The sequence below is a fragment of the Nycticebus coucang genome, chromosome 6 (genome assembly GCF_027406575.1).
Source record: "Nycticebus coucang isolate mNycCou1 chromosome 6, mNycCou1.pri, whole genome shotgun sequence".
NCBI lineage: Eukaryota > Metazoa > Chordata > Mammalia > Primates > Lorisidae > Nycticebus > Nycticebus coucang.
Window position 1 is genome coordinate 90,570,678 of NC_069785.1, and position 144,179 is coordinate 90,714,856.

Consider the following 144,179-nt stretch of genomic DNA (forward strand, 5'->3'; position numbering starts at 1 on the left):
TACTTCGATTTTAGCCCAATGAGATTCGATTCTGATTTCTGACCTCTAAAACTATAAGGTAAATATAGTTTATTTAATATTGTCTTAGCCACTGAATTTCTGGTAATTTGTTACAACAGTGATGAGAAATGAATACAGAGCCCAAGCAAGAATTACTCACAGCCCAGTCAACTCATAGAGATATGAGAAATAATAAAAATAAGTTTCATTACACAGCAACAGATAATTGGAATAGCAAGCGACTTGCCAAGTCTATTGGGTTCTTTGAGCTAGAACTCATGAGCCGAACTGAAAAGTCTTCCACTGGGCAAGGAGGGAATAATTTAAGCATCACTAAGGATAATTCTTCAACAGATTAAAAAGATCAAACACATTTAAAATCATGACTTCATAAAGATTCAATAAAAGTGATCACCTTTGAAAGATGTCAAAACAAACTCATTATTTTGAAAACTATTAAGGAAAAAAAAAACCCTCAAACACATAGCCTACTTTGCTTACACTATCAAATACCAGAAAAGGAAATCATTTCCTTTATATAAGTTTTCCAGGTAATAAAGGAAGAAGAAGTGATTGAATTAGATGATCTCTATCATGAAATCCATAATTAGTTAATGGTTCTAGGCATAGAGAATTAGTGGCAGCAAACATTTCAAAATCAGGCTCAACCAGACTATGTATGTTTCCTGATGGGAGAACACACCACCACAATGGTAGTCTCGGGGGGCAAAAACAACCCAACAAACCTGAATCTTACATCTGATGAAGTCTCCGATTCAGCTATAGCAAACACAAAGAACAGAGGATCATACTGAATTACATCAAGAGGAAAAGTCAGAAAAATCCAGCACAGGAAATTCTACATGTAAATTTATTTGTTTTAATAAAACACAAATTAGTCTAGTTGGGGGCAAGGTGGGGGAAGGAGGAGGGAGGACGATTGGCAGAAGGAGGGAGGGCATGTGGCAGAATCTCGCCTAATGTGCACATTGCCAGGGTGTATAACACGTCCCCAGAGTGAGGGGCTCTTTTACAACTGGAACTTTGCCCTGGAAGTGAGAACAATGTAATGTAAATTTTGTACCCTTGTATTAATTTGAAATAAAAAAAATGTATTTGTTTTCTCAATAAATACATTTCAAGGAGGAAAATCAGATGGAGGGGGTGGCCATCGATTAAAATACGCTTAAAGGCCGCTGTCTTGGGTGATTCAGCAATAAAGATAGAGCTGAAGGGTCCAGTCTTGGCGCGCTCCAACATCTGAAGATGGATAGAGGTGGGGGAGTCAGCAAAGGAGCTCGAGAGACAATCAGAGAAGCAGGAGACAAGGCCGGAGGCAGAGGAGCCAGGAGCAGCCCAGTGCATGCTCTCAGAGGGGCGCTGTCGGCAGAGTCAAATGTGCGGTGAAGGCAGTGAGACGAAGGCAGAGCAGAGGTCATCAGGTTTCCAATGAGGAGTTCACTGGTGACCTTGCTAAGAGCAGTGTCAGTGAGGGTGAGGACAAAGCTAAATCAGAATGAGTGATGGTGACTGTGAGATGAGAAGGGACATCCGGTATCTATAGGCACTCTCTAAAGAAGTTTGCTCGGGGGCGGCGCCTGTGGCTCAGTCGGTAAGGCACCGGCCCCATATACCGAGGGTGGCAGGTTCAAACCCGGCCCCAGCCAAACTGCAACCAAAAAATAGCCAGGCGTTGTGGTGGGCGCCTGTAGTCCCAGCTACTCGGGAGGTTGAGGCAAGAGAATCGCTTAAGCCCAGGAGTTGGAGGTTGCTGTGAGCTGTGTGAGGCCACGGCACTTTACAGAGGGCGATAAAGTGAGACTCTGTCTCTTCAAAAAAAAAAAAAAACAAAAAAGAAGTTTGCTTGGGAAGAGGACCAAGGAACAGCCGGGTAAGCTAGAGGACAATAGAGAGTTAAGGGCAATTTCTTTTTACAGTGGAATGTATCCCAGAGTATTTGTATGATGAGGGAGAGCTTTAAGATATAGAGAAGAGATAAAACAAAGAACAGAAATTCTCGTGGAGTTGAGGTGGAACGAAACCCAAAACACATAGGAAGCGCTGGTCGCTGATGGGGGAGAGCTGCTTTCTCTGCCAGAGGACACCAAAGCTAAACGCAGGCTGGGGTGTGTTTGCAGATTTGGTGGTGGGGAAGGAGTACAGTCTGTCCTTTCAGTTTGAGACAAGCCCATTATCATCAAGGATGTGGAGCTGAATCAGGATATGCCATTTATTAACCATGGGGGTGAAGGTAGTGGTTTTCAATCATTTTTTGGACCATTACCCACTAAGAAATAACATTTTTCTTATGACCCATGATACACACATGGATAATTGAAATCAAATCTCACAGCACAGTGCTTCTTTACTCCCATCAGATATGTATCCTTTCTTTCTTTCTCAGGCCTAGTAGGCAAAAACTAGATTGGCAAGAGTCACCACCTTGTGAAGCAGAGCACAAGGTCAGGAAGGAGAAAAAATAAAGGGATTCTACTCCATGTTAGGGTAAGTGTGACTCCTGGGAAGGAACTGAAGGTCTACATACAATAACTAAGAAAAAATACCATGAAGGCTACATTGAACAGTTTGATGAAAATATCTCAGATTGTATATGAAACCAGCACATTGTACCCCTTGATTGCACTAATGTACACAGCTATGATTTAACAATAAATAAATAAATTAATTAATTAAAAAAAGAAATTCAAGTAAGTTAGGGATTCTAAATAGAAACCGTCTTAAAAGATTATAAACATTCATATACTAAAACAATTTACACTTCTCATAATTTATTTTCCTTATTTTTTTCATTTATTGGGAATTTATAATATTGACATATAATAGTATATAAAACACTCTAAGTACACTTTAAAGAATAATCTGAAACATTATATAACTACTACCCTGGCTTAGCAGTAAAATATTTACCGCAGCATCTGCCTCCCAGTCTCCTGAAGGTAATCATTATCTCAGTTTTGCCTTTAGTCATTTCCTTGTTTTTCTCTGTTATTTTGCCACTTTTGCCTGTACCCCAACATAGGTTAGTTGGCCTGCTTTTGTACTTTAGATCAGGGACACAGTGTGGATGCTTCAGCATCTGGCCCCTTTCACTTGGGAGTCTGTCCATGATGATGTTGTATTCATGTTTATTGCTGCATTCAATTCTGTATATTCACATATTTGAAATTTTTACATTTATTTACTGTTGATGAAGGTTTAGTTTGTTTTTGTTTAGTTTATGTCCCCTCATGCACACATGCAGGAGCTTCTCATCTAGCAGTAAAACTGTTAGATCAAAGGGTCTGAGCGTGTTCAGTCTCACCAGGTAAGCCCAATTTTCCAGTTTACACGCCCACCACTAGTGCATGCTGCTCATTGGTCTATATCGTCACTACCTAATACTGTTAGATTTATTGATATTGTTGCCAATATCATGGGTATGTATTGGGATTTCATTGGGGGCTTTAATTGGTATTTCCATCTTTTCATGTTTTTAGCCATCTAGATTTTGATTTTTGGGTTTTTTTACGGCAGAGTCTTGCCCTGTCATTCAGTCTAGCTTCAAACTCCTAGGCTAAGGAATCTTCTTACCTCAGCCTCCCAAGTAGCTGAAACTACTGTCATACAGGACCATCCCTGGAAAATTTTTATCATTTTTTCTTTTAGAGATGGGGTCTTGCTATGTTGGCCAGGCTGGTCCCGATTTCTTCGTTCTCTTTTGTATCATTTGAAAACTGCTGGTCAGAACTTATTAAATTAATAACCCAAGTTTGAAAACAACCAATCTACATCATATTATTGTACCTTTCTGAGGTTATTTCTTCTGTAAAATGTAGATAATGATTTCTTTATCTGTAAAATGTAGATAATGATTTCAAAAAGTTATAGTGGTTAAATGAGATATATGTGAATCACACGTGTGTGTATACTGCTGAGTCCACAGTTTGTCCTCAGTGAATGATGACTCTTATTAATGCAATTTTTTAAAAGAGAAAATAAACATGGTCTGAGCCTGGGTACAGTCAGCAGCTAGGCTGCTGCCCAAAGCTCAACTAATGGTTTTCATCTATGTATCAATGCTATTGTTCTCAAAATAGTGGTGCTATCTCTGGCTATGCTATAACTAACTCCTAATGTTAATTGTTGGAAAGTGTAAAAGAGATGATAATCAGGTGGAATTGGAACATAGCCTCATGGAGTGATGTTGGGGAGGACCCAAGGACTCTGAGCAGCACCAGCATCTTGCTGCGTAGAGAGGATGGGCTCAGACATGGCAGGGGTTTCATGGGTCTATGGTCTGAGGCTTCACATCAAACAAACTGAGGGCCCATAAAGGAACATTGTGACCCCAGGAGACACCCCTAGGATGACACCAGTGCTCACTACTCTCAGCCTGTTGTTAAAGGCTCCTTTCCTTCTTTTTATAAGATGTTATGATGATGCAGCGGGGAGGTTATTAGAATGAATTTTGGCAAGTAGATAAGAGTTTTGCCCATAGAATCTTTGTAAAAGTTGACTTTGATGGGCTGCATTTCTTGTATTACTTATGCCCATGACACTGGGGACAATCATGAAACTGAAGAAGATTCCACCAGTTGGACTGGTCATTTTTTGTGTGTTATTCTGATAACTGCATAGACACCGTAACGTCTGGCTGGCGGTGAATGGGAAACGGCAGGGGGCAGCAATAGAGAGAAAAAGGGAGGTGGTTTCTTAACAGCAACAGTGGCAACTTATAACACCACTGACTTACTATTTTGGCTGAATAACTGCTTTTTGGAAGTAGCCAAAAATTTCTGTTGAGTTTTATTTGAAATACTCCTTTTCTATAAAATCATATATTACAAATATTTAATAGATAATTTGGAACTTTTACAGCATTCCAAATACCATAAATTTTTGAAGATACCTTCTAAACAATCACACAAATACATTTTTTCAAACCAAACAGATATTCCCCTGCTCGAAATGCTGTTTCTGATTTACAATTTGTTCTTAAGGGCTAATTTGAGAAATGGAATTGGATGATTGGTTTGCAGTAAACATGGTGTACCAAATTGGTTTCTAAATTTAGAGAAAGGTTGAGTATCCTCTTATAATAATCAAGAAATAATAGAAGTATTCATGATAATGAAGCTTCTGTAATTAAAAAAAGTCAAATTCTGAAATAACAAGCAGAAATGAACGCTAGCAGGGAGCAACCACATAGTTTATAATTCTCACAAACAGTTGTTTTGAGCTCTTCTCGTGTGGTTACACCACCTTCAACATGCAGTTAGCCACGTGATGGTACATGGACCCTATGGACCTTAATGAAGTTCATAAGTGTGGGGGATTTTAGATAAAGACACAGGACATAGTGCATAAAATTCTAAGAATCATAAAAGAAAGGCAAAGTTGTTTTAATAGCTGCTACAATTTCTAGGCCTGATATTTTTTAAAATTTTAGAAAGTAGTAATTATTATCCATATAAATGTTTTCAAAGAAAAAACTTGTTTACATATAGCAAGATTTGAGGATAAGCTCTATAGTTTAAATACAGAAGACTCCATATCCTTTCATGGAGGTTTTTGAGGACTGATTTTTGGTAACATCTCTCTGGCATAAACTGCTTTATGAAGTCCAGCTTCTCGAAGGGCTAACTCAAAGCGAATTCTAGGGTCAGAAATTATCTGTAGAAATAAAATACAATATAAATAATCAGCAATTCATTGAATTAAAGGAAACTTTAACATTTAGTTACACATTTTTCCAAGTTGCCTAATTTGTTTTTCCTGAATAGATAACTAGATGATGATAATAAACTTAGTGAATACAATGACTATGTTCTGATTCCTTTTACTGAAAATGCCCAAACCCTTTTTCATTTTTTTAATTTTTGAGATAGAGTCTTGGGATCTGTTTCCTAGGCTGGAGTGTCGTAGCATCATCACAGCTCACTGCAACTCCAAACTGGCTCAGGTGATCCCTCTGCCCTGCTTAGCCTCCCAGACAACTGGGACTACAGGCACGACCCACCATGCCCAGCTAATTTTTCTATTTTTTGTAAAGACAAGGTCTTGCTATATTACTCAGACTGATCTCAAACTCCTGGCCCCTCAAGTGATCCTCCCACCTTGGCTTCTCAAAGTACTAGGATATAGGTGGGAACCTCGGCAGCTGACCACTTAAACTTTTTTGACTTTATGCCTTTCTAGTAGATCAGTGGTTTCCAACAGGGGATGTCTATAATATTGTATACTGGATTATTAAAAATAGGATACATTAAAATACATTATTAAAAGATAAGGTAAAAGAAGCTTATGTTGTATACTTATACTTATTGAATTATAAAATGCAGATAATCATTGATTGAAATAAATCTAAGCCACAACCTTTACATCTGTCTTTAAACAGACGTTTAATTTCGCTGTCATTTGGCAATATGTAAATTAAGTTTAAACACATGGCCTCTACTTGAAAAACAAAATCAATACAACCTTTTCTTCCAAGGCTGCTGTTTCAAACAGAACCAGAAAATGCTTCCATCAATCTGATTCTAAATGGGAGTAGACATTTGAGTAGTTCAATTTCTGTTTCAATTTACAGCTGATTGGATCTTATTCCTCTTCCCCTCCTTCTATGAATATTAAATGTCAACAGACAGTATTTGCAATGATAAGAAGGTAGCCACATATGGATTTTACCTAATCAGGCATTTTACACGAACTTGAAGACCCCTTAGAGCAGTGGTTCTCAACCTTCCTAATGCTGCGACCCTTTAATACAGTTCCTCATGTGGTGGTGACCCCAACCATAAAATTATTTTCATTGCTACTTCATAACTGTAATTTTGCAACTGTTATGAATCGTATTGTAAATATTTGATATGCAGGAGACCCCCAGAGGGGTCACGACCCCCAGGTTGAGAACCGCTGCCTTAGAGGATGTGATAATAGGTTAAAGCACTCCCTCCTTCTAAACAAATGGGGGTAATAGAATGTACACAGATAACTAGTTCATGGCGACAGGTGGTCACCCTAAGAGTAATAAAACATGGAGGTACATCTCGTGATGCTGGTAGGATGAGGATAGCCTCGGATAAGGAGGAGCAGTTGAACTAACATTAAATTCCAACTTATTCTTCAAAGCAAAAGGAGGAGGAAGAGAGCTCTAATGAGAAAAGAGAGTCCATAGAAATTACAGGGGAAACAGGTCAATTTGGAATAAGGGTTGTTTGGATGGAGCCCTGGGTACCATTGAGGAACACTGGAAAAGTGTACTTTTCAGTCTGGAACCTGAATTTAAAAGGCTGGCGAGGCCATGCCAAGGAGTCTGAGGAGCTCTTGGGGTTCTGTTTCTGTTTTTAGCCTGGAAATATTAGCCTGTAATCATTGTGAGGCAGCACTTGTGGCTCAGTGAGTAGGGCACTGGTCCCATATACTGAGGGTGGTGGGTTCAAACCTGGCCCTGGCCAAACTATAACAAAAAATAGCCCGGTGCCTATAGTCCCAGCTACTCAGGAGGCTGAGGCAAGAGAATCACCTAAGCCCAAGAGCTGGAGGTTGCTGTGAGCTGAGACGCTACAGCACTCTACCGAGGGCGATGAAGTGAAACTCCATCTCTAAAAAAAATAATAATAGTAATATAATCATTGTGTTTGCATAGGAAGATGAACATGATTACAAGTTCAGGATAAATTAAGGTAGCAGGAAAAGAGAGATGGAGAGAAGGAAAGCAGTTAGCAGTTTATTACACTTGTCTAGACATGAAGTAATTAATGCCTGAAGTGACAAAGACGTAACTGTCAGAAACATTATGAAAGGAAGAATCAATAGAACTTGGCAGCTGATCAGATACAGGCCTAGGGGCAATGGTAAGAAAGAAGTCAAGAATGATACAGAGATTTGTGTCTGAGAGGCAATGAGTTTAAGCCTCAGACCTCAGTCTCCACTTGTGCCTCAGTGTATTCCCCCTGGTCACTCTCACCTATTCCCAAGGATTCATGTCCAACCTGCACAGTATTAACTCCCGAGTCATCTCCAGGATTCAACTCTCTCCTTGCTCCAGAGTTGTGAGGTTTAAGATTTTTTTCATTATTCTGTATGTGACTAGCTAGCAAGTGAAATGGAGACTTCCATCTCCCCAGCTCCCCTCCCTGGATACAGCAAATCAGTTTCTTACAAATGTGCACTAGAGATCTTCACCCTAAACATGACATGAGTAAAATAAATTCTCTCTCTCCCCAAGTCTGTTTTTCCTTCCCTATTCTTATATGGTTAGTGGCAACACCACTGAATGATTATAATTTACTCCTGGGTACCAGGCGATGTTCTAGGCAGTTGACATTTATTATCTCTAATCCTCACAAGGATCTTGCAAATAATTATTTTACAGATGAAGAAAACAGACATAAAGATTTTAATAGCTTACACAAGTGCACCCAGCCGATAAATAGTGGATGTGGATTTGAATCCAAAATGCAGCCTCTCCCCAATATAACCTGCTATCTGGCTTGAAAATCATCCTCACCTTCTTTGTTCCCTCTCCCTCTCAGCCAGAGCCATTCATGGCCCCAGCGCCACCACTTCTATGAGGAGGGCTCTGCCATCTTAAATGGACCTCACCCCAATCCATGTTTACCTCACCGATTTTCCCTTCTGGACACAAGGCTGAAACATAAATCCGATTACAATTATTTGCCACTTAGTGATGGGGATACATTCTGAGAAATGCATCATTAGATGATTCCCACTGCTATGTGAACATCATGGAGTGTACCTACCCAAACTTTGATAGTGTAGCTGCACAGGTAGGCTATGTGATATAGCATATGGTTCCCAGGTTGCCAACCATATGACGTTTCTGCACTAAATATCAGAGGCAATTGTAACACAGTGATAAGTGTTTGTATCTCTAAACATAGAAAAGGGAATGTCACTAGATGATAGGAATTTTTCAGCTCCATTATAGTCTCCATAAGATATGGGACCACCACTGTATACATGGTCTGTTGCTGATCAAACCTTTATTTGTGCAGGGCATAACCACATGTAATTTGCCTGCTTCAAAGTCTGGCATCCGCTTACAGGATAAAGGCCTTAGTAGCAAGACTCGCTATGCTTTCTACAGTCTGACCCTAACTCATGTTTCCAGTCCCATTTCCCAGAACCTTTCATATGCCCTTTGTCATGTACCTCACACTGAAGAAGACACACCAGGAAAGGACTCATCCCACACTCTCCTCGCTCAAACCCTTAATTCCTTTGCTTTGCTACACAAGACTCTTCCAGCTTCTGACTTCAAATGTCAAGGCCCGGCTTCCCTTCTCACTTTGGCAGCCGGCATCTGGAAGGACCCCCGCATCCTCCTGATTACTCCCTCTCCCTGTTCATGCCTCTAACTCATACCCTTTATCGTAAGTCATCTGGAGGAAATGTTACTACTACTACCAAAAATCCCTGCCTGAGCAAGGGCTCAGAAGTTTCCCCTCTGACACTTCCTGACTTCCCTGGTCAGGGTCAGCCTTTCATTCCCCTCCACCTGCTGGGGCAGCTCAGACTTGCCCTGTGGGGTTGATCCCACCCCCATGGCATTATTTCTGTGCATGGAGCTTTTCCCAACAGGCTCCTCTGGTCAGTTCCTCTACACGGGTCAGGCTGTCTTGTTCAGATAGAGCCCAGGAAGCTTGCAGAGAACCAGAATACAGCGTGTGTTCCATAGATACTTAATCAACGAAAAAACAAATAAATTCTTCATCTTTGTATCACCTGGCAAAGTATGCCACACAGAGCAGAGGCACAATGGATTGATTTGGCAGCAGATGAATGAATTCAATCTATTGATTTTTAAATAATTAGACAAGTATTTAGCTTCTCTCCTTAGATTTGTAAAATTAACAACTACTTTTTCCCTTAATTTCAGTGACACTACTTTCCATCTGTCCTCCCTCCCATCCTCCAGCCCTTCAATCCATCCTCTAAAACACCTTTTTAAAAATCCCTTCTCAGTTGCAGGCACAGACTGAAACAAACCCTAAGTTCCGACAAGTGGTTAAAGGGCCCCTTAACACTTTTTCTGCAGAAAATGTTTTGTTTTACCATCAGCTCTGATGTAAACTTTATAAAGCTATTTTTTAATTAAAAAGTAATTTTCAATGAGAGATTCATAGCATTTTCAGGCATACTCTTTTGTTCTACAATCACCTATTAACGACTTTATAATATTAAGAACTATGTAGTAATTATGTACTATCACTTAGAAGTAACAATTATGATAATATGGGTGATGTTCAAATGTAAATATTGAAAACAGTTTGTAACCCAACACACATTTCCGTACTTCTTCTTATCATCATCATGGTTTTGGCATCAATGGTGCTAATTCTCATAATTACCTGCTGTTCATTGTATGTATTCAAGGTGAAGAGTGGCTTTTGAAGAATAAATTCTTCTTCAGTTTCAATGCCCATCCTAGCTTTCGATGCCTTTGTGTCTGACATCATTCTGATACTATCAAACTGAGCGACGACAGCCACCTGAAAGGAAGACATGGCTACTGGGATGGAGACAAGCTAAAGACTCCTGGACAACATTGCTGGTCTCCCCTGCCCATTAGAGATGAAACCTAAGAGGAATGGACACAAAGAACCATAAAACCAGGCCAGGCCTAGAGATCCGTGAAGGAGCTTTGAAACAAAACAGTAAAAGGCCATGGCATATAATGATTTGCTAATGATTGAATAATTATAATTTTAAATTAATCTCAAATAATAATCTCTTTCTGATATGAAGTCATAGAAAATCTTATATAGGGAGGCGGAGCAAGATGGCAGCCGAGTAACAGCTTCCTTGCATCTGGGCACCGTGAGTCTGGGGATATAGGACTCCAGGCATCTCTGGCTGGTGGGATCTGCCTATCATCACCACTGAGAGGATACAGGGAGTCAGCGAGAGACTTCTGGACCCCAAGAGGAGGACTAAAATAGTGGAAAACCGGCAAGTGGTCGCGTGTGTTCAATCCGTCTAAACCCGCCCGCAACTGTAAGTTCGGTAGCAGCGAGACTGCAAACCAGAAAGGCCTTACCTGTGAACTGTTTTGGTGTCTTTGGACTTGGCACTCAGCTGAATTGCCTTGGGGAGAACCTGAGCGGGAGTGCGGAGAACTTTGGCCTTTGTCTAGGCCCCCAGTCTGAGCAGTTGAGCCAGACGGAGCTAATACTGTTTGGCTCTGGGTCACAGGCAGACATTGTGAGAAATCTGCCCCGGCAAGCTCCGCCCTCAGGGTCGCAGAGCTGGAATTGGGTGGGAGCTGGTAACCCAGCGACCAAGTAGCCTAAGGGCGGTGTCTGAGCCGCCTTGCAGCACTAACCCTCGGGGGAAGAGGGAGACCAGTTTTGACACACAGGGTAAGTGGATAGCCACTTCAGCAGTGATTCCAGCGACAAGCACTTCCCTGAGAAAGCTTCTGCTCAGTAAGTAAACAAGTTCAAAGTGCCTTTTAAGTGGGCTGAAGAGAGATTTAGGGTGTCTACCTGCTGGGGTTTGAGAAACTAGCAGCCTCCAGTTGTACCAGAACTGTGATTAACACCTCATACCCCAGAAGACCACGTGTTGCCCAGACAATATTCAATAACATATACATACTGCTTTGTTTTTGGTTGTGTTTTTCTTTTTTTTGGTTTGGTTGTTTTTTTTGTTTATTTTGATGTTGTGGATTGTTGTTTTGTTTTTTAAGTTCAACCTTTTCCATACAGATCCTTTTTCTTTCTCAATTTTTCTAGTTTATTATAATTTCCCATTGCTGCCTATTTCAATAATTAGAACTTCATTTTTGTTAGTGTTTCTACCACTATTATTTGGTTTTTCCAGCCAATTTTATCCCGTAAAGTTTTCTGTTTGCTTGTTTTGGTTTGATTTATAGCATTTTTGTCTTTCCTCTACTAGGTGGAGGAGGGGTACTGTGTCTGATCAGGTTAGCAAAGAGCTGCTGACCTCAAGGGAACCACCCCACTGGGCACCCCCAGAAGGTGGTTTTTTTTTTAAGGTTGTATCAAAGTACCCTACTGTACACCTATATTGCTCTGACTCCCTCTTTCTATGCCTCTCTTCTTTTGTCAATATTCCTTTTACCCACCCCCTCTCCTTTCTCTATTTTTCTTTTTTTTTTTTTCTTATCTCTCGGTACTCCTTTCTTTCATCCCTTTTTTGCTCTTCAACCTTCTCACCCTTCTGGTCCTGTAACCCTTAGTCCACAGGCACGAGAACTTAAAGAGCAAGAGGAAGTGAAAAGAAAATTAGGGCAAGGAAACAGATAAAAGAAATCACTCATGAGGAAGAATCAGCAGAAAACTCCAGGCAACATGAAGAACCAGTCCAAAACAACCCCACCGAGGGACCATGAGGTAGCTACTGCAGAGGATTCCACCTATACAGAAATGTTAGGAATGACAGAAAGGGAATTTAGAATACACATGTTGAAAACAATGAAAGAAATGATGGAAACAATGAAGGAAACTGCTAATAAAGTGGAAAATAACCAAAAGGAAATCCAAAAACAGAATCAAATAAGAGATGAACGATATGAAGAATATAAAAAGGACATAGCAGAGCTGGAGGAAATGAAACAGTCAATCAGGGAACTTAAAGATGCAATGGAAGTATCAGCAACAGGTTAGACCATGCAGAAGAAAGAATTTCAGAGGTAGAAGACAAAGTTTTTGAGATAACTCAGATAGTAAAAGAGGCAGAAAAGAAGAGAGAGAAAGCAGAACGTTCACTGTCAGAATTATGGGACTTTATGAAGCGTTCCAACATACGAGTTATAGGAATTCCAGAAGGGGAAGAAGAATGCCCCAGAGGAATGGAAGCCATACTAGAGAATATTATAAAAGAAAATTTCCCAAATATCACCAAAGATTCTGACACACTGCTTTCAGAGGGCTATCGGACCCCAGGTCGCCTCAACTCTAACCGAGCTTCTCCAAGACACATTGTGATGAACCTGTCCAAAGTCAAGAAAAAAGAAAAGATTCTGCAAGCTGCCAGGAGTAAGCGCCAGTTGACCTACAGGGGCAAATCCATCAGAGTGACCGCAGACTTCTCTAATGAAACTTTCCAAGCAAGAAGACAATGGTCATCTACCTTTAATCTACTTAAACAGAACAATTTCCAGCCCAGAATTCTGTACCAGGCTAAGCTAAGCTTCAAAATTGACGGAGAAATCAAATCATTTACGGATATACAAACATTGAGGAAATTCGCCACAACAAGACCAGCTCTACAGGAAATACTTCAACCTGTTCTGCACACTGACCACCACAATGGATCAGCAGCAAAGTAAGAACTCAGAAATTAAAGGACAGAACCTAACCTCCACACTGATGCAAAAGATAAAACTAAGCAATGGACTCTCACAAAATAAGACGAATAGAATACTACCACACTTATCAATTATCTCCATAAATGTTAATGGCTTGAATTCCCCACTGAAGAGACATAGATTGGTTGACTAGATTAAAAAACACAAGCCATCCATTTGCTGTCTGCAAGAAACACACCTGGCTTCAAAAGACAAATTAAAGCTCCGAGTCAAGGGTTGGAAGACAATTTTTCAGGCAAATGGAATTCAGAAGAAAAGAGGAGTTGCAATCTTATTTTCAGATACATGTGGATTTAAAGCAACTAAAGTCAAAAAAGACAAAGATGGTCACTTTATATTGGTCAAGGGAAAAATACAACAAGAAGACATTTCAATTCTAAATATCTATGCACCCAATTTAAATGCTCCCAGATTCTTGAAACAGACCTTACTCAGTCTGAGCAATATGATATCTGATAATAGCATAATACCAGGGGACCTTAACACTCCTCTTACAGAGCTGGACAGATCCCCTAAACAGAAATTAAACAAGGATATAAGAGACTTAAATGAGACCCTAGAACAACTGTGCTTGATAGATGCATATAGAACACTCCATCCCAAAGATAAAGAATATACATTCTTCTCATCACCCCATGGAACATTCTCCAAAATTGATCACATGCTGGGACACAAAACAAATATCAACAGAATCAAAAGAATTGAAATTTTACCTTGTATCTTCTCAGACCATAAGGCACTAAAGGTGGAACTCAACTCTAACAAAAATGTTCAACCCCATCCAAAGGCATGGAAACTAAACAATCTTCTGTTGAATAACAGATGGGTGAAGGAAGAAATAAAACAGGAAATCATTAACTTCCTTGAGCATAACAACAATGAAGACACAAACTACCAAAAGCTGTGGGATACTGCAAAAGCAGTTTTGAGAGGAAAATTCATCGCTTTAGATGCCCACATTCGAAAAACAGAAAGAGAGCACATCAACAATCTCACAAGAGATCTTATGGAATTGGAAAAAGAAGAATAATCTAAGCCTAAACTCAGTAGAAGAAAAGAAATATCCAAAATCAAATCAGAGATCAATGAAATTGAAAACAAAAGAATCATTCAGAAAATTAATGAAACAAGGACTTGGTTTTTTGAAAAAATAAATAAAATGGATAAACCATTGGCCTGACTAATGAGAAATAGAAAAGTAAAATCTCTAGTAACCTCAATCAGAAATGATAAAGGGGAAATAACAACTGATCCCACAGAGATACAAGAGATCATCTCTGAATACTACCAGAAACTCTATGCGCAGAAATTTGACAATGTGAAAGAAATGGATCACTATTTGGAATCACACCCTCTCCCTAGACTCAGCCAGGAAGAAATAGAGCTCCTGAACAGACCAATTTCAAACACCAAGATGAAAGAAACAATAAAAAATCTTCCAACCAAAAAATGCCCTGGTCCAGATGGCTTCACTCCAGAATTCTATCAAACCTTCAAGGAAGAGCTTATTCCTGTACTGCAGAAATTATTCCAAAACATTGAGGAAGAAGGAGTCTTCCCCAATGCATTCTATGAAGCAAACATCACCCTGATACCAAAACCAGGAAAAGACCCAAACAAAAAGGAGAATTTCAGACCAATCTCACTCATGAACATAGACGCAAAAATTCTCAACAAAATCCTAGCCAATAGATTACAGCTTATCATCAAAAAAGTCATTCATCATGATCAAGTAGGCTTCATCCCAGGGATGCAAGGCTGGTTTAACATACGCAAGTCTATAAACGTTATCCACCATATTAACAGAGGCAAAAATAAAGATCACATGATCCTCTCAATAGATGCAGAAAAAGCATTTGATAAAATCCAGCATCTTTTTCTAATTAGAACACTGAAGAGTATAGGCATAGGTGGCACATTTCTAAAACTGATTGAAGCTATCTATAACAAACCCACAGCCAATATTTTACTGAATGGAGTAAAACTCAAAGCTTTTCCTCTTAGAACTGGAACCAGACAAGGTTGTCCTCTGTCACCTTTACTATTCAACATAGTGCTGGAAGTTCTAGCCAATACAATTAGGCAAGACAAGGAAATAAAGGGAATCCAAATGGGAGCAGAGGAGGTCAAACTCTCCCTCTTTGCTGATGACATGATCTTATACTTAGAGAACCCCAAAGACTCAACCACAAGACTCCTAGAAGTCATCAAAAAATACAGTAATGTTTCAGGATATAAAATCAATGTCCACAAGTCAGTAGCCTTTGTGTACACCAATAACAGTCAAGATGAGAAGCTAATTAAGGACACAACTCCCTTCACCATAGTCTCAAAGAAAATGAAATACCTGGGAATATACCTAACGAAGGAGGTGAAGGACCTCTATAAAGAAAACTATGAAATCCTCAGAAAGGAAATAGCAGAGGATATTAACAAATGGAAGAACATACCATGCTCATGGATGGGAAGAATCAACATTGTTAAAATGTCTATACTTCCCAAAGCAATCTACCTATTCAATGCCATTCCTATCAAAATACCAACATCGTACTTTCAAGATTTGGAAAAAATGATTCTGCGTTTTGTATGGAACCAGAAAAAATCCCGTATAGCTAAGGCAGTTCTCTGTAACAAAAATAAAGCTGGGGGCATCAGCATACCAGATTTTAGTCTGTACTACAAAGCCATAGTGCTCAAGACAGCATGGTACTGGCACAAAAACAGAGACATAGACACTTGGAATCGAATTGAAAACCAAGAAATGAAACTAACATTTTACAACCACCTAATCTTTGATAAACCAAACAAGAACTTACCTTGTGGGAAAGACTCCCTATTCAATAAATGGTGTTGGGAGAACTGGATGTCTACATGTAAAAGACTGAAACTGGACCCACACCTTTCCCCACTCACAAAAATTGATTCAAGATGGATAAAGGACTTAAACTTAAGGCATGAAACAATAGAAATCCTCCAAGAAAGCATAGGAAAAACACTGTAAAATATTGGCCTGGGGAAAGACTTCATGAAGAAGACTGCCATGGCAATTGCAACAACAAAAATAAACAAATGGGACTTCATTAAACTGAAAAGCTTCTGTACAGCTAAGGAGACTATAACCAAAGCAAAGAGACAACCTACACAATGGGAAAGGATATTTGCATATTTTCAATCAGACAAAAGCTTGATAACTAGGATCTATGGAGAACTCAAATTAACGCACATGAAAAAAGCCAACAATCCCTTATATCAATGGGCAAGAGACATGAATAGAACTTTCTCTAAAGACGACAGACAAATGGCTAACAAACACATGAAAAAATGTTCATCATCTCTATATATTAGAGAAATGCAAATCAAAACAACCCTGAGATATCATCTAACCCCAGTGAGAATGGCCCACATCACAAAATCTCAAAACTGCAGATGCTGGCGTGGATGTGGAGAGAAGGGAACACTTTTACACTGCTGGTGGGACTACAAAGTAGTACAACCTTTCTGGAAGGAAGTATGGAGAAACCTCAAAGCACTCAAGCTAGACCTCCCATTTGATCCTGCAATCCCATTACTGGGCATCTACCCAGAAGGAAAAAAATCCTTTTATCATAAGGACACTTGTACTAGACTGTTTATTGCAGCTCAATTTACAATCGCCAAAATGTGGAAACAGCCTAAATGCCCACCAACCCGGAAATGGATTAACAAGCTGTGGTATATGTATACCATGGAATACTATTCAGCCATTAAAAAAAACGGAGATTTTACATCCTTCGTATTAACCTGGATGGACGTGGAAGACATTATTCTTAGTAAAGCATCACAAGAATGGAGAAGCATGAATCCTATGTACTCAATTTTGATATGAGGACAATTAATGACAATTATGGTTATGGGGGGGAAACAGAAAGAGGGAAGGAGGGAGGTGGGTGGGGCCTTGGTGTGTGTCACACTTTATGGGGGCAAGACATGATTGTAAGAGGGACTTTACCTAACAATTGCAATCAGTGTAACCTGGCTTATTGTACCCTTAATGAATCCCAAACAATAAAAAAAGAAAAAAAAAATCTTATATAGAAGACATACCTACTCAACCACCTTGAAAGTCAGCAGAAGTAAGAAATAAATTAAATAAATGAATAATTTTTAAAAATCATTTTTTAACCACTAGCAATTTATGGTTATGGTAACAATCCCATGAAGTTTTCTAGAAAGTTTAATGTGATTGAGCCAGATCTAAAACACAATGTCAAAAGGAAAACAGAGTCTTGGGGCCACCCCTCAAGTCCTATGCAAAAGAGAAGGGAACAGTGTCCTCAGGTACCTGGGAAGAACTGGCTCCAGAGCTCATTCATTAAGGAAGGTCTTTGCTGACCTCCCACAAGCGAGGACACGCAACTTGTACCTGTGTTCAGCACCTAAAACCGAAGCTTATCTGATTCCACCCTATAATGAATCACCAGTTGATCTTACAGGTAACAGAACTGGAGACAACACAGAATCAGACATTTTTCCACTTAACAAGGGACAGCTACATAAGTGATGCTTCCATCACTCCCTTATTTTGTATAAAATGTAGATTTCTTGGGCCTTTTGAGAATGTAGGCACTTTGTCTCATCAGCGCCCGCCCCCCTCTTCCCCCACCCCGCACACCTACACAAAAACCTTTTTCCTTCTCTTTGGTGTTTTTCTCAGGTACATCCTCAAAATCTTGGCTTTATAAACTTCCATTGATTGAGATCTTTGCCTGGGTCATTGACATGGGTCAACAACATCATTCGTAGGTAAACTTGAGTGCGTTGGCGTTACTGAGCAAGATGGGTGGATTTCCATTGCACCAGGCAACTAGATTCCCAGAGACTGCCATAAACTATTGCTCCCCTTCTACTAAAAAACTGCAGTCATTTTAACCCAAATGCCCTTGTCCTTTATAATTGAAACCTGCGTCTTAATGAAAAGAAGCCACTAATTTTGTAAATGATATGCACCATTAATAACACCTGCCTGTTAATTCCCAAAGTCAAGAATTAGCACAAAGAAAATGGCATTTTTAATGCCATTTAGAAACTGTAATAACTGAAGGTTGAACATACTTTAATTATTACAGTTTTCCTAGCTAAAGTATCTTACACTATAGTTCTAAACACTGATTACAGATAACAGGTTCAGCTATTTCCTCTTTCAAAGCATTCACAGGTGGAAAGAATTCTAATTATATAGACCGTAGTTATCAAAGTTATATTTTGAACAAGAATGTGTTTCATAATAGTGACAAATCTTGTTCCCAGAAGGACATGGCATATAATCATTTGCTAATGATTGAATCATTTAAATTTTGTAGGCTCTAGGATGACCAAGACTTACATTTCTATGCTTTGCGTCTATCCCTGTAGCCTACTTTATGAAGGGTGATGGTGCTATAAGAGTTGCATGCCTTTGCACTGCATCCATTCCACCTCATTGAAACTGGAATTCCTTGTTTTGAATCAGCATGACATTTACTAGCTGTGTGACTTTGGGTAAAACACCTACCCTCGGTGCCTCCTCTGTCTCCTCTTCTGTAAAACTGGGATGTTAATAATACCTACAGCATAGGATTGTAAAGATTAAACAAATGACACCTAGGAGCAGTCCAAAGAGGGCTTTACGCTTAGTAAATACTCAATAAATTTGAACACACGTCACTACAAACCTATAAGCAGGTACCATTATCATTATTCCCATTTCTTCAGACCAGGAAATTAAGGTTAGAGACAAGTAAATGACCTACATTTCCAATGTCAGTGAGTACAGAACTGGTTTGAAGAACAATAGAAGCCAAGTTCTTATCCATGATTCTCAGTGACATAGGAGAGAGACTAGACAGTTGTTTCTTACTAGCTGGGAAATGATGTCAATGAAGATTTTAGAACTTGTTAGCTAAACCAATCACTTCAAGTTCAAAACTCTCAACAATTACCAAGTAAAACAAATCCATCACACTTTCCAACTTCCTAAATTTCTGCTGTTGCCATGTACTGCCTACCTCAAACTACATTTGCCTACTTTCCCTGGGCAAGACAGTGGGTGAATTTTATTTCTCCACAAAACAGTATTTTTTAAAAAGTGATTTTTTAACATATGTGTTGGCTGTGGAATATTTCCAAACATAGGTTCCTATGCCAGAGAGGATTATCAGCTCCACCAGGATCTTTGAAGACAGTAAAACCCTTCAACTAGATGCAGGGTTTGACTGTTGTAACTGGATACGGTTCAACTAATAAGCGAGAGGTGATATGGATGCAGTGAAATCTTGGGAGAGCTTTTTAAAAGGTGGTGATAAAGTTCTTTGGATACACTGAGAAAATGGAAATAGTTCAATATAATTGCTCCCAGGAATGAAGATCAGTGTCCCCATTTGGAAAAGTTACATTTTATATAGCAGGTGTCATGAACTAAGCCCCAGCAATAATGTTATTAAGTGCACTTAGAATTTTTTTTTTTAAACCACCCATGAAAGTTCCCAAATTAAAAACACCTGTTTCCTAAGGGCTTCCAGCCGCCGCACTCTCTCTTCATCTTCATGCGCTTCTTGAAGGGCTGCTGCTTTTCTCTCCATCAAGCGCTTTTCCAATAATTCTTGTCTATATTTAACCCTTTAAAAATAACACATAGGGAAGTAGGAAACTATCATGGTAATCTTGAAGATGATATGGGTAACAGTATAGGAGTAGAGAGCATTGCAGAGATATCACTATCACAACTTGTTTTTACTTACTTTTGGTTGATTTCTCATGTCTGAACAATAAAAGACTCTATAAAATGCAATTCACAGTAATTCTAATAAAAATCAAACACATGCAGGAAATCATGGGGGTAAAATTCAGTTCCTCTCACTCCTCATTGAAATCACTTTATTAACCCTGAATGACTGTTGGCTGCCACGGTTGCAGCTAATCTTAAATTGCTTCCTTTAGAACTTCAACTAAACTTTAGATATAGCCACTTATATTGTCACTTTCTTAGTGGGTATGTGCGCATGTTAAGAAACTAAAAATTGCACTTTGACATCTGTAGGTGGCAGCAAAAAACATGACTTTCCCTTAGATTATGTTTCCATCCCCCTTAAAATCATCAGATCTTAAAACAGGGTATGGTTAAGTACCAAGTTCATTTGGCCCCTTCTGCGGCCCTTTTATGGGAAAGCTATTCTTCTATTATAGAAATGGAAGTCATGTTTTCAGAAGAGAAGGAGCCTGGGTTCTCAGGGGGAGTATTAGCTGGCTGCCTCCCTCTTCCACCGCTGATGGTTCAGATTGAGCTCTTTTCATGACATCAGTCACAATGTCCTTTACCCTGAGGGTGCACACCTGCATTTGCCATGAAGGTACATTCACTAGACCTTTCATATTCTGTATTCTGACATTTACCGAGTGTTCACTGTGTATCAGGTCTTGAGCTGAGTGCTTTATGTTTTAGCTCATTTAGACTTAATAAGAGTCAAACATTTGGGGTACTATTTTTTTTTTTTTTTGTAGAGACAGAGTCTCACTTTCTGGCCCTCGGTAGAGTGCCGTGGCCTCACACAGCTCACAGCAACCTCCAACTCCTGGGCTTTAGCGATTCTCTTGCCTCAGCCTCCCGAGTAGCTGGGACTACAGGCACCCGCCACAATGCCCGGCTATTTTTTGGTTGCAGTTTGGCCGGGGCTGGGTTTGAACCCGCCACCCTCGGTATATGGGGCCGGCGCCTTACTGACTGAGCCACAGGCGCCGCCCTGGGGTACTATTTTTATTCTGTTTTATAGATAAAGAGATAAAGGCATAGGCATGCGATGTAACTTGTTCAAAGTTTCGTGCCCAGTAAGTGGGAGAACCAGAATTCAAACCCAGGACAATTGGCAGCAGAGCCAATACCCACCCCTCCCCCTCGCCCTCCCCACACCACGCAATTAACCATGCCTTCTCCTCCCCTGGATCCCTCTCACTGACTTCAGAATACCTACTGTGTGCTGCACCCAGTGCTAGAGAGTGCGGCACACTGAGCAAAAAACTCTGCCCTCAAGTTTCTAGGTTAACATAGAGGTGACGACATACCTAGGAACTGGAAAAGACATCTTCAGATGCCGTAAGAGAGACACAAATAAGGTCCCTGATATTTGGAGAAAGGAGAGAAGACCACTTGCTGGGCTGTGGGAGGGATGGCTAAAACTCAGTAAAAGCTTTATGAACTAGGTCTCGGGGATAAGTTTTTTGGTGAGCAAGGAGGATGAGGGTGGAGGTGGAGGCTGGTTTTCCAGGCAGAGAGAGCAAGTACAGGGTTGGCTGAGCCTGGCAGTCACAGGGTTTCCTTGGGAAGATAAGGTCCTGGGGAGGAATACACTAATAACAGGTTGGTCATGAGCTGGTGTTAAAGCAGAAGCACAGAGAAAGGGAAGGAGAGAAGTATGCTGTCAACCCGTGTAAAATACAAAATACAGAATGCGATTTAGAAGGAAAATCCTAACTTCCTCCAATGGCCCTGGGTGTCCTGCCCCCCAGTCAGGAGTAAGCGCGGTCAGTATGCACAGTTCAGGAGCCCACCGACCAGGATGCTCCCTTTCTCTCACGGAAAGCTCTATTTCTCATTCTCTCCTTTCACAAAGGCATCACACAGCCTCCCTAATGAGGTTCTACTCAATTTAAGCACTGAGTACAAGCTAAGTGAACTACTGTGAAGGTTCAATTAAAAGATACCCTGGGATTTGACAATTACCATATGCTAATTCTCAGAACCTTCGGAAAATTTCCCTTCCTCTGGGATATGTAGGTTGCTTCGTCTGCAACAAAGCTTTGTCTACTTTGTGGAAAAGTAATAGTAGTTACAGTCAGGGGAGCTTGACTAGTGAGGAAGAAATTGCAAATGAGAGGGAGGTGTTTGTACCTATGTGGTGAGGCAGGCTGACTCACTGTTACTTTGAGGTTCATTCACTCATTTAACAGATAGTTATTGAACACCTGGATCCATCAAGCACTGTGCTGGGCCCCGGCAGTCCAATATCAACACAGGAGGCATGCTCCTATCCTTGTAGAACCGACAGTCTACTGGGGATACAAAGACCCACACGGCTGTGACACGTGCTCTCGTGGGCCAGTGGTGCTGGGGAGTACCTTTGCCAGACTTGGGGATTTGAGGAAACTACCTGGAAGGAAATGCTGTGAATATCAGATCTGAACAAGGAGAAGATGCACCAAAAGGAGAGAGAATAGAAAGAATATTCCGGACAGGAAAAAAAAAGCATATGAAGGCCCAGAGGTAAGAGAGACATTCAGCATGAGCAAAAATGAGTAGTGCAAGGTGGGGAGTGTCCAGAAGTGAGGCTGGAGAAACAGGAGGAGCAGGACTGTGGGGGCTCCGCAAGTCCGAGGGCTTCTGATCAGGACAAATCTCTCCCGTGACCCGGAGATTGTAAGGCGGCTAGCCCAGAGAGGGCACGCCAGATAGGCATGGATGAGCTCCTAACCAGGGGTATGGTAGAGGCACTGGCAGGAGCGCCCAAGAAGACACAGAGTTAACAATACGTTGAAAGAAAATACATAGAAAGTGAGAGTTTATTTTCTGGGAGAAAGGAAAGAGAGAGATGAAGATTATTTCTGTCTTCAACAGTGAACAAAATATTGTTCCTCCCTAAAACTGGAACTTAAAAGAAAAACAGGGAAGAGAAGGGACTAGGCTCAGTTTGGACACAGACCTGTTTTCACAGAATCTAGGTTGGAGAAATAGACAGGAATCTAATCAATAGAATGGATTTGAAGCCACCAGAGCAATGCTATCTTCCAGGACCACAGTGTAAAGCAAGGTGAGAAGTAGGCCTGGGACGGATTCCCACGGAAACAACAATTAAGAAAGAGACAGAAGAAGAGGGAACTATTTAGGGAATGAGGAGGACAGCTGGTCCTAAGGAGCTAAGGAAGAGGGGATCAACAATGTCAAATGCTACAGAAAGATTAATTATAGTGAAAAATAATTATTGGAATAAACAACAGGGAGTCGTTGGTGATCTTGGCAAGAGCAGTCAGTACATGGTGGCAGAAGAATTAGGGGGAGGTTGGGCAGTGAGCGAGGGACGGAGATGAGCCCGGGAGCAAAGCTGATGCCAGTGAAGCTGGAGGTTGCATGGAACTGACCACAGTTGCTTTGGCTCCAAAGTGATGATCAAGGTCTCTCTGACTGCCTTGAAGATTTGCCATGAGAAAATCCAAGGACATAGGAGACACACTCAAACTCTTCATTTTTCAAGATGCATGGTTTAAACTCAAATAAGTTTTCTCTTAAAGGGGGGAAACTCTTGGCGCTTCTTTCTACAACTCTGGATAGAAAATTTTCTTTGCCTAAAGAGAAGTGATGCAGAAAAAACTCTTGGGAGGAAGCCAAATACTCACATATTCATGGGGAAAGAAAGTAGCAACACAGTAAAGTCAATCATTTGGAAAATTTTCCACATAAATACTTTTAGCCATTTGAGGTAGCAGATTTTCCCCAAATTAAACTGTTGCTATGAAAGTCAATGTCAGGAAGTGGCTAAACTCAATAGTTTCTAAGCTGTGCACTGACTTCCCAAACAGGAACGTGGGCTTCATTTCTCAGTCTATTATATGTTCCCTGAGTCTACAAAGGTTGAAACTGCTTCAAAAGAGGCATGTTCAACTTCTCCTGGGGAGGAGAAGCATCGTATTGTTCAAAGGCAACAGCTGCTGCAGAATGAGGCACAGCATTAACAATAATCTGAAAGGATTTTATTTAAGCCTCCAGACCTGAGTGTAGTTGAAGGGACAGTAAGCTTTCATGTAGAAATGGAGAATTTATGTATCATTTATGAGACTTTTTATGTGTGCACTGCACTCTAAGAACTGAGTATACAAATGCAAATGTTTGGAAACACCTTGATCTGTAATAACCTCTCGTGACTTCGGTGAGACTTCAGAAGGAACTTGGCAACATAATAAGTACCAAATCTTGACCTCCATCCCATCTGGAGTCATAGGTAACTTCATTCTAAAAAAGCTACAGCAACTGAGGGAGGAAGAAAAGAATTCTGAAGAAGAATGGCCAGTAGTAGCAAGTTCTAGAATTAAACTAAGAACAATGCTGTTGGGAGTCAGGGGTCCCGGTTCCCCAAACCCAGTTGACCTGGTTTGATTACTCAGCTGAGTTAGAAAGTTCAACTAAGGCACAGTGAGAATCAAAAGCAAAAGTGAGTGGAAACTAAAAATAAAAGTGGAGCAGCACAGGCAGTGTGGACAGAAAGCAAAAGTACCCTGCACAAGTTTTAATGTAACCACGAGAAATTTTATTTAGGAAGAACAAAAAGAAAGTTTAGAGCACTTCCAAAGAGAGTTGGAAGTGGGTCCCTCTCATGAAGGAGAAAAAGGTGAGAGAGAGAGACAGCCAAGGGCCATGCAGGGATATAAATGTCCTCTCTGTTTGAAATTGGTTGCAAGTCTTTCATTGGCCACTCTGGGCCTCCAGGCTGTATTGCCCTTTCCTATTGGCCATTAATTGTCTCTTTCTATTGGTCATTGATTACCTAGATTACCTCATATACACATTTTTATGGGCCCTCCATTCCTTCTGGTTCAGCAGGCCAGGTTTTCCTCCCCCCTCCAACAAAGTCCCCTTCTTTGTTTCCCTTCTCAACCCCCCAAACCTCCCAAACTCAAACATAAAGATATATCTTAATTGTCTTATATACTCTAACCAGTATTGAACTTCCCCCCTCGATGTTTGAGGGAAGTAATTTGCCCTATTGAATTAAGGTAGCTCATACGCAGACTGGCTGCTTAGTGTCTGAGTCAGGTGGCTTCGTCAACACTGAGCAGGAAGTCTTTAAACAGGCACACGCTGAAGGTGCTATGACTTCCAGGACTGTTTCTGCACCACTGTCAAGGGAACCTGTTTCTGCCTGTTGGGCAAACCATTTTTGGCTCAAATCCCACTCAGAGGTTGCCCTTCCCTGTAAATGGAGGAGACTTCTCCATTAGCCTCAGGGTACCCCAGCAGGGAAGAATGTGCAGATCAAAACAGGTGGGTCAGATGCCAGGACCTCTCAGATAGAGGAGAGAAGCCTGCCCAGAAAAAAATAGAAATCACACCAGCAGACATTCCCTGTCCCCTCTGACTACATGGACAGAGAGACTACTCAGTAGGGATTCTGGCTAAGGGGATAAGCAGAGACCAATTTCTGCAAGTTGTAACATGAATCCTGGCACAAGACAGTGACCTCCTGGTACAGAGCAGCTTGGGGTAAGGACAAAGAGGGCTCTCAGGGAGTCTGCAGGCCAGGAGGGATGAACCCAGGCCAGCACCGACAGAGACTGATTGTTCCAGTTCAGAGAGCTTGCTGATTCCTTTGTGAGGCTATTGGAACCCTTTCCTTAGTGGATTCAATTAGCAGCATAAGTTATTTAAGTACCTACTATGTGCCAAGCACTGCTCTAGGTGCTCAGGATATAATAGTGGTGGTGGTGGTGGGGAACTTTACTAAACTGTTAAGTTTTACATAATTTGTGGTCTATAATGTTTACCTAATTAACACTCTAGTAAAATGAACGAAGTTCTCTTTTTTTGCATAAAGTTCTTAATAAATTATTTTTTAATTGATCATAAAATCCTAAATTAGAGTGCCCCTTCTTGGACTCCTATAGAATGATGTTCTCAACTATGGTTGTCATTAAACTCAGAAGAGCATATGAAAAACTTCTGATGCCAGGGCATTTCTCCAGACCAATTTACATGAGAATCTGGTGGTGGGGCCCAAGGACCGGTACTTTGCTGAAAGTTCCACTGACCAGTGTAATGAGCTCCCAGGGCTGAGCACCAGTGCTGCAGTGGTTCTCAAGCCAGTTTACATCAGCACATCTGGAGGGCTGGTTAACCCAATTGCTCAGCAACCTACAGAGCTTCTAATTCATTCACAGTGAGGTGGTGTTAGGTCCAGCTGGAAATTCCCTGGTGCCCCGACTCCCAGTGTCAGGAATGAGTACTGGGTCAAGCTGATGATGGAGAGTGATTACAGGGACAAAGCAATAACAAACATACACATTATTGCAGCGCAAAAGAAAAGTACAGCAAGAATGCGTCTCGAAGAGTAAGACGGGTCCCCCTCCAGGAGTGGAGAAAAGATCGCCAAGTCTGAGGATACCTGTCTTTGACAAGCTCACCAGTTTGTCCCGGCTACCTTCCCACCCCTTAGCACCCACCCCCACCCCCCACCTGGTAGGATTGGCTGTCGTTTCCTGCCCTTTGGAGTGACTGTAGGGTTATATAACAAACTCCTTATTACACAGACATCTTCTCTAAATCTTGGGGCATCGAGATTTGCAATGTTAATTGTATGGGGCTCCTCACTGTGTGTTCAGAGAAGGGAGCAGTCCCTAGCCACAGTTTTGCTTCCTAGCTACAGTTTGGTTCCTGCTCTCCACCCTTAGCTTTCCCTGCCACTTGTTTACCTTCTGCCAGACCTAACTGTGGGGCCCCCACAATTTGCAGTTCAAACAAGTTTCCAGGGGAAGTTGATTGTGCTGGTCTGGGGACTACCTTTGAAAACTAAGATATAGGTAAATACACGCATTAGACAGACTCTCCCTGACTATTGTTACCCAGACAAAAGCAGGTACAGATTACTACCTGGATGGGGCTTGTTTCTTGTACCTGCTGAATTTTTCTGGCTCCTCAGTGACAATTCCAGTGAAGTTTTACCCACTGACTTTGGGATGTTACCATTCTCACTCTGTGGGAGTTGGAAGTGGGCCATGCATGTTGAGGAAATGAATGCCTAGTGGCCTTCACCTAGTGGCTGCCCAGGTCAGTTCCCAACATGAACTTAGTACCCACACTGATCCTGGGTACTCAGCCAACTCTCACTCTACCCCTGCTCAACACCCTACACCTTATACCAAACTTGGAGGTTGATATCACGTAGGATTGTTTCCCTGCTAAAATCTTAAACTGAGCAGCCCTGTTTTTTGCCCCCGAGGTCCAGGGTCACAGTGTAAACATAGGCTGTCTGTCCCAAGGCTCTGGCAGGTGTTACTCACATGGGCTGCCTGCCACCATCCTAAAGCTCTCACTTTTCTTACTCGACCTATGACTGGAGATCAGCAAACTTCCTATTTTTCAACAAGATTTACTAAATGTGACTATGTGCCTAGCACCAGCTCAGCCTTCCCTCCTCAAGTTTTTGTCTTTCTATCTCTGCCTTCTCCTCCAGGCTATGAGAAACAATCAGGGGTTACTCCAGTCTCTCTCCAGCTTTGGATCCCTGGGTCCATTTTCTCCAAGGAATTATCACTGCCATCCTTTAATTATCTTGCTGTCTTTTCTTTGCACATCTGCCCTACCAATTCCCAGTTCTAATTCTTTGTTGAACTTACTACACACGCATGAGGTCAAATCTGAATTGAACATTCAACGCTCCTCCAGAATCATTTTATTTACCTTCATCTGCTTGATGTTCTCCTGGACGTGCTTAATTCATTTCATGCTTAATTCACCCTCTTGACAGAGAACCTCGCCTCCTGCTTCACTGAATGGAGAAGGCCATTGGGCATTCATTTCCTCAACATGCACAGCCCACTGCCAACCATGAAATAACTCATCTTCACTCATCTTTGGCTCCTTAAACCTGGGCTCATAATCCCATAAACTTAGTTATTGCTAGGATCTTGCTCCAGAAATGAACCTCTTCCTTTCCTGTTCCTTCAGTGTCTCTCTCTCTCTCTAACCACCCACCCTATACCTTTCCATGGTTCTTTTTCCTCCACATACAACTTATTCAAGTGGGAGAGATGTATCTCTCAACTCTTACTCCTTTGTCAGACACCATCTTCTTTCTCCCATTCCCTTCACTGCAAAGTGTCTTAATTGAAGAAGCCATACTTTCTCTCTCCAGGTCTTCCTTTCTCATTAAGTCCCACCTCCCTGAAGTCTGGCCTCTGTCCACTCCGCACTCTCCCAGTTATCAGTGACTCTGGATTGCAAATGCAGAGCCTTCTTTCAGAGCTCCCCCAAGGTGGCCTGTCTCAGTGGCTGCTCTGATGACTGCCTCCTTCTGGAAATGTGCTGCCTGTCTCCCTGACTGCTTTCCCTCTGTTATCACCTCCCCCTCATTTGTGCACCCAAGGTTCCAACACAAACCCTCTTCTTTTCTCAAGTTAAAAACTACTGCTGGGAAATCAGACTCCAACTATAATTGATATACAAATATCTGAAAGTCTCCACCTCCCTCAAAGGCTCAGATCATTTTATTTTTCATTTTATGTTTTTTTCTTCTCTTTTCTACTCAAGTGCAGTGTAGAAAACAGGGAAAAGGATAGAACAAGGAGTTTGATCTGTAACTGCCCATGAAAAATCAGTTACCATACTACCTTCCGATCAGCCTATTTTCTTTTTGATTTGTGTAAGTTCAGTGTTATACCCAGACATATCCCTACGTAACTGTCTCACATTGCAGGCTATGACTTTGTTGGTTAAACGCAGAGCTGCTGTTTTAAGGACGTAGAATTGACATCTTCTTATGAAACCTTAGGAACAAACCTAATGAGGACTCTGAACAGAAGGCTGGAAGGCCTCCTCCCATCCTCCTGGAGGTGAGCCACTGTGGTATCATGGCTACCAGACAGGGCCAAGGCTCTGCCTGCCAGGGTGTCCAACTTGCCGCCCACAGGCCACATGCAGATTATTTGAGGACTATATATTTTACTTAGCTCTGGTATCAGATATGGCGAAAATTATGTGTGGACATTTTCTTTTTTGCTCATCAGCTTTTGCTAGTGTTTGTGTATTTACTGAGTGGCTCAAGACAACTCTTATTCTTCCAATGTGTGACAGAAAAGAGAAAAGGCTGAACACCCCTGCCATCCCCAATATTTTGGGGCTCCCTTCAACCCAAAGGCAGATAATTAAGTTCCCATTGTTTATTACCTCATAAACAGCTCCAACAATTTATTTATTATTTTTTTTTTATTGTTGGGGATTCATTGAGGGTACAAGAAACCAGGTCAGCTGCATCAATTTTAATGTGGATTATTTATAATAGGGTTAGCCATTTTAGCCACTTAAAAACCTAAGGAAAGCACTCAGAATGTACAACATTGAGCAACACAACTTTCTGGGGCCAAGAAAATCTTGTTATATGCTTGAGCAACTGACTGAGGTGATTTGATGTTTAGTATTATTAGCTACATAAACTGCTTTATAAACTGGAATATGTCTTCTAAAAATAATGACTCGATGTTAGAATAGTTGTTTTTGTTATATTGCCATTCTAGCAGTAATTGGATACCAGAGCCAACCTATTACAGCTAAATCAGGATTTTAGTAATTCAACCACCTTGTGGTAGATACCTATTGGTTTTTAAATCCCTGTAGCATCAACCTAGTAACATCAACCACCTATGTCTACAGAATGGCCTCTCCTTGTTCTATGTAGATCCGTTGAAGTCTGTGCTAAAAACACTCCCCATCCTTCTTGGTATCAGAGATTTATATATGACCAGATATGGTTAATAATAGTACATTGTAGGAGGAGACAAGATGGCTGACTGAAGCCAGCTTTCCACAGAGGCTCCCATCCAGTAGGAGAGTTAAAGGACAAAAATTCAGCAAGTAACCTGGTGGATTTGAGCTGCACTAAGACAGAAGGTTGAAGAACGCACGTCAACCCCGCTGAGGCGAACTGCGACCACAAGGATACAAACAAAAGGTACAAAATCCATCACCAAGTGAACAGGAGTCCCCTCCCCCATGAGGATGGCTCAGAGTGCCCCATAAACAACCGGGCAGAGTTCAAAGGTCCTCCCACTACACTCCACGGGAGAGACCCTCTAAAAACTGGACCTACCTCCCCTACTAGGGTGCCATGGCGTCCTCCTGCCAGGCATAAAACTGTATAAACTGTATATAGTCTCTACCTGGAATTCTGAGCTCCCAGCACTCCCCTTCACTCACACTGAGGTCTGGAGGCCAGTCCAGGTCGGCAGAGAGGGGACCGCACTGGACTGGCAGTTCCCTGAGGCACAGTGCAACAGCTGTCTTTTGGTGACAATACAGCCGGGCATAAAACTATGTAAAGCTGTGTGTGTTCTCTGCACGCAACCCCAGGCTCCCAGCACTCCCTGCACTCCCCTCTGCTCTCGCTCCAAGGTCTGGAGGCCTGTCCCCCAGGGGTCCAGACTCTTGGGCGATTGCTTGAGGGGTATAGACAGTGCTGGGCTGCAGCCAGTTGGTGCAGACTCTGGGATATGGGAGTGGAGAGAGTAGGGAGCTACACCAGAGCAGCAGTTGCCCGAGCCATAAAACAGCAGCCCTCTTTTGCTAGCAATACGGCTCACTACCGAATATTCTGAACCCACACCCCCTGTCTCCCTGGGCAACCAGAGACTCTGAGTATAGAATTTGCCTGAGGCAACTCCAACTTGCACACTGGGGAAACTCCCAGGGCGGAGCTGACCCAGAGGTCCGCTTTACTAAACCTAAGACACACCTGGCCCTCAGGGGATCATCAGCCTATAGACAATACAACAGCAAAGACAAGCTGATTTGGAACTCAATTCAGATTCTCTTCTGCAGGGGAACCGCAGAGTTGTTCTGTTCTGTTCTGTCAGTAACATTAATCAGGGGTGAGATTGGACCTGAGTGAAAACCCCCCAACCTTCATCAAGCGCCCCAGGTTGTCAGGCCTCACCTCCTCCTGCTAGAGAGGGGCAGAGCACAGTGGCCTGGCAGACTTCCTTGTGATTCAGGCAGGTGCAAACTCCTGGAGTACCAGTTCACTACAGGCAACTGGGTCAGCCAACTGCAGGGCTATCAGTGACTGGGTGTGACAGTGGTGCAAGGTGGGGAAGGAGGAAGCAACCTTCCCAGACTGATCTATTGGTTGGGTGGCTCCTCCTGACTCCACGCAAAACTGGAGCAAGCCACACCAGAGTAGTCACCAGACCCCTGTGATCCAGTTCCCAGAGACCTCTTAAACTCTCTCACCCGAGACAGGTGCAGACTGAGACAATTGATTTGGACTTTTTGAACTGAACCAATCGCCTGAGGACAAATCAGGTGGTGCCCTGGGTGCACGGTGGTAGGAAGGTTTGATTTTTCTCTTCCAATTGTTTGCTGGTGGGGGGTGGGGTGACTTAATTGCTGATATTTCACCACAGCTGAGACTTCAATCCAGAGTATCTGTTTCACTAGGATGGAACAGAATCCAGCTGAAAACAAGACAGAACCACTTAGCCCCACCACACCAGACAGGGCCCCAGTTTCTCAGGCCACAACACTGTACAGGCCCTCGACAAAGCCCCAGGGGAAAAAATCAAAGGGAGTAAAACAATCATGGGGCGGAATCAGCAGAAAAACTCTGGTAACATGAATAACCAGAATAGATCAATCCCTCCAAGAAAAGATAAGGCAGATGTAATTGAAGATCATATTCATAAACGACTGGCTGAGATGTCAGAAATCGAATTCAGAATTTGGATTGCAGACAAGATTAACAAAGTGGAATTAGGAATTCGAGGAGAAATTCAAAAGTTGTCTCAAGAATTTAACGAATTTAAAGACAAAACCACCAAGACTTAGACACACTGAAGCAAGAATTTGCAGCCCTCAAAGATACGAAAAATACAGTAGAATCCCTCAGCAACAGAATGGAGCAAGCAGAACAAAGGATTTCTGACATTGAAGATAAAGCTTTTGAATGCTCCCAAACTCTCAAAGAGGAAGAGAAATGGAGAGCAAAAATGGATCATTCTCTCAGAGAGCTCTGGGATAATTTGAAGAAGGCGAATATCCAAATCATTGGAGTTCCAGAAACAGATGAAGTGGACTCACTGAGCACAGAGGCCCTTCTGCATGATATTATGAAAGAGAATTTTCCAGACATGCCTAGAGATTCTGAAATTCAGACAGCGGACAGCTTCAGAACCCCAGCATGACTCAACCCCAATAAGACATCCCCCAGGCATATCATAATTAACTTTACTAAAGTTAATATGAAGGAGAAAATCCTCAAAGCTGCCAGGAGAAAGAAAACCATTACCTTCAAAGCGAAGCATATTAGAATGACTGCAGATCTCTCTGCTGAAACTTTTCAAGCCAGAAGAGGGTGATCACTGACTTTTAATCTCCTAAAGCAAAATAACTTTCAACCCCAGATCTTGTATCCAGCTAAACTGAGTTTCATTTATGATAGAGAAATTAAATACTTTAATGACATTCACATGTTTAAGAAATTTGCCATAACCAAACCAGCTCTTCAGGATAGTCTCAGACGTATCCTCCATAATGACCAACCCAATCTTATACAACAAAAGTAAACTCACTCAGAAACTTTGGCTCAAACTCCAATTTCCACACTGGCGAAAGGATTCAAAATGCCCACTGGACTTTTGAAAAACTCAATACACAAAACTGCACCAGACTAATGAATATTCTCCATTAATGTGAACAGCTTAAACTGTCCTCTAAAGAGGCATAGGTTAGCTGACTGGATACAAAAACTCATGCCAGATATTTGTTGCATACAAGAGTCACATATTAACTTAAAAGACAAATACAGACTCAGGGTGAAAGGATGGTCATCCATATTTCAGGCAAATGGTAATCAGAAAAAGGCAGGTGTTGCCATTTTATTCGCAGATACAATAGGCTTTAAACCAACAAAAGTAAGGAAGGACAAGAATGGTCACTTCATATTTGTTAAGGGTAATACTCACTATGATGAGATCTCAATTATTAATATCTATGCACCCAATCGGAATGCACCTCAATTTATAAGAGAAACTCTAACAGACATGAGCAACTTGATTTCCTCCAGCTCCATAATCGTCGGAGATTTCAACATTCCTTTGGCAGTTTTGGATCAAGCCTCCAACAAGAAACTGAGCAAATAAATCTTAGATTTAAACCTAACCATCCAACATTTGGATTTAGCAGAACATTTCATCCCAACAAAACTGAATACACATACTTCTCATCAGCCCACAGAACATACTCAAAAATTGATCACATCTTAGGTCACAAGTCTAACCTCAGTAAATTTAAAGGAATAGAAATTATTCCATGCATCTTCTCAGACCACCATGGAATAAAACTTGAGCTGAGTAACAACAGGAATCCGCATACTCATACAAAAACATGGAAGTTAAATAACCTTATGCTAAATGATAGCTGGGTCAGAGATGAGATTAAGAAAGAAATTGCCAATTTTTTGGAACAAAACAACAATGAAGACACGAACTATCAGAACCTCTGGGACACCGCAAAGGCAGTTCTAAGAGGGAAATTTATAGCACTGCAAGCCTTCCTCAAGAGAACGGAAAGAGAGGAAGTTAACAACTTAATGGGACATCTCAAGCAACTGGAAAAGGAAGAGCATTCTCACCCTAAACCCAGTAGAAGTAAAGAAATAACCAAAATTAGAGCAGAATTAAATGAAATTGAAAACAAAAGAATAATACAACAGATCAATAAATCAAAAATCTGGTTTTTCGAAAAGGTCAATAAAATAGATAAACCGTTGGCCAACCTAATCAGGAAAAAATGAGTAAAATCTCTAATCTCATCAATCAGAAACAACAAACACAAAATAACAACAGACTCCTCAGAAATCCAAAAAAATCCTTAATGAATATTACAAGAAACTGTATTCTCAGAAATATGAAAATCTGAAGGAAATTGACTGATACTTGGAAGTATGTCACCTTCCAAGACTTAGCCAGAATCAAGTGGAAATGTTGAACAGGCCCATATCAAGTTCGGAAATAACATCAACCATACAAAACCTCCCTAAAAAGAAAAGCCTGGGACCAGATGGTTTCACGTTAGAATTCTACCAAACTTTTAAAGAGGAATTAGTACCTATATTACTCAACCTGTTCCAAAAGGTAGAAAAAGAAGGAAGACTACCCAACATGTTCTATGAAGCAAACATCACCCTGATCCCCAAACCAGGAAAAGACACAACAAGAAAAGAAAATTATAGACCGATATCACTAATGAATATAGATGCAAAAATATTCAACAAGATCCTAACAAACAGAATCCAGCAACACATCAAACAAATTATACATCATGACCAAGTCGGTTTTATCCCAGGGTCTCAAGGCTGGTTCAATATACGTAAATCTATAAATATAATCCAGCACATAAACAAATTAAAAAACAAAGACCATATGATTCTCTCAATCGATGCAGAAAAAGTTTTTGATAATATCCAGCATCACTTCATGATCAGAACACTTAAGAAAATCGGTATAGAAGGGACATTTCTTAAACTGATAGAGACCATCTACAGCAAACCCACAGCCAATATCATATTGAATGGAGTTAAATTGGAATCATTTCCACTCAGATCAGTAACCAGAGAAGGCTGCCCATTGTCTCCATTGCTTTTTAACATTGTAATGGAAGTTTTAGCCACCGCAATTAGGGAAGAAAAGGCGATCAAGGGTATCCATATAGGGTCAGAAGAGATCAAACTTTTCCTCTTCACAGATATGATAGTATATCTGGAAAACACTAGGGACTCTACTATAAAACTCTTAGAAGTGATCAAGGAATACAGGAGTGTCTCAGGTTATAAAATCAACATTCATAAATCGGTAGCCTTTATATATACCAACAATAGTCAAATTGAAAAAACAGTTAAGGACTCTATCCCATTCAGAGTAGTGCCAAAGAAGATGAAATATTTGGGAATTTATCTAACAAAGGACGTGAAAAATCTCTATAAAGAGAACTATGAAACTCTAAGAAAAGAAATAGCTGAAAATATTAACAAATGGAAAAACATACCATGCTCGTGGCTGGGAAGAATCAACATTGTTAAAATGTCCATACTACTCAAAACAATATATAATTTCATTGCAATCCCTATTAAAGCTCCACTGTCATACTTTAAAGATCTTGAAAAAACAATGCTACATTTTATATGGAATCAGAAAAAACCTTGAATAGCCAAGACATTACTCAGAAATAAAAACAAAGCAGGAAGAATTACACTACCAGACCTCAGACTATACTACAAATCGATAGTGATCAAAACATCATGGTATTGGCACAAAAACGGAGAAGTAGATGTCTGGAACAGAATAGAGAACCAAGAGATGGATCCAGCTACTTACTGTTATTTAATCTTTTACAAGCCAATTAAAAACATTCAGTGGGGAAAAGATTCCCTATTTAACAAATGGTGCTGGGTGAACTGGCTGGCAACCTGTAGAAGACCGAAACTGGACCCACACCTTTCACCATTAACTAAGATAGACTCTCACTGGATCAAAGATTTAAACTTAAGACATGAAACTATAAAAATACTAGAGGAGAGTGCAGGGAAAACCCTTGAGGAAATCGGTCTGGGCGAGTATTTTATGGGGAGGACCCCCCCCGGGCAATTGAAGCAGCTTCAAAAATACACTACTGGGACTTGATCAAACTAAAAAACTTCTGCACAGTCAAGAACACAGTAAGTAAAGCAAGCAAACAGCCCTCAGAATGGGAGAAGATATTTGCAGGTTATGTCTCTGACAAAGGTTTAATAACCAGAATCCACAGAGAACTCAAACGCATTAGCAAGAATAGAACAAGGGATCCCATTGCAGGCTGGGCAAAGGATTTGAAGAGAAAATTCTCTGAAGTAGACAGGTGCGCAGCCTTCAGACACATGAGAAAATGCTCATCATCTTTAATCATCAGAGAAATGCATATCAAAACTACTTTGAATGTTTTTTTTTTTTTTTTTTTTGTAGAGACAGAGTCTCACTTTATGGCCCTCGGTAGAGTGCCGTGGCCTCACACAGCTCACAGCAACCTCCAACTCCTGGGCTTAAGCGATTCTCTTGCCTCAGCCTCCCGAGCAAAACTACTTTGAGAAACCATCTAACTCCAGCGAGACTAGCCTATGTCACAAAATCCCAAGACCAGAGATGTTGGCGCGGATGTGGAGAAAAGAGAACACTTTTGCACTGCTGGTGGGAATGCAAATTAATACATTCCTCTTGGAAAGAGATATGGAGAACACTTAGAGATCTAAAAATAGATCTGCCATTCAATCCTGTAATCCCTCTACTGGGCATATACCCAGAAGACCAAAGATCACATCATAATAAAGATATTTGTACCAGAATGTTTATTGCAGCCCTATTCATAATTGCTAAGTCATGGAAGAAGCCCAGGTGTCCATCGATCCATGAATGGATTAATAGATTGTGGTATATGTACACCATGGAATATTATGTAGCCTTAAAGAAAGATGGAGACTTTACCTCTTTCATGTTTATGTGGATGGAGCTGGAACATATTCTTCTTAGTAAAGTATCTCAAGAATGGAAGAAAAAGTACCCAAATGTACTCAGCCCTACTATGAAACTAATTTAGGGTTTTCACACGAAAGCTATAACCCAGTTACAACCTAAGAATAGGGGGAAGGGGGAAAGGGAGGGGAGGGAGGAGGGAGGTGGGTAGAGGGAAGGGGATTGGTGGGATTACACCAGTGGTGCATCTTACAAGGGTATATGTGAAACTTGGTAAATGGTCTGTGAAGCTAGTGAATGATGCCCCACGATCATATCCATGTACACAGCTATGATTTAATAAAAAAAAAAATAGTACATTATAAAATATAAATAAATATGACCACTATTTATAATAGTACATTATATAGATAAATACAAATAGTGACTGCCCTGAGTGAACACATGGCTTCACTAAGCCAATCTCTTCCTGGGATTTATATATGGCTACTGAGGAAAAGCTTTCTCTTCTCTCTGAGGTCAACTAAAGTATAATGATATAATTAAGCCTGGAGCTGCTTATAGCTATGCCTTCTCTTCTCTCCACCCCCCAGCTCAGACACATAGAGGAAGTTCATATAAACATGCAGACAAGTACTGAGGCAGAAAGAGAGTGAAAGGGAGCTGAAGACACCATTCGAGTCTCCGAGGCAAGGCCTGCTCCTGGATTCCCTTCTCGTAAACAAATCCATTCCCTTTTCCCCTAAGTTAGCTTCTGGTAAGTTTTGTCAATTGCCTCTGAGGAGTCCTGACTAATAGGCTTATCTTCCATGTATAAGGGAAGATATATCTTTTTATCTTCTATAATAGGAGGGTATGTACCTAGCTGCTCCAAATGGTAATCACTTCCTCTCCAAATTGATGGCTCATGGAATGTTGATGTTCCACAGGAGAACATGTGTGCCATGAAAAATGTGTTCAAGTAAGTCTGGGGGAAAACTAAGGCAAACAAAGTGAGACAGATTCCTTTACAGCAAGATCTCTCAGAATATAATAATAAGACAGTGTGCATTATGAATCTCTAAAAGGAGGGCTTAGTGTGCTTACTGCCCAAATTTATCTGACAACAGAGGGTATTTTCAACCAAACCCAGTTTGGGAAATACTACTTGCCTTTCCCTGAGCAAGCAGAAATGTTCAAATAAACAAATTAATGGGCATAGACACATACACACTTAACTGGTTTGTATTATAGTTATTTGTTTTCATGTCTTTTTTTTTTTTTTGTAGAGACAGAGTCTCACTTTTTTTTATTTATTTATTTTTTTTTTTGTAGAGACAGAGTCTCACTGTACGGCCCTCAGGTAGAGTGCCATGACTTCACACGGCTCACAGCAACCTCCAACTCTTGGGCTTACGCGATTCTCTTGCCTCAGCCTCCCAAGCAGCTGGGACTATAGGCACCTGCCACAACACCCGGCTATTTTTTTGTTGTTGTTGTTGCAGTTTGGCCGGGGCTGGGTTTGAACCCGCCACCCTCGACATATGGGGCCGGCACCCTACTCACTGAGCCACAGGCACTGCCCCTGTTTTCATGTCTTGCTTCTCTGCTAACCTAGGGTTTCCTGAGCACAGTGGCCATGATTTAATCTCCTTTGTATCACCAACAACTAGCAAAGAGTCTAAAACTTAGAGGATATGTGCCAATAAACGAAAGAAAAAAAAATGAATGATGAGAGAAACTAAAAATGATTATTGAGTATCCTAAGCTGAAGGTAAATAACAGGATGGAGAAGTTGACAAAATAAAAATTTGAAAATAAATTAATTACACACTCTTTTATTAAGCCTGTTGAACTAGTCAGTGAATATTATTTTGCAAGATATTTAAAGGAAGTTAAAAGGGAAGCTTAATTACTGGAGTAGAAACCTGGCCTCCAGGTCCTTTGGAGAATGAAGGATCATGAATGAATGGCAAAAGCCAAGCTCCGATATGATGTCTTCAGTGATGTACCCTGTTTCCCCGAAAGGTGTGCTCCCAAAGATGCACTAGGTCTTATTTTCAGGGGACATCTTCTCTTTCCTGTAAGTAGGTCTTATTTTCGGAGAATGTCTTATTTTCGGGGAAACAGGGTAGACAGGCTAGGATTACGGTTCTGCAGGTGCAGCACAGGCAGGAATGCCGTGTTAGCTTTCAGGAATTATTTATTATAGACTGAAATAGAAGAGGCCACTCAGTCATGTCAGCATTTATTTGCCTAATTGCCTCTATACGTTCATTTATTTAACATATTTATTTGAAGTGCCATATATGTGAATGTTAATCATATTTATGCAAAAGAAACCAAAAATCCAGGGCAAGCAGCAACACCTATCAAGTAGGCAAAAGCAGAGCCTAGATCTGGATTTTGAGAGTTCCCTAAGAAAAGACATCTGCTGTTTGATACCAATTGGGTAATTTGCACAGTGACTCTTGAAGTCACAAATGGTTTAAGGTAGGTACAGATTAACTTCACAATTAATATGCACTTCATTCTTAAAATCTTTAAGATGCTATATAATCATTTTATCGGTTACATAAGAAAGGAACTTCCATTGAGGGTTTACCTCACAACATTAATCACTTTCTTTAAATTCTTATCCCCCTTTAGTTTGTAGAGGAAAAAAATGCTTTTAAAGGGTTAGAAAATAGTAAGCATGGGTGATTTGTTTTATTGAACTTTTTTTCTTGAAGAATTTTCATAAGATACATGTGATTTCTTTCTTTTTTTTTTTGTTTTTTTGTAGAGACAGAGTCTCACTGTACAGCCCTCGGGTAGAGTGCCGTGGCCTCACACAGTTCACAGCAACCTCCAACTCCTGGGCTTAAGCGATTCTCTTGCCTCAGCCTCCCGAGCAGCTGGGACTACAGGCCCCCGCCACAACGCCCGGCTATTTTTTGGTTGCAGTTTGGCCGGGGCTGGGTTTGAACCCGCCACCCTTGGTATATGGGGCCGGCGCCTTACCGACTGAGCCACAGGCACTGCACGATACATGTGATTTCTAATGCCCAAATTTTAGTAAGTGTGTTTTTAGACTCACAGATACTGAAATAAGCATTGCTTCAGGATGTGGATTTTGAAACCCATGCTGATAAATACACCATGATACTGTATCAGAATAGTTCAGCCCGATTTGGTGTCTTTTTAACTTCTGCTACTTTTTATGAGAACTGATTCTAACTGCTCCTTGTTTTTTCCAGGGAGAGACATCCGTATTGTTCTGATGGCACTGGCTTCTCTCCTTCCACAGCAGTGCTGGATGGGACAGCAATGAAGCAACAAAAGCAACAGAAGAAATACCTCAATAAATGGTGGATGTCTTTATCGATCTGATGCATCAACTATAGAGAATTAGAAGACAACTTTCAGGAAGACAGACTACAACTGTAGGATTTAGCAATAGTTAAACAAAGAAGGGAGAGGACAATGGAGTCCTTAAGTGAAATAGGATGGAAGATGACTTGTAGGGCCCCAAAAGTAACAGCAGCAAGACATCCTTGGTGATAGTACTGTATAAATGCGTGCATGGATGACAAGATGTATACTCTAATTTTACAAAATGTGTGGAAACTCATTGGGATTGCAGTCATGGTTCACTTGCAGCCCATGAACGAAAATCTTAAATCACTAAAACAAAAGGGCTTCAGAATGAGATTCTGTCTCAAAATAATAATAACAATAAATAAATATTTAAAAGTTTTAAAAAATGCTTCAGAGCAAACGAACCATATTTCTGTGACATAGGAGCTTCTTTATTTATATGCAACCTTATCAAACCAGAGAGAAACATGATGTTTGAGCTCAAACCAATGTTTGAGCTTAAACAGCTCCCATCCTCCTCAGAATCAACAGGCACAATGTAGGCTGCGTAGCACAGTGAACTACTGATCTTCCCCTTTAAACCACCTCCCCACCAGCAAGGCAGAAGGTTGAGTTCACTTGTTCTGTGACTTACTAGTTGGGTGATCTTACCTCAAGCCTTTGTAGGGCCTTACTCTTCCATAAAATGAAACTAATAATATATTTATTTGAATGCTGGAAGATAACCCCCCAGTTTGAATGCTGGAAGATAACCCCCCAGAGTGCTAGGATTACAGGTGTGAGCCAAGGAACCCAGCCTATACCTAATACTTCTTTTTTTTTTTTTTGCAGTTTCTGGCCGGGGCTGGGTTTGAACCTGCCACCTCCGGCATATGGGGCCAGCGCCCTACTCCTTTGAGCCACAGGCGCCACCCATATACCTAATATTTCTAATCCATGACATGAACTCTGACTAATTCTGCAACTTCATTTCCCACTGCTCCCTAATTTATCTTATATGTATTTGATCTCAAAAGTTGGCAAACTGTAGCCTTTAGGCAAAGTCTGATCTGTTATCTGATTTTGTGTGGCCTGCAAGCTAAGAATGCTTTTTAAATTTTTTTAAATGGTTGAAAAAATTAAAAGATGATATGTGAAATATATATTAAATTCAACATCCCGTGCACGTAAATAATTTTTTATTTGAAGACACACACACACACAAAAGAAAAGAAATCCCTCTCCTTCCGACAAGAGATTTAAGGAAAAATCCCCCTTACATTCTCTTCCTTCCTTCCCAGGTCTCTCAGAACTTGTGGAGACAGAACACATCAAAAGGACCAAAGATTTTTATAGTGATTCAGATGCCCACAGCAAGGAAGTTACCCTGATTTTCTTTCAGCCTTGGAAATGATCAGCAAAGAGGCTTCACAAACAGCCTATTTAACATTTGAGGTTAAAATAAATCAGTATAGCAGAACAATTACTTTCATAAACACCTCTGCCTGCCCGCCTTCCTTCCTTCCTTCCTCCTCCCCTCCTCCCTCCTTCCCTTTCTTCCTTTCTTTCTTCCTGTAACCACTCTAACCAACCCCCTGAAAACATTAGAAATTATATTCTTTTTTTTTTTTTTAATTTCAGGTTATTGCAAGGTTACAAACAACCAGGTCACAATATTTGAATTTGCTAGGTAGAGTCCCTCTTGTAGTTGTGTCCTGCACCCAAAAGGTGCACCATACACCCCTACCATAAAGGGGGGTGGGGCCTTGGTGTGTGTCACACTTTATGAGGGCAAGACATGATTGCAAGAGGGACTTTACCTAACAATTGCAATCAGTGTAACCTGGCTTATTGTACCCTCAATGAATCCCCAACAATAAAAAAAAAATAAAGTATTTTCTTTAGCAAAAATATTTGGTTAGGCATTTTAAATATGTTTTAAAAAACAAATGATAAAATATATTTATGTGCTGGGTGTGACTTCACCAGTGCTTTATTCCCCTTAGCTCTCTCGAACGCTGCCTTCCTCCTGCTACAACAATTGGAGTTTTGACTAGACACGTCCGTGACTCTGCCAAGTTGCTCCTTCCTTAGCAGGGTCTTCTCTTAGTATCTAAGAATTCAGCCTTTGGGATTGAGCTCTGGAATCATTGTTCCTTTTTTCATTACAGAGAGATATCTCCACAAAGGAATGTACCCTAAAGTCCCATCAAGTGAACCCTGGAGTTTGGATCTCGGGGAAGAGAGTCCATGCCCAGTGCCTGTCCACGCTGCAGTTGTTTTCAGGTGAGATACTAAAGCCGACATTCGAGAAAGGCCGAGAGAGAGATGTGTGGCTTTCTTCCACACCTAAGCAGATCAAAAAAGTTAAATGGTACGATTGATTAAATGGATGGGGAACTAACTTTGTTGGAAAAGATAAAACAATAAATTGAACCAAGATAAAGAAAATTTTATGAATAATACATAGGTCACTGTCCATCTGCTCCTCCTTTAAAAGATAAATAGAAATATATGTATAATACTTATGTATAAGAGATATATGTATCTTCTTTCCAACATTATTCAAGTATGAACAGAAATAAGCCTCCAGAAACCCTGGACTTCCCTTTCTCATTGAACTAGAGATATCCACACCCATATTCCATAGGACTTCTCTTTGGATACCTCTCAAAAGAAATGGAGAAATTCCTAGAGGAGGGTCATGATCTAGAGGAGTAGAATAAAACACAATTGTAAACTTCATTAGTATGTTTGAATTACAATTAAATCTCAAACTTGGGGAGCAGCTGGGGGTAGGGTGGACAGGTTGAAAAAGAAGTTGAACAGTTTCCTAAGCAAGTCGATGGTGTAGATGGAACAAATCATTAACTTTTATACAGTTTTATTTTAATAAGTGTAATAATGGCAAAGTGCTGGCCTATCTAGACAGAGCTTGCAAAGAACACCAAGTGGAGGGTTGCATTTCTGTTCACATTCTTCACAGAGGATAAAGCAACAACATGAGAGTCTGCTTAGGAAAAAGGAATTCTCTCCCTTCATGATGACCCCACAGTAATCAAGCTTGGAAAATAAACAGACCTGGCTCTCCCTTGTGACCTACCCATGACCCTTTCCCCCCAGAAAACCAGTAAACCCACAGGAAAATCCATCTAGTTCAAGTTCACCTGATGAAAGGGTTATTAATATTGCCCCTCAAAGGTCGGTTATTTACTCTAACCCCAGCTGCAGGGTAATCTCATGGCCTAGACAGCAAAAAAGGCTATTTTATTTTCTCCAAAAGCTATAAGCTAATGTCCACAAGATTCTAATTTCTTAGCGATATAGCCAACCTTGTCATATATATGAAAGGCAATTCACATTTTCTAAGTGTCTCTAAATTTTAATCTTTATTGGCCTATCCCCAGATGTCACAACTCCTATCTGCCAGATTCACTGTTATTTCCAGAGACAAGAATATTCCTTAAGGCTTCCTTTTGAATCTACATCTTGCTGATATCACATCTCTGGTTTCCCCGAAGACTGTCACAGCAACAAATCTATCTTCAGCCTGGATCCATGGCTTTGAAAATAATTTTATCACTTTAACCAGGCACAGCCAACATTTTTCTCTTATATGCATTCTTCAATTCAAGCAGAACGTCTTGTCTGGACTATCCCAATTCTATACATAAAAATGCTCAGATGCAGAAATTGGCGTAATTGTGGACAGACACAAGCTTTCTGCAAATAGAGAAAGTGCCAAACATGAACCACAGAAAGGCCTTACTCTGACCCTGCTCCAACATAAAATTAGTTTTGGAAGCTCTAGCAAAGTATGGTTTATGGAGCAACCCTCTGATTAGCTTGCACCAAAAGCTCCCAGTATTTTTTTTTTAAACATCAAAAAGCCTTGCACTTTTAGAAAAGTTTAGAGCTTTCAAGCCCACACACACTCAGAAAGTAATGATAATCCCTTTTCTGTTGTGGGATTTGGAAGCGCTACAAAGAATAAAAAGCCACAATATTTGGACAAAGTGATGTATTCTTCTCGAGGTGTATTTGATGGAAATTTTGGACTTCCCCCTTCAATTAATAATATAAAGACTTTATAGGGATATAATAGATGAATGCACATACTTACTGGGTATCTAGAAAGTACCTTATATTTTTTAAATCATCTACAGTATTTGAATAAAACTTTCAAGTTTAAAGGTACTCTCTCATATATTATCAAGACAGAATCAGTATAAAAATAATTTATTACAGCAGCACTCACTTTCTTCACTTCTGATTAAATGGGAAAGGATATCAACAATTTAAATTTTTTTTTTTTTTATAGTTGGGGATTCATTGAGGGTACAAGAAACCAGGTTACACTGATTGCATTTGTTAGGTAACATCCCTCTTACGATTGTGTCTTGCCCCCAAAAGGTGTGTCACACACCAAGGCCCCACCCCTCCCTCTCTCTGCTCTTCCTTTCTACCACCCCCTCCCTCTTTCTCTCTCTCTGCTCTCCCCTTCCCCCACCTCCACCATGTCATTAATTGTCATTAATTGTCCTCATATCAAAATTGAATACATAGGATTCATATGTCTCCATTCTTAAATTGAATTAGAATTTATATCCCACCTGTTTCCAAATACTAGAAATTATATATGGTTTTAAATGCAAGGTAAAACAGCAACATTGAAAATCAAAGATGATACAAACCAGGTAAAAGAAGTAGATGTTTCCAAGCAACTGTAATAATTATCACAGTTGAGGCATGAATTTGCCTCTCCCAGGAGTCAGCATTTGCTCACCAGATGGGACTGCGGGAACTCTGTGCCTATTTAACAGGGCGTTTCCACACTCCTGTCTCACCAGCAGAGGCCCTGGATTAATCATACTGTTGTATTTCTCAGAAAGTGGTTGGTAAACTAACTGCATTGGAATCTTCGATGATGCCTGTTTTTAAAATGCAGATCTCTGGGCCTTCCTAGGCCCTCCAGTGGTAAGGTTTGGAAATCATACTCTGCAGATAATGGTTTTACTCTCTGAAGTTTAGAAACCACTGCCTTGCTAACACTGGTGCCTGCTGCATGGGAACTATAGAAACTCCAGCATGGAGGAGAAATTGTTTCTGTGACCAGTCGTTTGGATATGCTCCGTGCCTTACTATTTCTGTCCTGTGCTGATAATACTTTCAAATGCCTGGTCGGTAGCCCACTTGATTTTGTGCTTTGGATGGTCCTATGTGTTTGACTCCTCTGACTATAATGTTCTTCTCTTTCCAGCATTCCATGCCTGGCCTGCTCAACCACTCATTTTTAGTTTCTGCAACAGACCCCTGACAGTTGTGCTGTAAGATGCCATAACCTGCTGGTCACTCCTCAGCTCACTTGACAGGTCCACACATCCTGCAATCTCCCCTTGTCTCGCTTGGTATCAATTTTCTCCACTGCTGGTCATGGCCCCATGTGAGACCCTCTCTTCTCAGCTTCTACTCATCAGTGCCCAGTTACAGACCCTCGTAGGTGATGAATTTACTTGGCTTCCACGACAATGTGTTAGTAAGAAGACAAGATGGAAATACCACCTCCACACCCAGCTCCTTATCTTCTACTCAAGACCTCTATGTTACCAGTCACCACCTATTTTTCTTCAAATTGACTATATAAGCCCGGACAAGTGTCTGGTGGGTATAATGAAGCTTAGGATTTTACTTCTGGATCTGGAGAAAGTTTACCATAGGAGGAAGCACAGCTGATATGATATCAGGGCCACACACAGGCAATTCCATAGCAACACACTGGAAATCAAATTATCTCCTCATGGGACTTAATCACACAATTTCTTCCATCTGCTGAGGTGCCTATAAACTCCAGTCATGTGCCAGACCACCTCACACCAGCTGGAGGGAGCCAATTGTTCAATTTTAGAACTTTTGCAAGATAGCCATTAAACATCAGATGATATCTACTTAGAATGAAATCAATTATATTAAAAATAAAGGTAAATACTCAACTTACCACTTCCTAACTATCTTACTATGTCTTGCTATTATCTATACTTCTGAGCTTGTTTATTGCATCTGCACAGTAGAAATAATATACAATGGTGTGCAACTGCACATCTCTTCCCAACTCTGTGTTCTGTGAAATCAAATTAGTATTTGAAATAGGCTATGATGAGGGTATTTACAACATAAACCAGCACATGCCACAACCCAAGACTTAACCTAGTCCCCTCCTCCCACTCCCACCACTTAGTTATTAAATATTAACCAATGCATTATTGACTAAAAATTCACTTAGCATTAAGATGGAATGCACAAAAGCACACTAAAGGAATGGGTCAGATTTCCCATCTTTTCTTCAAACTTTCTCATTCCCCTCAACTGTTTTCCTTTTAATATGCTAGCCTAACGTGCCTCAAACCAAGGTGAAGTTTAGCCTACACCAAATCCCTGACCTGAAAATGTATGTACTGAGTTGTTCATTTACTGGTCCTCCTCTCTAACACGAGGTCAGAAATTCTCTTACATAAATGTTATATCTAATTTTTCTCTGTTCAGATTCTCTGCTCTCCTACCCACATTGTCTCTTAGAGTGTTTGTGTGTTAATATCCTACTCGGAGTGTTTGTGTCTTTGAGTTTGTATCTGTGTTTGTGTGTTAATATCTGTTTGCACTATATAATAGCTGTGTGGCTACTGCTGATTGGCTAACTTTAATTTAAAATAACTATAATTTAAGCCCAGTTTTCTGTCTACTAAAACACTAGAAAGGAGGATGATTAAATGTCTTAGAATCAATACTTGAATTCTTAAGAGAGAATTCAAAGGATGGACTGTAAACATTATTAAGAGATCAGACTCAGGAAAATTTAGAAAAAGTAGGACTCCTCATGTAGCAAGGATAAAGCTAATGGGAAACTGAAAGTGATCTTGGAGAATGACTGGGAATTTTATACAGAGGAGTTATTGTTCTCTGTTTCCACTCAAAATAAGTCAAAAGGGATTCAACTTACAGCACTTCATCCAAAGAACTTTAGAGGAATTCAGTAAGAGAAAATTATCTTCAAGTTTCTTTCTCCTTTTAAGTTATTCTTAATCAACGATCCTATAGAAGCTTAATTTGAAGGTAGAGAGTCTTATTACTAAAAAGTCCTAAGAAAATGGATGTCTGTATTTTCCTACAAACAGATATGGAATCTGACTTTCTAAAAATTATTCAAGGTTCTAAGCTCAATTGAAGATCACATATACTAAAGCTACCCCAAATAGAGGATATGTGTGATTAAAGGATAAGGATATAACTACCTAAGACACATGATACTGAATCTAGCCAAAAAAAAAAGCCTGTCTAAAATTCTGTTTCTGATAAATGCAGTGAGGTTCTTTTGTTGGAGAGACTATGCCGCCCTCAAATGAACCACTTCCCCTAATAACTCATGTGGTTCATTTGTGCTTCTAATCCCATTTAAAACACATTATATATTAATATGTGCAACCTCCTACAATAATTACTTCTCTACTTTTTCGTACCACTCCAACGATAAATATAGTTTCTATACAAGGTCCTTCTATCATCCCAGAATGTGTTAAGTCTTCATGCACATATTAAATTTGGGGAGTATAAAGAGTATAAACCACTAAATGCCTTCATTAATTGGTTAATGCAATTAATCAAATAACTAAAGCAGTCAGAGTTAACCCTCTTCAAACCCTACAAGATTTGAGAACTCCAAGGACTTCTGTGATTTGGCCTCTATCTGTTCATCTCTTTTCTTACCACAACCCTTTAGCCAACCCACTCCAAATTTTGTGTTTCAACTATGCTCAATTACTTTCAGTTCCTTAAAAGTGCCATGGACTTGACAGGAGGATATTTACCATTCCTAGCAGGCCTTTTCCCTCTACCATGAAGACTTCTGACTCACTCTGCCATACCATACCTGGGGTAAGTGCCTCCCCATGTGCTCTCATGACACTTCGTGCTTTGCCCTCACCAAGAATATTTGCATATCCCTCTATGCTTTCATCTTTTTGAAAAACAAGGACTGTGTCTTTTTTTCTCTATCACAGTATCCCAAGATAGTCGGCATTCATTATATTAAACTTATAAATTAAATAGGTTGATAGATTTCAAATATCATCACCGTATCCCCATACTAGAGGACATACTATCAACTGTGCACTTTCACAAAAAAAGGGCCCAACTCCATGGCCATTATGCTCGGCATTTTCCTAATCATGAAGTCCCCCAAGTGCAAATTCATGATGATTTTACACGCGTCAGTTCATGCCTTTGATTTCTTTCCTAGGGGTCCCTGGAATTTCTTGGATTTTTCAGCTAATATCTTCAGGTAATACTTGTAATGGCTGCAAGATCTCTTTTTCTAGGTTGGAAATGATCATTTAGTACTATCATCCTGTCAGCATGGTGTGTAGGATAGACAAACCAGAAACAGTGAGCTGAGTTTAAATTTATCTTAAGTTTGATTCTGTATGTTACCAGCAGCACAAATTCCATCCCTTTGTTAAACATAACTAAAAAGGCACTGTGAAGTTCAAGACGTCTCCCCTGAGGAACAAAAGCAGGAGAAAACGTCTCTTGTAATGAATAAAATCAAACAAATCTTGATTCTAAAACAGCCTTTTTTCCTCACAAAGATGACTTCTTAAGGGAGGAGACCAAAATAAAAGTGAAAAGCCAGAAGCAGGAACCTTGGGGTCAGTAAAGATTAGTTGAGTGTAAAGAGGTCTCCTCTAAAGTTCTGTGTAGGTTCATTGTAAGAACAGAAGACTAGCATGACCATATAATGTAAATCAAGAAAAATATGTCTTGGTTTACTCTGTAAGATACTTTCTTGGTCTTATTTGTTTCTCCTAAAGCAAATGATACTTTAACTTTAGAAAGTAATTTTCTTGTGAATAGTTTTAATTAAGACATATTTTGATATTAATTTAAAACAAATTTTCAACTAATATGTTATTTGAGATTATTCCTCTGTAACAGAACTTAGATGCTTCTAGATGATAGCTTCTGAAATATACTGAAATTTTGACTCAAGTCCTGTCTCATAGGAAATTATACTGAAGATCACTTCATGACAATTATTAGTAAAACTATAGTTATCTGCTTAGATTGTTACAAGGGAAAGCAAGTTCTTTTCCTTTGGAAAGAAAGGGGTCAAATGATAGAAACTTTCCACTTGTGACTGATGGTAACTAAAGATTGATGATTGAAGTACAGGCGTCTTGTCTCTGTCCCTCTCTTTTCATAAACGTGCTTTCTTGATGATTTTAATAATAATATAAAGTTCAGAGAAAAATAGCATTGATCTTACATCATGAGGCTTTGGGAAGCAGTTCAAGAGGGTAGAGATGTTCTCAAACCAGTCATCCTGGTAGTGATGGATGGAGAGGATAATGGAAAGATTCTTCACTTTGGTCCAAAAAATTCAGCCACACAGAACGGGTGGGAAAACAGAGTTTAAAGATTCGTATATACAAAAAGATGATCATTATCTAGGTTCATGCACTAAACCAGTTTTTATGTTTATTTTAGACTGAACAATCCCGTTTTTTCCCCATGACATTGAGTTTTTAAACACATTTAAAGAATGCTTTTTAATTTTAAGTCTTGTAGGATGTCCCTTATTTTGGATTTGTCTGATTAATACCTCTTGGTGTCCAATTATTTTTTTTTTTTTTATTGTTGGGGATTCATTGAGGGTACAATAAGTCAGTTACACTGATTGCAATTGTTAGGTAAAGTCCCTCTTGCAATCATGTCTTGCCCCCATAAAGTGTGACACACACTAAGGCCCCACCCTCCTCCCTCCATCCCTCTTTCTGCTTCCCCCCCATAAACTTAATTGTCATTAATTGTCCTCATATCAAGATTGAGTACATAGGATTCATGCTTCTCCATTCTTGTGATGCTTTACTAAGAATAATGTCTTCCACTTCCATCCAGGTTAATACGAAGGATGTAAAGTCTCCATTTTTTTTAATAGCTGAATAGTATTCCATGGTATACATATACCACAGCTTGTTAATCCATTCCTGGGTTGGTGGGCATTTAGGCTGTTTCCACATTTTGGCAATGGTAAATTGAGCTGCCATAAACAGTCTAGTACAAGTGTCCTTATGATAAAAGGATTTTTTTCCTTCTGGGTAGATGCCCAGTAATGGGATTGCAGGATCGAATGGGAGGTCTAGGTTGAGTGCTTTGAGGTTTCTCCATACTTCCTTCCAGAAAGGTTGTACTAGTTTGCAGTCCCACCAGCAGTGTAAAAGTGTTCCCTTCTCTCCACATCCACGCCAGCATCTGCAGTTTTGAGATTTTGTGATGTGGGCCATTCTCACTGGGGTTAGATGATATCTGAGGGTTGTTTTGATTTGCATTTCTCTAATATATAGAGATGATGAACATTTTTTCATATGTTTGTTAGCCATTCGTCTGTCATCTTTAGAGAAAGTTCTATTCATGTCTCTTGCCCATTGATATAAGGGATTGTTGGCTTTTTTCATGTGGATTAATTTGAGTTCTCTATAGATCCTGGTTATCAAGCTTTTGTCTGATTGAAAATATGCAAATATCCTTTCCCATTGTGTAGGTTGTCTCTTTGCTTTGGTTATTGTGTCCTTAGCTGTACAGAAGCTTTTCAGTTTAATGAAGTCCCATTTGTTTATTTTTGATGTTGTTGCAATTGCCATGGCAGTCTTCTTCATGAAGTCTTCCCCCAGGCCAATATCTTCCAGTGTTTTTCCTATGCTTTCTTTGAGGATTTTTATTGTTTCATGCCTTAAATTTAAGTCCTTTATCCATCTTGAATCAATTTTTGTGAGTGGGGAAAGGTGTGGGTCCAGTTTCAGTCTTTTACATGTAGACATCCAGTTCTCCCAACACCATTTATTGAATAGGGAGTCTTTCCCCCAAGGTAAGTTCTTGTTTGGTTTATCGAAGATTAGGTGGTTGTAAGATGTTAGTTTCATTTCTTGGTGTTCAATTCGATTCCAAGTGTCTATGTCTCTGTTTTTGTGCCAGTACCATGCTGTCTTGAGCACTATGGCTTTGTAGTACAGACTAAAATCTGGTATGCTGACGCCCCCAGCTTTATTTTTGTTACTAAGAACTGCCTTAGCTATACGGGTTTTTTTCCGGTTCCATACAAAACGCAGAATCATTTTTTCCAAATCTTGAAAGTACGATGTAGGTACTTTGATAGGAATGGCATTGAATAGGTAGATTGCTTTGGGAAGTATAGACATTTTAACAATGTTGATTCTTCCCATCCATGAGCATGGTATGTTCTTCCATTTGTTAATATCCTCTGCTATTTCCTTTCTGAGGATTTCATAGTTTTCTTTATAGAAGTCCTTCACCTCCTTCGTTAGGTATATTCCTAGGTATTTCATTTTCTTTGAAACTATGGTGAAGGGAGTTGTGTCCTTAATTAGCTTCTCATCTTGACTGTTATTGGTGTATACAAAGGCTACTGACTTGTGGACATTGATTTTATATCCTGAAACATTACTGTATTTTTTGATGACTTCTAGGAGTCTTGTGGTTGAGTCTTTGGGGTTCTCTAAGTATAAGATCATGTCGTCAGCAAAGAGGGAGAGTTTGACCTCCTCTGCTCCCATTTGGATTCCCTTTATTTCCTTGTCTTGCCTAATTGTATTGGCTAGAACTTCCAGCACTAGGTTGAATAGTAAAGGTGACAGAGGACAACCTTGTCTGGTTCCAGTTCTAAGAGGAAAAGCTTTCAGTTTTACTCCATTCAGTAAAATATTGGCTGTGGGTTTGTCATAGATAGCTTCGATCAGTTTTAGAAATGTGCCACCTATGCCTATACTCTTCAGTGTTCTAATTAGAAAAGGATGCTGGATTTTATCAAATGCTTTTTCTGCATCTATTGAGAGGATCATGTGATCCTTATTTTTGCCTCTGTTAATATGGTGGATAATGTTTATAGACTTGCGTATGTTAAACCAGCCTTGCATCCCTGGGATGAAGCCTACTTGATCATGATGAATGACTTTTTTGATGATAAGCTGTAATCTATTGGCTAGGATTTTGTTGAGAATTTTTGCGTCTATGTTCATGAGTGAGATTGGTCTGAAATTCTCCTTTTTGTTTGGGTCTTTTCCTGGTTTTGGTATCAGGGTGATGTTTGCTTCATAGAATGTGTTGGGGAAGATTCCTTCTTCCTCAGTTTTTTGGAATAATTTCTGCAGTACAGGAATAAGCTCTTCCTTGAAGGTTTGATAGAATTCTGGAGTGAAGCCATCTGGACCAGGGCATTTTTTAGTTGGAAGCTTTTTTATTGTTTCTTTGATCTCAGTGCTTGAAATTGGTCTGTTCAGGAGGTCTATTTCTTCCTGGCTAAGTCTAGGGAGAGGGTGTGATTCCAGATATTGATCCATTTCCTTCACATTGTCAAATTTCTGGGCATAGAGTTTCTGGTAGTATTCAGAGATGATCTCTTGTATCTCTGTGGGATCAGTTGTTATTTCCCCTTTATCGTTTCTGATTGAGGTTATTAGAGATTTTACTTTTCTGTTTCTAGTTAGTCTTGCTAATGGTTTATCTATTTTATTTATTTTTTCAAAAAACCAACTCCTTGTTTCATTAATTTTCTGAATGATTCTTTTGTTTTCAATTTCATTGATCTCTGATTTGATTTTGGATATTTCTTTTCTTCTACTGAGTTTAGGCTTAGATTGTTCTTCTTTTTCCAATCCATAAGATCTCTTGTGAGATTGTTGATGTGCTCTCTTTCTGTTTTTCGAATGTAGGCATCTAAAGCGATGAATTTTCCTCTCAAAACTGCTTTTGCAGTATCCCACAGGTTTTGGTAGCTTGTGTCTTCATTGTTGTTATGCTCAAGGAAGTTAATGATTTCCTGTTTTATTTCTTCCTTCACCCATCTGTTATTCAACAGAAGATTGTTTAATTTCCATGCCTTTGGGTGGGCTTGAGCATTTTTGTTAGAGTTGAGTTCCACCTTTAGTGCCTTATGGTCTGAAAAGATACAAGGTAAAATTTCAATTCTTCTGATTCTGTTGATATTTGTTTTGTGTCCCAGGATATGATCAATTTTGGAGAATGTTCCATGGGGTGATGAGAAGAATGTATATTCTTTATCTTTGGGGTGGAGTGTTCTATATGCATCTATCAAGCATAGTTGTTCTAGGGTCTCATTTAAATCTCTTACATCTTTGTTTAATTTCTGTTTAGAGGATCTGTCCAGCTCTGTAAGAGGTGTGTTAAAGTCCCCTGTTATGATGGTATTATCAGGTATCATATTGCTCAGACTGAGTAAGGTCTGCTTCAGGAATCTGGGAGCATTTAAATTGGGTGCATAAATATTTAGAATTGAAATGTCTTCTTGTTGTAGTTTTCCCTTGACCAATATAAAGTGACCATCTTTGTCTTTTTTGACTTTAGTTGCTTTAAATCCACATGTATCTGAAAATAAGATTGCAACTCCTCTTTTCTTCTGAATTCCGTTTGCCTGAAAAATTGTCTTCCAACCCTTGACTCGGAGCTTTAATTTGTCTTTTGAGGCCAGGTGTGTTTCTTGCAGACAGCAAATGGATGGCTTGTGTTTTTTAATCCAGTCAGCCAATCTATGTCTCTTCAGTGGGGAATTCAAGCCATTAACATTTATTGAGATAATTGATAAGTGTGGTAGTATTCTATTCGTCTTATTTGGTGAGAGTCCATTGCTTAATTTTATCTTTTGCATCAGTGTGGAGGTTAGGTTTTGTCCTTTGATTTCTGAGTTCTTACTTTGCTGCTGATCCATTGTGGTGGTCAGTGTGCAGAACAGGTTGAAGTATTTCCTGTAGAGCTGGTCTTGTTGTGGCGAATTTCCTCAATGTTTGTATATCCGTAAATGATTTGATTTCTCCGTCAATTCTGAAGCTTAGCTTAGCAGGGTACAGAATTCTGGGCTGAAAATTGTTCTGTTTAAGTAGATTAAAGGTAGATGACCATTGTCTTCTTGCTTGGAAAGTTTCATTAGAGAAGTCTGCGGTCACTCTGATGGATTTGCCCCTGTAGGTCAACTGGCGCTTACTCCTGGCAGCTTGCAGAATCTTTTCTTTTGTCTTGACTTTGGACAGGTTCATCACAATGTGTCTTGGAGAAGCTCGGTTAGAGTTGAGGCGACCTGGGGTCCGATATCCCTCTGAAAGCAGTGTGTCAGACTCTTTGGTGATGTTTGGGAAATTTTCTTTTATAATATTCTCTAGTATGGCTTCCATTCCTCTGGGGCATTCTTCTTCCCCTTCTGGGATTCCTATAACTCGTATGTTGGAACGCTTCATAAAGTCCCATAATTCTGACAGTGAACGTTCTGCTTTCTCTCTCTTCTTTTCTGCCTCTTTTACTGTCTGAGTTATCTCAAGAACTTTGTCTTCTACCTCTGAAATTCTTTCTTCTGCATGGTCTAACCTGTTGCTGATACTTTCCATTGTATCTTTAAGTTCCCTAATTGACTGTTTCAGTTCCTTCAGGTCTGCTATATCCTTTTTATATTCTTCATATCGTTCATCTCTTATTTGATTCTGTTTTTGGATTTCCTTTTGGTTATTTTCCACTTTATTAGCAATTTCCTTCATTGTTTCCATCATTTCTTTCATTGTTTTCAACATGTGTATTCTAAATTCCCTTTCTGTCATTCCTAACATTTCTATACTGGTGGAATCATCTGCAGTAGCTACCTCATGGTCCCTTGGTGGGGTTGTTCTAGACTGGTTCTTCATGTTGCCTGGAGTTTTCTGCTGATTCTTCCTCATGAGTGATTTCTTTTATCTGTTTCCTTGCCCTAATTTTCCTTTCACTTCCTCTTGCTCTTTAAGTTCTTATGCCTGTGGACTAAGGGTTATAGGACCAGAAGGGTGAGAAGGTTGAAGAGCAAAAAAAGGGGATGAAAGAAAGGAGGACCAAGTGATAAGAAAAAAAGAAAGATAGAGAAAGGAGAGGGGGTGGGTATAAGGAATATTGACAAAAAGAAGAGAGGCACAGAAAGAGGGAGACAGGGCAATATAGGTGTACAGTAGGGTACTTTGACACAACCTTAAAAAAACCCCACCTTCTGGGGGTGCCCAGTTGCGTGGTTCCCTTGAGGTCAGCAGCTCTTTGCTAACCTGATCAGACACAGTACCCCACCTCCACCAAGTAGAGAGGAAAGACAAAAATGCTATAAATCAAACCAAAAGAAGCAAACAGAAAACTTTACGGGGATAAAATTGGGTGAAAAACCAAATTATATCGGTAGAAACACTAGCAAAAATGAAGTTGAAGTTATTAAAAAAGGCAGCAATGGGAAATTATAATTAAACTAGGAAAATTGAGAAAGAAAAAGGGATCTGTGTGGAAAAGATTGAAATTAAAAAAACAAAAGAACATCAGCAACGTCAAAATAAACAAACAAAAAAAACAACCAAACCAAAAAAAAAAAAAGAAGAAAAAAATACACAACCAAAAACAAAGCAGTTTGTATATGTTATTGAATATTGTCTGGGCAACACGTGGTCTTCTGGGGTATGAGATGTTAGTCACAGTTCTGATACGACTGGAGGCTGCTGATTTCTCAAACCCCAGCAGGTAGACACCCTAAATCTCTCTTCAGCCTACTTAAAAGGCACTTTGAACTTGTAAACTTGCTGAGCAGAAGCTTTCCCAGCTTTCTCGCTGGAATCGCTGCTGAAGTGGCTATGCACTTACTCAGTGTGCCAAAACCGATCTCACTCTGCCCCTGAGGGTTAGGGCTGCAAGGCGGCTCAGACCCCACCCTTAGGCTACTTGGTTGCTGAGTTACCAGCTCCCACCCATTTCTAGCTCTGCGACCCTGAGGGCAGAGCTTGCCAGGGCAGATCACTGACAATGGATCCGGGTGACCCACCACCAAACACTATCAGCTCCGTCTGGCTCAGCGGCTCAGACTGGGGCCCTAGACAATGGCCAAAGTTCTCCGCACTCCCGCTCAGGCCTTCCCCAAGGCAGTTCAACTCAGTGCCAAGTCCAAGGACATCAAAACAGTTCACAGGTAAGGCCTTTCTGGTTTGCAGTTTCGCTGCTACTGAACTTACAGTTGTGGGCGGGTTTAGACGGATTGAACACACGCGACCACTTGCCAGCTTTCCACTGTTTTAGTCCTCCTCTTGGGGTCCAGAAGTCTCTCGCTGACTCCCTGTATTTTCATAGGAGTGATGATAGGCAGTTCCCACCAGCCAGAGATGCCTGGAATCCTATCTCCCCAGACTCACGGTGCCCAGATGCAAGGAAGCTGTTACTCGGCTGCCATCTTGCTCCGCCTCCCGGTGTCCAATTATTTACTTTGGTTAGTCTTTCTCCAGAATTTTCTGTAAATAGTAAGTAAGGTCTTAAACAGGGTTTGACAAGCTATGGTCTTGGAACCAAATCCAATCCACTACCATGTTTGTTAAATGACATTTTATTGAAACACAGCCACACCCATTTGACTACTTACTGCGTATGTCTGCTTGTGTGCTGCCATTGCAGAGTTGAGTTGTTGTGACAGAGAGTATAGGCTACACAAAGCCAAAAATGATTATGATCTATCTCTTTCCAAATAAAATTTGCTAAATTGTAAACTAGAAATTTATGAGATTCTAGTAAAATATTTTGGCACAAGGGCAGTACACTTCACATTGTACCATTTCATGGCACAATATCAGGTTGTCCCACTATTAGTGATGCTAAATTTGTACACTTGGTTAAGGTGGTGATATAACTAGATCTCTCCAGTTGAAAGGTACATTTCCCCCTTTTCATTTAGTAATTCATGGAGTGATACATCATTCTGTATAAATATCCTTTTCCAAAAAAATCCTTTATCTAAAGATCTTACCATCCAATGATGATCTTTATTAATCATTAGGAATGTTAAAATGTAATTTTCTAAATCTATTGTTTCTTCAACATTTACTAGCTGGCACAAGAAAATAGCCTAAGATCACCTTATAATTTCCCTGCTCTAAATCTGGTATCCACCATGTTCTTTTCCAGCTTCGTTTCTTTAGCTGGAAAATGATATTTAGTTATCAATATCTAGATACTATATATGCTTATTTTCACTGAGGTGTCATTATTTTTAGTCTTTTATAGTGATGCTCTCTCTAGAGAGAAAAGCTTATTTAAAAAAAGAAAAGCATTTATAAATTCCTATTGATATTTTCATTTTATATTTCATATAACAGTTTAAAATTTTTTAATTTAATATTGGTATCTTTTCTTTTACAGAGTCCTAGTCCTATTAATATCAATATGTTCATTTATGTTTCATCCTACTACAAATGTAAAATATTTCAAAGTCTCAATATCAGGGTCCCCATTAATAATAACCTAATGAGTAAAGTTTACATTTTTTCCCAATACTTTTTCCTCTCAGAATTCATCCAAATAAGATTTATAGAGTACTGTTTTCAAAAGTTACTTGAAATGAATTTTTCTCAAGTGATTATATTATCTTAGTTGGGAATGGTTATAAAAACATTCTTATGACAATTAGGGAAATTTAAATGTGGATACATGATATTAGGGAATTACCACTCATTTTCTTAGGTATCATAATGATATGGCTAAGTAGATGATTATCCTTTTTCTTAGATAATTCATGTCAAAGTGGCAATGAAGTGTCATGCTGTCTGCAACTTCTTTCAAATGGTATAACAAAACAAAGTGAGTGTGTGTGTGTGTGTGTGTGTGTGTGTGTGTAGATAGGACAAGACAGTGAGAACACAAATGGTGAAGGAAATAGGGAAAAATATTAGAAAACAGTAAATCTGTTTAGAAATTTTTTGTACCATTTTTAAGAACCCTTCTTTAGGCTTAAAATATTGTCAAAATTAATATTTAGAGAAAAGGGATGGGAATTGTCCATATACACATGCACAAATACTTTGCCATTTGGGGCAAAATTAATGTATGTATCTTGGAGGAAAAAGCTTATAATTTTGCTTTCTTTTGGAAGAATCGGACAATATACATTGAGATCTGGATGCTTTATTTGGAAAGAAATAGACCAAAGGGAATGCAATCAGATGAGAATGGTACATTAAATTTGACAGAATGTCTAGCTTTCCCAGCTTCCTTCATTCTAGTTTGGTTTATCTAAAGCCTAGATAGAACTCAAGTAAGAATATTTTGCTTTTAGTGAGACCCCAACTCATAAAAAAAATAAATAAAATAAAAAGCAGCTGGGCACTGCAGTGAGCTCCTATAATCCCAGTGGCTTCCAGAGGCTGAGGCAGCAGGATGTCCATAGCCTGAGTCTGAGGTTGCAGTGAACTATGACACCATTGCACTCTGCTCAGGGCACAGGGTGGGACTCTGTCTCAACAACAACAACAACAACAACAAAATAATAAAAAGCAGCCAGAGACAAATAAGCATGGCTCTGTTCCAATAAAACTTTACTTACAGACACAGAAATTTTAATTTCATAAAAATTTTAAGTAACCCAAATTCTTCTTAATCTTCTTTTGTCAACCATTTGAAAATGTAAAAAAAAAAAAACAAAAAAACACATTATTAGCTTGCAGGCAATACAAAAATAAAGGCAGAGGGCAGATATGGCCCAACCTAGAGAACAAAAGGGGAAACTTACAATTGAATCTTTGTGGTGCTGCCTTGTAGCTTCTGCACTTGACTTTGGTGAAGGATAGGAGCTCCTTTGGTGGGTGTAACACGTCTGAGCAGCCCTATGCTCTTAAGCCACTGAGCAGGCAGTAGGGATGTTGCCGAAGACCTCTGAGATTAAAGAAGTCTATGATCTGCCCTAAAGAGGGAGCCGTGCTATAAATTTGTAATCAGTGTGATTGGAAGGAGTCATAATGCATAATAAAACTAGAACCTTAGTTGATTATCCCAGCATCTACTTAGAGTTGGAGAGAGATGTTTCACTTTCTCCTTCTGCAAGTGAAGCCACCTTACCCACTGTCTGTACTTTGGGGCATTTGCCTTGACAGATCAATCTCATGTTAATACCTTTGTGCAATAAAATTGGTTTGATTTTAGATATGAATTTATCTTATTTAAATAAATGTAGGTTAGATGCTGATATAAATAACTTTCTAAGCAATAAGTTTTATTTGCAACAATTTATATCCTTTTTAAAAAATCTCAAAATATCAAGGTGGTACAAATGTTTCTGGTTACATGGATTGCTTTTATAATGCTGAGTCACAGCCATAGGTATGCCCATACCCAAACAGTGTTCATTGTACCCATGAGGTAGGTTTTTGTCTCTCCCTTGTGCTTGATTTCTACAGAGTTTTATGATACTTCTTTCTGTGCACGCGTGTGTGCATCAGGTAGTTCCAATTTAATAGTGAGCACATGCGGTGTTTGTTTTTCCATTATTGAGATTCTTCACTTAGAATAATGATCTCCATTTCTACCCAAATTATTGGAAAAGGCATTGACTTATCCTTTTTGTTTTTTAATGCCTGAGTAGTACTCTATAGTGTCCATATACCACATTTTGTTAATCCACTCACAAACTGATGGGCACTTGGGTTTGGCTCCACATCTTTGCAATTGTGAAATGTGCTGCAATAAACATTTGAGTACAGGTGTCTTTTTGATAAAAATGACTTCTTTTCTTTGTGTAGATACCCAATAGTGGGATTGCTGGATCAAATTGTAGCTCTACTTTTAGTTCCCTGAGGGATCTTCAAACTGTTTTCCACAGAGGCTGTACTAATTTGCAGTCTCACCAACAGTGTATAAGCAGTCCCTTCTCTCTGAATCCATGCCAGCATCTATTGCTTTTGGACGTTTTATTAAAAGCCATTCAAATTGTGGTAACGTGATTATCTCGTTGTGGTTTTAATCTGCATTTCCCTGATGATTAGTGACATTGAACTTTCGTCATATGTTTATTGGCCATTTATCTTCTTTTGAAAAGTTTCTGTTCATGTCTTTTGCCCACTTTTTAATGAGGCTGTTTGGTTTTTTTTTTTCTTGCTGGTGGGCTTTGCAGATTCTGTTTATTAGCCTTTTATTAGATATATAGCATACAAATATTTTCTCCCATTCTGTAGGTTGTCTATTTTCTTTTCTTCTTCTTCTTTTTTTTTTTTTTTTTTTTGAGACAGAGCCTCAAGCTGTCACCCTGGTTAAAGTGCCATGGTATTACAGTTCACAGCAACCTCCAACTCCTGGGCTCAGGAGATTCTCTTGCCTCCACCTCCCAAGTAGCTGGGATTACAAGCGCTCGCCACAATGCCCGGCAGCTGTCGTTGTTTGGTGGACCTGGGCTGGATTCGAACCCACCAGCTCAGGTGTATCTGGCTGGCACCTTAGCTGCTTGAGCCACAGATTCAAGCAGGTTGAACCAGGTTGTCCATTTTCTCTGGTGATTGTTTCTTTAGCTGTGCAGAAGCTCTTTAGTTTAATGAAATCTGATTTATTTATTTTTGTTGTTGCAACAATACTTCCCCTATTTAATACTACTTCTGAACCATGACATGTATGCATCACCATGATGGGCTCTTTTGGCCAATGAGTATTTTCCTTCTAAATCCTTTTCCACTATAAATGGTAAATGTTAAAAACATACTCCCCCACAAAAAGAGATTACAATGGAAAGGCTTATGGTGTGGAGATAGATCTGGTGAAAAAGAAATGTATAACTATCCTCAATATTCAAATTGTTGTCAAGGGAAAGAAGGTTTACATTTATTTCACATGATCTCCAGCAATAAAAGGAGGATCAATGTGTGAAAGCTACTGGAGATAGATCTGGGCTTACCATCAAAAAATAAAGAAAAGAACAAAAAATGAAAGGTGAAATGTACTATCCTGGAAGACAGAGAATTAAACATCAGATGATGTATATTCACTTAGGATGTATGAACACTTAGTGGCAAAGTAGAAGAAATTTAAACATTAAAACCATTGAATTAGCTGACTTTTAAGATTTAAGATCTTTAATGATTAGCCTTGACAATTTTGAAATGGCATTGCTTTCTTTGTTGAAAATAAAAAGCTAAACATAAATAACCAAAAGAACGAGGCAATTCTTATTCCTCTAGTTTAACTAGAATTAAGACAAGTGTGGCTCATTCAACTACAACAAATTAAGGCCCTACCATTTTCCTAGTGGCAATTTACCCTAGCTTTATTATCCCTCTTAATGAATATTTATTGAGATTGAGTTGCCTACACTACCAGATCTGAGGGCATGTATGGTAGCAAAGACAGATTCAAATTTCACTTCCACTGAATTTACTGTAGTTTACTGGAAAAGATAAAAATGTAACAAGTTATTGCAATAAAAAAAATGATTGCTCAGGTAAAGGGTATTGTGATAATTTTCAAATATAATCATAGATTCTTTGAGTCTCTTACTGAGAGCCGGGTCTAAATTCCCTCCACTTGAATCTAGATGGGGCTTATAACTACTTTGACTAATAGATAAAATGGAAGTAACTGAAAAGTCATAATGCTTCTGCCTTCTTTGTTGGAAATTGAGCTTCTGGAACCTGGAGGCATCATTTAGGAAGTACAGCTCCCCTGTGGCCCACCATGCCTTGAAGAAGCCATGGAGAGACTATGGAGCTTTATTTTATCTGTTGATTGTTTCTTTCTCCATGGAGCTTCATGGAGAGACTATGCATAGTCCCAGTTGATAGTTCCCAGCCATGCGTTGCTTTCTAATCATCTCAGCCCAAATGAAAGAAGTCATCAGATTATTCCCATTCAAGTCTTTCTAGCTGAAACTCCAGACATTATGGAGCACAGACCAACTATCTTCTTCATGCCCTATCCAAATTCCTGACCTAGTGAATCCATGAACATAATAATAACACCATTGCTGACTTATGCCAATAAATTATGGAGTGGTTTGTTTGTGACAACAGTTCATTTCAACAGGCACCATGAAAACATAAATTAAGAAGACCTAACGATGTTGGGAAAACTGGGTAACTGTATAAAGAATAATAAAACTAGACCCCCTGTCTGTCTCCATACACAAAAATCAAATAAAAATAGTTTAAATATGTGAATAAAATATCTGAAACTATAAAACTACTAGAAGAAAACATTGGAAAAATTCTCCAAAACATTGGTCTGGGCAAACATTTTTTTTGTGTAAGAGCTACCTCAAAAGCATGGGAAACCAAAGCAAAAATAGGCAACTGGGATTGAATCAAGCTAACGAGATTCTGCAAGGCAAAGGAAGCGATCAACAAAGTGACGAGACAACCCACAGAATAAAGGAAAACATTTGCAAACTACCCATCTGACAAAGGATTAAAAACCAGAATATATAATATGCTCAAACAACTGAAGAGCCAAACAAAAGAAAAACAAACACAAAAACCACACAAATACTCCAATTTAAAACTGGGCAAAAGATCTGAATAGGCATTTTGCAAAAGAAGACATACAAATGGCCATAAGTATATGAAAAATGGTCAACATCAGGAGTCATCAGAGAAATGCAGATCAAAACTACAATGTGATATCAGCCTAGTTAAATGGCTTTTATCAAAAAGACAGGCAATAATGAATACTGGCAAATAACATGTAGGAAGGGGAACTTTCTCACACTGTCGGTGGGAATGTAAAGTAGCATAACTACTGTGAAGAACAATATGGAGGTTCCTAAAAAAACTAAAAACAGAACCATCATGTGATCCAACAATTCCACTACTGTGTATATATATATCCAAAAGAAAGGAAATCAATATATCAAAGAGATATCTCCACTCCCATTTTTATTACAGCAGTATTCATAGAGGCCAAAAATGTAGAATCAACCTATATGGCCATCAGTGAATACATGGATAAAGAAAATATGGCATATAGTGTACAAAATGGAATATTATTCAGCCATAAAAAATGAAATCCTGTCATTTGCAGCAACATGGATGGAACCGAAGGCAAGCACACAAAGACAAATATGTTCTCACTCGTATGTGGAAATTATAAAAGTGGATCTCATCAAGTTAGAGAGCAGATCAGTAGTTACTAGAGGCTGGGGAATGGGAGAGGGAGGGAAGTACAGGGGGTAAAAAATAATGTAAATGTAAGTATTACCACTGAGCCCTATGCTTAAAAATGATAAAGATGATAAATTATAGATGTATAATTTGCATCAATAAAAAATAAATTTAAAAAAAGAAATAAGACCTAAGTTTGCCAAATGGCCAAGGGACACATGTTTGAGGAAGCCACATGTGAGCAGAGACATGAAGAAGGAGTAGCAGTGGCCACAGGAGAGCTCCCGAGAGAAGAGACACGACGGCCCTGTGGAGGCAGGGAAATCCCGAGGCCCGGGCAGAGCACAGCAGTCTGTGGGGTGGGTGGGCAGGAGTCAGTGAGAAACTAAAGAGCTAAGCAGGGTCTGACCAGGCTTGTCCCGTAAGCAACATGGAGGCAACTGAACTTTACCCAAAGTGTGCGGAAAAACCATCAAAGGGTTTTTGGTTTCAGAATAATGTGACTGGATGTGTTTGCACTGGAGGCAAGGCTGAAGGAGGGAAAAGCTAGCTGTGCTTCAGGCAGGAGAGGAGGGGGGCCCCACCAGGGTGCTAGCACAGAGGATCAATATTTCAAAGCTGTAGGATTTAATAAGCCTTTGGCTGTAGGAGTGAGTAGTGAGAAAGGGAGGCATCACCTAGGCTTCTGACAGGGCAGCAAGTTGAGCAAGCGCTGGTGTCATTTGTGGAAAGGACACACTGGTGGAAGAACAGGTTGGGGGAGCACTTAACAGCTCCACCTGTGGCATTGAGAACATGAAGTTCCAGAGAGACAGAGCCTTGGAGGCAGCTGGCTAGACATCACAGATGAGGAGGGTACAGGGAGAAATTACATCGCCACGTGTCTTCTACTCTAGGCATTTATGTATGCTGTTTCCTTTAATTCTGATGACAGCCATGTGGGAGTGTTCAGGGAAAATGGGTTAAATTGACCAAGGTCATATGAGGTAGAGGTAGAAAGTGGTAAGGTAGGGATTTCTACCCAGATCTTCCTACTCCATGTCACAACACATTGCCCACCCTTTCATGTTAAAAAGGAAAAAATATCACAATGCCACATGACCATCTTTAGATGTGGAAGGCGGCAAAAATCAACATTTGGGAATGCCTCTCCAATCAGGTGGGTGATCTGAACAGCTAATGGTTTTGAACAGAGTAACTAATAGAAAGCTGCCCAGCTAGTCCAAGCTATGGTACAGAGAGCAGTGCCACTTGGCCCTATGACATAGTGGGTTCACTGGTGCCCTGGTATATTATGAACAACTAGACTGTTGTATAGAGCATGTTCTGTATAGTACATTGTAGATTCTTGTATAGCACAGACCCTTTGAGTTCTGCAGCATGTTCATGCCTTCTTGGTAAAATACAATTTTTCTTTTAAGATAGAGCTTTTGCATAACTCTTGGGCCCTGGGAACCACTGTGCTAACTATCATTTGTCAAGGAAGTACAGCATGATAGGCATTGTCGTAAGTGCTCCCATGTTTTTTTTTTTGTAGAGACAGAGTCTCACTGTACCGCCCGAGGGTAGAGTGCCGTGGCGTCACACGGCTCACAGCAACCTCCAGCTCTTGGACTTACGCGATTCTCCTGCCTCAGCCTCCCGAGCAGCTGGGACTACAGGCGCCCGCCACAACGCCCGGCTATTTTTTTGTTGCTGTTTGGCCAGGGCTGGGCTTGAACCCATCACCCTCGGTATATGGGGCCGGCGCCCTACTCACTGAGCCACAGGCGCCACCCCCATGTTTTAATGTATTTATTCTTTACAACAACCATATGAGGTAGGTATTATTTTTTTACCTCCATTTTATAGACAAGGGTTGGACTCCTGACTATAACACACCAGGTGACAATGAGACTCTATCTATTCACAAGGAGTTGGGTGTCAATGAGCTACCTGGCCATAAATCTATCTGGGAGTGCCTAGCAGTACTGACGCATGAAATCAAAGTGGACTGGGCCTGAAAACACAGGTAGTTTGCACAAATAGGGGGCTAACACCCCCAGCATGCCACTTCTGTCACACCAACATCCCTCCGCTACCCTATACTGATGGCCTATAGGGCATCTTGATGACTAGCTGCCTGGGGAAGGGAAGGATGAGCCAGTTTTACAGCTGGGTCTACACATATGCTGGCCCCAGACAGAAGTAGCCTGCTGTGATTGATAGATGTGCTGCTCAGAACTGCCCCTGAAAGCGGGTGGAGAAGGGAAATTTTCCATGTGGGTCTAATTATCTCAATGTTCACTTTACGTGAAATGAAGGATTAGTGACTGGAACATATTAGGTACTTGATAAATGTTGTTAAGCAAATGAATAAATGATGGATTAATAACACTTCATGGGAAACAGCTAAAGGAATAACACTGGTGAATTTGTGACAAAAATACTCAGAAAGATTATATGAAGGGGTCTGTTGGAACTGGCCCAGAGTGTACAAATACTATATGGAGGTGGTTTTAAAGAGTCTGGTGGAAGAGATGAGCTTCTTCCCCAGTGTAGAGAGTGGCCTGTGAGACAGCAGAGCCCTCACAGCCTGGGGAACACTCAGAGAATAAACACCCAACTGCTTCTCCTCCGTTCCCGAAACAGCCATTTTCCTTTCTTCCTGCTCCCTCTGCCAAAGTCACATAGCCCTTTTTTTCTATAGTTAACTATACAGAGATCCTTGCCATCTCTCCCTTCTTTCACCTTGTCATATGCTAACAAAGTTGAGTAGTAACCACTAAGTCACACAGTTTTTCCTTTGTTTTGTTAACTAGGCTGAGATCCTCATGAAGTTGAGCAGAAGGCATGGACAAGATGATTTGTCTTTATTAAAGTCATTTACACTTTTATATTGTACTGTAAGACCAAAACTATGTCTTTCGTTTATGCTACTTCCCCATTTTGTCCATGTTACTTCCCCCTGAACAACCCTGTAAAGATACTATAAAATAAAGCTGATTTTGTGCTTTGGTGCTGGCTGTAGCCATCAACTCAGTCAGTCCTCCCAATCCTTTGTTTTCTTCTCTTCTCTTATGCTGTATTTTTCTCAGTGCCCGCCAATTCCACTCTGGTTCACTCCCCTTCGCCACACTGGTTCGCGACACCCCAGCAACCAGGCACTTGCTCCCTGAGCTCATGATAAAATGCTGCTACTAGAGGGAAGAGAAGCTGTGCATTGCTCAACTACACAGATTACCCTTAAGGCTAATCTGGCTATCGACACTGAACCCTTGGCCTGGTATAATAACCTCAAGAGAATTAGCCAGTGTTCGCCAGTTACAATCTTATCTTGCATCCTTCCTATATCATGGGAAAGGCAGAAAGAGAATTTAGATTTTCTTTCCTTACACCCCATGTTTGTGCAACTGTGCACTCCTAGAATCTCACAGGACAGGGCTTCTTCCTAAGGAAGTTCCTTTACTGCATAAGAAGTAATGATCTGAAGCACAGGGATTCATGACATCACCCAGAGTTGCTGTCCTCAGAAAGCAGTGGAATGACTTGAACTGAAGACCCAGTCACAGCATGAGTTAGGAGACATTTTATGAGGTTGAGTGCTGCCTTACAGGAGGCGGTTTTGCCCTGATTAGTGAACAATATATGGTCCTGTTCTCATAAAGCCAGAATACACACATAGGTGGACAAATAAGTGGGAATGGTGCTTTTCATAATTAAACCTAATGACCCATTTACAAAATCTCTGTTTCTCATCCTTGCAACTCTAGGCTCTGCTGGTTTTTAGCTTCTAATGCTTCCACCAAGAGGAAAACAGTGGTTACACTGAATTAAGATCTGATGCGGGTGTTTGCCTTTTGGGATTTATCATACCACTAAGCAAACAGGCAGAAAAGAGGATTACGGTGTTGGCTGGAGCAATTGATCTATCAAAGAGAAATAGAACTGCTGTTACTTAACAGAGGCAGGGAAAAGCAGACGACACCCAAGGGATTTCTAGGATATCTACAATTACATGCCCAGTAACAGAAGTCACCCTATACAAGCAAGTCCTTCAGACATTAAGGTAGGAGTCGACCAATCGTGTAAAGAACCTCTCTTAGCCAAGATATTGACTGACTACAAAGGACATATGAAAAAATATTATAAATGTGAATTATGATCTTGACTATTTACCAAAGCACAAACCATTTACAGAAAGGTGTTCATCTTTGATCTGCTGCCACACACACACACAAACCCACACAAATTTTCTGTGTACCTCCTTTACCTCTTTTTCTTGCTATTTTATATGAGCTATTGTTATTGGCAGCAAACTTTGAAATGTAGTTCATAGGTCATGAACTATTGAGATGGATCATGAGAAGACCAGAGGACTATAGGACAAAAAGATATCACCTCGAATCTTGGATTTGGAGCTGGAGGCTGTAACAAATGAGACTTTCAGTTGATTCCCTTTGGGAACAGGAGTGAACCTTGTTTTGGGTTGTACAAGATAAACTTACACAATATTAGGCGAAAGGGAACTTTTTGGTGGTTGAAGTTGAGAAAGAAGGGTACATGTTGATTTTTTCAACTGAAGTTCTGAACTGTAGGAGGCAGTCCCTTTCTTTTTCTTTCTTTTTTTCTCAGTTTCTTAGTGCCCTTCTTCTTTAAGAAATCCCCACCATTAGGTGGTGCTCAATGCTTGCTCCTAGCCTCCCTTGCAGCTACAGCATGAGCATGTGACTTGAGCTCAGCCCAGCAGATGCTTTCCTTGGGAGTCAAGGATGAAAAAAAAATAGGGCCTATGCAGGAACATGAACAAAGACAGCTCTGCCAGCAGAGCAGCCCAGAGTAGCATGATAGCAGAAAGGAGGGAAGCCATGGCACCTAGCTGTCAGTGGTTGGACTTGACCAGATAATTCTGTGGAAGGAGCTACAGTCCAGTCCTGACTCATTTCTGTCATCTCAACCTCCCTTACTCTCAATTGTTCTCTAAATTTGGGTCTGCAGCCTTATTGACGATTCTGTAAGCTACTCAAATATTTCAATGAAATCTTTTCATTGAAAATTTAATTAGAAATTATTTCTTCTGTTTAAAATTAAGGTGCTTTCTAAGATTTCTCCCAACTTAAAATTATAGGACAATATAAAATTCATATTCAAATATATAAAGAAAATAATCTATATTCCAAATAGGTTCCATTCAGTAATTTTTAAATTCTTATTTAATATTAATATCACCAGATAGCTTTGTGTGTGTGTGTGTGTGTGTATTTTTTCTTTCAGGGGTAGTTCCAGACAAAATATGAGCATCAAGTGCTTGCAACTCCATTGTTTCTATCATAGCAGTGGATTTTGTAAAAACTACTATTTCATTTCGCCCATTGGCTTTATACTGCTTCCTTTATTTAACCACACCCCCTAGGTTTCTCCCTCCCTAGCCCTGCAGCTTTGTAAAATCCTTGTAAAGTTTAAGTCTGAAAGGTATTATTACCTTATTATCAGTATTTCATTACCTAAAAGTGCTTAGTAAAACTCCCTAGCTAAGAGGTTAGTAATAAAGAATATGATGGCTGCCTCCCCTTCACTCACAAATACTGTATGAGGCGCTGGAGGACACGGCGTCCCTTTGTTGCTTAGGAAGCCCAGTTACCTCTACTACATGTAGGTATAAATGTAGAACAAGAGCAAGGGAATGTGGTTTCAAAACAACATACTGCCCAAAGAGAAACTTCCAAATACCTATAGCACTAATTATGGACTCATTTAAAAGTCTGTACCACTGGAGAAGAGAATTTGAGATTATTGATTCTGAAAAAGACCGTAGCATCTAGATGTCCCATTTGGAATTATAGCATCTGTGGTCATTTTACTGGTGCATATGTATGAAAGAAAAATAATGATAAGCACTAAAGAGATATAATCATTCTCATTTTATGTAAAAGTACATTCGAAAGGGTTTCTGGATGTTCTCCAACCTCTTCCAAGCACATACCTGCTGAATTCCATTTTGTAACCTGAACAAGCAACCGCAACAGGTCAAACATACAGCACAAAATTAGAAGGTTTTTTAATGAGACAAGATTTAACATACAGCACAAAACCAGTAGCTCTTTTAATGAGCAAAGATTTCTAAAATCAAAGTTGTAAACAATAAAGTAAAAGTAGACCAAACGACTAAACAAAAGGCATGCTTCGATTGCCCATGGCTTGAAAGGGCCCATGGATATGCAGCCAACTTACTACATCAGGAGCTAAATCATCATCCAAGACCTCTGGAATGACCCTCAGCTGTGTCTCGTCTCTACCCAGCTGGTGCTCCGTCTGCCCACTGGCACAAGCTTGTTTGTTCATTTTCACATCAAAAGGGCTATACATTGTTTTGTCCATAAATTTCTTTGCATTGCTCTGTCAATCTGCTTGCTCAGCTAAGCTCCATTCAGGAACTACCACAATCATATCCAAACACAGCCCTCCCCCCACATTTATGTTATAATAATGAGCAGGTTATAAGTGTTATTATTATTATTTTAGACAAAGTTACCTCAATGAGTTGGAAGACAGAATGTTGGCCACGAATGAGATTCCTTTCAGTCTTTTAAATTAATGCTAATTTACAAAGCATTTCTAATATACATATCAAACACAAAACAGACAGTACCTACTTAAACTATATTTGTTTTTATGGCTCACAGTGGTCTACATCATTTGGCGTATCCACTTGGAAGGAGATTTAGTCAATAGAGATTTAATGAACAAGAGCATTCCCACAATTTTGAGAAATCTCATGCTGAGAGGCAAAAATATAACAAATGTTTATGAAATTAAGTCACTTTACTAAACATATTCTTTAAAACTCTCAGATGTTAGACTGTGAACCCACTTTAAGATGTTCTTAACATCTTTCAATACAACTGCAGAAATTTGCACATTGTTAAGAAATGACATGGAAAATAGTAACATCTGGTTTTGCTACTTAGAAAATGTAATAACTGTCAATTCCCTGACATTGGCAAGCACCCCAAAACCCACACTAGACTAGCAAAGCCAATTTAGTGTTAGGAAGACAGCTGGCTTTATTTGTTTTCTTCCCAAATGGTCATCAACATCTTAAACTTCAAATGTTTACCATTTTATAGTACAGAAAAATGCTGTTTTTGGGGGGTGGGGGGGTGGGTTAGGGATTACTAAAAACTAGAGTTTTTACTATAAAAAACAATGTTTTCTCCACTAAATATGCCCAACTGAGTGCTTAAAGAAAAATATGCATAATTTTGCTTGACAAGCATTTTTAGAATTGATAAACTCCTCTGTGAATATAAAGTTTCAACTACATGACTTCTCTGGACCATTTCAGTAAGGGTGCAACATTGAGAAAAGAGAAATTATGGGCATTTGTACAAAAACTGGGATCTTCTCAAGAACCCAATAGGTTATTTGGGACCCATACTTTAGAAAGTGTAGCAAAAATTCAGTATAATGTTACTCAAGCTTTGCTGTACTTGAGTATCCCTGAGAATTTTCAGAAAATGCTGGTGTCAGGTTCCCACCCTAGAAACTGATTTAATTGGTCTGGGGTCAAGCCTGAGCATCAGGACTTGCAAAAGCTCCCCAGGTGATTCTAATGTAGCAAAGACTAGAAGAAAAACTGCCCTGGTATTACCATTAGCATGGTCTGATAATGTTCTTAGAATCCTTACCATCATTTGTTGCTTGTACCCAGCTTCCTCTTGATACTCTTATATTTTGATTAGCATATTAACTTTTACAGACATTTTGCATTACTTTCTAATTTGCCCATTGAGTTGAAGCCCACAGCTAGACAGTCAGTGAAACTGAAAACTTAACCTTTAGTAAGTACCCCAGTATCAATCAATTTGTTGTTAGGACATCAAACATGAAATGAAAACTACTAGAAATTAGGTAATAAAAACACGATATTTCAAACCTTGGAGAATGTGGCCAAAGATCAACAGGAAAAATAACTATAGCTAAATGAATTCATTCAAAAATAAAAGAAATTGCAGAAAAGCTAACTAAAGCTTTCAACCCAAAAGGCCAAAGACAGGTCAATAATATTCAAGGCCATGCTTCTTTCTTTGTCTTCCCTCAGTCTTCCTCCCTAATACAGAAGTCACCAAATCTAACTAATTTAAATACTTCATAAACACCTGTCAGCTTTTGTACCACCCCTTCATCCCACTGCCACTTCCTTAGTTCAGATACTTCTCACAGAGCTTACTGAAGGAAACTTAAAACTGGTTTCTTGGTCATCTATTTCTATCCATTCCAAAGTAACTTCACCAGAAAAAAACTATGAAATTTTCTAAAAGACTGAAGAGAAGTCTAGAATTCCCGAAGCGTGATCCTAGGTTGGCGTTAACAGCTCTCCTTGACAAAATTTCAATAAAAAAGAAATTAACAGAATTTTTAGGTGAAATTTGACATAAGAATAGCTAAGGTATTTTTGAAAAGAACAATTGTTCTACTAGATAGCAAAACAGGATAATTAAAACAGCATGGTATTGATGCAGAAATATAAATATAGATCAGTTTTTGTTTAATCTAATCAAGAGTCCATATGTATATTAAAGTATAATTAGAAATATAACATATAATAAAGGTGACATTTTAAGTCAGTGGGTAAGGATGAATCATTAAATAATTGGTGTTGAGATAGCTGGCTATCAATTTAGAACAATTTAGTTCATATCATTCATGAAAATAAGTTCCAGATGGTTAAAAAACTAAATTTTAGAAGAAACAGGAATAATATATAATGTTTTAAAAGAACTAGGTATTTGTATTTGCAGGGTACCATGTAGCATTTTGAAGTTCATGCTTTACAAAAATGATGCCTAATTAGGGATACAACTGGGGTATGACATTCAGCTTTGTCTCTGCTTGTTAAGCTGAGTGCCATGGTTCAGAAGAGGAGCCTTTTTCAAATTTGTCCACTTATTGTAGGAGCTCTATGCACTCTGCCACCAGAAGGGAGCACCTTTTTCTAACTGGCACAAAGACCTTATACCCTAGCAGCATATCAGTAGTAGTTAATAGTAAGCAGGCAATTTATACATACATAAATACCTTTTGTTACATAACAGCTATTATAGACCACATGTTTCCCCCCAAATTCACATGTTAAAGACCATTGAATGCCATGTGATGGCATTTGGAGATGCAGCCTTTGAAAGTGGGGTTCTCATGATGGGACTATTGCCCTAAAAAGAAGAGATCCTAGAGAACTTGTCTCTCTTTCCACCATGTGAAGACAATACGGGAAGGCCAGGAAGAGAGTCTCCACCAGAACCTAACCATGCTGGCACCTTGATCTTGGGTTCTAGCTTCCAAACTGTGAAAAAGTAAATCTCTGTTGTTCAAGTCATACAGTCCATAGGATTTCGTTATGGTAGCTGAAACCAACTGATATGATGACGTCATACTGTTAAATGTACTGGACATTTTGTTGCTGTTGTTCTTAACCCTGGTTTTCACGTACATGCATATGTAGACAATATGTGTGTATATGTGTTAAACATCAGATAACAACGAGGACTTCCAAGAAGGAGATTGCATGAGGGTATTGGGAAAGGGAAACTTTTGCTTTAAGTTATTATTCTTTTTTTTTTTTTCAGAATTTCTAATGATTACACATTTTATTTAAAATATTTAAAATGATTGGCTGGGCACGGTGACTCATGCCCGTAATCCTAGCACTCTGGGAGGGCGAGGCAGGTGGATTGCTTTAGGTCAGGAGTTCAAGATAAGCCTGAGTAAGGGCAAGACCCCATCTCTATTAAAAATAGAAAAACTTAGGCAAGAGGATTGCTTAAACTCAAGAGTTGGAGGTTGCTGTGAGATATAAAGACGTCATGACCCTGTACGCAGGCTGATAGCATGAGACTATCTCAGGACAAAAATAAATAAATAAAAAATAAAATAAATAAATAAAATGATTGAATATTTTGAGAATAAATTATGTTATAGAGTGTCTCATGTTGTGAAAAGTCAATTGATAGGTGTCACTTATATTTGATGAATATTACTATGTTCCAGGCAGTCAGTGTATTACATTCAGTATTTAATTTGGTCCTGAAACAATCCTAAGGAATAGATACTATTTATATGTTTATTGTACAGATGAGAAAACTGAAGCATAGCGAAGTAAAATGACTTATCCTAAAGTTAATTGGCTCTTAAGGACAGAGTCAGGATCTAATGTCAACAACCTGACTCTAGAGACTACCCTCTTAACTGCAATGGCATGTTGAGAAATGAAAACAGGCAAGTAGGAGGTTAGTGAAAACTCTGGCAAAACGATTTCAATAAAATGAAGGAAGCAAAAGACATATTGTAATAGATTGAGAGTGGAAATGTAATCAATAAGTAAAACCAACTGCCATATCTTATTATGTCGAACCACATGAAATTGCAAATACTCAATTATCTTTGACCTAAAAAGTATAATTTTCATATGGCTCATTCTAATGTATCAGTTTACTGATGAAGGTTGTTTGCAAGAAACATGAACTTAAAAAAGAAAAAAGGAAGCAAATGACAGAAGTTTTTAAACCCTCAGGGTTATGTGTGTGTGTGAAGACAAATCTGGAAACTGTTTCAAGCCTTCTTAGTCTGACATGAATAAATACACCTAAAGTTAACATATCAAACACAAGGTTTGTGAGTTGTACTTCAGTAATACAGAAAAATTTTTAACCCATCGACCAAATTTCTTAGCACCATATATAATAGTTAAAAAAGAACCCAATGTCTGGTTACTGTCAAAAGCAAAAGTTAACAGTAATTTTTACATATTGAAGTCTGTCTTCCTAAGTACTTCTATCTACAAATATCACCAAGAGCTTTGTCAAGGTTAAATGACAGATTTTCCCAGGGTCTATTCAAAGAAGAGTTAAGACTACACTTGGTTTCCTGGCTCTCTGTCCTTTTGTACTCTTTTTGCTATCTTGTAATAAGCCTATTTTTTCCCCTGTTATGTAATGCAGATTAATCTGATTTTTCTTTTCTTTTTTCCAATTCAAGTTCTGAGTCAGCTAATCTTGGTAATTACTGAGACAGGAAGCAAAAGACTGAAATGACTCTGTAAGCAAAGAAGCTCCCTGGCTGTGAGGGGTGATTTTATTGGAAGAGTGTCTTCTAATGCAGAGACTACACATCTGTTCTGTTTGTCGCATTCCTTTTAACTCCTATGACTCTCTTTTGTTCTGCTGGGATAGCTATAGACTATCTAATGACCCTTTTGGCCACTGCCTTCACCTCCCCCTTATTTAGTTGTTTGGGAGTTTTGTCTACATCCTTGGTTTAGACCCATGGCCTGTCTTCTCATGTCCACTTACGTCTTGGTCTGTGCTTGTTCACTGGGGTTCTCATTAGCTGCTTTGCCTCCTAACCACAACCCCTGGCTTTGCTATATTCTTATTTTTCTCAGTGATTATATTCAATTCTCAAATCCTGAGCTACATGAAAAATAATGTGCATTTCACCCAGAAAATTCTTAGGAATGCATAGCATCTATCTGGAACTCCAGATTTACTCAGTGGCCTTGCTGACTGGATTTTGAGATGACTGTCATATGGGTCACAAAGGAAGCTTCATGGGTCCAAGTGACCCTTGGTGTATAAATTGATCATGTCTTCTAAACCATCTTGGTGTTTCCAGGTTAATTCCTAATACAGTAACTTTGGGAAAATAACTTTAATGTCCTTGTGTACTCATACAAAAAACGAGGAGACTGGGCTACTTGATCTCAAATCTTTTCAGCTTTAAAATTATATAATTCTAGGAAATTCTGGGGGTTTTTATGTATGGAGCATACCATAATTCTGATTTTCTTTTATATTTGGAGCATACCCTAAGTGTATTACAAGGAATAACACACAGCACTGTATTGTGTATTGTCTTCCCCAGCCTTGGTCACAGTAAGTGGATCTCCCTTCTTATTGGAATAATGGTTTCCCCCTTCTGAGTTAAAATATAAAGTCACAGCAGCAGTCAGTGTCATTTCATGTGCACAGTGGGTAATTAAATACCATAAAATCCTCTGAGGGTTTTTAACTAGGAAGCTATCTGAGGAACGAGATAGAAAACTAGAGGTTCATGTATGAATAGGAGAGTTTACAATACATTATAGATATCATTTGACCCATTCATGAATACAAATATTGAAAGAATACATTAGGTGTAGAAAAATGTTCCTCCCAATGTTATTTACCCTGACTCACTACAGAAAACTCCATTCAGCACCTCATTATCACACAATTTAAAATTTTCTTTTACCTTTCTCTATCTTTTATCGACTGTTCAGCCATTAATTTCTTCAGTTCTTCTAGACGCCGGAGATCTCGCATTTCCATTTCTTTCCACTTCTGTTCTTTCTTAGCCCAGTATTTTCTTATCTATTGTATAAATGTTACATAAAATTTAAATTAACAACAGATGCGTGAAACTAAGGGTGAAAGCTATCCATTGGTTCATATGACCAAGATGGAATTTAAATGCCACTTCTTCTTTTTTGGTTCTTAGATATGCATATAGCACATTGGCAACAGAAAAATAAATTAAAACACGAAGGTACATGTCCCGAGAAACTGCATGGTTTAACAATTCCTGAATTGGAAATACAACTTGTGCTGAGACCTGAGATTTTAATCTATGGCTAAAATAATCGACTTTCAGAGAGCCACAATAAAAGCATGTTACCATCTCTAAATTATATGCTCTACCTGTTACTCAAAAATATTTTTATCCTCTTATGGTAATGCAGCTCTTAACAAATATAGCATTAAAACTATTTTTGCTTTAAAAGCATGAGTTTATTTATGCTAATGGACAGCAGGATGTTGAAAGCTTTATGCTTCTGGGGAAGTGGCAGGAGATAGGTGGGAGGAAGGAGGGAAGGAGTCAATTAACAGGGCTATGGTATGCACTAGTGCTGTCTTATGTGGTGAAATAAAGGTCAAGCATTTCAAGAGCAAAGAGGGGAGAGCATTGTTCTTACTAGGCCTGTTTTATTTCCCTTATCTGGAAATGAAAACAGAATGAGAAAACCGGAAGTACACATGTGCTACGTTCAGGAGGCTGAAACCTTTATGCAGGATTCCCCGATGTCATGAGACAATTGACGTGAATGTTTATTTGACAGAGGCCCATTTGACTACTTTGGCCTGCCATGTTGTGTCTGGGTGAAGACACTGAATTTTGCTGGTGGAAAGCAGAGTACGTCAGTGGCAAGCACCAATGAGTAACGGGTAGCAGAGGGTCTGTTATAGATGCTGGGCTAGTCTCAGCCCCAAATATGGCAGTTACTCTTCTGAGAGAGTGATGGAAATGAAAAGCTAAGTGGTTTTCTGACTTGCCTAGTAACATGTTCTCTGATTTCTAGGAGAACCAAAAGAAGCATCGCAAGAACAACGGCCATGATCATAGCATCTCTAGCCACACCTGCAACATCTACTGAGTGCTCAATGAATAACTGCATGAACTCAACTGACAGTGACATCCACTGCCAGAGTTGACTAAGACCTGAATTTAAGGAGAACAGAGAAGAAGCTAGAAAGTCTCAGCAGCAAAGATGTAGAGTGAGAGAGTGGTTAGGAGCAGGAGAGAGGAAACAGACAGACAAGGAGTATTCTGGAATCCTAAATGATAATTGCTAGGGAATTCTGTTAACACTAGATATGGAAATGTTAGTAATGATTTTATCATCTCCATCTAGGAGATGGAGATGATAAACAATTGAGGATTATAAACAATTGTCATTTTATTTTTTTTTACTTTTCTGCATCGCCTCATCATTGCAATGGATATGTATTTCTTCCATAATCAGAAAAAGCAAAGCTACTTCAAAAGTAAATTTTGAAAAACACAGATATTGAATTAAAGAGCATTTTTCTCTGAGTTCCAACAGACCAATAATGTTTGCTTACTCCCAGCATTGGCCTTGGTGGCAAGTCAGTGGCTGTTTTGCAGACAATTCCCTGACCAGAAGCAGAGGGACCCCAGCTTGCTGGCATCCCCAGATTAATGATTCCACTTGGTACACTGTCCTGTGCAGGCCTAGAAGTATATAACAGCTGGAGCTTTCTGAAATCTCCAGACCAATTATTTCCATCTTTCACTCTCTGGTACCCTCAACCATTGCTATAGTAAGTTCTCTCTCTCTCTCTCTCTCTCTCTCTCACACCTTCTCATGATTCACTCCTTTACTCCCTCCCAGTGCTTTCTACTGGGCCCTGTATGTTATCAGACATAAAATCATCTACTTTTTCAACATTCAGAACAATACTTCCTTTTTTCACTGAAAGTTTCTTGAGTGAAGGATCCTCATATTCTGATGCCCCATGTGCCATGGGGACTGGGGAATGTTTGGGCATTTTCCTCTGCTACTTTCAGACTACTATGACATCCTCCTAAGGTACAATTCCTTTCCCCTCTGATGATAACACTATTGGGATATATCACCCTCTACCTGTCCTTGTTACTGGCATGTGTGGATTTCCAGGTCATTCCCAAATACACATCAAGAATTCAGATAGACAAATCCTAGCCTTCTCTAGCATACCTGCTTCCACCTTCCTGGGCAATTTCAGCATCTGTCTGATGGCTCTTCCAGCCTGTTCTCTCATTTCTATAACTTTCTCCATTCTAGAAAGCTACCTCCTCCTCCATGATTCTATTATCACTGAAAACAATTCCAATTCCGAAATTCTGAATTATAGCAATAGACTCTGTGACCAGAACCAACCCTGTCCCCTTCCCATTATCCTCTGGGCTCTGGCTCTATAATATTATTCCCCAGGCATAGCCCTCATCCCAATGCTTTGCTAATTAGTATACTTTTCTTCTCTCTCACTAGTCTGCAGAAATTGTGATTTATTGTGTCCAGAGCATAGCATTTACTTAACAACCATTTGATTGATGACACAATTGTATGAACTGATAACCAAGTCTATGATTTCAAAGGACTCTTCAATGATGATTAGCCTTTCTTTTAGTAATTCCTGCTTAATATTCCAAAACCTGTTTCCTATTTCATCTCCACACCTGCTACTACTTCGTCACTTTCATGAGAAAGAACAGAAGCTCAGGCGTCCTCAAACTTTTTAAACAGGGGGCCAATTCACTGTCCCTCAGACCACTGGAGGGCCAGACTATAGTTAAAGATCTCAGTGCTCTAGCTTTATCCTGCTTCACATCATGCCCTTCTCTCTGTGCCCCAGCCACTATCTTAGGTGTTTGCTCCTGCCATCAGTAGCTTTCCTGAGGTGTAACTGATACTTGGTAAACTGCACACAAATAAAATGTCCAATTTCACTGGGGTTAGGGGAGACCTCATTGTGCTTTTGATTTTCATTTTCCTGATGATGGGGAGACTTTCCACTTTTTATCATATGTTTATAGGACTCTAGTTTGTGTTTTAAAAAACTTCAATTCTTAAGTTTTGCATACTTTTTTAAAGAGTTGTTTAATTTTTCTTCCTGATTTTAGTTCTTTATGTATTCTGGTTATTAGTCCTTTGTCCAAGAACAGCATGCAAACATTTTTTCCCATTCTGTGGGTCTTCTGTGCACTTTATTGATTGTTTACTTGCCTTTTAATTTAATCAAGTACCTTTGGTTAATTTTTTTTTTTTTAATCACTGTGATTGCCTGCGGTTTTGTTTTCTATCATTTTTTTGGAGAGTCTCACTCTGTCACTCTAGGTAGAATGCCATGGTGTCAACTCACAGCAACCTCAAACTCTTGGGCTCAAGTGATCCTCTTGCCCCAGCCTCCCGAGTAGCTGGGACTACAGGCACCCACCACAACACCCAGCTAGTTTTAGAGGTGGAGTCTCACTCTCCTGAGCTCAGGCAAGCTACCCATTTCAGCCTCCCAGACTGCTAGGATTTCAGGCATGAGCTCTGCCCAGCCATCTTTGCGATCTTTTTCATGAAGTTTTGCCTAGAAAAATACATAGAAAAGCTTTTCAAAATTTTATTCCAGAATTCTTAAAATTTCATGTCTTAGGTTTAAGTCTGTTATCCATCATGAATGAAGTTTTGTGAAAGATGAGAGGTGCTGATCCTGATTCAGTCTTCTGTATCTGGCTATTCAGTTTTCCCAGCACCATTCATTGAACAATGATTCTTTTACCCAGTGTATGCTTTTATTTGTTTTATTAAAGATGTGTTGGACATATGAGAATAGTTTTGTCTCTGGGTTCTTTTTTCTTATTCATAGGTCTGTGTTTCTGCTTTTGTGCCAGTACCATGCTATTCACTTTACTACATAGCCTTGTAGCAAAGCTTGAATTCTAGTAAACTGGTGTCTTCTGATTTGCTCTTATTGCTTAAAGTTGCTTTGGCTATTCAGAGTCTTTTCTGGTTCTATATGAAGTTTAGAACTATTTTGGTGATTTGTGTGAAAAACGATGTTGGTATTTTAATGGGGATTACATTTTCTTTTTTTATTGTTGGGGATTCATTGAGGGTACAATAAGCCAGGTTACATTGCATCTGTAGATTACTTTGGGTATTTGTAAACTCTACTAATCCATGAGCATGATATGTTTTGCTATCTGTTGATGTCCTCTGCAATTTCTTTCCTCAACGTATCATAGTTCTTCTCCTAGAAGTCTTTCATCTCCTTAGTTAAATGTATTACCAGGTATTTTATTTTTTTTGCTGTTGTGAAAGAAACTGTGTCTTTGACTTGGTTCTCTGTTTGACTGTTATAGGTGCATATAAATCCTACTGATTTGTGTGCATTGATTTTGTAACCCAAAACTTTGCTGTATTTGTTTATCAATTCCAGGAGTTTCTTGGTAGAATCTTTGGGGTTTTCTAGATAATAAGATTATATCGTCATTCTCCACAAAGATACCATTTATTTCTTTCTCTTGTCAGATTGCTCTGGCTAGGACTTTCAGCACTGTGTTTAATAGAAGTGGCAGTAGAGGACAAGCTTGCCTGGTTCCAGTTCTAAGCAGAAAAGCTTTCATTTTCTTTCCCCATTCAGTATGATGTTGGCTTTGGGTTTGCTGTATATATGGCTTTTATAATTTTGAGATAAGTCCCATCTATGCCTATTTTGTTAAGCATTCTTATCATAAAATCAGAAAGTCCCACAACAACAAGTGTTGACATGGATGCAGAGAGAAAGGAACACTTATATCCTGCTGCTGGTACAGTGATTCCTCAAAAAACTAAGAGCAGACCTACCATGTGAGCCAGCGATCCCACCAGGGGGATTTACCCAAAGGGAAAAATAAGTCATTTTATTGCAAAAAAATGTGCACTTGAACATTTGTTGTGGCACAATTCACAATTGCAAAAATGTGAAATTAGCCCAAGTGCCCATCAACACATGAGTAGATTAATAAAATATGATATATGTGTACCATGGAGTACTATTCAGCCATTTAAAACCATCCCTCTAAGTGAAGTATCGCCAAGAATGGAAAAACAAATACCACATATGTTCAATAGTATATTGGAACTAATTGATCCAGTTCCATGTGCACATATAGTAGTAAAACTCAGTGGAAACCAAGCAGGTGGGAGTCGGGGGACAGGTAAATTCACACCTAATGGCTGTAGTGCATGCTGCTTTGGTGATGGGCACACTTACACCTTTAACTCTCAAACTGCACAAAAGCAAATCCTGTAACCAAGTCATGTAGCCACGTCTGAAATCATAAAAGAGAGGGGGAGAGAATTCTGCCAAGATGCCTCTGAACAATGAGAAGGATAACAAAGTAGATGAATGTTTAATTTGATGAATTTCAAGATATGTATATAGATGTGAATCCATCACCATAATTAAGATAATTAGCATATCTGTCACCCACAGCAGTGTCTCTTATTGAGAAATGTCTGAATTATTTTCCAGTGTATCTGTACCATTTCTCATGGCCATCAGCAGTATCTGATAGTTCCAGTGGCTTTGTGTTGTCACTAACATTTCTTGTTATCACTGTCTTCACTTTTTGCCATTCCAGTCTGTTGTGCACATCATTATAGTTTTAATTTGCACTGACCTAATGACAAATAATCCTGAGCATCTTCCCATTTGCTAATTCCTCACCTGGACATCTTCTTTGGTAAACTGTCTTTTCCAATCTTTTGCCATTTAAACAATTATGTCATTCATTTCCTTATTTGTTAAGTTTCGAGAGGTCTTCCTACATTCTGGATACTTTTTCATTATTAGCTGTGTTTTTTGCAGGCAATTTTTCCAGTTTGTGGCTTGTCTTTGCCTTCTATTAATAGTGTCTTTTGAAGAGCAGAGGTTCTTAACTTTAATAAGGTCCAGTTTATCTATTCATTTAATTTCAAATTTTGCTTTGACATATCTAGTACAAGGTGACAAAGAATTTCACCTATGCTTTCTTCAAGAAGTTTTAGAATTTTAGTTCCTACATTGAGATGTATGATCCTTTTTGCTCATTGTTTGGGGTATGGATTCAAGTACAGGTTTTAATGGCTCTCCTTCCTCCACTGACTTGCCAGGTGCTTTGTAAGAAGTAAGTAGATTATATATTTGTGGGTCTGTTTCCTGGACCCTACCATGTTCCATTTATCTATCAATACTCACATCCCAAAAAACCCATCAGAAGAAGTAAACAATCCATCTAATGTGCAAATAAACCCATCGTAATGTTGAAAAATCGTAAGTCAAACCATCTTTAGCTGAGAACCATCAGTGTTTAACTCTCATTATACATTTTGAGTATTCATGTTCCAAAATGGGGAATTTGAAATGCTCTAAAATCTGACACTTACTGACAACATGACTCCACCCCTGAACTCATGTACACAATTTTTTTATGCACAAAATTATTAAAAGTATTGTTTAAAATTACCTTCAGCTTATGTATATAACGTTTATGAAACATAACTGTATTTTCTTTTTAGACTTGGGTCGCATCCCCAAGATAACTCATTATGCATATGCACATATTTTATAACCTGGAAAGATCAAAAACAGGAAACATTTCCAGTTCCAAGCACCTTGACAAAGGATACGCATGCTGTACCAGTATCACACAGTTTTGATTGCTATAGATTTCTAAAAAGTCCTGAAATTAGATCTCCAATTTTGTTCTTTCTTTGGAGTTATTTTGACCATTTTAGATGTTTTGCAGATCCACATGAATTTCTAAAAAGACTGTCAATTTAAAAAAAAAAATCCTGTTCAAATGCTGGGAATTAGATTGGGATTGTGTCTAATCAATAGGTCAATTTGGGGAAAACCAACAAGGCTTTCCACTTCAAAACAAGCACTTCTCTCCATTTGTATGAGTTGTATTTAATGTTTTCAGAACTATTTTGTGGCCATGTATTTGATGCATAGGCCCTTCCCTATTATATCATATTTATCTGTATTTCATTTCTTCTTGTTTTTTTAAATTTGTAATTAATATGAAGGTACACATTTAAGGTTACAATATTTTCAATTCTAAGGTAAAGTTCAAGTTATAGTTGAGCCCTTCACCCAAGGGGCGTGCTGAACACCGTCAGGTGTGCACACTGGGTGAGGTCCCACCAATTCTCCTCCCTCCTCCTGCCAATCTCCTCCCACCTCCCACACTTCCTTCTCATCCCACCCCCCTGCTAGACTGTATTTGTGTTTTATCTTTCATATGGACATGTAATTGTTTATGTATTTGGTTTCAAATTAGTATTGAGTGTTTTGGATTTTTTTCCATTCTTGTTTTTCCTCTTAATTTTTTAATTAAATTGTAGCTGTGTACATTAATGCATTTATGGGGTACAATGTGCTGATTTTATATACCAGTTGGAATGCTTACATCAAACTGGTTAACATAGCCTTCATCTCACTTACTTAGTCATTGTGTTAAGACATTTATACTCAACTCTTTATACATTTGACATGTACCCTTGCAATGTGCACCAAAGATGAGATCCCACTGATTACCCTCCCTCCAACTGGCCACCCCCCCTTCTTATCCCTCCTTCATCTGGGGCTATAGTTGTGCTTTATCTTTCATATGAAAGTTGTTTTCTTTTTCCATTCTTGAGATACTTTACTAAAAAAGAATGTGTTTCAACTCCATCCATTGTAAACATAAAAGATGTAAAGTCTCCATCTTTTCTTATGGCTGAATGGTATTCCATGGTATACATATACCACAGTTTGTTAATCTGTTCATGTTTTTATAGGCATTTGGGTTGCTTCCACAACTTAGCAATGGTGAATTGAACTGCAGTAAACTTTCTTTGCAATTGTGTTTGTGGTAAAATGATTTTTGTTGTTCTGGGTAGAAAATACCTAGTAATGGGATTATGGGATCAAATGGAAAGTTGACTTTTAGCTTTGTGAGAATTTTTTAAACTTCTTTCCATAAAGGCTGTATTAGTTTGCAATCCCCCCAGCAGTGTAGAAGTGTTCCCTTCTCTCCACATACACTCCAGCATCTATGGATTAGACTTTGTGATGTAGGCTATTCTTAGTGGGGTTGGGTGATATCTCAGAATGGTTTTGATTTGCATTTCTCTGATGATTAGAGACGATGGGCATTTTTCATATGTTTGTTAACCATTTGTGTAAACATGTAAAAATAGTTTTTTGTTTCATATGGAAGCAGAAAAATACCCAACTAGCCAATACAATTTCTAGAAATAAAAGCAAATCTGGAGGCATCACACTACCAGACTTCAGGCTATACTCCAAGTCTGTAGTGATCAAGACAGGCAGGTACTGGCACAAAAATAGAGATGTAGATCTATTAAACAGAATAGAGGGTCTAGACATGAACCCAGCCATATATCGCCATTGGACATTTGATTGTATTTCACTTTTTTGATGAAGTGGTAAACGATATATTTTTAAATTTTGATTTAATGGGTTATTGCTAGTGTATACAAGTACGGTGGATATTTGCATATTGTTTTTTTAACTGAAACTTCTAGTAGCTTGTTTGTTAGCTTTGGTGAGATTTCCTACATAGACCAAACCTTTCTTCCTTCCACTACTCTCTTACTAAAGGCAGTAAATTTTCAGACCTGTGTCAAAGCAGTCCCTGCTGCAGCTAATCAGCTCTGCTGTTGTAGTGTGAGAGCAGCCATGGGCACTGTCTGCATCAATGAACAAAGCTAGGTTCTAGTAAAACTGTATTTGTAGAAACAGGAGAAGTTTACCCACCCCTATTATGGGATCTTAGTTGTAAATAAAGACAGTTTTACTTCTTCCTTTCTAGCTGGATACATTTTCTTTCTTTTTCTTGCCTCACTGCACTGGCTGGAATCTGCACTACAACGCTGAATTCTAACTGTGAAAGCAGATGCTCCTGTGTTGCTCCCGGCCTTGTGTTTCTGGTTCTTTCATGATGGATTCCGGTTTCTTTCATGATGTCTGCCAACTGTAGGCTTATTAGAGGTGCTTTTTTCATGCTGAAGAAGTTTCCTTGTATTCTTCCTTTGCTGAGAGTGTTCTTTCATCTGGATTTTCTCAAATGCTTGCAACTATTGAGTCAATTATATGATTATTTTCTTTCAGTTTGTAATGTGGTGACTAATAGGGCTTTGTGATTAGTAAATCAACCCTGTGTTCCTGGTTGATAAGCCCACTTGCTTATAATGTATTCTTCTTTTAAGGTATCATTGGATTTGATGTGGAAATTTTTGTTTAGAGTTTTTTTTATTTTTGTTAAATCATAGCTGTGTACATTAATGCAATAATGAGATACAGTGTGCTGGTTTTATATACAATTTGAAATACTTTAATCAGATTGGTTAACATACCCTTCACCACACTTTCTTAATGTGTTAAGACACTACACTTCGTATATTTGACGTGTACCCTGTAAAATGTACCATAGGTGTGGTCCCACCGATTACCAATGAGTGGTCTTTCCCTCCACTCATCATCCCTCCTCCATCCCCCTCCTCTTTCCCCTTCATCTTGGGCTGTAGTAGGGTTATAGCTTTCATATGGAAGTGTGGGTGCTTATAAAATTGATTTCATAGTAGGGCTGAGTACATTGGATACCTTTTCTTCCATTCATGAGATACTTTGCTAAGAAGAATATGTTCCAGCTCCATCCATGTAAACATCAAAGAGGAAAAGCTTTCATCTTTTTTTAAGGCTGAATTATATTCCATGGTGTATGTATACCAGAATTTATGAACCCATTTGTGGGTCAATGGGCACTTGGGCTTCTTCCATCACTTAGCAATCATGAATTTGGCTGCAATAAATATTCTTCTGCAAATATCTTTGTTATAGTGATTTTTGGTCTTCTGGATATATACCTAGTAGAGGAATTGAAGGAACAAATGGCAGGTCTATTTTTAGATCCCTAAGTGATCTCCAAACTTCTTTCCAAAAAGAAAAAAATTATACCACTGCAAGCCTTCCTCAAGAAAGTGGAAAGAGAGATAGTTAATAACTTAATGGGACATCTCAAGCAACTGGAGAAAGAAGAACACTCCAACCTCAAACCCAGCAGAAGAAAAGAAATAACTGAAATCAGAGCAGAATGAAATGAAAATGGAAACAAAAGAATTATACAGCTAATCAATAAATCTAAAAGTTGGTTTTTGAAAAGATCAATAAAATAGATAAACCCTTGGCCAAACTAATCAGGAAAAAAAAGAGTAAAATCTCTAATTTCATCAATCAGATATGGTAACAATGAAATAACAACAGACCCCTCAGAAATTAAAAAAATCCTTAATGTATACTACAACAAAGTCTACTCTCAGAAATATGAAAATGTGAAAGAAATTGACCAATACCTGGAAGTACGCCACCTACCAAAAATTAGCCAGAATTAAGTGGAAATGTTAAATAGGCCTATATCAAGTTCTGAAATAGCATCAACTATACAAAATCTCCCTAAAAAGAGAAGCCCAGGACCAGATGGCTTTATGTCAGAAATCTACCAAACCTTTAAAGAAGAACTTGTACCTATATTAATAAACCTCTTTCAAAATATAGAAAAAGAAGGCATATGACCCAACACATTTTACGAAGCAAACATCACCTTGATCCCCAGATGAGGGAAAGATCCAACAAGAAAAGAAAATTATAGACCAATATCACTAATGAATATTGGTGCTAAAATACTCAATAAGATCCTAACAAACAGAATCCAACAACACATCAAAAAACTTATACACCATGACCAAGTCAGATTTATCCCAGGGTCTTAAGGCTGGTTCAATATACGTAAATCTATAAATGTAATTCAACACATAAACAAACTAAAATATAAGGACCATATGAATCTTTCAATTGATGCAGAAAAAGCTTTTGATAATATCCAGCATCCCTTCATGATCAGAACATTTAAGAAAACTGGAATAGAATGGACATTTATTAAACTAATAAAGGACATCTACAGCAAACCCACAGCCAATATCGTATTGAATAGAGTTAAATTGAAATCATTTCCACTCAGATCAGGAATCAGGCAAGGTTGCCCATTGTCCATTGCTCTTTAACATTGTAATGGAAGTTTTAGCCTTGCAATTAGGGAAGAAAAGGTGATCAAGGGTATCCACATAGGGTCAGAAGAGATCAAACTTTCACTCTTTGTAGATGATATGATTGTATATCTAGAAAACACTAGGGATTCTACTACAAAACTTTTAGAAGTGATCAAGGAATACAGCAATGTCTCAGGCTACAAAATCACACCCATAAATCTGTAGCCTTTATATATACCAACAATAACTAAGATGAAAAAACAGTCAAGGACTCTATTCCTTTGAAGATGAAATATTTGGGAGTATACCTAACAAAGGACGTGAAAGATGTCTGCAAAGAGAACTATGACACTTTAAGAAAATAAATAGCTGAAGATGTTAACAAATGGAAAAGCATACCATGCCATGGCTGGGAAGAATCAACATTGTTAAAATGTCTATACTACCCAAAGCAATATATAATTTTAACGCAATTCCTATTAAAGCTCCCTTGTCATATTTTAAAGATCTTGAAAAAATAATACTTCGTTTTATATGGAATCAGAAAAAACCTCGAATAGCCAAAACATTACTCAGAAATAAAAACACAGCACAAGTAAACATGCAACCAGACCTAAGACTGTACTATAAATCCATAGTGATCCAAACAGCATGGTATTGGCACAAAAACAGAGAAGTAGATGTCTAGAATAGAATAGAGAACAAAGAGATGAACCCAGCTACTCACCGTTATTTGATCTTTGACAAGCCAATGAAAAATTTTCAGTGGGGAAAAGATTCTCTATTTATCAAATGGTGCTGGGTGAACTGTCTGGCAACCTGTAGAAGATTGAAACTGGACCCACACCTTTATCATTAACTAAGACAGACTCTCACTGGATGAAAGATTTAAACTTAAGACATGAAACTATAAAAATACTTGAGGAAAGTGCCAGGAAAACTGTTGAACGAATCAGCCTGTGTGAATATTTTATGAGGAGGACTCCCCAGGCAATTGAAGCAGTATCAAAAATACACTACTGGGACCTGATCAAACTAAAAACCATCTGCATAGCCAAGAACATAGTAAGTAAAGTAAGTAGGCAGCCTTCAGAATAGGAGAAAATATTTGCAGGTTATAACTCCAATAAAGGTCTAATAACCAGAACCCACAGAGAACTCAAATGTATTAGCAAGAAAAGAACATGTGATCCCATCTCAGGTTGGGCCAAGGGACTTGAAGAGAACCTTCTCTAAAGAAGACAGATGCACAATCTACAAACACATGAAAAAAAGCTCATCATCCTTAATCATCAGAGAAATGCAAATCAAAACTACTTTGAGATATCACCTAACCCCAGTAAGAGTAGCCCACATAACAAAATCCCAAAACCAGAGATGTTGGTGTGAATGTGGAGAAAAGGGCACACTTCTACACTGCTGGTGGGAATGCACACTAATACGTTCCTTCTGGAGGGATGTTTGGAGAATACTTAGAGACCTAAAAATAGATCTGCCATTCGATCCTATAATTTCTTTACTAGGTTTATACCCAGAAGACCAAAAATCACAATATAACAAAGACGTCTTTACCAGAATGTTTATTGCAGCCCAATTCATAATTACTAAGTCATGGAAGAATCCCAAGTGCCCATCAACCCACGAATGGACTAGCAAATTGTGGTACATGTATACCATGGAATATTATGCAGCCTTAAAGAAAGATGGAGACTTTACCTCTTTCATGTTTACATGGATGGAGCTGGAACATATTCTTCTTAGCAAAGTATCTCAGGAATGGAAGAAAAAGTATCCAATGTACTCAGCCCTACTATGAAGCTAAATTATAGCTTTCACATGAAGGCTATAACCCAACTTTAGTACAAGACTATGAGGAAAGGGCCAAGGAATGGGAAGGGAGGGGGGAGGATAGGATGGAGGGAGGGTAATGGGTGGCTCACACCTATGGTGCATCTTAGAATGGGTACAGGCAAAACTTAATAAAGGCAGAATAAAAATGTCTACATACAATAACTAAGAAAATGCCATGAAGGTTACATTGAACAGTTTGATGAGAATATTTCAGATTGTATATGAAACCAGCACATTGTACCCCTTGATTGCACTAATGTACACAGCTATGATTTAACAATAACAAAAGAAAAGAAATAACCAAAATTAGAGCAAAATTATATAAAATTGAAAACAAAAGAATTATACAACAGATTAATAAATCAAAAGGTTGTTTTTTTGAAAAGGTAAATAAAATAGATAAACCTTTGGCTAACCTAACCAAGAGAAAAAGAGTAAAATTTCTAATTTCATCAATCAGAAATGACAAAGACGAAATAACAACAGACTGCTCACAAACTCAAACAATCTTTAATGAACATTATAAGAAACTTTATTCTCAGAAATATGAAAATCTGAAGGAAATTGACCAATACTTGGAAGCACGTCACCCTCCAAGATTTAGCCAGAATCAAGTGGAAATGTTGAACAGGCCTATATCAAGTTCTGAAATAGCATCAAACATACAAAATCTCCCTAAAACGAAAAGCCCGGGACCAGATGGCTTCACGTCAGAATTCTACCAAACTTTTAAAGAGGAACTAGTACCTATATTACTTAACCTGTTCCAAAGTATAAAAAAAGAAGGAACACTACCCCCTTGGTGTGTGTCACACTTTATGTGGGCAAGACATGATTGCAAGAGGGACTTTACCTAACAATTGCAATCAGTGTAACCTGGCTTATTGTACCCTCAATGAATCCTCAACAATAAAAAAAAAAAGAAGAAGGAATACTACCCAACACATTCTATCAAGCAAACATCACCCTGATCCCCAAACCAGGAAAAGACCCAACAAGAAAAGAAAATTATAGACCAATATCACTAATGAATATAGATGCAAAAATATTCAACAAGATAATAACAAATAGAATCCAGCAAACATCAAACAAATTATACATTATGACCAAGTCGGTTTAACCACAGCATCTCAAGGCTGGTTCAATATACGTAAATCTATAAATATAATTCAGCACATAAACAAATTAAAAAAAAACAAAGACCATATGATTCTCTCAATTGATGGAGAAAAATCCTTTGATAATATCCAGCATCCCTTCATGATCAGAACACTTAAGAAAATTGGTATAGAAGGGACATTTCTTAAACTGATAGAGGCCATCTACAGCAAACCCACAGCCAATACCGTATTGAATGGAGTTAAATTGAAGTCATTTTCACTCAGATCAGGAACCAGACAAGGTTGCCCATTGTCTCCACTGCTCTTTAACATTGTAATGAAAGTTTTAGTTATCGCAATTAGGGAAGAAAAGGTGATCAAGGGTATCCATATAGGATGAGAAGAAATCAAATCATACAAACAGATGATATGATTGTATATATGGAAAACACCAGGGATTCTACTACAAAACTCTTGGAAGTGATCAAGGAATACAGCAGCATCTCAGGTTACAAAATCAACATTCATAAATTGATAGTCTTTATATGTACAAACAATAGTCAAGCTGATAAAACAGTTAAGGACTCTATTTCATTCACAGTAGTGCCAAAGAAGATGAAATATTTGGGAGTTTACCTAACAAAGGACATGAAAGATCTCTATAAAGAGAACTATGAAACTCTAAGAAAAGAAATAGCTGAAAAGGTATCATGCTCATGGCTTGGAAGAATCAACATTGTTAAAATGTCCATATTACTCAAAGCAATATACAATTTTAATGCAATCTCTATTAAAGCTCCACTGTCATACTTCAAAGATCTCAAAAAATTTATGCTTCGTTTTATATGGAATCAGAAAAAACCTCGAATAGCCAAGACATTACTCAGAAATAAAAACAAAGCCAGAGGAATCATGCTACCTGACCTCAGACTACACTATAAATTGATAGTGAACAAAACAGCATGGTACTGGCACAAAAATAGAGAGGTAGATATATGGAACAGAATAGAGAACCAAGAGATGAATCCAGCTACTTACCGTTATTTGATCTTTGACATGCCAATTAAAAACATTCAGTAGGGAAAAGATTATCTATTTAACAAATGGTGCTGGGTGAACTGGCTGACAACCTGTAGAAGACTAAAAATGGACCCACACCTTTTACTATTAACTAAGATAGACTGTCACTGGATTAAAAATTTAAACTTAAGATATGAAACTATAAAAAATACTAGAAGAGGGCAGCGCCTGTGGCTCAGTGGGTAGGGCGCCGGTCCCATATGCCGGAGGTGGCGGGTTCAAACCCAGCCTCGGCCAAAAAAAAAAATACTAGTAGAGAGTGCAGGGAAAAGTCTTGAGGAAATCGGTTTGGGTGAGTATTTTATGAGGAGGAAACCCCCCGGGCAATTGAAGCAGCTTCAAAAATACACTACTGGGATATGATCAAACTAAAAAGCTTCTGCACAGCCAAGAAGACAGAAAGTAAAGCAAGCAGACAGCCCTCAGAATGGGAGAAGATATTCGTAGGTTATGTCTCCAAGAAAGATTTAATAACCAGAATCCACAGAGAATTCAAATGTATAAGCAAGAAAAGAACAAGTGATCCCATCTCAGGCTTGGCAAAGGACTTGAAGAGAAATCTCTGAAGAAGACAGGTGCATGGCCTATAGACATATGAAAAAATGCTCATCATCCTTAATCATCAGAGAAATTCAAATAAAAACTACTTTGAGATATCATCTAACTCTAGTAAGTTTAGCCCATATCACAAAATCCCAAGACCAGAGATGTTGGTGTGGATGTAGAGAAATGAGAACACTTCTACACTTCTGGTGGAAATGCAAATTAATACATTCCTTTTGGAAAGATGTTTGCAGAACACTTAGAGATCTAAAAATAGATCTGCCATTCAATCCTATAATTCCTCTACTAGGTATATAGCCAGAAAACCAAAAATCACATTATAACAAAGATATTTGTAGTAGAATGTTTATTGCAGCCCAATTCATAATTGCTAAGTCATGGAAGAGGCCCAAGTGCTCATCAATCCACGAATGGATTAATAAATTGTGGTATATGTACACCATGGAATATTATGCAGCCTTAAAGAAGGATGGAGAGTTTACCTCTTTCATGTTTACATGGATGGAGCTGGAACATATTCTTCTTAGTAAAGTATCTCAAGAATTGAAGAAAAAGTATCCAATGTACTCAGCCCTACTATGAAACTAATTTATGGCTTTCACATGAAAGCTATAACCCATTTATAACCTAAGAATATGGGGATGGGGGAGAGGGAGAGGAGGGAGCCGGGGAGGATGGGCAGAGGGAGGGTGATTGGTGGAATTACACCTACTGTGCATCTTACAAGGGTACATGTGAAACTTGGTAAATGTAGAATATAAATGTCTTAGCAAAATAACTAAGAAAATGTCAGGAAGGCTATGTTAACCAGTGTGATGAAAATGTGTCAAACGGTCTATCAAACCAGTGTATGGTGCCCCATGATCACATTAATGTACACAGCTGTGATTTAATAATAATAATAAAGAATGTTATAAGTAAAATATGAAACCATAAGGGAAAATATTAACAGATTTGACTATAAAACTTATTTCTAAACTCCAGAGCAAAATGTCTTATAAATAAAAATAAAATATGAATAACAAACTGGGAAAAAAGCAAGTAATATATGGCATAAATATAATAATACACTTAGTATGTACAAATATCTCTGAAATCAATAAAAATGAACAAACACTTCAGTAGAAAAAGAAGTAGAGATTAGTTACAGGGACAGACACTAGGAAGCAATTGCAAGGACAAAATGACACTCAACTTCAGTAACAATCAAAGACAGATTACCCTCATAGACAGATTAGAAAAATAAGTAGAGAACGTTTACAGGCACAGACACTAGGAAGCAATTGCACGGACGAAAAGACACTCAACTTCAGTAACAATCAAAGAAATATAAATAAAAGTAACATCTCTTAATTTACAAAGCTGAGAAAGATTTAAAGGAGAGATTTCAACCAGAGCTGGTATGGGAAGCAGAAATTGGCACTCTCCTCTGCTGTTAATGGAAGAGTAAACAAATGTAAATTTCATTTTGGAAGTTTGATTTTGACAATATGTTTTAAAACTTAAAACTTGCACATTAACTCATTCAAGATGGTAGCTTAAGCAAATGTGTTTAGCTCTCGAATCTGCCCAAATCTCGCTGAAATGATAGAAAATACATAAAAGTAAGTTCCATGACTGATGGATGAACTATGACTAAGAAACTGGCAACCCCTAGTACACAGCTTGGCACCATTCCCCACCAAGGTTTCTAGGAGGGACTCCACGTTCCTAGTGAGTTGACGCTGGAGCCACAAAATAAGACAATCAATTGTACTGTTTGTGTATAGAATACTGTATTTTGCCATGTATAATGTGCACTTTTTGCCTGAATTTTTTTTTATTAAGTCATAACTGTGTACATTAATGCAATCATAGGGTACAATGTGCTGGTTTTATATACAATTTGAAATATTTTCTTTAAACTGATTAACATAGCCTTCACCACATTTTAGTTATTGTGTTAATACATTTATATTCCGTGGTGCCTGTGGCTCAAGGAGTAGGGTTCCGGCCCCATATACTAGAGGTGGCAGGTTCAAACCCAGCCCTGGCCAAAAACTGCAAAAAAAGAAAAATACATTTGTATTCGACACTTAGTAAATTTCACATGTACCCTTGTAAGATGCACCGTAGGTGTGGTTCCACCAATTACCCTCCCTCCACCCAGCCTCCTCCTTCCCCTACCTCCCTCTCCCCTTTCCCCTTCTTCTTGGGCTATAATTGGGTTATAGCTTTCATATGAAAGCTATAAATTGGTTTCGTAGTAGGGCTGAGTACATTGGATACTTTTTGTTCCATTCTTGAGATACTTTTCGAATTTTTGAGGGGAAAATAAAGATGTACATTATATATGGGTAGTGCTAATTCTGTATCTATATAAATGTTTTAAATTTTTATCTATGCTTATGCATAAAAGTGTAACTCCAGAAGGCAATAATGATATCTGTATGCAAAATAATACCCTAGAATACGGTAATCAGTTTTGTTGAACTTACAACAAACTTGCAATAAAAGCATTTCTGTCCAAAAAAAGAGTGACGTATTTCTCTTTGTACACTTTAGGCAGGAGGTAGTAATCTAGCTGATATTTTTACAAAATTCTTTTACAATACCAAAATAAAGTACCTAAATACAAACAAATACAAATTTAAATTAAAAAATTAAAACGAAATATTTTTTTCCTGAAAGCTTGAGCCAAAACCACGGGTGTGCATTATACATTTGAGCACATTGTACATGGCCCAAAACACTACCTGGTGGAGGCATTTGCACCCAGGTTAAGTACGATGCAAACAAATATCCAAATGAATTGGAAGAGCAACAGGGAAAGAACTAGCGTCCAAGAAGGAAGGGAAGTGAAGCCCAGTGTGGCTTTGCAACTCTACACAGACAAAAGTAAAAAGAAAGTGAAGCAATATGCATGGTGAATACAGTCTACTCTCTGTCTCCATGGTGAGTCTGTGTTACTGCAACAAATGAGGGCCCAGAGCTTAGCTGGCCTTTTTATACCTGTGCAATCTGCACTCACTCTGAAAGGAACCCTGGCTGTCAGCAAATCCCTGTCTACTCTCCCATAGAGTACCATTTACCCTCCTAGACACAAGAAAAGCTATCACGGAACAGATTTTTGCTGTTGTGAAGATACTCCTGGCAATTTCATCTGTCATTGAAACATATCCATGATCAATCTAGAGTTCTCAGACATCCAAAGCAAAATAAGAACATGAAGAAAATCTTTAGGTCAAACAAGTAGAACAATCTCCAACCTAATTCCCAAAGAAAGAGTTATTTCAAGAACAGACCTTCTAAAAACATTGAATTAGTCTGGGCACAGTGGTTTACTCCTGTAATTCTAGCACTCAGAGAGGTCTAGGTGGGTGGACTGCTTGGGCTCAGGAGTTCAAGACCTGCCTTTTGTCAAACGGTCTCTAAAACCAGTGTATGATGCCCCATGATCGCATTAATGTACACAGCTATGATTTAATTTAAAAATTAAAATAAAATAAAATTAAAAAAAAAAAGACCTGCCTTAGCCAAGAGTGAGACCCATCTCTACTAAAAATAGAAAAACTAGCTGGGTGTTGTGGCGAGCACCTGCAGTCCAAGCTACTTGGGAGGCTGAGGCAAGAGGATTGCTTGAGCCCAAGAGTTTGAAGTTGCTATGAACTATGATGATGCCACAGCACTCTACCCAAAGCGACAGAGTGAGACTGTCTCAGAAAAAAAAAAATAAAAAAGAGAAAGAGAAAAGAATACAAAGACATAAGATAAAACTGTAAGCTTTGACAAGAGAAAACATCCATGATACATTGTTAAGTAAGATTACAAAACAGTATAAAATATGGTTACATGGATGAGGGTTTCTCAATCTCAGCATTGGAGACATTTGGAACTGGTTAATTCTTTGTTGTAGTAATTCTTTGTGGGCCTGTGTGTCACAGGATGTTCAGTTCTATCCTTGGTACCAACACATTAGATGCCATTACCACTACCAGTAGTGCCCTGTTCCCCAAGGTTGTAGCAACCAAAAATGTTTCCAGACATTGCCACATGTCCCACAGAGACAAAATTGCCCTAGGTGGAGAACTGCTAATATAGATACAGAGATCATTATGGCTCTATGCACATTAATACCTTAACAATGTCTTTTCTGTGGTGTTGATGTTACAGAATTTGACCTCTTACATATTATTTGAATATGGTGCATGTATTCAAACACAAAGTCACTAATTTTTTAGAAGGATTTTTAAAACTTGACATATAATTCACATCTTTGTCATTCTTTTATTTATTTATGTATTTATTTGAGGCAGAGTCTCATTTAGTTGCTCTCAGTAGAGGGCCATGGCATCATAGCTCATAGCAACCTCAAACTTGGGCTCAAGTGATTCTCTTGCCTCAGCCTCCTGAGTTGCTGGGACTACAGGCACCTGCCACAATGCCTGGCTATTTATGTTTGTGTGTTTTAGCAGGCCCAGTCCGGATTTGAACCCACTAGTGGTGGTGCATGTGGCCAGTACCCTAACCACTGCCAGTGTACGGGCACCCAGCCCATATCCCTGTTATTCTTAACAGGTTTACTAGATAGGAAAGTTGGGGAATGACTTCCTGAAGTTGCTATGAATGATGTTATTATAGGGAACTGATGTTATTATAGGGGAGTGGAATTTCTTCAAATCCCTGTCTTACATGGCATCCTTTGGAAGACTCAGAAAATTCCAGATTGGATAATAGTTTTCAGGTAACAGAGATTTGCATTTCTTTTTTTGTGTGTGTTTCCTTTCCTTTTCTTTTTTTTTTCTGTTTTTTTTTTTTTTTTTTTTTTTTTGAGACAGAGTCTCACTATTTCACCCTCAGTACAGTGCACCCTCAGTAGACAGCTCTCAGCAACCTCAAACTCTTGGGCTTCAGAGATTCTGTTGCCTCAGCCTCCCAAAGTAGCTGGGATTGCAGGCACCTGCCACAACACCTGGCTATTTTTTTGTTGTAGTTGTCATTGCTGTTTAACTGGCCCAGGCTGTGTTCGAACCCGCCAGCATCAGTGTATGCGGCCAACGCCATAACCACTGTGTAATGGGTGCCAAGCCAGAGATTTGCATTTCTAAAGAGAAGAAGGGATAGGTTGGAATTTAATTGAGCTTTTCAATAGAACAGTAAGAATCTTTCACACTGTCACAGATTCTGCACCTATTGGTGCAAGCATGCGTGTGTGTGGGGGGGGGGGGGCTGGGCAGCACTGCTCTTAAGTCTTAGGTATAGATTTGTTTCAAGTTTAAAAGGCTGTTTTACTCAACTCTCTACAGTACTGGGTGCACAGCTGCCCTCTACTGGATCAAATGACAATTTGCCCATTTGTTGAAAGTGGAATTAACCCACTCAAGCATTCATTTAGTTTTCAACAAATATTTATGACTATCTCGGGGATTGTGTTGAGCTTCAGGGACAAAGAGATGGGAAAAACATATTGCCTATCCTCAAATAGCTCACAGAAAATTGAGGAAGACAAATAAGAAAAGCACTGGTTGCAATTTAGAGTGTTAAATGGTGTAACAGTGGTAGGCACAGATTATGGAGAAAATACTATTAATATTTATAGTCTACTTTGGCTAATTAACTGGTAGGAATACTATTTGAGACTTCACTTGACAAAATTATCAAGATAATTAATATTAATTAATTTTACCATGGAGGTGAGTGTGACAGATAAAATACAAGCACTCGGTAATATTTGCCTTTCAGATAAACATTCCACAGAACATACTTAAAGTGGAAAACTGTTGTATTTTTATTTATTTATTGCTCACTCTGGCAGACCGGGTTGAAGTCTGCTTCCCCAACCCTGAATTGTCAAAGAACTCCAGGTGGGCTTAGTAAGTACGCAGGGGTCAGTTGTGCTTTCCAAAAGCTATATGGAGAAAGAAAGGGAGAGATCAGCCCTCTACACAGCTGATGCACCTGTTACCGCCACTTCCGCTCTTTTTACTTCATTTTAGAAACAGCAGTTCCTGCATTACTTCTGCGTCCTTGCTTATGTTTGTGACATAGCCACTGAGGTTTATGTTCTTGCTCTATCACTTATTATCTGTATAATGCTTAGGAAATTATTTTATCTGTGCATCAGATCTTCAATTGTAAAATGAGATTAATGCTATTCTTTGGGATCATTGTGAGGATCGAGATAATATAGGTAAAGAATACAATGAGAACACATACGAAGTGGTAGGATCCCTCCAAAAACATACACTGAAGCCGTAAAGAACTAGAGAATTTTCAACAGCAAATCAATTTGATCCAACCTTTTCAAAGTATCATAAGTTAGTTCAGTCTTGTTTCTATAAAAATAGGAGAGGAAGAGAGAGCGAGAGACAGACAGAAGCAGAACAGAACAAGGATGCTTTGGGTTAAAACCTAGTTAGAGGCCAGGCGCAGTGGCTCACGCCTGTAGTCCTAGCACTCTTGGAGGTTGACGCGGGTGGATCACCTGAGCTTATGAGTTTGAGACCAGCCTGAGCAAGAGCAAGACCCCATCTCTAAAAAAATAAAAATAAAAATAATAGCCAGGTATTGTAGTGAGTGTCTGTAGTCCCAGCTGTTTGGGAGGCTGAGGCAAGGGGATCACTTCAGCCCCAGAGTGTGAGGTTGCTGTGAGCTATGACACCACGGCACTGTACCTGTACCGAGGGTAACAAAGTGAAACTCTGTCTCAAAAAACCCCAAAACAAACAAACAAACAAACAAAAAAGCCCAGTTAGAGAAACTAATCATGAAATATGCCCAGAAACTGATACTTACCTTTCTGTATAGAAAGGACACTGAGGGCCAGGCTTGATGACTCACTCCTCAATCCTAGCACTCTGGGAGGCCAAGGTGGGTTGATTGCTTGAGCTCAGGAGTTCAAGACCAGCCTTAACAAGAGTGAGACCCCATCTCTACTAAAAACGAAAATTAGCCAGGCCTGGTGGCATGCCTGTAGTCCAGGCTACTCGGGAGGCTGTAGCAAGAGTATTGCTTGAATCCAGAAGTTTGAGGCTGCTGTGAGATAGGATGCCATGGCACTCTAGCCTGGGGCAACAGAATGAGACTGTCTCAAAAAAAAAAAAAAGAAAGAAAGAGAAAGAAGAAGAAAGGCTCAGGGCCTGTAGCTCAGTGGCTAGGTCACCTGCCACATACACTGGGGCTGGTGGGTACGAACTCGACCTGGGCCTGCCGAACAACAAAGACAACCACAACAAAAAAACAGCCGGGCGTTGTGGCAGGTGCCTGTAGTCTCAGCTACTCGGAAGAATGAAGCAATAGTATCGCGTAAGCCCAAGAGTTTGAGGTTGCAGTGAGCTATGATGTCTGGGCACTCTACAAAGGGCGACATAGGGAGTGAGACTCCGTCACACACACACACACACACACACAGAAAGACAAATATTTAATGAAGTAATACCTATGTGGGCAAGTAATTTAACATCTCTGGACCTCAATTTCCAGAATCTTTAAGGTTCTTATCAAATCAATACGAGACTTTTAGTGTCTGGGTTATAAATCAAACTTATAATTTACCATTACCTAACTAAAATTCTGTCGTTATTGCTAACCCTACAAATTTTTGTTTAAAAATATTAATTTAAGCTGAGCATGGTGGCTTACGCCTGTAATCCTAGCACTCTGGAAGGTTCAGGTGGGTGGATTGCTTGCTCTCAGGAGTTTAGGACCAGCCTGTGCAAGAGTGAGACCCCATCTCTAGTAAAAATTTAAAAAAATTAGCTAGGCATAGTGGCACACACCTGTAGTCTCAGCTACTTGGGACGGTGAGTCAAGAGGATTGCTCAAGTCCAAGAGTCTGAGGTTGCTTTGAGCTATGATAGCATTGATGCTTTACCCAGAGTGACAGAGTAAGACTGTCTCAAAAAAAAATAATAAATTAAATAATAAAAATATTAATTTATATTGTTGGCATCTGGGGGCTAGTCATACCTAGAAAAATGAATCAGAGTTAACTTTGGAAATTACGTTTTGAATTTCATATTTAAGATTGGAGGCTTGGCTCCCATAGCACAGTGGTTACGGCACCAGCCATATGCACCAAGGCTGGTGGGTTCAAGCCTGACCCGGACAATGACAACTGCAACAAGAAAACACCTGGGTATTGTAGCGGGTACGTGTAGTCCCAGCTACTTGGGAGGCTGAGGCAAGAGAATTGTTTGACCCAAGAGTTTGAGATTGTTGTGAGCTGTGACACTACAGCACTCTACAGAGGGCAACATAGTGAGACTCTGTCTAAAAAAATAATAAAAATAAATACAAAGATTTGTTGATCAATTTTTATTTTTTTGAGACTTTCAGAGTTTTTTTTTTCTTTTTTTTCTTTTTTCCACTAGTCAGAATTAGGGTAGAAGACTTTCTGAGTTTTGAAAAATGTTTGTCAAGCTGGGCATGCAAGCTGATGCATGTTAATTCTAGCACTCTGGACTGCTTGAGCTCAAGAGTTCAATATAAGCTTGAGCAAGAGTGAGACCCCCACCTCTACCAAAAATAGAAAAATTAGCTAGGCATGGTGGCACACACCTGTAGTCCCTGCTGGTTGGGAGGCTGAGGCAAGAGGATCACTTGAGCCCAAAAGTTTGAGGTTGCTGTGAACTGTGACACTCTGACACCTTGGCACTCTACACAGGGTGTCTCAAAAAAAAAAAAAAAGAAAAAAGGGAGGTGTCTGTGGCTCAAAGGAGTAGGGTGCCAGCCCCACATGCCAGAGGTGGTGGGTTCAAGCCCCGTCCCAGCCAAAAACTGCAATTTTTTTTTTTTAAGGAATAAAAAAGGAAAAGAAATACACTAACCAATCAATTCAAGAAAAGACTGAAAAAGAATATGAACATTCAATTCAAGAAGGTAATAAGGGGATACAACAAATCTAAGAAAACAATAGGAATAATAAATGTTTTAGAAAATAAATGGCAGATTAGAATATTTTTTGTTTTGTTTGGAATTTCAAAAGGAAAAAATGGGGATAAGAGAAATAGGAGTAAACTGAAGCTGGTAAATTTAGTATAGTTTTTTATTTTTATTATTATTATTTTTTGAGACAGAGTCTCAAGCTGTCGCCGTGGGTAGAGTGTGGTGTCATCATAGCTCACAGCAACCTCCAACTCAAGTGATCCTCTTGCCTTCGTTTTTCTATTTTGGTAGAGACAGGTCTCACTTTTACTGAGGCTAGTCCCAAACTCCTGAGCTCAAACAATCCACCCACCTTGTCCTCCCAGAGTGCCAGGATTAAAGGTGTAAGCCACAATGCCCAGCCCAGTATAGTTTTTAAAATAATGTCCACATCTTTTTTTTTCCACTTTTGTTACAGGATTTGACCTTGGTCCTTTTTATTGACTTTTGAAAATAACATCTAATTTTTCCTTGATGGTTACAAAGTTCAACAATGTTCAATGTAGAAAATTTAGAAGTTGTAAAAAAACACAAATAAGAAAATAAAGTCACCTAAGATCCTGTAACACATTAACGACAACTTCCTCCCTCTTTAAGATAATCACTATCCTGACTTTCACGAAAAATAACTTCTTTGCTTTTGTCTATAGTTAGCCACGCAAGTACGCATCCCTAAATATGTTTAGTTTTGCCTATTTTTAAACTACATGTAAGTGGAAACTCACAATATGCATTTTTTTTTTTTACAATATGCATTCTTTTCTAACTTCTTTACCTCATTATTGTTTGGGAAATCCAAGCATGTTGCATCCAACTGTAATTTATTCTCTTTTCATTGTTGTTAAATATTCCAGTGGATAAATATGCCATCATTTTCATTGATGGATATTTCAGTAGTTTCAAGTATTTTGCTCTCATGAATCCTGTTACTATGAAATTCTTACACGTCCTTTGTGTCTAAATTCCTAAAAGTACAATTGCTGGATACTCTAATTTTTAAGTTTAAAAGAGAGCTTTCTCAACACAGTATTCCTGGCAGCCAATATAAAAAAAAAAATTAAATAGCAAAAAAAAAAAAAAAAAGCCAGGTGCAGTGGTTCACACCTCTATAATCCTGGAAGGCTGGAAGATAGAAAGACTAGGATTTCCCGAACACATGAATTCAAAAGCTAGACCCCCAACTTTACCAAAAGTAGAAAAACTAGCTGCCATCATGGCTGGTGCCTACAATCCCAGCTACTGAGAGGCCGAGGCAAGAGGATCACCTAAGCACCAGAGACTGAGGTTGCTATGAGCCATAATGATGTCACAGGACTCTACACAGGGTGACTACCGGCAACTGAAGTAGGCACAAAACAGTTCCCCGATACAAGTCTGTTCCTACCCTGCCCCCAACTTCCCAGCTGCGAGTCTCGCCGTGCAAAGCCTCTTGCCCCGCCCACAGCGCATGTGCACTCTCCTCTCAGCCCCGCCCCTCCACGTGCACACGTGGCCTGGCTAGCAGAGGTTTGTTCCAGAAGTTTTCTCCGGAGCTGCAGGGAGTTCTGTCCAGTGGTGAGATTTAGATTTTGAAGAACTAACCAGGCAAAGAAGACAGCTCAAGGTTAGTGGGGAAAGAGGCAAGGAAGTTTAGAAGCTAGCCCGGTTCCAGATAGTGGAGAGGGAGGAATGTTGTAAAGTTTGGGGACTCTTCGCTTGGGCTCAGAGGTGGCCCCTGAGGGGCCCCAGTACCCTGGTGCAGAGCGTGGATGGGGACCTGGGATCAGATGGGCTGTACCATACTGGCGCCCTCTGCCCCCGTGCAAAGGGCCCTGGAGGTAGCGCGATGACCCTTTTTGCAACAGAGAAAGCTGAGGCATGGGAGCAAACCCCACAGCTCCGACGTGGCATCCACCCTGGCCACCCTCAGCCTCAGTTCAGCCTCAGTTGGCTGAACGGAGGAGAGCACATTCGGCCCCCCATCTTTCCCCCTAGGCTTCCGTTCTGAGAGGGTCGTGTCAAGCTTTCCGCTCCTGTTCATTATGGGCCGTGGGCGCCACGTGGGGTCCTGGGGGCTGGGCTCTCAGATCCCCCCCACTCCCCTCCCCCGCCAGGCGGAGACCGAACTTTCAGCCTGGCCTAGCTGGACCCGCGGCTCCTGAGCGAGGTGGCGAGGAACACTACAGGGTGACTGCAGCTTCCGCATCGCCGCGAGCCGCCAGGGCCCTCTGCGCGCCGCGTCCTCGCTGATAGAGCCCGCGCTCGGCCGATGCCCGCCTGCGCGAGCCTGCTGTCTTGCTGCTGGAGCCCGTGTTCCTGGGGAATCTCCGGTAGGTGAGGGCGGTTCGGGGAGCCGTGGGGGGCCGTGCGGCCAGACCCGGGTGCCCGAGGTGAGCGTCCCCCGACTGCCCACCCCGCGGGCGGGAGGACTTCAGACGCCCAGGGATGTGGCTGCTGCGTGTCCCGGCTCTTTGGCCGTTGTAAGGATTCAGTGGAGGTTTGCGAGACCGCTTCGCCCTGGTAGTTCTTCACTTGTTCAACTCTTTAAATGAATCGAAACTTTTCCGGTCCGGAGTGGTGTGGGTGCAGAAAAGCTATTGACTATCAGGTAGTTGAGACGCTTCCTAAGCCCATTCCTACCCAGATCTTTTAAGGCAGTTTCCATCTTTTCCACTTTTGTGATTGAATTTCCCCATTTGGAATGCTCAGATTATAACACAGGGCCGCCATGGTGTCTGTATAGGGGGAAAAAAAATTAGGTGATGATGTGGAAGTGGAAAGGTTGCGGTTATTAGTAATTTCAAGGCTTGGAAAATATACCACAGATCCTCTCAAGTTTTAAAAGATTTGGTCTCCAGGTGCAATGTGAAGCACTCCAGCCCCGTAAGTGCATTGTTTGCTTTTGGATGATGGGTGAATTTGGGACTTGTTCAAAGTACAAAGTAGAAGTGATACGAAATTGTAATTGGGATATTTATATTTTTGAATTTCCTTCTGGTACCTTCAAGTATATGTGGAGAAGGAATAGAAACAGTACAAGGTTAAAGTGTGATTGAATTCACATTTAGAAAATAGGTAAATTTATTTATTGAATATTCTAAAATGTTTTCAAGCTCCATTCAAAATACCATTGCTGCTTGGAAAGGAGAGTACATTTTCACATTTGAGCTTAAGGGAACTGGAGGAATGAAATCAATATTTAGAGTTATTACTTAGAGTGGTATTTAGTAATATTTAGAGTGATTTGTTATTGCTTATTTTCTTATGAGCTTTTAAAACAAAAACCTTTCTTTATTGCATACATATTTAGAAATGTGAACCTAACCTGATCATAACAATGTCAAAATTTGGAGGCAAGTGCCTGAGTATCTTGAATATCCATGCACGTCTTCTTTTTAAAAAATATATTAAGGAATTCATAGAACTGGGTGAACTAAGTCCTTACAACAGCCAAACCGCCAGAATTATCTATAGTGGTCCTCCTGACCAATTGGAAGAAGAGTGTAAGAATTTCTGTTTATACTTTGAAATTTTAACCCTACTGGCTATTCATAATTTCAATTTAGTATATTTTTTTAGCCATGTTTTATTTTTGTAGTTTAATTTTAAAAAATGTTTTGCAGAGCCAGTAAAATATTACTCTAGGACTTCTACTCAGTTTCAAGAGACCTGAGGACCACTTTTTCTCTCAGCACCAGCTAGTGTACTTGGACGTGTTTAAATTATAAAGTTAGGTTTTATTGTACTACTGAAGGATGATATACTGTATCTGTTTCGCAAAATTTTTTTAATTAGGGGAAACAACTACTATTTTCAAATACTCAAAGATAAATTTTACAAAATTTGCAATTATGATTTTTGGTAGATGTACTACTTTGTTCTGCTTCTGCTATGTTGTGTTTTTTTGTTTGTTTCATTTGTTTGAGACCCTCTCAACTCTGTTGCCCTGAGTATTGCGTCATCAGAGCTCACTCCACTCTCTAGGGCTCAAGAGATCCTCCTTCCCTGGCAGCTGGAGACTACAGGTGCAAGTCCCACCAATTTTTCTATTTTTAGTAGAGATGAGGTGTCTTGCTCCTGCTGAGCCAGGTCTTTGAACTCTTGAGCACAAGCAATCCACCTGCCTCAGCCTCCCAGAGTGCTAGGATTACAGATGTGAGCCATGGAGCCTGGCCTTCTGCTGTGATCTTACTGCCTTTATTTATTTATTCAAAATCCTTGCCTTCAAGAAGGATGTTTTAGGGATTCTAAGTACCTGTGCTACTCTGTTAGGTCTCGTGGAATCTGATTAACTCCTGAAACTGTTGCACTAAGAAACAGGCAATTAGTTTTCCTCTAGGTCTATAAAATCAATATATTTTCACCAATCCAGAAATGAAAAATAGCCTTATCTTTTTTCCGTTTATATCGTGTTACTTTTTCTTTTATCAAAAAGGAACTTTTGTGCAATTAAACGTAAGCTATGTATTAGCTATATTCATGTTTAATTGAAATACATAAAAGAGTTTTTGGGTGCTCAGAGTATTGCTTTGTAATACTGTGTTTTGCAAAGCTAATACAGTAGTCGGAATCGATTGTCAGAAATTAACTTTTTAGAAATAGCTCTATTTTACAGGGTGAGGTAAAAGTGCATTATAAACTAAGCAGTGTTCAGAAAACTTTAAACTCTTAGGTAAATTTGACGATTGCTTTAATGAGCAACTTTACTTATTATAATGAGAGGCCCCTGAAGTCCGGTAGCAATTCTGTATACTTGGAATGTATAATCCACATAATACAAAGCCTTTGTAATCACTGCCCTTTGAAACTAATGATAGCTAGTTGCTCCTAAGGGGTCTGTCTTTAATTACAACAGCTGAGATTGGCGCAGACCCTGCTACTACTTTAATCAGTGGGACTGTGAATATATGTGGACAATTAAATCCTTATCCACATCTAATTTTCATTTTGGGTAGCTTTGTTAGTACCTCTTGGACTCCACATACTCAAAAGGTATTCTGATTATTATTATTATTATTTGGTTTCTGTAGGAGGTTTATCCTGCTCCAGGACTGTAATCTGATAGAGAAAATTACTGATCTGAATATTGTAGCCTGTCAGGGTAACAAATCTAAAATACACACATACTCTTACATACCTCAAGGGGAGAAATCCTTCTCTTTTGCCAATGAAGATGAAACTTTTTTTTTTTTACATTTTTAAAACCATAAGTTCATTAGCACCAACACATTTACAGTTGAACAGCAAGACTACAAAGTATGTGCATAAAAGAGAATATGAGTAAATGGAATTTTTTTATATTAAATCATCAGGAACTATTGTAATCCTTTAGTAGGGTTCTTAGTGTGTTTGTTTTTGAGGCAGTCTTTCTCTGTTGCCCTGAGTAGAGTGCCTTTGTGTCATAGCTCACAGAAACATTAGTCTGTTGGGCTCAAGTGATCCTCCTGCCTCAGTCTCCCGAGTAGCCGTGACTACAGGCGTCTGCTACAGCACTGAACTAGTTTTTCTATTTGTAATAGAGAACCAGGTCTTGCTCTTGTTCTGGCTGGTCTCATAACTTGTGAGCTCAAGCAATTCACCTGCCTCAGCCTCCCAAAGCGCTAGGAGTGTAGTGTGAGCCATTACGTGCGACCTTTTTGTAGGTTTCTTAAGGTACATGGACTTCAGTGATTATTTGAAGCCCCTAATTTTTAGTAAAATGTGTGATGTGTGTTAATTTTTGTTGGGGAAAACATACATGGCTTCATCACATTCTTTAAAAAATGTAAGACACTTCTCCGTCCAGTAATAAAATTGAGAGCATTTTATAAGCTGAAATAGCTCGATAGTAGCAGAACTGGGACTCAAATCTAGGTTTTTGACTGCCAATTCTTTGCTTCCTCCTGTAGTCCACGTTTTTTGCAGTTCGTAGTGACCTCTTTTTGGGTAGGAGCACCATGTCCACTCTGTGGTTTATAAGTAAAACCTTGTTGAGAGAGAGATTTCCAGTTCACATAATCATTTTAATGTAGGGTCTTAGCAAGAATTATGAGCAAAAAATGAATTGTTCATTTGTAAAGGAGAAATGAAGGCAAATATTTTCTAAGTACAGTAGAACCTCCATAGTTGACCACCTCCCTACACTGACCACCTTAAATTGACCTAATTTTTATAGACGGAGCATGCACCCCAATATGTATTAGTGCATTTCCTTACGTTGACCACCTCCATATATTGACCAGTTTGTTACAGTTCTTCAGGTGGTCAGCTTACAAAGGTTCTATATATATAGATGAAAACATTACTATAATTTTGTGCCACAAATAGAGTGAATGAAAATGAGAGGAGACTTTTATAAAATTGGTTACAAATTCTTTACCTGATGTAAATTACATAGGGTATGGTGGACAGGAAAATGTATAAACCCTTTGAGCTTAGAATGATATTCCTAAATTTATACATCCTTCGCATCCTATGTAGTATGTTTTGTATGAAGTCACATTTGGCCAAGGAATAGGAAACAAGTGAAGAGCAAAAGAACAAACTTTCGAGAAAAGTCCCACAAATCCTTTCTCTCTAGAAAACCTAATTGTTTTGTCTTTCAAGCCCATGCCAATCAGTTAAACCTGCTGTCTTTCAGTGCCTCTGTTTCTTCACATGTGAAATGGGAAAGTTGACATCTTTATTATAGTAACCCTAGACAGAGAAATGAACGTGGATTGTTTTTCTTGACTTGTGATACTATGCTTTTGTGAGACTAAAAATTTTAACCTGTAACTGAATTAGCTTTAATTCAGTTAATTTACACTCTGTTGCGGAATTAACTGTCTTTCACATGTCTTTCAATCCCATTCCCAGCAATTAAATCTAGTATTTTAGTTTTTCCAAATGTGTTAAGTGCTTGCTTAGCTGAGGTATGTAGCCCATACAAGTACAAGCACTGTATTTGTGCTTACTGTCTCTCAAGACTAAAACAGAGAAGCAGGGTTCACAGGTCAACAAATAATACAACTATTTGAAGAAGAATCAAAGAAACTGTAGGGATTAAAACATTACAGCTCTTTATTTCATTAAACTTAATGCGCTAATAATAATACCCAACACTTACTTAGCACTTTACCATAGTCATTGTTCTGTGTTGCATGTATTAATTCACTCACTATAGCAGGATAGTGTCTGTTCACTGAATTAACCTTAAGTAATTTTTTTTCTATTTTATATATAAAGAAACCAAGGCACAGAGAAATTAGATCCTGAACTGAACTGGTTCTGAGTTGCACACACGGTATGGGGCAGACAGGATTAGGAACCAGGTGGTCTGACTTCACCAAACTGCCACCAAAACTATTACCTTTTATCTATGACATGAATAGGTTAGATAATTTTCTTTTAAAAACAACTTATGTGAATTACTTGGGCTAATTTTTAGAGGAAAATTATTTGCTTGTTACAAATTTGCTGAGTCTGAAAATTGTTTTTTATCACGTTATATTTAAATTACAGTCCAAAAGTAAGACTAAAATTTTAGTCTGACGAAAGCATAGCATCACAAGAGTCAAGAAAAATGATCTTATTTCTCTGCCTAGGGTGCTATCACCAGTACTCCAGTTACTGTTCTCCTGGGTACTCAATAATAATCCAAGTTTTGCCTACAAGTTTGTTTTTGTTTGTTCTGTTTTAATCCTTAATGGTCTTAGTGTAATCCCCACCAGGTTGATTTCAGTGTTTTAGACATTTCATAATTAAATATTTCCTGAAGAATTTTTGAGAAACCTGTTACTAAAATCAGGTAGAATCTTAAATTTTAGAAGTAAAGTATATTAAAATCCATTCTTGAGGCTCAAGCAGCTAAGGCGCCAGCCACACACACCTGAACTGGTGGGTTCGAATCCAGCCTGGGCCTGCCAAACAACAATGACGGCTGCAACCAAAAAATAGCTGGGCCTTGTGGTGGGTACCTGTGGTCCCCATTACTTGGGAGGTGGAGGGAAGAGAATCACTTGAGCCTAGGAGTTGGAGGTTGCTGTGAGCTGTGATGCCAGGGCACTCTACCCAGGACAACAGCTTGAGATTCTGTCTCAAAAAAAAAAAAAAAAAAAATCCATTCTTTATAGAGCACTAGTAAGAATGCACATCACTGCTAATAAGATTGGTTAATTGCTAGTTGTCACCTTCTCAAACTTACGTAAATATTAATTTTGAAGTGAACATTCTGCCGCTTTCAGGAGGTATATAAATAACACATTTATTTAAAAATCAAAATTGTGTATGAATGTTTTTCTTGGCATAACTCTCATTACATTATTAGTTACTTTAAGAAAACTTGGCGACTCTTAGCAACGTATTTTTTAATTTTAGAGTCAGCAGACCGTGAATTTTAGAGTCAGCAAAAGGTGAATAATAATCAGCCACTGTATTTTCCACACCAAGATATAGAAAAAGGAGCTACAGTTGACTTTGAATTAACACAGAAAGATAGCTTAATATTTTAAAATGAGAACCTAGGAATGACAAGAACGGCACACTTCATTGACACTAAAGGGGATTCAGAGGAATGCAGTTGGTTTTTAACCAGAAACAACCCAATGAGGGAAGAAAAGTTGATGCATTGTTGGTCAATCCTAGTTAGAAGTTTACCAGTTTCTGTTTAGAAATTTACCTGTGTAGTTATTTTCCTACATTAATCAAAATGAATTGTGTGGATTTTTTAAATGAATTTTTTTAATCTCTGACTTATTTCAGAGATTACTTTGTTATTGGGGCAAGTAACTGATACGTGTCCTACATCAATTAAATGAGATGGTCTTATTCTTCTAAGACTTTTATTAATTCCCTTGAAAATTATGTCACTGTCTTTAATCATCTTATTCTTTTGTCTTTCCCAAATGTCTTTGAAAAAGTCTCATAACCGTAATAGATTAATGATTAATCTTATCCTTGTGCTTTTATAATTCCCAACTCCTTTTCCATCTAGTTGAGCAGCAAATGCACTCAGTTTGGGGCTATATTGATTGATCTATTCCTCGTCTTTCACAGCCTTGTAGCACAATTAACTTTCACATTTCACACCCTTTCCAGGACCTTAACCAAGTAATCATCTGTTTATATCTGCACAGAGAAGATAAGTGGATTTAAGCAGGAAAAGTGACTTTCCTTGCGGTTTTCATTTGTGTTTCACTATGTTCTTAATACGAAAACTTAGAGGAAGGCATTATATTTAATGCTTGGGCCCAAAACAAAACACTGATAGGTAAAAGGGTAGGTGATGTAGGTAATCATTTTTTTGTGTGGAATAGGCTGCAAGCTGGCCTGTGGTAATTTACTCCATGGTAGAGTGGTTCTCTTTCAGTCTGGCCAGTGAAAACTGATGTATTTGAGAAGGTTGAGGGAAAGACTAGGACTAGAGGTTGATTCAGTGGAGAGTTAAGCTGTTTTTTCACTGTTCTCTGTATCCAAGATGACTTTGGTCTTTTTGTGGAACTTGATCTGTTTTTAACATGGCTTGTAGATACCAAAGGGGAAGAAACCCAAGGAGTCCTATCCCCTAGGGACCCCTTAACTTTAATTTGTTCTATGGTGAGAAGCAGCTGGACTGGCAGTAATCCTTTCCATGGGCTAGGCTGTAGGGGTAGTCATTTAAGCATGTAAATTACTTTTTAACTTTATTCTCATTTGACTATAGATACAGGCACTTCCTTGGGCCCAGAAGAGAGTCTGCCCCCAATTGTTTTTTTCCAGTTTCTGGCAGGGGCTGGGTCTGAACCTGTCACCTCTGGCATATGGGGCCGGCACCCTACTCCTTTGAGCCACAGGCGCCTCCTGTCTGCCCCAAATTTTTAGAGCAATATATTCATATAGTATAGGTCATTAAAACAAACTTATGACTTCTGAGTCACTACAAAATCATGGAAATCTTTAGGTGCACTTCTGATTTTGGGATATTCTTTATTTTGCAGGTTGGTTGGTTCAACATGGATAACTAAATATAGATGATTGCAATTAAATAGTTAAATCATACATATAGTTTTAGAACATAATTCTGGTTGGCATAGTGTAATCCTAGCACTCTAGATGGCTGGGGGGGGAGGATTGCTTGAGCTCAGGAGTTGGAGACCAGCCTGAGCAAGAGTGAGACCCCCATCTCTACTAAAAATTGCAAAATTAGCTGGTGGGTGTAGCAAGTACCTATAGTCCCAGCTACTAGGGAGGCTGAGGCAGGTGTATTTACTGAACCTTGGAATTCGAGGTTGCTGTGACCTAAGCTGACAACATGACACTCTAGCCTGGGCAACAGAGAGAGACTGTCTCAAAAAAAAAAAAAAGAAAGAAAGAAAGAAAAGCATAATCCCCTTCTTTGCTGTTGTCTTTGTCCTGAGGGCAACAGACAAAATCTATGCAATAAACATAAATGCCTAAATGTACTGGTAATTCTCAGACCTTTCCTTCCCGGGGTGCCAAAATTTTATTGCACCTGATCATCTACATTGGTGGTTCTCAAAATGTGATACCTCCATTTTCAACATAACTTGAGAATTTACAAGAAATAAAAATTCTGGATCCTTACTTCAAACATAAATGAATTGGAAACTCTGGAGGTGAGACCCAGTAATCTGTTTCTTAATAAGCCCTTTGTGTGATTCTGATATATGTTGAAGTTTAAGAACTACTAACCCTTGATCATCGGAGATAAACCATGGGGTTTTTGCTTTGCTGGTCTGTTGCTTTAATATGAATTTTTTTTTTTTTTTTTTTTTTAGACAGTGTCACTGTGTCGCCCTGGGTAGAGTGTTGTGGCTTCACAGCTCACAGCAACCTCAAACTCCTGGACTCAAGTGATTCTCCTGCCTCAGGGAGGACACGGGGAGAGTTGGAGAAGTGGGGGCGGTTGCAAGGAAGGGGCTGGGAATAGAGGAGAGGGATGCAGAGGGGTGGAGTGAAGTGGGTGTGGGATTGAGGGTGAGAGTCGGTGGGCTGGAGGGGCCTGGGGTGGAAGGGGGGGAGGATAGAGGGGTGGGGGAGGGGGAAGGGCGAAGGCGGGCGGGGGCGGGCCCGGGACTCCGGGCTGTGCGCGGAGTCGGGGCTCAGTGTACGTTGCAAGCGGGCCGCGGGGGCAGCGGCTCCAGACGCGGCGATTGGGCAGAGCGGCACTGCGTCTCCGGCAGGAGCTGCAGGCACGAGCTGCGGGCACCGGCGAGTCTCGGCAAGGTGAGGAACCTCTGCGGCTGGTCTTTGCTCTCCAAGCGCCTCTGTCACCGGGTTTGCGTGCTGCGAGCGTTCTGCTCTGGGCGAAGCTGCGGGTGGGCGACCTGGTCCCTGCTGGCCTCCTGCCTGGTCCCCGGCGTGGCCCAGGCTCTGTTGTCCAGGGTCCCTGGTCCGCGCGCGCTCCGCACCTGACGCTTCTGGTTTTCTCTCCCGCAGATGCTCGCGACGCCGGAGTGCTGTGCGTGTCCGCGGCTGCCTGGTGCGGTCAGGCTCTCGCAGCGCAGCTAGGGGGCAGTCGGATGGCTGCAGCTTTCTGGAGGATAAACAATGGCTCACAACTCTCAGTACCACAAGGAAGACGGACAGTGGAACAAATTCTGAGAGGTAAGTGCCACGCGCCTCGGTGCCCGGCTCGCGTGCCGGCTCGCGTGCCGCTCCAAGGCCGGGCGAGGGTGGGGGGTGGTCGGGGGTCGGCGGGTCTAGGGACTCGGCGCGCGGCGGAGAAGTTCTGGGCCGTGTCCTCTCCGGCGCCCTGGTGAGCAAGCATCAGGGTCTGCCGGTTCCCACTGCTCCCCCCACCCAGTTACCCCCAGAGCGTGCGAGTGCGGGCGGGCTCTGCCTCCCAACTTCTGAATGGAGTCTCTGGCTGCGGTCTGCAGGCAGCTAGATGCGTCTGGGAGACTATCGCCCCTGAAGTAAACAGGTTCCATCCCTTTAGGACTGGTCCGTGAAGGAATTTGAGGGAGGAGATAGGAAGATGCAAGATTTATCAATGACCTCTCTCCCAGGTAGGGGGTTGGCGGCACCAGTCCACAGGAGTTTAGCTGCTCCCTGTTAATGTAAAATTACCCATCATGTTTTGTGCTGCCACGTTAACTTTTATCCAGACATGTTTATAATGCACGCGATTGCATCGTAATAGAAAAGGAATCACTACCCTAAAATCTGCAAGGTGGGGTCCTGCAGGTGACAGCGAATTAGACTGTGGACAGACTACCCTGGGGAGTTTCCAGGAGAAGGGTTGTTAAGAGGGAGCCAGGTGGAGAGACTTGGAGCCAGGGGCTTTGACTTGTTGCCCCTGCTCGGTCAGAATGGGGCCAGGTGGAAGCTGTCAGGTGGGTTCTCCTGGGAGCCTTCAACTTGTCTGTGCCAGTGTGGAGGAGGCCCCAGTGCCTCCTTTCAAATTCAAAAGGCCAGAAGGGAGTAAGAGTGATTCATGGAGAGGCCTTTGCCAGCTTACTGTGACCTGTGAGAGGATTTCCTGTGGAGTCCTGCAGTGCTCTGCCCAGGAGAGGACTTCACTTCCCTCATCAGCTCATGCTGTTACACTTTGAGAAAATAAATGGGAGCTCCCTTTACTTTTCACTATGGCTCCTCTACCCCTTTTTCCCAGCACCCTTCCAAGAAGGAACTGACAAGTCCAATCAATCAGATGGATTCCTGAAAAAACTCTTTTGTTTTTTACTTCAAAATTAGATTTAGCTAGTTGATACTGGGCATGGGTATGTGGAGTGAAAAATAAAATAACCTTTAATGGTTGCATGCTTTATGAACAAAGCTTAAACATTTTATTGCTCAATGAATGCTCTGATAAAAGCAAACGCCTTGTACAATGGAGTTGAGTTTATACAAGCATGGAATACATCCAAGAGAGCAAGCAAATGAATGAGATATTTCTAAAGCTGGAGAGAATGTGTCATGTCCTGATTTGGAAAAAATAGCAAACCGAACATTCTGTCAGTGTTCGCACAGTGCTTCACATTATGACATTTCATTGGGTAATGGCTACTTTATCTGCTAAAAATAAATTTTTGAAAACCCTCTCAACAGTGGGCTATGTTTAGCAGATACACTGCTTGCGTGCTGTTTTCTGTATTCTTTAGCTGTGTTGGGTAATGATAAGTACTAGAGGTCCCTGAGGGAGAATTGGGAAAGCGCCGCCACCTTCTCTCAGAGCTGGGCTGGGTTTGGGGGTAAATGCTTTCTTCTCCGAAATACACTTTAAAATCTTGAATGTCTTAGAGTTCTCTGACTTTATTCAGAATTCTTTATTGAATTGTTTAGAGTGATGGTTGGATAGTTTTGAATGTGTTGATGTGAACTATTGAGACAGATTGTGTCGCCTACTGGAGAACTAAATATTTTAGAATTCATGCAGCCAATTTCTATAGAGACTGTGCGACTGTGTTTTATTGGTATATTATTTTCAGGCATTCTTACATGATATCAAGGAAAAAGTTCATCAGAATTGTATGTAAATTTAAATAGAGGATTTGCTAAGGTTTTTAAGCAGTATATGTTTTGAAGTGCAAACATGATGTTTTGTAATGCAAAAAATATAATGACTTATTTGAAAAATGTACATCAGATTTTAGCATTACCATTTGAGCAAGACAATTACATTTTTTTTGTGTGGTTTTTTTTGGCCGGGGCTGGGTTTGAACCCGCCACCGCCGGCATATGGGACCGGCGCCCTACTCCTTGAGCCACAGGCGCCGCCTGACAATTACATTTTTGAAAAGATAATTTCTGGGAGGCATGGAGAAGATAAAATAGTATCATTTTTCCCCTTCAGCCACCTGTTGCTTATTATTAACATGGTAAAATGTCACTGACAGTGTGACTTCTCAAATAATAACTCAGAATGCATAGTGTAGAATTTTTATTTAGATCACCCTCTCCTCTGCCATCTACACATTGTCTTTTCCTTTTGGGAAATCATTAGCTTCATAATTTCCCCACATCATTCAGGATATTGTCAATTTTTTAGTTTATTTACAGCTGGAAGCACATTGTTTGAGATAATGTTATACTGCACCAATCTGCCTTTCAGTGAATCTCCATGAGCATTCATATATTAAATTATGGATTCACATGTTCAGTTTATAGAAAGGCAAAGAGACAAAGAAATGTAAACTTCTTCTTTAAGAAATGATTTACATGAAGTCCTTCTGTTTAGTGTTTTTCTTCCATTATAATTTCATTTAGAACGGAAAAAAAAACTTTGGGAAGCCACAGTGTAATTATTATTAGAGGTAATCCTTACCTTCTTGTAGGTGACTATTTTACATAATTAATATTAATTTATGAGAAACTCCCTAATGAAAGTTTGAACTTTGCCTCCTTTTGAATGATACTAAAAAATTATATAGACTAGTATTTAAAAATACATTTTGCATTACATTGTAGTCGAATGATTTTAAAAATAAATACACCATTTATACATTTCAAATGCAATATAAACACGTAAATACATTTTATTTGTGATAAAGCTTTAGGAATAAGAAGCATGGATAGGAAGCGTTATGTGAGAGCAGATGGAAATACGTTGGCTCATTTTCTCAATGTTCTCAGTGTAAATCACAGAGAACTATTGAAACCAAAGAAAAACTTACAATGAGTATTATTAATACACAAGAAACATCAAGTAATTTTGACTTCTCATAGTAGCAACGGTCCATTGAATAAAGTTTTGTTACTTTTGTTGTTCTTCAAAGTCCACAAAATGTGTGATTTTATGGACATAAAGAGCTGTAACTATTTTAAAAATTACTAATATTTGCTTATTAGTATAAAAATTCTAGTAGAAATTTTAATCCGTATGTAAGTCACCACACTTAGAAATAAGTACCACAGATGGAACTAGCATGTTATTCTCAGGTTATAAATAATGTGATTTTAATAATGGAAGTAAAAAACTCTCTCAATAATAGGATATGTTTAGCAGATACACGAATTGCATGCTGTTTTGTATTTTTTTGGCTCTGCTGGGCAGTGATAAAATCAAGCACATGAGGTTCCTCGCTGTGAGAATTGTGGGAGTACCAGTACCTGTGTAAAGGGTTCCCTGACCTCACTCTTACATATATGTATATGTATGTTAGGAGAATTAAAAAACTGGATCATTATGAGGAAACTGAATTACTAACCCAAATGTGTCCTGTATTATAGGATATTTCAAACATTTGTGTTTTATGAATTCAATTAAAGCATACCGTTTACATGCAATAAATGGCTTTAGGATTTGAAATCTAATTAAGTAGTAATACATGATAGAATACCGTTATTAACTTACTTACTGATTTCACTGAAGCACACGTAGTAATTAAGAAGGACAGGAAGATAAAATATGAGAAACATCCAAATATTGTTATGGTGGAAGCAACATAATCAAATCTAGAAAAAGGAGGAATGATGGCTATGCTAATGTTCAGTATATTATGTAATAAAATAGGAATATACCCTTAAATTGAAATTTAAATAGTTTTAAAGCAGATTTGTTTTTCAGTAAAAGTACTGGAGCTCATTTTGGACTTAGGTTTAAGAAATGGTTACCGGTTGTGTTGCAAAAACCACGGTCAACTTCAGTTCACATTTGTTCCCTGAGGGTTTGTTGATGCACTTTAAATATGTTGAAAGCAATAGTAAAGGCTTACTGTTTAAAATTTACCCATAATAATAGATAAAGGGCATGCAAAATATTGGGGAAATGGAAAACACAGGTGGAAGTGTCTCAGAGGCTCTCAAGTTATAAGTTGGCTTTTTTCAAAATGCCTGATTTGGGGATATTGAATAATAAATAAACTTTTCTTAATTGCTTTTTTTTTTCATTTCCCTTTTTCATTGGAGCTGAGATTGTTGAGTACAGTATACAGATTATTAAGACATAGTGACTGACAGAGGTATTTCCTAAAACTTAGTGGCGTGCAGAGGAGTGAAGCAAGTAAACAATTGTCTTCTATACCTACTCGAAATACATGCTCCATGGCTTTTTAAAGCACTAGAATTCAAACAATGAGCATCTTTACAGGATGCTGTGGGTGTATTTTTAAGTTTCTGATGTATGGTTTTGTTTTTCTTGAGCGTTCCCCCCCCCTTGGTGATACCTTAATGGTGGGCAGAAGAGTTTTACTGTTCTCAGCAATATGTACAATAAATAAAATTAAGGAGTACTTAATAACTCAGATAAATGTAACACAGTACACTATTGTTCTTTCTGTTAAGGAATACTTTCTCAATGGATATCCAGTTCTTAGAAATGTGCATTTTCAGCGTTTCTCACTAGGAAGCAGTATTTGTAACTGTGGTAATCATCTCTATAATCACAACTGAGGATATAGGCTTTTCTCGGAAATTCTTCACAGTTAAGTTTTTCTCTCTCTTTTCTTTTTATTACGGGCACTGTGTCTAGTTCGTACAAGCTTTTGACTATAGTGTATGTATCTGTAGGTCTGCACTGAAGGGTGCAGCATAGAGCAGCATTTACAGTGGACTCTTACTCATACCATTTATATCCTGAGATTTAATCCAGAGAGAAGCCATTGACTTCTTAAGAGAAACCATAGTCAGCCTCTGACCATTCTGGGACTATTGAGTACTCACAGCAGCGGAGAGGCCTTGTGGAGCTCCCTGACTCCTGTCCTTGGACTCTGGGTCCTAGTTAAGCCAGGACTGTGGCCCAGATGCCACGTTCCTATTTCTTAACCCTGCTGTTCCCCCACTGCCATGCTCCCTGGTCAGGATTTAAGATTGGTTTTCTCAAGTCAGGCACAACACAATGAAGGAAGCCGGTCAGCGAATGATCCCCACTGATCTCATGGTTTCCAGAGAAAGAATCTGTAGGAGAGCTGCCTAAACATTAACAGACTCTGTCAGGAGGCCTGCACAGGTTACAGAATGTGGCAGGTCTCCTGTGGGTTCACCCTGTCAGAAATCTAGGGTCTCAAACAATGCTGCTCACTCTCTCGCTCTGCAGACCTCAGGCCCTAGTGCACTGAGAGGTGAAGTACCCTATGTCTATTATAGATGTTTATACATACTTACATGTAGATCAGTGCAAAAATATATATGCTTCGTTTATTTACTTTATATGAATGCACATGTGTGTGTTTATGCAACAGATCAAATCAAGGCAATTATATTCTACAGGTGGATATATAATTATTTATAATTATATATTTATATATGTATAAAATACATATATATATAGAAAAATATATAATATAAATATATGTGTGTGTATATATATATAAATGTATATGTAGTTACTATACATAACGTGCTAAGTAGAAAGCCAGTATCCGTCCACCCCAAAAATGTTAAGCTGTGTTAGCTTTTTGTTTGTTTCTCCTGGTTAGGTCTTATGCCTCTTATGACTTGAGGAGATGATCTCATTTGCTGCTTCATCTGTGGACACAGTGTGCCTTGATACTTCGTACGGGAATCAGCCTCTTTGGGGTTATATATTTAAACTTTTTGGCTAGATGCACAAAGGGAACATCTTGTACTGCTAGAAAGCATTTCTTTTCCTATACTTTCCTACTCTCAAGACTCCTGTGTTGGATGCTTTTAGATCTCAGGATTCTGACTCCAAAAGACAGTTTCTATTCTTACACAACTTTAGTTTTCAGGATTTCGTGATCTGGGTCAGAATTTTATTTTAGGTGCTTACTTTAAAAGTCTGATCTTTGACTTCTGTACAAACTAAACCAGTCCTTTAAGTTAATGGAATCTGCTTATGTCTTCTCTCATTTATGAAAATCATTTCATCTTCTATACCTTTTCTAGATTTGGATAACCCACTAGACATTGAACTCCCTGGACAGCTAGGTATAGGGTAGAGTTCCCTCCCTCCAAAAATCCTACAGTTCACCTGGCATTAGCACAATAACTGGCTCAGAGTTGGCATCAGAAAATATTTACTAAAGGAAGGGACATTATATTCAAATTACACAGCCAATTGGAAAGGCCTTACCTACAGGTTTTTAGTACTGCCTTATCTTTTATTGAACAATTCCGTTTCTAGACATTTCAATCCCAGTTTGGTAATTTACGTGGTTTTATAAAGTTTCAAGTGCTGAACTGCTTTAGCCATTTGAGTTCCAAATGCACCAAAATGGTAATGCTGTGCTAATACTGTTGTGCTCAGTTTTAGAATGGCCAACAGTAGATGGCAGCACCGGGCATCCTGGCTTCCCTCTGCCAGGGCATCCAAAGCTTTGCCTTTCTTTTTTCTCTTACAATTTTTAACCCCTTATGGAGGAAACTTCTGTAAGTTTTGCTTTGACCAGGTAATTTGCACTAAAAGTCTTTGTTTTGCTTTCTCGTAATTGCTATCAAACATCGATACCTTCCCTCTCTTCTCCAAACACCGCACCACAATTACTGGTTGTACGGCTGAATCCAGATAGTTCACAGACTGTCCAGGTTTATGTCTGTCATTTTTGCCTCACTTATAATTTGTGATGTGTTATTTAGAGACAGGCTAAGTTCCTGCAAAAAAGGAAACCCTGAGTCAGAATACCTCAATTAAGAGAGAGTTTTATTTCCATCAAGAAGTGGCTGTCCAGGCCTGGTCTCCCAGGGTTGCACCTGTCCCATGGAAAGGTTTAAGCATTGACCTCTCTTACCTTCAGAGAAAGACCCGGGCAAGCACTGGTCCTAGAGTTGACCAAAAAGCAGTCACTCATGACTTCCACCTGGAATTCATAGGCCTGGGTGCAGTTACATGGCTGCCTCTGTCGACCATGTAGATTTAACCTGTAGTGGGAAGGATTAACATGAAGAGAAAGAAGCCGGTAACTGGTGCTGGAGCAAAATATTGGCAACTGCTGCATCTATTAATGCTTTGTCAGCCACCTAAGTATCTCCTGAAGAAATTCTCATTCTCCACCCCTATGCCCTCTGATGGACTTTTATCATTGCTGTGAATGCTTGTTTTGTCTTCAATCTTTTCCTCCCTAATTCCAGACTATTCTGCTATCTTAGCCACGAGGGACCGGTGGAGTTTGTTGGCCAGGGAAGAACTAGGACACCTGGTATCCGAGGTTCAGCATGTAGAAGTTTGGCACAAGTAGCAGTGTTCTGATTTCTAAGAGGAAATGTTTGATGTCAGGACCAAGGAACAGCATCCAATAAGTTCTCCCATCAAGAAGCCTGCCTCTGATGGCCACTCTTCTTCTGAACAAGTTCTCCTGTTCAGAAGCCCACCGCCAATGGCCAGTCTTCTTCTGAATAAGTCCTCTTGTCGCGGAGCTCACCTCAGAAAGCCAGTCTTCTTCTGAACAAGTTCTCCCGTTCAGGAGCCCACCTTGTTGTCTTCTGAACAGGTCCTCCTTTCCAGGAGCCCGCCTCCTATGGCCAGTCTTCTTCTGAACAAGTTTTCTTGTCCAGGAGCCTGCCTCTAAGGGCCAGTCTTCTTCTGCTTTGTCGAAATCATTTAGCAAATACTCTGTGAAACCTTTTTAATATAGATTATCCGTCATGGGTCAGAAGTGTTCTTGTGTGAGGCATTGATGTCATTCATAGGAGGAATTAGAATTCCCTTCTCATGCCCCTTTGTTGAAGAATGGGATTCCATCCTGCAGCCTGCATTGTGTCTCCTCTGATTCAGAAAAAGGAAAGTACCATTGATACAAAGTTCCTGTCCCTGGAATCAGACCACAAGCAATATGTGTTGGGTTTATGTAGCTCTCAAGCAAGGAAGCAAAGAGAAAGGTCGTGTTGGAACTAACATCTCTGGGACAATTAAGAAAAAGGAACGGGAGCACGTCAGATTTGTGAGACCTGCCAGGCTGGCTTTCCCTGTCCAGTTCTGTCTCTTGCTGTGGGAGATTGCTCCACAGTAAGCTGAGGTGGCTGATTGCACTTTTGTCTCTCAGGTTCTCTTTTTTTCCCCCTCCGGAGAGACCCTGGATTTTTCCTTTCTCCATACTTCAGTATTCATTTTTTTGGTGCATATTTTTGGTATGGGTATTTTGTAAGGGGTTATTATATGATGTTTCCATAATATTTTTTATATTTAAATAATACAGTTCACAGGTATACAAGGTAAAGAGGTAGATAAAAAAAATTGTCACTATAAAATAGGGTAATTTCAGTATTCTGTTATCATAACTGTTTAATGAGAAAAAGTTATTTTAATTACATTACTTATCTCAATATGACAAAGTTTTAAGTAGTTAGCTATTCTATTGCAGCAATCTAAAATTATATCATTTTGTTAGGTTTGAATATTTAGAAGTTTGATTTATTATTAATATAATTTAGAAAAGGAACTTAAATTTGGCACATAAGGTTTTTTTATACACAATAAAATAGCAATATGTGAATTGCTTCTTTTTCTATAGCACTGTTTTTGTGAATTTAGGAATCAAGTGTGTGTTAATATTCTTATTCTCAGGTAGTTGCTATGGCATTTCATCAACAAACCACGCCACTTCTTTTTGTTTTCTGAATATGCAAAGTAAAATAAACTGTATTATAACTTTTTAAAACTCTTTCCTTTTATAATGGATGTTTTCTATTTGTCTTATTTAATTCTTGGAAAAATCCAAATGCCTATGGTAATTATGTCAAAATAAAATATCTTTCATTGTGCAGCACAAATACATATAATAAAAATGCAAAATAAAAAAATGAAAAAGATTATAGGGAAACTATGGACTCAAAAGTTAAAAAGTAAATGCAATTTTATTAGCTATTTTAACTATTAATGATGAGCAGATTTTAATTTAATTAATATCTGTTTCTCTAAGCAAATGATTTTTAAAATAAGTTAAATGCATGATTTTGTATATGATATGGTACTGATTTGACTCATTATGGTTAGAGAGGATGATGGTAACACTGTACTCACTCAAAATGTCAAATGACGTAAGCCTAAACATAACAGTAAAATAGAAAGTAAAAACAGACTCTAGTCTAGAAATTTAAAATGACATAATAATAACAACAAGCATTTTCATGGAACTTACTATACACTGAAAGTCAATTTTTATGTATTATTTAGCAATGTCTCTGCAGTAAGTAATGATGTACAGTTACTAACTCACTACATAGGTGAGAAAACCGTGGGCCAAGACCACACGGCCGGGTAGGTCAAAGCTTGCTCTGACACTGGCCTCTTTCTCCAGAGTCCTTATCCTTAAATATTAGAAGGGTGATACTTCTTGGCCAATAAATGCTATTTGGGTGTCTGTGTCTCTTTAAGTACATTACCCTACTTATTATATATATATATATATATATATATATATATAATTTTAAATTGTAAAAAAATCATTTTACACAAAATGTACCTTAGCCATTTTTAAGAGTACAGTTCAGTAGATCGTATATTCATATTGTCATGTAACCAATTTCTATAACTTTTTAATAATAAAACTGAAACTTTAATCCCATTGAACAACTCCCCATTTCACCCTTCCCCCAGCCCCGGTAACCACCATTCTAGTTTGTGTTTCTGTGAATTTTCCTACTGTAGATGTGTAAATGGAATCAGTTGTACTGTATTTGTGTTTTGGGATGGGCTTAATTCAGTTAGGTTGCTGTCCTCAGGTTTCATGCACATTGTGGTCCATGACAGGATTTCCTTCTTTTTGAAGACTGAGTAATGTTCCATTGTATGCGGATTCCACACTTTATTCTCCACTTACTTGCCAGTAGATACTGAGTTGCTTCTATCACTTGGCTGTTGTGAATAGTATTGCTACGAACAGGGGTGTGCAAATATGTCTTCAAACACCTGCTTTCAAATCTTTAGGATGGATACTCAGGAAAGAATTGCTATATCCTGTGGTAGCTCTGTTTTTAATATTTTTTGGGACCTGTCATACTGCTGTCCCTAGTGGCTGCACTATTTTACATTGCCACTGTCATCATACGAGCATTCCAGTTTCTCCACGTCTTCGCCAACACTTACTATACTTACTGTTTTTTTTGTTTTTTTTGTACTCACCATACTGGGTGAGAGGCAATATCTCATTGTGGTTTTGATTTGCATTTTGTTATTAATTAGTAATGTTGAGCATCCTATGTGCTTGTTTTGGCCATTTGTGTATCTTCCCTGAGGAAATAAATCTCTGCTCAGGTACTTGGTCTATTTTTAAACGTTTTTCTTTTTAGTTATGTGTTTAACAACTTAAGAAGTAGAGATTATTATTATTATTAAGTTTTTTGAGACAGAGTCTCTTTTTTTTGACCTCAGTAGAATGCTGTGGCATCACAGCTCGCAGCAACCTCAAACTCTTGGGGTCAAGCGATTCTCTTGCCTCAGTCTCCCTAGTAGCAGGGACTCCAGGGTATTTTTAGAAATGGGCGTCTCCCTCTTGCTCAGGCTGGTCTTAAACTCCTGAGCTCAGGCTGGGATTACAGGAGTGAGCCATTGTGCCTGGCCTCAAAAGTAGAGATTATTAATCCTCTTTCACAAAAGAAGAAATTGAATTGTTACAAGGTTAATTAACTTGCTCACAATTAGTTAAATTTCAGCTTTCTCTTAAACTCCAAAGACTATGTGTATTTCTTTTTTATTCATTAACAGTTGACCATTTAAATGACTTATCATGGGCTGCTCAGACTGGTTTTCTATCATTTGAAAGGTTATGTTTGATCCTTTTAAATGGTCACATTGACTATCTTTATTTTCTTATTTAGTAGACCAAGAAATTAATGAAGATTTGGATTTTTTTTTTTTTTTTTTGAGAAGGAGTCTCACTTTCTTGCCCTAATAGAGTACAGTGGCATCATAGCTCACAGCAACCCAAACTCTTGGGCTGAAGGGATACTCTTGCCTCAGCCTCTCCAGTAGCTGGGACCACAGGCACCTGCTACGACCCCTCACTGTTGCTCAGACTGGTCTTGAACCTGTGAGCTTAGGCAATCCACCCGTCTTGGCCTCCCAGAGTGTTAGGATCACAGCTGTGAGCCTCTGCACCTGGCCTTAAGATTTGGAATTTTTGTTAGAATTTGCCTTTTATACAGAATCATAATGATCTTGCTATGGTCAGTGTATCTTGAAGCTACAACAGAAAACTTCGACTCCCTTGTCCTTCATGGGTGTTACAAATGCTAGTAGTTGCATATGACGTACTGTTCACAGAATAATGTCTGTCCATATAGAGTTACTCCATTTGTCAATAGCATGTACTTAACATTTTTCTTTGGGAGTTATTTTTTTATGTCACAGTGTAGTTCTAAATACCTTAAGTGGGCAAGAATGGCTGTTAAAAGAAATATGAATATGTTCTGATAACAGGTGGTGTTTGGCTTATAAGTTTAATGTCTTTGAAAACTGTTACTCAGGTACCAGTGTGCCTGGCTCCCAAATGTTACAATTGTGGATATATATCTGTTTGATAATACAATTTTTATTTCTTCCCCACATGTTTAAAGTGGGCAAAAATGGAGAAAGATAAGGAATTATTTGCTTCCATTTAACACTGGGAATTCACAAATTATTATCATGTATCATCAAGACATGCAAATGAAATAGAAGCGTGATCAGTTAGCCGGTTTAATCAACAGGAAATTCTGAGGGTAATGTAGAATTAAAAAAGAGGGAGAGGAAACTTCTAGTTCCAGAATAAATGATTTTAAATGAAAATAATAGCAGCAAGCAAAGTTCTGAAGAAAACCTACCCCTCTCTGTTCGTTAATCACTTTTCTATGTTCTCCAGGCTGAATGTCAAAGAATTGTGGAATACTATCGTCTTTATATTTTAAAATGACTATGTAAGACAGGTTGAAATATATTCAAGTTTTTAAAATAATTCTGTTGTCTAGCTACAGGGTGGCCATAGGTTTATGTGCAATTTAAAACAGTGCTCAATTTTACGGCTGCCCTGTATATTTTGAAGGCTTCTTCATTTATAATTTCATGTAAGGTATAAAGTATAAACTGTGTCATTCTACATGGAGTCTTTCATTTGGAATTTTATAGCAAAAGAACAAAATTAATTAGCTGCCATACTGAAAAACATACAGAGTAAATTAAAAGTCAGTGATTTCTGTATTATATTCTTATTAATGTTATACCGAACTTACATAATCATAAATTTTACACTAAGAATTTATATAAGATAAATGCTTATTTAGGATAGTCTCTGATACAATTCAAATAAATCTTATTGTTGAGAGTCCTTTATGTCGAGAAATCTTTGTGTTGAGAGTTCCAGATCATTCTGTGAGTTTCTGATTCTTAGCATAAGGAGAAGCTCATTTAGCAGGGATGAAAGGGGAAGGACCAAAAATGCAACAATTTAATTCACATTTCTCCAGATACATAAAACATCACTCTGCATTGTCAGCCTGAATATGGTAAAATACTTGCTATATGTAGCTCCTAAAAATAGTACTGTGAGAGTCCCTTAATCACAGCTCCCTTTTACTTTCCTATCACCAGTCTACTTTGTGACTTTCAAAATATTTACATAGAATACTATATGCAGGGTACTATGAAATATGAGCTTGCTAATTGCTTTGGCACATGATATTAGCATCTGCTGAAGAACAAGTTTTAGAATATCAGGAGAGTATTTATAGGCCTTCCAAGGCATACAGTGTAGTATGAAATTGTAGGCAACTGCCTAGTATTCCAGTAAGGCTGCCTAAGGTGCCCTTGGCATCATCTGATACTCTCCACAAACGTCCTTGAGGCAGTCACATTCATCTAGAATGAACATTCCCTGAGGCAAAACTTTTCTAGAACATTGTATCAATAGCATTAACCTAGTGTTAACAGAGAAATTTTTCCTTGACATAAAATATAATTTCTTGGAGTTGAGATGTTAAAAACTATATAGTTTTAAAGAACTATTGCACTTAACTGAAACCGTGTGAATTAAAAGCATGCCTAGGTAACCCTAGGCATAGTAATATTTTTACATAGATCAACACAGTTAACATATTACTCCCAGAATTTCTTACTGATTAAACATGCTAACTTTTACTTGGTAGTGTTATTGTCATTTAAAGGATTTGTTTTGGAGTTAAATCTTTGAAAGTCCAAAAGTGAGCATGACCTGGAACATAGTATGTAGGATCAGAAAAGCATGCATTGGTTCTGATTTTGCTATATTTTATTTGCTTATAACAACTCTGCAATGTGAGTTATTTCATAGACAACTAAAGTGAACAGGTGAACGGGAAAGAGTGGGCAGATTTATGTGATGATGGTGAGTCAGCATTTCCATTTTATAGCTGCTTGAACAATCTGGTGTATAATAATGCAACTAGATCTCTGTTTTTCCTATCTCAGGAATAATTTTTATTATTTTTATGCACAGAAAACTCAACAGTGCACATGTAGCCCCGTTTAGCAGCAGTGTCTCTGACTTTTATCTTTTCCAGCTTGACAATGTGAGCCTCATATTTCAGATCTAGGGCGTTGCCTTCCCAGTGGGGACAGATCTTGTTGTGACTGTTGTAACTGGTCCTGAGACCTCCCACCAGCTTAGCCAGAGCTGCTCTGTCTTCCAAGTTAACCTGTGTGAAGGTGACACTGGTTCAGGTCTTCCTGTGGACGAGAACCCCCGGCCTGGCATTCCCCTCACTAATGCACTCAGGGACTTTGCTCTTCCCACCTGGGGCAGGCAGGAAGATGACCAGCTCAGTGGGGTGCACATTGTGTGCAATCACCACCAGCAGAGCCTTCCTGTTCTCCACCAAGTGGGGGACAGTGTTAACCCCTGCTGGAGGGACAGGTGGTCTCCTAGTGGGGACGTCCCCTTTGCTGGCGGCTTTCTTGCTGCCCAGGACATAGGGGCCATGTGACAAAGTGGGTGAGGTCCCTTTTGGACTGGAAGTTGTGTCCAATGCCAGAGTTCTTTGGACTTTTTTCAAATGGGATTCACCACCTTCCTGGCTGCCTGCTCCTTCATGATGGCAGGAGCTGGGGCCACCTTCTTCCCCTGGGCCTTCTTTCCTTTTGGTGCCTTGAGCAGCTGGACGGAGGTGCAGTTGGATCATGATGCCTCTGCTTTATGTGGTCACCTCACATCCTGCTCGGGAGCCACAGATCAAACACAGCTGCTGCTGTTGTTCGTTATAACAAAGAAAAGTTCCACCTCTATGACATTCTAGTATGTACATTTTATAACTTTTTAAAGGACGTTCCTCAAACTGTATGCTTTTCTTAAAATGTTCTGTAGGTATAATAATGGCAGTGTATTTTTTGTTTTACTTTGGTTTCAGGAAACAATAAGGGTGGGTGCAATGCCTCACCCCTGTCATCCCAGCACTCTGGGAGGCCGAGGCAGGTGGATTGCTTGAGCTCAAGAGTTTGAGACCAACCAAAGCTAGAGTGAGACCCTGTCTCAACCAAAAATGGGAAAACTAACCAGGAATTGTGACAGTGCCTGTAGTCCCAGCTGTGTGGGAGGCTGAGGCAGAAGGCTCCTGAGCCCAAGAGTTTGAGGTTGCCATGAGTTATGATGATACCCTAGCACTCTACCAAGGGTGACAGAGTGAGACTCTGTCTCAACACCTCCCCCCCCCCAAAAAAAAAAAAAAAACTGCTAATAAATGGGAATATAAGAATATTGTTAATATGACTTGAAAATAGACAACTATTTAATCTGTCTTAACTGTATGAAACTGATTTAACTGTGCAAAGTTGCCAGTTAGGATTTACAGTTGAACTTGTCTTCATTAACCATCCACAGTCCATTCAGAGTAGTAAAAAACTGCCCTGCATATACTTGGACACTGATATTATCTAATACAGTGCTTCTTAGCCTTCCTAATGCTGTGATGTATTTTCATTGTTACAAAGGGGTCGAGACCCAGGTTGAGAACTGCTGATCTAATAAAATATTAATAATTTACCCATTACATTATATGAACAAGGCCGGGGCAGTGTCTCACGCCTGTGATCCCAGCATTCTAGGAGGCCAAGGTGAGTGGATTATTTGAGCTCAGGAGTATGAGACCAGTCTGAGCAAGAGTGAGACCCCATTTTTACTAGAAATAGAAAAACTAGCTGGGCATCGTGGTAGGCGCCAGTAGTCCCAGCTACTGAGGAGGCTGAGACAGGAGGATCTTGAGCCCAAGAGGTTGAGATTGCTGTGAGCTGTGATGAAACCAGGGCACTCTAGTAAGGGTGACAGAGTAAGACTCTGTCTCAAGAAAAAAAAAAAGATCATATGAACAAATATTTACATTTTATTTACAGAAAGAGGATTTAAAATTAGCTATCCTATATGGAAAAAGCGTAATTGTTCTCTCACTACCTCAAATCATTATCTATTTCACATGAAGAGGCAGTCAGCATTAGGAGTGAAATGTCTCCATTGCTGGCATGTTATTCTGGAGCGGGGGTCTTAGAATCTTTGACTACAAATAATTCTGTGTATCAGGAAAAAAACAATTTCTGCACCTTGCTACTAAGTGACTTGGGGCAAGTTATCTTCTGTCCATGTTTTCTGGCTTTATCAAAGGAAGATGAGATTAGCGCCTGCCTCATAGTGGGTAGGAGGGTTATGGATTAACACATACGAAGTTCATAATATATGTTAACCATCGTTGTTCCTGACATTATTTCTATCATTATTAACATTTTATTTTAATATAACTTAAATTGAATTTTAAAGAAATCATTTATTGTTTGACCATTTAAACTACATTTAGATTAAACATGTTGTCTGAAATATATAAAGTCTGCCATTTTCCAATAAATTAAAAGTATCTATGCATGAGGCTGGCATGGTGGCTCACACCTGTAATCCCAGCACTCTGGGAGGCCAAGGAGGGTGGATTGCCTGAGCTCAGGAGTTCGAGAGCAGCTTGAACAAGAGTAAGACCAGGGTCACTAAATAGCTGGGCATTATGGTGGAGACCTGTAATCTCAACTGCTCAGAAGGCTGAGGCAGGAGCATAGTTTGAGCCCAGGAGTTTCATGTGGCTGTGAGGGATGATGCCATGACACACTACTGAGACCAAAAAGGTAAGACTTTGTCTCAAAAAAAAAGTATTGAGGCAGTACCTGTGGCTCAGTGGGTCGGGCGCCGGCCCCATGTATGGAGGGTGGTGGGTTCAAACCCAACCCTGGCCAAACTGCAACAAAAAAATAGCTGAGTGTTGTGGTGGGCGCCTGTAGTCCCAGCTATCCAGGAGGCTAAGGCAAGACAATTACCTAAGCCCAGAAGTTGGAGGTTGCTGTGATCTGTGGTACCACAGCACTCCACTGAGGGTGATAGAATGAGACTCTGTCTCTAAAAATAAATATATATATATATATATATATACACACACACACAATAGCTGAGAAAGATTATCAGATATGAAATTAAAAAAAAAAAAAAACACAGAGAACATTGTCTACTTAGTTGCTCACATACATTTGTATGGCTGTGTTACCTAGCCATGAAATGAAAACAATACTTATTCTTTTTTTTTTTTTTTTTTTTTTGCAGTTTTTGGCCAGGGCTGGCTTGAACCAGACACCTCCCGTATATGGGGCCAGTGCCCTACTTCTTTGAGTCACAGGCACTGCCCAATAATACTTACTCTTTCAGAAAATTAGAGGTCTTTTTATGAAATCAAATGATCAAATAGATGAAAAAACACTGTGGTGAATAGTGAATTGCTAAAATATAATAACATTTCAAAAACAAACATTCTTTACCTGTTTATAAATCTTAGGCCCTCTTTGTTACATATACACATTTACCTTTTAATATTTTTAAAATGTATCATAAAAAAACATTGACAATGAAAAATATATATATAACAAAGGAAAAGGCTGTTTTGTTTTTAAATCATCATGTTTGCCACCATTAGCCCTCTGGTAAGAATCTTTGTAGTAGCTGACGGGATTGACATGTTGAGTGATGATTCTGATGCATGGTGACAAGGGAGGTCAGGTAAGTCCATGCAAATCACATCTGGAGGGAGGTGATTCAGTGACGGCCTCATGGAGTCCATGACACTTAATCTGTGCTTTGATGGATGAGCGGAATTTGCCTCTTGGATAGTGGAAGAAAACTGCGTGACTGGGTGTGCCTATGCCGAAGTGCAGAGGTGTGAAAGGGGTCCCATGGCTGTTAAGAAATTAACTGAAATGAAGAGTGAATGATAAAGAATCCTGTAATAAGACTGAAAAATACTAGGACTAGAGCTTGAAGGTATTTCTAAAACCTGCTGAGCAGATTGTCCTTTGTAAACATCGTAGTTTGTACTATTAACTTGTTTGGCAGCTGCCTGATAGATTCTGATAGATGCCCACAGGGGCCGTGAGACCTTTGCAGACCCTACTCCCTGAGCAGCTCTCAGTGCCCTCTTCACTGCCCACCTGGATTCAGAGTAAAAATGAGAGTGTGACATTAGTATAAGGAATTTCAAAGAAGTTCTGTCCTTTTCTCCCTACTTGTTTGGGAGTATACCTAATAAAGGATGTGAAAGATCTATACAGAGAGAACTATGAAACCTTAAGAAAAGAAATAGCTGAAGATTTTAACAGATAGAAAAACATACCATGCTCATGGCTGGGAAGAATCAACATTGTTAAAATGTCCATACTACCCAAAGCAATATACAATTTTAATGCAATTCCTATTAAAGCTCCATTGTCATATTTTAAAGATCTTGAAAAAATAATACTTCGTTTTATAAGGAATCAGAAAAAACCTCGAATAGCCAAAACATTACTCAGCAATAAAAACAAAGCAGTAGGAATCACGCTACCAGACCTGAGACTGTACTATAAATCGATAGTGATCAAAACAGCATGGTACTGGCACAAAAGCAGAGAAGTAGATGTCTGGAACAGAATAGAGAATCAAGAGATGAATCCAGTTACTTATCGTTATTTGATCTTTGACAAGCCAATTAAAAACATTCAGTGGGGAAAAGATTCCCTATTTAACAAATGGTGCTGGGTAAGCTGGCTGGCAACCTGTAGAAGATTGAAGCTGGACCCACACCTTTCACCATTAACTAAGATAGACTCTCACTGGATCAAAGATTTAAACTTAAGACATGAAACTATAAAAATACTTGGAGAAAGTGCAGGGAAAACTCTTGAAGGAATCAGCCTGGGTGAATATTTTATGAGGAGGACTCCCCAGGCAATTGAAGCAGTGTTAAAAATACACTACTGGGACCTGATCAAACTAAAAAGCTTCTGCACAGCCAAGAACATCGTAAGTAAAGCAAGCAGACAACCCTCAGAATGGGAGAAAACATTTGCAGGTTATACCTCCAATAAAGGTCTAATAACCAGAATCCACAGAGAACTAAAACGTATTAGCAAGAAAACAACACGGTGATCCCATCTCAGGGTGGGGAAAGGACTTGAAGAGAAACTTCTCTAAAGAAGACACATGCACGATCTACAAACACATGAAAAAAAGCTCATCATCCTTAATCATCAGAAAATGCAAATCAAAACTACTTTGAGATACCACCTAATCCCAGTAAGAGTAGTCCACATAACAAAATCCGAAAACTAGAGATGTTGCCGTGGATGTGGAGAAAAGGGCACACTTCTACACTGCTGGTGGGAATACACACTAATACGTTCCTTCTGGAAGGATGTTTGGAGAATACTTAGAGACCTAAAAATAGACCTGCTAGTCGATCCTGTAATTCCTTTACTAGGTTTATACCCAAAAGACCAAAAGTCACAATATAACAAAGACATCTGTACCAGAATTTTTATTGCAACCCAATTCATAATTGCTAAGTCATGGAAGAAGCCCAAGTGTCCATCGACCCACGAATGGACTAGCAAATTGTGGTACATGTATGCCATGGAATATTATGCAGCCTTAAGGAAAGATGGAGACTTTACCTCTTTCATGTTTACATGGATGGAGCTGGAACATACTCTTCTTAGCAAAGTATGTCAAGAATGGAAGAAAAAGTATCCTATGTACTCAGCTCTGCTATGAAGCTAAATTATAGCTTTCACATGAAGGCTATAACCCAACTATAGCACAAGACTATGGGGAAAGGGCTAAGGAAGGGGAAGGGAGGCGGGAGGTTTTGGTGGAGGGAGGGTAATGGATGGGGCCACATCTATGGTGCATCTTAGAATGGGTACAGGCAAAACTTACTAAATGCAGAATACAAATGTCTACATACAGTAACTAAGAAAATGCCATGAAGGCTATGTTGAACAGTTTGATGAGAATATTTCAGATTTTATATGAAACCCACACATTGTACCCCTCGATTGCACTAATGTATACTGCTATGATTTAACAATAAAAAAAATTAGTAAAAAAAAAAAAATAGAAACAATTACCACATTACCACATTAAGCATTGTGGCAGGTGCCTATAGTCCCAGCTACTTGGAAAGCTGAGGCAAGAGAATTTCTCAAGCCCAGGAGTTTGAGGTTGCTCTGAGCTATGATGCTGTGGCACTCTACCTAGGGTGACCAAGTGAGACTCTGTCTCAAAATAAATAACTAAATAAAATACATTTTTAAAATACACTATAGCTGTGAGATATTAGTATAAGACTATGTTTCTTTCCACCCCTAATAACACATTTTGTTTTATCCATCAAACTTGCATTCACTGTGAGAGTTCATAATATTGTTAACAATGTATTTTGTAAATGACATGACATTTTAAATTTGTGTCTAACTCTGCAGAAATATTTTTTTCTTGTTTCACATAATTATAAAAGAGTGGGGAAAGAAATTTTACTAAGACTTTGAAACTACCTCCCACTTTCTAAGTGCCTAATACGAATAGCATGAAATTATCTATAGAATGGGTAAATGGGATGACCTGTATATTGTGAGAATATTATGGTCCTTGTGAATTAAATTATGACACTAAACTGAAGAGCAGATTCTGTCTTCAGGCAAGAGGGTGAAGTCAACCTCTTGTCATTATCAGGTAAGCATAGAAAGCTTCTGGGACTCATGGGCAATGTGTAAATTAACTGTATCATTTGATCATTTATTAATTCTTTTACTGTAAACATAAAAATGTTTTCTTATTTCTGCAGATTAATTCTGTGTGGATTTTGACTACATTTATATGGTCACAGGCTCTCAAATATTTTCTTTTGCAACGGCCATTGTTTTTTTTTTTTTTTTTTTTTTGGAAAAATCTACTGCTTATCAAGGAGATCAGCATTATCTTAGGAGAAATATTTCTTTATATAATCCTTTTTCTGAAAAGGGCAGTGGTACGTCAGTTTCATTGAAAAGACAACACTTACACAACTCTTGAGTGGTTGTGCTTGTGTGTTGTGGGATGTGTAGATATGCTCTTCTCACTGGTTGACTTTCCCCCAAAGCCTTTGTTTAATAAATCACATCACATGTCAATGGTTTGAACAGCTTCAGTTATGTTAGATAGTGGCTAACAATTGACCTCTATATTATTTTCTATAGAGTCTAATAATATAGAGTTCTTGATCCCTATGTTATTTTCTGATATTCATATTCCTCTCTTGGCAATATATTTGATGATCATACATTTTATATTCATTGCATCTTTAATATTTAATCCCAATACATAAATCTTTATGTTGATTTGGTCACCAGATGGCCAAGGGGAATAGTACCAAAGATGACTGTAGGGATATTCAGCTATGAGATATGTAGCACTTTTTCTAGGATGCGTTTGTAAACTTAATTGTCAGACGTTGGATGATGACAGCTCTGATAGCCATTCCAGAAAAAGAGTTCCAAAATTGCTTTGAAGGGTAGACTAAGTGCTGGCATCAGTACATAGATTCCCGAGGGGAGTCCCTACTAAGTGACTGTAGTCATATTCAGCAATGATGTATGTAACACATTATCTAGGATGAGTTCCAGGATGAACTTAATTGTCTGACCTCATAAGTACATATATATATAAATTTTAAAAAGGATAGTCAATATCATTAACATGTCAGTTCTCCCCAATTGTTGTTCCATATATTCAAGAAAATCCCAACTAAAATATCAGGGGGATTTTTTGTACAAAACTGGCAAACAAATTCTACCATTCATAGAGAGATGCAGAGAAGCTAGAACTCGCAAACATACACCCCTATCCATGAAAATGAAGAAGAAAGGTGGAAGACTAGGATCACCTGATTTCAAGAATTATTTAAAGCCACATTAATCAAGATAAGGTGGTAGTGGCATCAAAATAGCCACAAAGATCAGGGAAAAAGAAAAAAGCGTCAAGAATAGACATTTTTAGATCAATTTTTGACAAAGGTCCAAGAGAAATGCAGTGGACAAAAGAGAATCTTCCCCACAAATAGTGTTAGGACAACTGGAAATCCATATGGAAAAAGAGAAACTTGGTTCTCTACTTGTCATAAACTATAAAAACTAGTTCAGAAATAGAACACAGACCTAAATGTAAAGTCTAATACTACAAAACTTGTACCAAAAATAGTAAAATATTTTCTTGGTGCCCATAGAACAGTGGTTATGGCACATGCCACATACAACAAGGGTGGCAGGTTTGAACCCCGCCCAAGCCAGCTAAACAACTGCACAAAAAAATGGTCAGGCATTGTGGTGGGTACCTGTAATCCCAGGTGCTTGGGAGGCTGAGGCAGGAGAATCGCTTGGGCCCAAGAGTTTTACGTTGCTGTGAGCTGTGATGCCACACTGTACCAAGGGTGACATAGTGAGACTCTGTCTCAAAAAAAAAAGGTAAAATATCAAAGATGTTTCTGGATCTGACACCAAAAGTTTGATCCTTAAAGTACAAATCAATAAATTTGATTTTATCTAAATTAAACAATTCTGCTTTTTGTAAAGGTCTTTTGAAAGAGAAAACAATAAGCCACATACAGGTGGAGAAAGATGGCAAATCAGGAAGACTGTCAGGCAGCACTCTCCTAGAGCAACTGAGAAAGGAGAGGTAGTCTGGCAGCTTTGGGAAAGGAGATTTTACAGTGAGCTGTGGCTCAGGGTGCACTGCAAGTTGTCATGGTGCTGGTTGCTATACAAGAAGTAAAGCAGCGGGGCAGAGATCTGACACTCCAGGCAAGTCTTATGTGGGGCACCTACAGGAGCCCTGGGGTGCTGCTGAGGTACTGGATGTGAGGAAGCCTTTTTGCAGCTTTCGGTTCTCAGGGGAAATGCATTGAGTGTAGTGCCTGGAAGAGTGGGCAAACCCAAACAGTACATAGCAACCAGATTTGAGGGCCATCTGAAACAGATTTGCCACTGGTTTGGCAGTGGGAGACCCAGGATACTGGGAAGGTCCTAGCAGAAAGGGGTTGGCCATTATGATAAGGTCTTGAGAATATGGTGAGGGTGGGCCTCCTATGGGAACATAGCTATTTCAGTTCAGTCTTCTAGGATTGGACCTCCAGTCGTTGACAGGCTCAGAGACTCCAGCACCCCACTAGAACTCTTGTCTGGGTTTCCTGTGAGACTTGCCTCTGGAGAATTCACAAGAGATCGGAGTTCCCCACCTGGAAGAACCTGAATGCTGAGGAAATAACCAAGTGATCACTATGGACAATTAAGTTGAGGATCTGGCCCGTGTCTGGGGTCTAGAGGCAGGTCATCACCTATCTTGTCCATCCCCTAAAACTACAGTGACACTTGATATTCATGCAATATATTACAACATAAATATATTTTGACAAAATTTGGACCGTCCTACCATATACGTATATGCCTTTATGTACATATACAGTGATTTATTTTTTCTTCTTATAGTATTTTCCTTTTTTCCCTTCTTTTTGCTTTTCATTTATTTGTTACTGAAGTTCCTAATATTTCATTGTTTACAGATTTTCAATATTTTGTAGAGATGTGTTTTGTTTCTTCCTTAATTGTATGGTTGGTTCATTTCTTAACTTTTATTTCTACTTTCATCAAGAGCAAGGGATCCTCTAATTTTTGGTTGTAATATTTTAGCCTCATTCATTCTCTTTCCATATTTCACGCCAGTACCTTCTCTTTGTACAGACACTCTTTTATCTTTCTCATTTATCCCACAATTATCGGCTCTGCAACAGCTAATATATCCCTTCCCCTCTTCTTCCTTTATTTCTGTCTTTCTTTACTCTAATTCCCTCTATCTCCTCTATTACATACAATGGTATTTCCAATTTCCTTTATCTATTATCTTAATATTCTTTCTCTCTCTCTCTTTTTCTTTTTTCTTCTTATATATACTTTTTCTTTTGCTGAGAGCTGGGGTGACACAGCTGTGGTCTGGCAGGTAGGCAACAGCAGTGATCTAGAAAGGGGCTAAGACACTTTTCCACCTCTAGCCCTAAGGAAATAGTATTGACAAGACCACACTGCAGATATTTTCTATTTTCTTTTCATTCTTATTTAATTTTTCCTTACTGTTCTTTGTTTTTGCTCTTTTCCTTCCCTTCCTACTTTTGATGGAGAAAGAGTCTGGGTCCACTCAGACTGGTAAAGACCACCTGATTGTGAGGAACCCTCTCAGTCCAGCCCCCTCAAAACCCTTGAGTTACAGACATGGCCTTAGTACTATTCTGATAAATACCATTTCTTCCATCATTCTTAGCCTCTTTTCCTGACCCTCTTCTCTCCTGTTCAACAAGTTTGTTTTCTTCTGTTATTCCTCCTTCCGTTTTTCTATTCTTCTTTCTTCTTTTCTTTTATTCTTTCATACTTTTTTACTCTTTCTTTCTTTTCCCCCTGTTCATCCCTGCCTGCTCCTTAGCTTTCTTCTCATCTTGTTCTGACTTTAAGAAATCTCTTCATCATATAAACACTGAGATGAGCTAATTGGAAGCAAAGGAGGAACTGAGAAGGAAAGAGGTGAACAGAAGAAGGCAAACATGAGGAGGAAAGAGTGGAAAAACCCAGACACCATGAAAAAACAAAATAGAGCAACTCCTCCAAGGGATCATGATGCAGCTTTTACAGAAGACTCATCCTATAAAGAATTAATGGATCTGAAGGAAAGGAAATTTAAAATATGGATGATTAAGACAACAAAGGGAATGGATGAAAAAATAGACAAAACCAAAAGTCAGATAAAACATATATAGAGTATAGAAAAGACATGAATGAGGGTGGCACCTGTGGCTCAGTGAGTAGGGCGCCAGTCCCATATGCCGAGGGTGGCGGGTTCAAACCCAGCCCTGGCCAAACTGCAACAAAAAAATAGCTGGGCGTTGTGGCGGGTGCCTGTAGTCCCAGCTACTCGGGAGGCTGAGGCAGGAGAATTGCCTAAGCCCAGGAGTTGGAGGTTGCTGTGAGCCGTATGAAGCCACGGCACTCTACCGAGGGCAATAAAGTGAAACTCTGTCTCTACAAAAAAAAAAAAAAAAAAGAAAAGACATGAATGAGCTTAAGAAAGTGAAGGGGACAATAGGGAATGTAAAGAAGCAGGAGAAAGTATCAAAAATAGATTACCCTTTAACTCTGACGTTCTTTCTTCTGCATGGTCTAAAGTCTTTGAGTTGACACAGGTAGTTACAGAGTCAGAAAAGAAGAGAGAGATAGCAGATTAGGGGCTTACTGAACTAGGAGACACCATAAAGCATTCAAACATATGGCTAATAGGAATTCCTGAAAGGGAAGAAGATTGTCCCAAAGGATGGAAGCCTGGCTGGAGACTATCATTAATGAAAACTTCCCAAGTGTAACTAAAGATCCTGGCACAATCTTTTCAAATGGGTATTGAACTCTGGGTCATCTGAACTCTCACAGATCCTCTCCAAGACACATTTTAAGGAACCTGTCCAAAGTCAATATGAAGAAGAAAATTTTTGCAAGCAGCTAGGAGTAAGTGCCAATTGATCTACAAGGGCAGAGCCATTAGGATGGCAGCAGACTTTTCTTTTCAACTGAAACTCTCCAAACCAGAAGAGCATGAACATCCACCTTCAACATCCTTCAACAAAATAATTTTCAGCCCAGAATCCTCTATCCTGCTAAATTTAGCTACAAAATTGATGGAGAAATCAAACCTTTTGCAGATACTCAAGCACTGAGGAAATTCCCCCCCACAAGACCAGCTTTACTTGAAATGCTTAGACCTGTTCTCAATACTGAACACCACAATGGACCACCACCAAAGTAAATTTCTGGAAGCCAAAGGCCAGAGATTAGCTTCCACAGTGGCACAAAGAATAAAGCTACACAACAAACTATATCATAATAAGATGAATGGAATTTTGTGACACTTATCTATACTGTCAATAAATGTCATTGAATTCAGGTCCCTACTGAAGAGGCACTGGCTGACTGATTGTATAAAAAACCACAAGCCATCCATATGCTGTCTCTACCTAGCACTGAAGTATAAATCCAGACTCAGCGTTAAGGGATGGAAAACAGTGCTTCAGGCAAAATGGTAATCAGAAGAAAGAAAATCTTATCCTCAGATACAAACGGATTGAAAGCAACTTTAGTTATTAAAGACAAAAATGGACACATCAGACAGGTCAAAGGAACAATACAACAACAAGAGATCTCAATTTTAAATATTTATACACCTGACTTAAATGCTCCCAGATTTATCAAACAGACTTTGAGGGGTCTGAGCATTATGATATCCCATAACACCTTAATAGGGACTTCAACATCCCCCTGACAGAACTGGATTTAGATCCGGACAGAATTTAGATCCTTTAAACAGAAAGTAAACAAAGATGCAAAGGACTTAAATGTAACCCTAGAACAAATGAGACTAATAGACATATACAGAACATGCCATCACAAAGCAAAAGAAGATACTTTTTTTCTAATCATGGCACATACTCTAAAAGAAATACTTTTTTTCACCTCATTTCACATACTCTAAAAGAGATCACATCCTAACATACAAATCAAACCTCAGCAAACATAAAATAATAGAAATTATACCATGTCCCTTTTCAGACCACAAACCTATAAAGCTTAAGCTCAACTCCAACAAAAATGTTCATCCCCATACAAAGTCTTCAAAACTAACCAACTTTATGCTGAATGATAGTTGGGTTCTGGAAGAGATGGAAGAGGAATTTGTGAATTTCTGCAAACATAACAACAATCAAGACACAAGTTACCAAAACCTCTGCAAAAGCTGTCCTGAGAGGAAAATGCATTGCACTAGATGCCTACTTTCAAAAGATAGAAAATGAGTGCATCCGCACACTCACAAACCATCTTACAGAATTAGAAAAAAAAAAATACTTTAACCCTCAACTCAGAAGAAGAAAAGAAATAGCCAAAATTAAATCAGAGATTAATGAAATTGAAAACAAACAAAAAAAAATCATTCAGAAAGTTAATGAAACAAAAAGTTGGTGATTTAAAAATTAAATAAAATAGGTAAACCTTTGGCCAGACTACCTAGAAAGAGAAAATTAAAATCTCTAATAACCTTGATCAGAAATGATAAAGAGGAAATGACAACAAATGCCACAGAGATACAAGAGATTGTCTCTGAATACTACAAGAAAGTTGATACTCAGAAATTTGACAATGTGGAGGAAATGGATCAATGCTTCAAATGACATCCTCTCCATAGGCTTCATCCAGAAGAATCAGATCTTCTGAAAAGATCAATTTCAAGCATTGAGATCAAAGAAGCAATAAAAAACAACAACCACCACAACAAAAATGGTCTTGTCCAAATGGCTTGACACCGAAATTCTATCAAACCTTGCAAGAAGAGCTTATACCCATACTGAAGAAACTATTCCAAAAACCTGGGGAGGAAATCTTTCTCATTATGTTCTATGAAGCCAAGGTCACTCTGATACCAAAACTAGGAAAAGATCCAACTATAAAGAGAACTACAAACCAATTTCACTAATGAATATGGATGCAAGAATGCCCAAAAAAGTCCTAGCCAATAGATTATAGCTTATCATTTAAAAAGTCATACATCATGATGAAGTAGCTTTCATCCCAGAAATGCAAGGCTGGTTTAACATCTGCAAGTCTGTAAATGAAATTCACCATATCAACGGAAGCAAAAACAAAGACCATATGATCTCAATAGATGCAGAAAAAGCATTTGTTAAAATTCAACATTCTTTTCTAAATAGATCTCTGAAGAATATAGGCATTGGTGGAACACTTTTTTTTTTATTAAATCATAAGTCGGTACATTGATGCATTGGTGCAGTTCAGTGCACTGATTTGATATACAATGGGAAATGCTTACATTGAATTGATTAACACATACATCACAATTATACTCTTCTTAATGGTTTGAAATGTACCGTTGCATCATGAACATTAGGTGAGGTCCCTCCAAATACCCTCCTTTCTCCTTCTTCCCCCATCCCTTCTCCTCTCTCTTCTCTTCCCTTCTACTTTCTGAACTATAGTTATGATTTACTATTCCTATGAATGTGCGGGTGATTATATATTGACTTCATAGTAGTATTAAGTACATTGGATACTTCCCCCAACCCATTCTTGAGATACTTTACTGAGAGGAATATGTTCCAGCTCCATTCAAGTAAACGTAAAAGATGTGAGGTCTCCAACTTTTTATGGCTGCATAGTATTCCGTAGTGTACATATACCAAATTTTTTTGATCCATTCATGGGTCGATGGGCACTTGGGCTGTTTCCATGTCTTGGCATTTAGGAATTGGGCTGCAGTAAACATTCTGGTCCAAATGTCTTTGTTGTAAAATAATTTTTGATCATCTGGGTATATACCTGATAGAGAAATTGCAAGATCAAACGTTAGGTCTACTATTTGTTCCTTGAATATTGTCCAAACTTCATTCCAAAAAGGTGTAATTACCTTGCATTTCCACCAGCAGTGAAGAAGTGCTCCATTCTCTCTGCATCCATGCCAACATCTGTAGTTTTCGGATTTTGTGATATGGGCTAATCTTTCTGGAGTTAGATGATATCTCAAAGTGGTTTTGAGTCACATTTTTCTGATGATTAAAGATGATGAGCATTTTCTCATGTGTTTCTGGGCCATGTGCCTGTCTTCATCAGAGAAGTTTCTGTTCAAGTCTCTTGGCCACATAGAAATGGGGTTATTTGTTCTTATTGATTACTTGGGGTTCTCTGTGGATTCCAGTTATAAGACCTTTGTTGGAAGCATACCCTGCAAAAATCTTCTCCCATTCTGAAGGTTATCTTTTGGCTTTGCTTACTGTGCTCTTGGCTGTGCAAAAGCTTTTTAGTTTGATCAGATCCCAGTAATGGATTTTTGGTGTTGCTTCAATTGCCTGTGGGGTCCTCCTCATAAAATATTCTTCCAGGCCAATTTCTTCAAGCATTTTCCCTAAATGCTCTTCTAGTATTCTTATAGTTTCATGTCTTAAGTTTAAGCCTTTTATCCAGTGAGAATTAATTTTTGTTAATGGTTAAAGGTGGGAGTCCAGTTTCAGTCTTCTACAAGTCACCAGCCAGTTCACCCAGCACCATTTGTTCAATACAGAGCTTTCCCCCACTGAATGTTTTTGATAGGCTTGTCAAAGACCAAATGACAATACATAGCTGGATTCATCTCTTAGTTCTCTATTCTGTTCCATAAATCTACCTCTCTGTTTTTGTTCCAGTACCATGCTGCTTTGATCACTATAGATTTATAGTATAGTGTGAAGTCTGCTAACATGATAACCCCTGATTTGTTTTTATTTCTGATTAGTGCATTGGCTGTACGATGTTTTTTCTGATTCCTTATAGTATGAAGCACTATTTTTTCAAGCTCTTTAAAATATGACAATGCTGCTATGATAGGGATTGCATTCAATCTGTTTGGACATTTTAACAATGTTTTTTCTTCCTTCCCATGAGATGGTATGTTTTTCCATTTGTTAACATCTTCAGCTATTTCTTTTCTCAGAGTTTCATAATTCTCTTCATAGAGATCTCCATCTTTTGTTAGGTAAGTTCCCAGATATTTCATCTTCTTTGAAACTACTATAAAAGCAATAGAGTCTTTGACTATATTTTCAGCTTGATTTTTGTTCGCATATATAAAAGCTACTGATTTGTAAGTATTAATTTTGTATCCTGAAATGCTGCTGTGTTCCTTGATCACTTCTAAGAGATTTGTAGTTGAGTCCCTGGGATTTTCCAGGTATAGGATTATATCATCAGCAAAGAGTGAGAGTTTGATCTTTTCTGACCCCATTTGGAGATGTTTAATCGCCTTCTCTGGCCTGATTATGATGCCTAAGACTTCCATTACTATGTCAAATTCCAGTGATTAGTATGAAATAGGCATATTTTTCCACTTCAAAATCTGTGTGGAAATGTTTTCACTTCTACTCGATTCAATATGATATTGGGTGTGGGTTTCCTGTAGATGGCCTCTGTCAGTTTAAGAAATGACCTCTGTAAGCCTTATATTCATAAGTGTTCAGATCATGAAAGTATGTTGGACATTATCAAAAGTTGTTTCTGCATCAACTGAGAGAGTCATATGGTCTTTGTTTTTCATTTTATTTATGTGATGTATTATATTTACAGCTTGATGTATGTTGAACCAACCTTGCAACCCTGGGATAAAACCAACTTGATTATGGTGTATAATTCTTTTGATGTGTTGTTGAAATGTGTTTGCTAGGATCTCATTGAATATTTTTGCACTGATATTCATTAATGATGTTGTTCTGTAGGTTTCATTCTCTGTTGGGTCCTTTCCTGGTTTGGGGAGCAGGGCGATATTTGCTTGATAGAATCTCCTGGGACGTAGTCTTTCTTTTACTAGATTTTGGAAAAGATTATTCAATATAGGTACTAGTCACCCTAACAGTTTGGTAGAATTCTGATATGAAGCCATCTGGTCCTGACTTTTCTTGTTTGGGAGTGTTTGTATAGTGGATGCTATTGCAGTGATTGATACAGGTCTATACAAAAATTCTAATTCTTTATGACTGAGCTGAGGAAGATGGTGTGCTTCCAGGTATAGGTCCATTTCTTCCAGATTATCATATTTGTGAGAATCGAGATTTTTGTACTAATCATGGAGGATTTTTTGGATTTCTGAGATTTGTTGTTATTTCTCCTTTATCCTTTTAATTAAATAATTAAACAATTAAATAATTAAATTTGCTGAGGTTAGACTTGTGTCCTCAAATACAATCTATTTTTAGGCTGAGGAGAGGAATGTATATTCAGTTTTATTTGAATGAAATATTCTGTAGAAGTCCATTATGTCCATTGGTTCTAGGGTCAAGTTTAAGTCTAATATTTCTTTCTTTAGTTTCTTCTTGGAGGATCTATCCAAAACTGAGAAAAGAGTGTTGAAATCTCCAACTAGTATAGTGCAGAAAGGCATCAACTTGTTCATATCCATTAGGGTTTGCTTTATAAATTGAGGAGCAGTCTGGCATAAATGTTAACTATTGAAATCTCTTCATTTTGTGTGTTTTCCATGACAAATGTGAACTGACAATTCTTATCTTTCTTTATCTTTGTTGGTTGAAAGCCAATTGTATCAGCAAATAAAATCACAAACCCTGCTTTTTTCTGACTTCCATTTGCCTGTATTGTAGGCGTCCATCCCTTCACCCTGAGCCTTTTCTTTATCCCTTAAGGTAAGATGAAATTCTTGCATGCAGCAGATTTAAGTTTATGCTTCTAGTCAGTCAATATGTGCCTCTTTAGAGAACAATTTAAACCATTAGCATTAATTGAGAGAATTGATAAGCATGGTAGTGTTTTGGGTCACGTTTTTCAAATGTCCAGTGGATATTTTTAATCCTTTCACCAATGTGGAAGTTGTGTTTTGTTCAAAATTTTCTGGGTGAGTTTCCCTTGGTGGTAGATCATTGTGCTGACCATTATGGAAAATGACTCTTTAATATCATGCAAAGCTAGTTTACTTATGGCAAATTTCCTCAATATGTGTATATCAGTGAAGAATTTGATTTTTTCATCACAATTGAAACTCAGTTTAGCTGGATACAGGAGTCTTGGCTGAAAATTGTTTTCTTTTAGGAAATTGAACGTCAATGACCATCCTCTTCTGGCTTGAAACATTTTGGCTGAGAGATGTGCAGTCATTCTAATATTTCTCCCGTTGTAGGTAATGCTTTTCTTACATCTGGCTGCATGCAGCATGTTATCCTTCCTATTAACTTTGGCAAAGTTAACGACAATGTGTGTAGGAGCTGCTTTATTTGCATTGATTCTTCCAGAGACCTGAAATTGTCTATCATCTGCATTTCTGCCATGCTTGAGAAATTATCCTGCATAATATCTTGGAATAGAGCATCTGTGCCTTTTGGACCATCCTCTTCTCCTTCAGGAATTCCTAGAAGATGAATGCTTGATCTTTTGGAGTGGTTCCACAACTGGGAATGATTTTTCTTTTTTGCTCTCCATTTACCTGCCTCTTAGAGCATTTGGGAGAATTCAAAAGCTTTCTCTTCAACTTCAAAGACCCTTTCTTCTGCCTGCTCAACTCTATTACTGAGGGATTCTCATGTATTACAAAACTCCCTGAATAACTTTCTCATTTCCTTGAGCTCTGCTATCTCTTTTCTCATTATATTCATATCCTTAGTTATTTTGCCTTTGAATTCGTTGATTTCTTCAGACAACTTTTGAACTCCTCTTTGGATTTCCATTTCTGTCTTTTCCTCCATTCTCATCATCTTATTTGCCCCCCGTATTCTGAATTCTATTTCTGACATTTCAGCCATTTGTCTATGAATGACATCTTCTATTTTATCTCGTTTGGCATTCCTTGAGGGAGTTGATCTATTCTGATTTTTCATGTTGCCAGAGTTCTTTCGCTGATTTCTCCCCATGCTACTTTCTGAATTTTGGCAATTAAAAGTGGTAGGGTAAGATTGGATTGGGGACCCAAGGGAGTAATTTGCCCTTAACCAATGAACTGGGGTTTTTGTGACTGTGGGTTTTCCCCCACCAGCTTACAATGTCCCTTTCAGAGCTTTTCCAGAGATTCTGAAGACCTACTTAATGAGAGAGTGCAAGCTGGCTCTGTCCTGAAATCAGAGCCAACCTCTACCCAATCTTAGGAAGCTGTGGTATTAGGGTGGAATCTCAGCTAGGGACAGATACAATCAACTGCAGAGACCTGTCCTTCACCAGTGGCAGCTCATAAATGAGTGTCAGTCCTTTCCCACTTCAAAACAACCTCCCCTCACCTCCGAGGGACCCTGAAGCTCATGCCAAGATTTCTAATCATATTGATCCAGTCAGAACAATCACTGCTCCATCGGAAGAATTCAAAGGATCTCCAACAACCTGACAGTAAAAATCCAGACAGTTCCATCCAACACACCCAAGGGGATGGAGCCTTGTACCCTCCGGTGAACCACCAATTCAAGAAAGATGGCTGGTTTCAGCCCTTCCACCCTTAAAATTCTGGACCAGGCATCAGGTCTCTCATCCTTGAAAGCCCAAACCTGCCAGCAGTGCCCAGCTCTTGATAGTTCAAACTGTAAATCAGTGGCTCTGCCCTTGAAAGTCTAACCCAGGACATCAGTGTCCCGAGCAGTGAAAGTCCAAATCGGGTGTCAACACCACCACCATCAGTGCAATGCCATGTTTCTTTCTTTCACCCATG

General features: G+C 39.1%; 1 protein-coding gene across 1 annotated transcript; it reads right to left on the minus strand.

Moving 5' to 3' along the window:
• Positions 1 to 5,386: 5,386 nt before the first annotated feature.
• LOC128588447 (coiled-coil domain-containing protein 148-like) lies at positions 5,387 to 75,284 on the minus strand. The gene is made up of 4 exons (XM_053595264.1): positions 75,172 to 75,284; positions 19,876 to 19,993; positions 10,377 to 10,517; positions 5,387 to 5,673 (listed from the first exon to the last, which is right to left on the minus strand). Exons 1-4 carry the CDS (start codon positions 75,246 to 75,248, stop codon positions 5,560 to 5,562), a joined length of 450 nt encoding a protein of 149 aa, XP_053451239.1. The 5' UTR covers positions 75,249 to 75,284; the 3' UTR covers positions 5,387 to 5,559.
• Positions 75,285 to 144,179: the final 68,895 nt, after the last annotated feature.

What these genes read in the sequence shown, in the direction of transcription:
- LOC128588447 (XM_053595264.1), bottom strand. Translation starts at nt 75,248, where the DNA reads ATGGAAATGCGAGATCTCCGGCGTCTAGAAGAACTGAAGAAATTAATG. An exon ending in TCGATAAAAGATAGAGAAAG is followed by an intron (nt 19,994 to 75,171) that starts GTAAAAGAAAAT and finishes TTATTTTTAAAG; the next exon opens with GGTTAAATATAGACAAGAAT. An exon ending in ATACATACAATGAACAGCAG is followed by an intron (nt 5,674 to 10,376) that starts GTAATTATGAGA and finishes TTATTTCTACAG; the next exon opens with ATAATTTCTGACCCTAGAAT.